Genomic DNA, 144,179 nt, shown 5'->3' with positions numbered 1-144,179 from the left:
ACGAGTGACTATTATCGCACAAACCGATCTACAGTCGACATCATTGCGCCAATTTGAAAAGGCGGCACGACATGAAAACTCTCTTGTCGTGGCCGCCGGGAATTACATACCCGATCCTGTAGACCGAATGGTAAACAGTCGACGTCTCCCTAAACACGTCATTACGGATCCTCTCGATCCATTAACGGTGCTTTTAGATACCACAAGCACCGGTCACCGTCCTCGTCGAACCCGTCGCTTGCGACGATGGGCTCGACGAGTGAATTAATCCATAGACAGCCCACTGAGTTTCTTGCCGGATCTTCTCAATGAGTCGCGTTTCCGATCCGGTGGTAGATTCTACGAAGCACTGCTCTTGCTAGGGCCAGTGTTAGCAACACACCTGGTTAGAGCCCCGTGAGCTCACTTACACGTCAAGGAGAAGCTGAAATAGCCTCTCAAGGCTATCAGCATAAGTAGGAAAAAAAAATGCACAAATACCTTCCGTCTCGAGCAGCCGAACGAAGCAGAGCTCTGTGTTGTTATCGCTGTACACTTGAAATGTAATAAATGGAATTCATTGGATAAGTGAGTCTTATTTACTGTCACTATGGAAGGGAATGCAGCAACTAAGTCATCGTTTGTAATAAGAACGTGGCGCCAGTCACTGACGTCATCAGTCTCTGACGTCACCGCTCACTCCGTCATATATGTGAGACTGCTGCAGGTAATCATCATACAACACTAGATATTTGACAGATGCTTGAATCTCGCTTACGACTAATCGGTGTTCCACATTCAGTGATCTAGGCCAGGACTATCCTCGTGTTGTGGGTGCTGAACACACATAAGAATGCAATTACATATGCACCTATACACACACATAGATATAAATATATTCGCATACAAGCACCATTAGAAGCCGCGCATTAGAAGTCGTCGTGCACCGGACCGATGCACAGAGAGCTTCTGCCCGGGTAGTGGGGTTTGCCCTGAGGCCCATTCCGTGCCCCCGTAATGAGGTACGATGACCCTTCTTACAGCCCACATATCTATTTATCATACTATGTTCCACTTTACTTGGAGTCACTCATCTCCAAGCTATAATTTTCAGATGTACGTATTATATTTAAAAAAAATATATCGTAAAAACGGTTACATCGATCTCTGTATTACATTCGTATTGAAAATTTGAAATCACGGATACCGGACCTTACGCTTCTAATACTTAGATTTTATTGTGCATGCAACAATAGCAGATAAGACAATGACGTGACAAATCTTGCAGAATTTACGATCACGTTAACAATACAGTAATGGATAACGCGAATTAATAAATACTATTCAGTTGGAAATGACAGCGTTCGTACCGCGTTGAGATTAGTTTTATGTTCTAAGACTGTATTGCGATATTGTTAAATGAAAAGCTTTTAGGGTCCCGCGCGAGAATTTGGCATCGCCATTGTATACGTAAATTTTGGGGAATCGAAATATCACCAAAGCCACTAAAGATAGACCATTTTTATTATTATAGTAATAGCTAAGTGACCTAATAAGGCTAAGACGCCCGATACACGTGATAATCGATGCAACTTTATAATCGCCGTTTAGATCCCGTAGACAATTTCCCGCATATTTCGTTCTAAAATTTTTTTTTAGGAAATGCGTACTTAAATTTATAAATTATGACTTACACTTTATATCTTAATGTGGATGGCGGTACTTAGGCTCTCTTTCACGTCTCTACGGAAAATAAATTGACTATATTCAACATCAATCTACTAAAAAAATTCCTATTTAAATCTAAAAACGTCCTATTTAAATCTATAAACAAAACCGCTTCCACCCTTTTCAACCGCAACGGACATCATTAAGCATCGGACTTATAACTATTTCAACCGACGGATACTTCTTCGAACAAAACAAACAAAACAAAAAAGTACAAATCTATATTTGAAACTATAGAAAAAAGTCTGTGTCAACTCTTAGAGGACGGAAACGCGCGTGCCGCCAGCGTTCTGAAGATCACTTTTTTACAATTAATCGTTTCCGTGGCGATGTACTTCCTATTCGTGTAGACGCCGAGTAAAAAATATACGTGTAGTAGGAAATGTCCAATCATCTGAACATAGGTGTGTTAAGAGAAAAATATACGGTTGTTTCTACGTTAAATTTTAGATTTATAAGGCGTGTACCTGATATAGGCGGTTAACAAATTACGTATACAGAACTAGGGTGATATAGAATTGGCATGAAAACTTAATTAGATAAAAATATGCTAGGATAGGGCTTATTTACCCTGAGGCCAAAATGATCAAGGGAGGCGCCAAACACCTCACGCTCTACCATCACCTTACGCTTGGTTTTATTTTGACATAACGAACCTGTAGATATAAATAAAAATAAAAAAACCTACCTAATTAACAAAACTCGTTTCGTTGTAAGATTGATAGATTTTAGTATTAAAGTATTCACCTACCGTTATTTTCAGCCCACAACAACACACTACAGGGTTTTATTTGTGAATGTTTAAAAATTAACAGTTTTTTCATTAATTTATAGAACGACATTAATTTATGTAAGCCCAGGGCGCTGAATCTTAAAATTGCCAATGGTGTGTTCTACTTCTACCACGGATAATCAATATTTGGTAGAATAGGTACCAAATTGAAATTCAATCGAAATGAAGGCAACGGTAAAAGATTGTATCTTGTTTAGAGTTTAAGATTAATTCGATCGTCTTGTGAAATTATACTTCTGGTACCGGACTAATATGTAATAGCTGGGTATAATTTGTAGGAGATATATTATGTATGAATATATGAATATCTTTTACGCACTAGAAGTATTTATGCATTACTAATGCACCCAAGTCACGATCCGCTGTGATTATCACTCATTGTTTGAAAAATTTAGTTTCTTTAAAAGTAGGACAAAAGCGCGTGCGTCAATTTACCTAAAAATATACATATCATGTACTTCAAGAACATATTCAAAGTTTTAAACTAATCAATTTTACATTACTTATATTACAAGAAAATATGTATGTTTGCTAAGTTTTATACAAACATTGTATAGACGTCCCAAAATATACGAAAAACCGAATTGAATACGCACTTACCATCAGGGTAGGACCTCTTATGAATCCGCACGAGCAGGTACCACCACCCTGCCTATTACTGCCGTGAAGCAGTTATGCGTTTCGGTTTGAAGGTTGGGGCAGCCGTTGTAACTATACTTGAGACCTTAGAACTTATATCTCAAGGTGGGTGGCGCATTTTACGTTGTAGATGTCTATGGGCTTCAGTAACCACTAAACACCAGGTAGGCTGTAAGCTCGTCCACTCATCTATGCAATAAAAAATAAACTACCATGCTAATATAAAAACCTGTGAGAAAAAGGTCTCATCAATTACAAATTTGTCCGAAATTGGAAGATCTCAGGATAACGTTTTACGTTATCTCTCAAAAATTACCAAACAATCGTGACACATCTTCGTTTGGATCTTGAATTGACTTTAATTTTTATCACTAAAATAAATATGCTTCACGCCTCGAAAGAATTCGCGTCATGAATCTCAAAATGGCAATAACAATTTGTGACTATATAAAAGGTGAAAAAACGAAATTACAATGCCGTATAGATTGTTCCACCTATGTCCAGCAGTGGATGACCGTGGACTGAAAAAAAAGTTGTTCTAAGCTTGGATTGACACAATTCTCCTTGCCTATCAAAGCAAAGTAGCTTAACAAAAAGTCAAAAGTCAGCAAAAAAAAAAATAACTAGCCAAGTCAAGTGTTTTCTCTTGCATTACGCCATGACCAGGCATAAAACTATACAACTTTATATCGCCTCAAAAAGCCTCCTCAAACCTCTTTTGAAGACTTAATTTATTGCCATGCCCTTAGCATACATTCTGTTATTCTGACTAGATTTTATTGAGATGAGCTCGTGGTTTTCCTAACCTTTTTTTTAACGCAGTAAAAGCTGAATTGCAGAGAATTGCCAAGGTATGAAGTTGGGTGAGGAAAAGTAGCAGACAAAAACGAATACGCAGACGAACTATACCGCCTATGTATGCATGAGTTGCGCCACTTTGAGAAGGCGGCACGACATGAAAACCCTCTGGTTGTGGCCGCCGGTAATTACCAACCCGATCCTGTGGACCGAATGGTAAACAGCTGAAGTCGCCCTAAACACGTCCTTACGGATCCTCCCGATTCAGTAACGGTGCATTTAGGTACCTCAAGCACCGGTCTCCATCCTCTTTTTTTTTTTATTTTTTTTATTGCTTAGATGGGTGGACGAGCTCACAGCCCACCTGTTGTTAAGTGGTTACTGGAGCCCATAGACATCTACAACGTAAATGCGCCACCCACCTTGAGATATAAGTTGTAAGGTCTCAGTATAGTTACAACGGCTGCCCCACCCTTCAAACCGAAACGCATTACTGCTTCACGGCAGAAATAGGCAGGGCGGTGGTACCTACCCGTGCGGACTCACAAGAGGTCCTACCACCAGTAATTACGCAAATTATAATTTTGCGGGTTTGATTTTTATCACACGATGTTATTCCTTCACCGTGGAAGTCAATCGTGAACATTTGTTGAGTACGTATTTCATTAGAAAAATTGGTACCCGCCTGCGGGATTCGAACACCGGTGCATCGCTACATACGAATGCACCGGACGTCTTATGCTTTAGGCCACGACGACTCCTGTTAAATAGAAGATAGATTACCGCTGTTAAAGAGAAGATACGTGCCCTTCGGTCAGAACGTGAACGGTAGTACTGAACGTGAGCGTAAAATAAATCCATTATTATCCATGAACATATCTCAACTTTACCTTCATATGCGGCGTACGTTAAACTAATAATCAATCACGGTCAGAAAAGGCTTTCGACCTTGATTAACGCACTCGGTCGCTGCATTATTTAATAAAAACAATTGTGATTGTTTGGTTTGCATCTAATCTTGATTTGTGTATATGCTAATTGTTAACCAGAATTCATAGTATGAATATTATAAAAATACAAGCTGTACCCGTCCGCTTCGCTGGGCATTTAAAATTAACATTATTATTTCTCACCCCCACAAAGATTCTCATCATTAACACCCCCGCAACTGGTGTAGGGAGTCCAACACTCATAAAAATCCATCCTATCCATTAAGTACATGTATTTTCTACATGGAAACCAAGTTTCAAGTCAATCGGATGCATGGTTCAGTAGTTATAACGGATGTAGATTTATATATTAGTATAGATTTGATAGGAGCGCTTCGTTTGGTCTTATCTATTTATATAAAATATATATAAATCGAAGTGTGTACGTTCCTTATAAACTCTGAAAGGTTGGAATGATTTCAATTCGAAATTTCAAGAATATCTTCCAATTGGCCTGGCGGGTCATTGTGCAGTAGTAGCCAGATAAAGTCCTATTAGGCTAGTTCAGAATGAACTGTTTTACGTAAAAAATGCATTTAGACCGCGGCTTGTCTCTTACATTCCCACTCAACTTAAGGTATGATAGAAAGAGACAAAATTTTGTCTAAGATAGGATTACCTCCAGGTTCATGTTGTGTTGCTGTGCTTCCAGCTACCTTGTAGCTTCAGGTGGGTTATGTCTTAAAAAGTAAGTGCCCCAATAATCAATTATCATTCTTCTGTTAGCAAGTCCTATGAAGAATAAGTCTGTTTGCTTTATGTCTGGCTAAGTCTCTGGTACCCATTGTACAGGGAATCCTAATTTGAGGCCAGATGTCCCTGTGCGATTTGACTCCCATTTTTTATTCATATCCCATTTAAATTGCTACACCCAAATCGTCTTTCATCTAACCAACTAAAACCCTCATTTTGTTATTTAAACATTAACTAGCCTAATAAATTTAAATCAAAACAACCGTATAATTTGGTGACTGACAAAAATTTACATCAAAGATGGTAAATTAGGATCACCTCCCAAAAAGCATAAAATGTTTTTGACGATAAGCTGTCACGTATTTCCTTTGCATTCCTCGGTTCACGATGATACACTCTAGCCATCACTGTCAATAGAGCATATTATGTCACTGCCTGCTGTAATATAAACACGTCAACAATTAAATAAGCAAGCGGAACTTTGGCCGCTATCAAATCTTAAACATAAACATAGATGGGGCACGAGTTTGGCTGTTATATTTATTTTATTTTTATTTAATATATTTTGTACAAACAGCTGTTAGAAGAAACACAACAATAAGGATACAGAGTACAAGGGCACTACTTATTTCATGTTTAAATCTCTTCCAGTAGACCCGCAGAAGGAAGGAAGAATTAGGAACACAAACCTAGTGCATACAGTAAGCATTACATATAATAATATAAAAGAAAAGAAAAGATACAAAACAATATATATACATACAAACACACACACATATATATATATATATACTTATTTTATATTATAATACATTATACCTATAATATGTAAAAACGATGATTACAAAATTCAGCCTTTGAAACAATTCATAAAAAATAAGCTTTGCTGTAAAACTTTTATGTGAAGTAAAGTTTTTCAGAACTAATTTATTTTATAGTTATTATACTGTATCTTCATTGTTTACAGTAATTAAATGTTTATTATTACTAGTTTACTAGAGATTACTCTGAATCTCGAAAAAATTTACATTACAGTTATCTGATTTTGATAACTTACGACACATTATAATAGTAGAATGTTTGATTATAAGTTTGCTGCTTACTTTATCTTTTATTTACAGGACTTTTATAAACGTGATTGATCACAATTTAATAACCTTTAGTATCTTACTATCTATTGCTTAGATGGGTGGACGAGCTCACAGCCCACCTGGTTTTAATTGGTTACTGGAGCCCATAGACAACTACAACGTAAATGCGCCACCCACCTTGAGATATAATTTCTAAGGTCTCAAGTATAGTTACAACAGCTGCCCCACCCTTCAAACCGAAACGCATTACTGATTCACGGCAGAAATAGGCGGGTGGTGGTAACTACCCGCGCAGACTCACAAGAGGATTCGTTCAAATGAAAAGGCGGCTGAAGCGCGTCGAAAAGCTTGTCAGGAAATGTTTTAATTGGTTTCGTCGATTTCAAGATAGTGTTTTTTTTTTCCTACCTATGCTGATAGCCTTGAGAGGCTATTTTAACTTCACCCTAACGTGTGTAGGTGAGCTCACGGGGCTCAAACCGGAGTGTTGCTAACACTGACCCTAACAAGAGTAGTGCTTCGCAGAATCTACCACCGGATCGGAAACGCGACCCACTCAGAAGATCCGGCGAGAAACTCTGTGGGAAAGACAGTGATTTGACGTTTGTTAACTATTGTAGTTGTTTCTTAACTTGAAAATCCGACAGCATAACTTACAGAAGTTTTTATTTGAAAAGTACTGCTTAAGGTTTTCAGAAAAAATAATTTAGAGCGAAACAAGCTTACTAACTGACAGAATTGAGTTGATCTATCGAGATTAACCTTCATCATCTTATATCAAGAGAAATACGTACGACAGACATTTAACTAAAATCGTATAGTTATATTATAATAACATCAATAGCATAATGAAGAATGTCACGAAATTTAAAATTTACATTAAAGGATTTTCAATAAAATAGATAAATTAAATTAAAAGAATGAAGCCGTCTAAGGCTCTATGATAATGGAAGGAGATCTTATCTCTATTGGTGGCCAATCAAAACACGGTTCATTATCATTTAAACCCGACTCGTTATTTTATCTATCAAGTGACTTATACGTTTTTTTTTATTGCTTAGATGGGTGGACGAGCTTCAGCCCACCTGATGCTAAGTGTTTACCGGAGCCCATAGATATCTACAACGTGAATGACGCCACACACCTTGAGACATGAAGTTATAAGGTCTAATTTTTAACAGTACCTACCACAGCTGCCCCTCCCTTCAAACCGAAACGCATTACTGCTTCACGGCAGAAATAGGCAGGGTGGTGGTACCTACCCGTGCGGACTCACTAGACGTCCCACCACCAGTGCCCTTGCCATGAACATTAACGAAATGTTTCTCAATCTAAACAATGCAAAGCAGTATCACCGTCACATGCTAACCGCCGGTATTTATACAGTCATCTTGACCTATTTTAATACAAACTTAGCAGGTAATATTAAACATTGTTGATCTTAATTATTCTGCTGATTATTTACGTACAATTATTATTTAATAATATCGAATTATGTAACATAAATAACATTAAGGTTTATCACGCCGGAAGATGTCAAGCGGAAGGCGCCAATAAAATATTATAAGTATAAAGAAATATGAATTAGTCAACTATTTACTTGATTATTAACTTACTAATTATATTATAAGACAATAATAAGTTCTATACATTTCCTAATAATTAGGGTGTACCTTAATTAGTTCGTAAATAATTTATTATGTGAGTCCGGAAGTGTTACTCGATAACAGTTGTCACCTCTGTTCACGACATAATCTTTTACCAGACATTTATTTTTGTGGGCCATAAGGAAGGACGTCAGCGTCAAACCGGGTCACGTGGCAGAAGTTACTTACAGACGTGAAAACTCCTCGCGGCGTTCTTAACGAGCTCTCGGCGTTTTATTGGTCATTGTGCTAAGTGTTTTAGTAGATTCCGTGGTTGGATCTCTGTGGACGATTCTGTTTCAAAAGTTGATCTCAGTAATTCTTATAATTTAATGCTCGTTTTGCTTTTGCGTTTATAAATAACTAGCGACCCGCCCTCGCTTCGCTTCGGAAACATTAAAACACACATGAAACCGAAAAAAAAAAAAAAAAAAAAGTAGCCTATGTTCATCAGGGACAATGTCGGCTTCTAATGGAAAAAGAATTTTTCAAATCGGTCCAGTAGTTTCGGAGCCTATTCGAAACAAACAAACAAACAAATCTTTCCTCTTTATAATATTAGTATAGATTATAAGCTGGAACCCCTTTTATTAAAGTAATTCGACAGGCGACCTTATTGACCACTCGGTGCTAAATGGCTTAAAATGGACAAGTTGCGTGTGCTGAAAGCTTTATTAGTATTGATTGGCTACTTAGCCTTTGAGAAATAAATAGGATAATAGTATACCCCTAGGCTTGCCTACAGTAAATCCTATCTCTAGTACGCTCAAGGGAGACGAGACTGCAACGATGGGTGAGTTAAGGAGTAGATGAAGGTAACCAGGGTCACGTTCTGGTAAATAATATACACACCGACCATTGAAATTCTTTTTTTTTATGATTGAAGGATTACTGGTGGCCCTGAGGACTTATTTGGGCTTCTAAAGTTTAGGTTTTTCTTGTCCACAAACTCCAAACGAAACAAAAGCTAGCCAAAGCCAAAAATAATTTAATTATCTTGACGATCTAATGCAAATCTGTCATCAGCATCAGTCTACAGAGGTCCACTACTACATAGTGGATACTACATATAGGACAAAGACCTATGCTTAGGCTCGCCACAATAACCAGTTATACTCTGCCCGCATCCAGTGGTTTTCCCCGAGCTTCAATAGGTAACAGGTCCTTAGCCCATCTTTTGGAATGCTGAACAGTACTGCACCTTCCTCAAAAAAAATTTGACACAAGGCAGTTCCACAAGTAATGCGCTCTGCCCAGTGGCAAATCATGCACCGCATAGGTTACCGTAGTTCATCTGCGAGTTTTATTTCTGTATTTAAATACTTGCACTATTGTCATATAGTTACGTATGCATGTTTTATATAAAGTTTTCTCTTCAAATAAAATAAAAAATACAGTCATTAGTCGAGTGTAGTAAGTGCTCTGAAGAATTATTTGAAGTGATCCCTGCATCTCCTTCTTACCAACACACCTCCCATACTATCTGGAGCCGCTGCGTTCATCTACGGAGATCTTTTTACCACATACCGTGTGGCTCTGGAACATTTCTCTGGTTAATTCCCCTCCACCATATTCCCCGACCGCTATGACATGTCCTTCTTCCAACGAGTTTTACGAAGAATACCTAGTAACGCTGATCAGCATCGACTTAGGTATAATCCTGACATTGCTAACGTCCATGAGCGACAATATGCCGACAAAGGCAATAAAGAAGGTATTTTTTTAAGCACAGTTTTTTTCCCTACCTATGCTGATAACCTTGAGAGGCTATATCAGCGTTACCTTAGCGTGTAGGTGAGCTCTCGGGGCTCAAACCAGGAGGTGTTGCTAACACTGGCCCTAGCAAAAGCAATGCTTCGCAGAATCTACCACCGGATCGGAAGCGGACCCTCTGAGAAAATCCGGCCGAAACTCAGTGGGCTGTGTCTATAGGTTAGTTTACCCACCAAACCCGTCGTCGCAAGCGGCAGGTTCGACGAGTATTAACACAGTAAGTACGCCGTTACAAAACAAAAAAAATCGAAACAAATTCATTGGATGCCGTTTTTTGTCGGTAATATTTCGTAAATCCATTGTGTATTTATTGTACTGTACGCGGATGGCGACTTCCGATGTACAATAATTATCGTGAAAGTTGCAATGAAAACAAACAAAAAAAAGCCATGACGTTTCTCTGGTGCATTCCCACGTCCCAAGATTAAACGTTTTATATTATATTCGCGTTCGTATGTAATTGCACCGTGTTTATGTTGTCAAGATAAGCAAAATCATTTTAATTGTTTTTACTTTTCTTTTAATTGAACTAGCCATCCTGACATCGCAACGCATCGCTCAAGTAAAGATTAAGTTTTTTTTTATTGCTTTGATGTGTGGACGAGCTCACAGCCCACCTGGTGTTAAGTGGTTACTGGAGCCCATAGACATCTACAACGTAAATGCGCCACCCACCTTGAGATATAAGTTCTAAGGGTCTCAGTATAGTTACAACGGCTGCCCCACCCTTCAAACCGAAACGCATTACTGCTTCACGGCAGAAACGAGCAGGGCGGTGGTACCTATCCGCACGGACTCACAAGAGGTCTTACCACCAGTAAAAGACATCATCAAAACAAATGTAACTACATATTAAGTACAGTCATCAGAACAAATGTAAGTGAACACTAGAATTACTTATGCAGTGTCGTTCGAGGTAGAATTTACCGTCTGAATAATCCTAAAATAAATATTAAAACTCATTGCAGATAACACGATAAAAATTATAAAAACCCTTCGTAGGTAGAATAAAATTAACAAAAAAATATCTTGATCGATAACGTTTGAATACTGCCACGAGTGATTTCAATTTAATGCTCTGAGAAAACTAACTGATCACAATTGCATTAATTCAGATGATTAGATGCCAATTGATCGGTAAGTCCAATGCTGCATACGCATGTGCGCTAACACACATTCAATAAATTTATTTATTCCGTTATCTTAGTCTAGGATTAGAGAGTTTTCCTCAGTGTACATAGAATGTTAAATTGGTTGATTTTTGACTGTTTGGTTGACTGTTAGAAAATTCATTAGGTATCAAGTCCGTCAATGTAAAAATGACATGAATTGTAATAAATAAATAAATAAATTGAGGCAATAATCAAAAATTATAGGTAGCAAGAAAACATTTTTTAAGTATTAAACTTTAATAAATTCAGTTGGTACACAATCCATACCACAATACTCAGACAATTTTAATTTTAAGTATTATTTTAAATTTTATTTCAAATAGTAAGTTTAATTATTATTTATTTTAAGTAACTCCATATCTGTATTTTAACATACTAGAAGTTGATTCTTTCATGTTTCCGGAATTTCTAATCTTTAAAACTGTTTGTAATTTATACATTATACAACACAAAGAACTAAGATAAGGCATATTAAACTTAAGACAAATACTTATAATTACTTTAATCGTAACTTAAACTCATACAATTTTTTTAAGTAAGTTTGAATATAGGAACATTCCGAATACATTCAACGTCGTATCGTGCTTTATAAAAAAAAATATATTTAAGTAAATTTCCACGAAGCTCGTATAAAATCAATATTTCCTTCAACACGCAGATTTTCGAGAAACAATAAACTAAAACAATGAACTATAAAGGTTTTTTCACACATAAAATGAATTCGTTCTCATCCAAAAATTTTTCGTCCGTCATTGTTCGCGATATTTGTATGCAATCGATACATCGTTACAGTAGAGATGTGCAACGAGATAATATTTTAATGTATCCGTTTCGCATCGCATACAGAATTTCGGCGGATATGCAAATCTTATTCCTTTTCTCATTCGGCGTAGAACAAAAAAAAAACTGATTTATCGTGACATTCATATTACGAGTAGAATCACATTGAATTCGTCTTAGTCGATTAGACTTAGGGATGGGTATTAAAAAAAATTGTCATTCGAATAAAAAAAAAATGTAAAGTAAATAAATAATTCAGATAGATTTTAGGCTTTACCACTGTCATTGTCAAGTTCAATATACTTTTTTTTTTATTGCTTAGATGGTTGAACGAGCTCACAGCCCCCCCTGGAGTAAAGTGTTTACTGGAGCCCATAGATATCTACAACGTAAATGCGCCACCCATCTTGAGATATAAGTTCTAAGATCTCAGTATAGTTACAACGGCTGCCCCACCCTTCAAACCGAAACGCATTATTGCTTCACGGCAGAAATAGGCATGGTGGTGGTACCTGCCCGCGCGGACACACAAGAGGTCCTACCACCAGTAGAACACTTCAATGTACATACATTCGTCCAACCCTAATCGTAACTACATTCAGGTCAACTATTATTTAAAGGTCTCCGTATTCTGTCAAATACATTAAATTTATAAAAACCATATAGGAAGCGAACTAGAATCACTACACTTCCTCTCACATTAATTAAGGTATCCAAAAATAATCACCGTCGAAATTTTATGATAAATTTTGTTACAACACGAGCAAACACGTTCACGGAGTGTCTCCTCAATCAGTTTAATGTTGGCTACTCGGACAGCTTACAATATGAATAGTTTCCCATTAATATAAACGAACCGTGCAGGTAATAAATACTTCGAAATGCTCATAGAGTTTGGCTCGAAACGATCGAATCTCGAAAATAGATACAGATACAGAAAAATGAGACATACATATAATATAATGATATAATATTGTGTACATTGTATATATCGACGCTTGAAAGGCAAACGTGACTAAGCGACAATAACTGCTTTGTACATAAATGATAGGCAATAACCATATTCGATGCGCAAAAAATATATTTTTCTAGGTCTATTAAAATCATTTCAATCCTACAGCTAAATTCGTTAAAATAGAATTTTTTTCAGGTATTTCTCAAGTATGTTTTAAATTAATTTCAACTTTAAATTAGTCTACTGTAAAGTTCACGCATTGTCGCTTAGTTACTTTTGCCTTTCAAGCGTCGATATATATGTATACCGTATATGTGTTTGTACATGTATGTAATAATTATCAATTTGGTTATTCTCGAAATAAGTAATGCACCTACCACAGGTCTCCCTACACCTCCCTTGCTTGACTGGTAGATAATGCCTTAGTCATTAAGTCCGCCATTGTACCATTGTGCATGAAATTGATTAAATAAATATATAAGTAAATATACAAGTATACACCTCGTTCAGTTTGATTCGCAACTTTATTAACACAGTTTTGTAGACTCGCCACGGTAAGCACCATTATCTAACACATTTCTGCCACGAAGCAGTCATGCATATGACATTGCAGAGGCCATGCAGAGGCCATTGCACTGTGTAATTGAGGCTTAATCCTCACGAGTACGATGTGACATTGGCAAAATAAAGTTTTTGACTATCAATCAATCAATGAGTCCTTTATCGTGAACTTTCCTCCCGATCTACTAACAGTGCTTTTAGGTACCTCAAGCACCGGTCACCGTTCTCGTTGAACCCGCGACGAAAGGGTTCGGCGAGTAAATTAACCCATACACAGCCCACTGAGTTTCTCGCCGGATCTTCTCAGTGGGTCGCGTTTACGATCCAGCGCTAGATTCTGCGAAGCACTCTTGCTAGGACCAGTGCTAGCAAAACCTTCTGGTTTGAGCCCCAAGAGCTCACCAACGCGCTAGGGTAACGCTGATATTGTCTCTCAAGGCTATCAGCATAGGTAGGAAAAAAGGGAACTTTTAGGCCTGTTGATTTCATTTTTGTATATTTTACAGAATGTCTCTCAGATCAATGTGCCCATTGGCATAAGCCTCCTCTAATATCTTCCATTGTTGTCTGTCTTTAGCAAGCCTCCTCCAGCTAGGAGGGACTGTCAACTTTATCCCATCCTCCCATCTCATCCTTGCCTTCCTGTGTTTCTATTACCGTCTTTAGGCTATACTGACTATTTTTGAGTATTTCATTATGAAGTATCCGCAACCTATTGTCATAGCGTTCCAACTATACCAATGTACTATTTCTGAAGCAAGTACTGTTGTAGAAACAATTGCATACCTAAAAAGTTATTACGAATGACTTGTAAAACAACGAAATAAAATCGTGTCCCAAAATCAAATCCGCAATGAATTAGTTACATAATTTTACTGATAATTTTAATTACGAAAATTAAGTAAAATTATATATTTATGTCTAAGAGATTTTATCGCCACATTGTCGCGATAGAAGTAAAAAAATAATAATTTTGAATAGCATTTTCTTACAATACATGTCAACACAAACTGTAACGTATACTTATAATAGTCTAAAATAATATAATGACAGTAAAAAACACGCAAGATTTAATAATCGTAAAATCCGTTTTGTATTGCAAACGGTACACTTTATCGTTTAGGCCACGCCGATTTTGGATCTCCATTAATATCGCTCAGAAGAAATCCAATTATAAATTACTCCTGCAAAAGCACTTTCGAATCAACACACAAAATAGTACAGCATTCGAGAAAGACGGTTTTCCAACACACTGCCCCGTAAACCAATTAAAAGCCAAAGAAAGAATCACATCGCGGTGCAATGTTTGCTCTTTGGTGTTCCAGTCTTTGTTCATCACAAGATTACACTAATCAAAGAACAAAGTTAATGAAGTGTAAACATTGGTTTATTAGCTGATAAATGCCGCGGCTTCGTTCAACTGATTTACCGCGCTTCGCCTATATTTCTAAACGCCATTTCAGTCTATTACCGTCAATCTTCAATACAAAGGGATTTTTGCGGAAATAGGTCTTACGTGAAGCTAAAACTTTGTATCCCTTTTTACGAAAATTGTGCAGACGGAGGAGTATGTAATTTCCCACACTTTTACAGAATATAGAGAAGGAGTGCAGAATGCTAATATTTTTTTAAAAATATGCATTAATAATACATTAAATCAATAAAAAAACATTACACACACTACTATGTATTTGACGCACACACACATTCATACTATCTGTTTATTATCAAACTTTTCTTATTGCTTATAGTCTGTGGTCAAATTGTGAATAAATTAAATATTGTTTGTCTCTATTAAGATTTGTCTAAGTGTAGTCTTGGCGAAATCTGTGATTATATTATATAACTGTAATAGTCTTTGACAATATAATCATAATAGTGTGCAAACTTATAATTTCAATTAAGTATAGTCGAATTTCGACTACCAGGGGACCACCAGTATATTTTTATTACGTAGTTGCATAAGGCGTATTTCGACCTCATTTCTCAGAATAGCTGGCAGATATCGAGTTGTGATGCGTACGGGCTCCGGTAACCATTTAACACCAGGTGAATCGTGAGCTCGTCCACCCAATTAAAGAAAGAAACATTAAAGAAATCTAGTTTTGTGTGTTGAAGTCGTCGTGGCCTAAAGGATAAGACGTCCGGTGCATTCGTGTTGAGCGATGCACCGGTGTTCGAATCTCAGGCGGGTACCAATTTTTCTAATGAAATACGTACTCAACAAATGTTCACGATTGACTTCCACGGTGAAGGAATAACATCGTGTTATAAAAATTAAGTCCGAAAAATTATAATTTGCGTAATTACTGGTGGTAGGACCTCTTGTGAGTTCGCGCGGGTGGGTACCACCACCCTGCCTATTTCTGCCGTGAAGCAGTAATGCGTTTCGGTTTGAAGGGTAGGGCAGCCGTTGTAACTATACTTGAGACCTTAGAACTTATATCTCAAGGTGGGTGGCGCATTTACGTTGTAGATGTCTATGGGCTCCAGTAACACCAGGTGGGCTGTGAGCTCGTCCACCCATCTAAGCAATAAAAAAAATAAAAAAAAGGCAAATGTTAACATTACATGAAATATTATTTAATTATCGAATTTCAATCATTCGATACTTATTCATTTACGAAAATATTTCACACCATATACAGTATTACGGCCAACGAAATTACTTCTGCATTAAACATTCACACATATCGACTAATTTCATAGTTAACCAAAAATGAAAGCAATTATCGAAGTATACAATACCCTAAAAACATACTCTCTTGTTTTATAATTAGCAGCTGTTAGATGATTAATCAAACTGGCGCAGTCTGAGGCGTGTAGGAAGGTGTGAACATTAACTAAAAATATTTTTGACTAGCTGACCCGGCAGACTTCGTAGTGCCTTAATCGATAAATAAAAAACCTAAACTTTTGTATAAAATAAACTCAAAACAAACAAAAGGAATCTGTCCGACGGGGGACACAATATGAAAGGTAAAACAAAAGTGTTATTTTTATGTAATTCCGAACATGTTCATATTTATCTACCTTTAAACCTTCTCTGGACTTCTACAAATAATTCAAGACTAAAATTAGCCAAATCGGTCCAGCCGTTCTCGAGTTTTAGCGAGACTAACGAACAGCAATTCATTTTTATGTATAAAGATAAGAGTATAACTTGAATGAGAAATACGAGTAAATAATTCTGAGAAAAGAAATCTCAATTTTTTTTTTTTTTTTATTGCTTAGATGGGTGGACGAGCTCGGCCGTGAAGCAGTAATGCGTTTCGGTTTGAAGGGTGGGGCAGCCGTTGTAACTATGCTAAGACCTTAGAACTTATATCTCAAGGTGGGTGGCGCATTTACGTTGTGGATGTCTATGGGCTCCAGTAACCACTTAACACCAGGTGGGCTGTGAGCTCGTCCACCAATTCATGCAAGACAAAAAAAAATCTCTTACTACCAGAAACATATTAACAGTGATAATAAAATGTGAGCTTACAGTACTCGACTAACTTGTTTGGCAACCCTTTAAAACATTAGTCAACTTGTACCAAATACAACAAATAAACACAACAGTGTGAATTACTTGGTCAAATTAAATAGATAAAGTGCCGTCAACGTCGTACAATCCGAGCCGGACAATTGAATAACAATCGTAATACGCACACCGCGGACAGGGGTTTGATATAGGGATGTACTTAAGTGCTCTATCGATATCCAACTTTTCAATAAATTAAATAAACTATTCCCCCTATAATTAGGTCCGTAGTAGTCAAAATTCGACTATGATTAATTGAAATTATAAGTTTGAACATTATTATGGTTCTATTGTCAAATACTAATATACTTCTATAATTACAGATTTCGCCAAGAGTACACTATAGACAAATAATATTAAAAATAAACAATATTAGCCTATATTCAATTTGACCACAGACTATAAGCAATAACAAAAGTTTGACAATAAACATAAAGTCTGTGTGTGTATCAAATACATGGTAGTGTTCGTAATGTTTTATTTAGGTATTGATTTAATGTATTATTAATGCATAACTAAAATATTAGCATTCTGCACTCCTTCACTATAATCTCTATGAGTGTGGGAATTTCATACTGGTCCGTCCCTGTAACTTTCATAAAAAGGGGTACAAAGTTTTTGTTTAACATATTAATATATAGTTAGATGTAGTTTTTTTTCGGGCCACGGACGACTTCTTCTGAATATAGGCAGTATATAGTGGTATACATGTAGTTAAATACTTCAAATCTTGTAATTCGAATGAAACAAAGATAATGTGAACCGGTTACACAAATCAAAAGTTTTTTTAAAGTTTATTTACAACAGTGATACTCTTACAATTATAATAGGGCAGAAGAGTTTTCAAGCAGTTGCGTACCGAAAAGCGTAGCGTGGGTAGGCCTCCTACGAGTTGGACCGATGTCCTGCTAAAAGTCGCAAAGATCCACTGGAAGCAGGCTGCGCAAGGTCGGTTATTGTGGCGAACTGTGAGGAGCCCTATGTGTGGACGTGCATGGGCTGATAAAAAAAAACTATCCAATTCATGGTATTTCGGTACCTGGCCTAGCTCTGCTATTTCCTATGCATGACATACATCTATTACCTGAATTTGTTCACAAGTCCCTTGTCAGACGCTGATATTGTTACGCGCTGGGGATCGGAAGAAATAAAATTCCACTAAAAACTGTATTCAACACTTGGAACACGTAGAACACTCAACAAAGACTTTAAAATTCTCAATTTGCTTCTTCCGCTTCGCTTCAGGTGGTCCGTTCGCTGTTTCGCTTCGAGTAGTTCCGATTACTAACTGACTGCGTGCCATCTCTGCAACGCTTTTACAGCCGAGACGAAACCCCTAGAATCGTCGAGAATATTCCACAAGTCACACATACACACACACACACATCGAAACTACAATGTGTGTTTCCGCTATCTGACAAAAGATGTCGTTGTACTTCTCGAGTGTTCTAAATGTTACTAGATCCTTCGATATTCGCTTGACTATTCGGTGATAGATGGCGTTACTGTTACCGGCGTAACAATATTATTTTGATTCTATCAAAAACCTTCCCTGGAATACCAACAACAATTATACCAAGTTTCATCACGGTCGGATGAATAGCTCAGGAATGTATAGGGAAGACACACAAACAACCTTCATTACCACTTCTTTATTAACTTTATCTATATTTTTTAATTTATGTTAGTTCCTTTTAACGTAATTTTCAGCAACTTTAAGAGGTCAGGATGTTATGAGTCCGCACGGGTAGGTACCACTGCCCCGCCTGTTTCTGCCGTGAAGCAGTAATGCGTTTCGGTTTGAAGGGTGGGGCAGCCGTTGTAATTATACTGAGACCTTAGAACTTATATCTCAAGGTGGGTGGCGCATTTACGTCGTAGATGTCTATGGGCTCCAGTAACCACTTAATATCAGGAGAGCTGTGAGCTCGTCCACCCAACTAAGCAATAAAAAAAAAGGTCTCTTTAATATGAAAATTTGAACATGAATCAAGGACGAATGACAATTAAATGTTTTTAGTATTTTGGCTTAGTAGTCCAAGAAAAGGCTAGAATAAATTAAATTTTTAGTTCGGTTTGTTATTTATGTTTTTATTGGAACTATTTATATTTGCTGATTTATTATTTATATCAACAGCTTGGCAACTACATTAAGCTTTATGATTTTAATTTATTTTGTTAGAAATATCGATATAAATAATAATAGCTTTCCCAACTCTATATCTCAGAGGGTACTTATCGTAAATGCACAATTCGTTACGATACCAGGTCGAGTGGATACGGGGTCTGATTGTTTGCTATCATCAAATATATCCTTGTGTCTTCGCAGAACTAGGGCCCCCGCTGTATCTACCTGAATCTTATATGAAAGTTAACTGTGTACGTACGTAGTCAATAAAGATCACAAAATAGACCCTTATAGTCTCAAGGGGCTCGACGCTATGAGATATACAGGTTTCGGTAATCCCTTATTATCCGATGAACTCAATAACCCGTCAATTAAAAAAAAAAACATAACCAGAACAAAAGTTACGGAACAGTATTTTTTTTTTATTTGCACAACAACTTTCATTGCACGAGTAACGATAAAAGAAATATTTCGAGTTTCTTTTTTCAACGATACACCGTATCTTAAGATAAATGTTTGATCGCATCTATATATATATTAGTATATATATATATATGTATTATATGTAAACGGTATATATCTGTTTATATGTATGTATATAATAATATTTTCTATAATAATGTATTGTCTGTGGTACACCGCAACCTACCTGCTATATTTTTATGTTTTGCAGAATTTCTGTAAATTAAACGGTTGTCTGGAAGAGATCGTTTTTAGCGATAAGACCGCCTATTGTACAAATGTATCTGCTTTTTGACTGTTTTTTAAATGTAAATTGTGTTTTCAAAAAAATGTTATTGATATGTCAATACAGATTGATTTGAATATAATCGTCTCCTTCAAAGAATACGGTTCAAAACCTGCATTAAATAAAGTATTAACTTAACCTGTTATTTATCTAAGATGTCGTTCAGAAGTGTTTTGTGACTGCCAATGGAATACAAAGTCAATAATTCGTTTTTCTGATTTACCAATAATTGTCCAAAAGTCACATTGCCGGCTTTGATAATAGTCGACTCAAATATCACTAAAACACATTTCAACCGGATTAGGATCGTCTTACTAGCCAATATCTTAATTAAACACAGATTAATACGATAAACAAACAAGCTTGGATATATTTAGACTGGCTGGCTAGAACAATGTTTTAATTGTTATAAATCGACCAGTAAGTGTCCCGTGTAATGTTATCTAAGGCGGTCGTATTTGAATATTGCGTACAGTTCATTATTGTTATCGTACTGTGAAAGCGTGATTTGATCCACTTGACTCTTTGTATTTGTCTCGTTAGATTTATTAATGCGTTCGGGCAAATTTTAAAATTGTATTATCTTTATTTTTAAACTAGCTTTTACCCGCGACTTCGTCCGCGTGGAAGTTACTTTGGGATAACGCTAAATTTTACCCGCGACTTTATTTACGTAGAAGGTGAAAAAATTTTTGAATAATAGAATACTAACGAGCTGCTTAAGGTACCAAAATCACGATTTTTAACAGACTTCAAAAGAGGAGGCTATCAATTCGACTACCATTTTTTATGTATGTATGTTCATCGATTTCTCGAGAATGCTAAAGAATTTTTCGAATCGGGCCAGTAGTTCCTGAGATAAGCGCGTTCAAACAAACAAACAAAAAAACAAACTCTTCGGCTTTATAATATTAGTATAGATATTATTTTTTATTGACCTTATAGGCAGACGAGCATAAAGCCAACTGATGATGAGTAGTTACCGTCGCTCATGGACTTCAGCGATGCCAGGGGCAGAGCCAAGCCGCTGCCTACCGTTAAGTACTCTCCACAAGCCTCGTTTGAAGAAGGACATGTCATAGCGCTCGGGAAACACCGTGGAGGGAAGCTTATTCCAAATGACCTTAAACCACATTATTAATTACTTCAATAAACAAAAAGAAACGCAAGCGGGTACTGATATGACGTTTAAAACAGTTCTGTCTGTACGAAGAAATTCATAATAATATATTTTTTTTTTTTATTTTTTTTTTTATTGCTTAGATGTGTGGACGAGCTCACAGCCCACCTGGTGTTAAGTGGTTACTGGAGCCCATAGACATCTACAACGTAAATGCGCCACACACCTTGAGATATAGTTCTAAGGTCTCAGTATAGTCACAACGGCTGCCCCACCCTTCAAACCGAAACGCATGACTGCTTCACGGCAGAAATAGGCGGGGCGGTGGTACCTTACCCGTGCGGACTCACAAGAGGTCCTACCACCAGTAGAATTATTAACTTAAATTATTAAATATCTTAACTTATATGTTATAATGTGTTATAATATGTGTTTAACATATAAGTTAAATATATTAACACATAAAAGTCATTATTATAATTTATATGATTACGTTGTTGTATAGTATTCTGTCCATTCATGTACTCATGTGATTCATGTGCTCATGCAGACAAATTGAAGAGGCGGTACAGGATAGTAATCATTTAACCCATGATGGGCAGTAAGATAGTTCACGTAGCTAACGCAATATTTAGTGAACATAGCTTTTCAAGCATTGATCGATTTGCAGTCTTAAAGTTCTTACTTATTTGTTTATTTTTATTATATACTAGCGACCCGCCCTCGCTTCGCTTCGGAAACATTAAATTTTATTATTGATAGTTGAGTCGCGCGATGTTACCCGCGGCTATTGTCGTAGCTCGGGTGAAGCCGTGGGGCGAAGCTAGTCTAAAAAAAGTAGCCTAAGTTACTCCTTATATCATTAGCTACCTATCAGTGAAAGTCCCGTCAAAATCGGTCCAGCCGTTCCAGAGATTAGCCGGAACAAACAGACAAACAAACAGACAGACAAAAATGTTATTTTGGTGTATGTACCGTATATATATTCATATGCATGTAGTAAAAAGAGGCTATTTCAATATTACAAACAGACACTCCAATTTTATTCATATGTATGATTGTAGGCAGACAGACAGACATATTGCAACAAAAAAGGTGAATTTAAATGATATGCATCCAAAAATCGAGCTTAAGTTAAATAAACAAGTATTATTTTAAAAAACCAAAATCCAAGAATCATGAGTGCATATAATATGGAGGAGTCGGATAACAAAACACTACGACGTGAAATAGCACACGTTTTTTTTTTTTAATAGAAGAACAGATGTTCTGTTTTGTTACAACTGCATGCTATGCAACTTGTACTATCTATCCAACGAAAATACTACCAGAATGTAACTGTATTGTAACTATTTTACTGGTGGTAGGACCTCTTGAGAGTCCGCGCGGATAGGTACCACCACCCTGCCTATTTCTGCCGTGAAGCAGTAATGCGTTTCGGTTTGAAGGGTGGGGCAGCCGCTGTAACTATACTTGAAACCTTAGAGCTTATATCTCAAGGTGGGTGGCGTATTTACGTTTTAGATGTCTATGGGCTCCAGTAACCATTTAACACCAGGTGGCCTGTGAGCTCGTCCACCCACCTAAGCAATAAAAAAAATTAAAAAAATACTTGAGACCTTAGAACTTATATGTCAAGGTGGGTGGCGCATTTACGTCGTAGATGTCTATGGGCTCCAGTAACCAACACCAGGTGGGCTGTGAGTTCATCCACCCATCTAAGCAATAAAAAAAAAGAAAACTTAAATTAATATAAAAATATAAAACATTCCAAAATAACTTCGAAGCTTCGAAAACCGAACTCAAAAGGGCACAATGCTCAAAACGAACCCGTTCTTCGCAGTTAATTACTACGAAAACACGTAATTAGGTGGATGACTAGACTCGTGCTGTCTCGGCACGAAAGCGTGACATTCAGCGCCTGTGCATTCTATTTGTTGTTTCTTTTATTATGTAACCGTCCTATTATAAGCTAAAAATACATTATAGGTTACTTTAAGTGCGCTAAATAAACGCTTTAACGTTTTTGCGCTATATTCATTGTTACAATAACGCGATTTTGCTTTTTGCTTTACCACGCTTCATCGCGGTCATAAACTGAACTTACTTTTCGTTCGTTCTATGACCGAAATATAAAAAAAATTAACACTACTGTTATAATCAAAATCAGTGCCATCAATTTTTACGCGCAGCGGCCTAAATACATAATAATTATGTATAGTGTTAATTATATAATATTTACGAATAAGCATCTAACGGCAACACTTAGAACTGTCAAACGTATTGAATGTACACAAAAAAAAGCATGCAACAATAACCCAGCAGTATATCACCCGGTCACCGTCCTCGTCAAACCCGTCGCTTGCGACGAAGGGCTCGACGAGCGAATTAACCCATAGGCACAGCCCACTGAGTTTCTCGCCGGATCTTTTCAGTGGGTCGCGTTTCCGATCCGGTGGTAGATTCTGCGAAGCACTGCTCTTACTAGGGTCAGTGTTAGCATCACTCCGGTTTGAGCCCCGTGAGCTCCCTACTAGTTAAGGTTACGCTCAAGGCTATCAGCTTAGGCAGGAAAAAAAAAGTAGGTATATCACCGGCGCGATGCATGTAATATACTATGCGTAAACCCTGTCCCGCCGTCTCAATAGCTCCGACTGGGTTCCCGCCCGGTCCGGGGTAGGGCGCCGGCTGTGAGCTGCAGGAGTTTTTAGTGAGGTTCAACTCCCACATACTCACTGAAGCAGCACCTTTTGATCTATAAAATGTTTTTCGAATCAGTCTCGTAGAGTCGTAGACCCATGTCTTATACATACAAACAGACGTTGAAGCTATGTGAATTGAAATACTAAAAAAATTATTTGTCGTAAAAATATTAATACTCTTTTCCTGGGACACTTTCGCGAACTTCGTACAAGACAAAAAGGACAAAGTCGCAGACCGATGCTATCTATTTGGTTAAAACGGTAAGGTACGAAGTAGAAAGCAGCTATGGCGCGATTAACGTATCTTCTTAATTGCCATACACGATTGTACTGCAAAATGGAATCCGAATAAATTATGTTAATTTCATGTATTCGTTAGTTCAATTAAGTTAATAGTTATAATGTTAATGTATTTTGTGTCGTTGTCGATGCTGTTATATAACAAAGAACCAACTCCCTAATAAAACGAAATTTGCCAAAATATGAAACGTTTTTGCTAATATTAGTTGTATAATCAGGAAAATAAACGGTATTTGAGTGTCCAAATTGTCTAGAATACGCAAAAATCTATAGAGAATTTGGTTATTTACAATGAATTTAAAGTATGTAGATTATACGTTTGACAACTTTTCCTTGTTATTTAATTAAAATATAATTGATATTACACGTTTGAAAAAAATCAACGTTTGGATTTTGATTTTTGCTCAGTCTCTGTATGCATTACATTCATGTGCAGCTATAATTTGAAAATTCTTTGCTGGCTCACAACGGTCCAATCAAATAAACAATAGTAAAGGGAATTGGAAATTATTAGTGAAAAATTATGCATTTTTCGTAAACGGATTTGAAGCCTATGTGCTGTTTCCTAGTTTCATACGTATTTATGCTAAGAACATAATTTAAATACAAAAACGATAAAATTTTATTAAAGCCCGAAGAATGTAGAACATGCAAGTTTATTCCAGTGTATATAGAAACTGTAATTCTAGGAGTTGGGAAAAATGGGAGTGGGAAAAATCTCGGAAATCAAACAAAGCTTATTGTAGAAATACACAAAACTAACTCACAATTTTTAATAAATATAAAAAGTAGACTTTTTATTCGATTATACGAGCTCCTAGGCTGTGAGGTGCACTGACCAGGCCAAGGTTGCAACGCCTAGCCCTCTAGATGTAAACACCAGACGCGCAGCCGGAAAGGAGAGTGGGATAAAAGGGAGAGGAGAGGATAAAGTGGTTGTCGTGGCGTGCAACCTCTTTGACAGGACATAAGACCTACAACGACTAGACACAGATAAAGACAGACACTTGACAAGAATTCAAAAATAAAGAGAGAAATGGAACGAGGGTGGACGTGACTAGCGGCAGGCAGTACTTTTTTTACTTCCGAAAATACAGACACGAACCAGACGACAAGGAACGAATTGACCGTTCTCATATGCTTTTTTTTGGTCATGAGAAAATCGCCGGACTTCCGCCCCCACTGGGGATAGAGGGCGGAGCATGTCGGAGTCGAACCGACTAAAGCCTCCTGTCGCTCAACAACCAACGTCCAAACCTCGCATGAGACAAAACTCATGAAAAGGCAAAGGGGGGAAAGTGAAGCGTTTAGTGCGGAGCACATCTCTCCCATCACCCTCTCGGCGCCACGACCACCAGCCCTCTCGGTCAGCCCAGCCCTCTCGGTCGGCAACCGTTCTCATATGTGCATAAAATAGACGACAAAAGAACTAACCGACCGTTCAGTGGGAGAGGGAGATAAAACTCGTCACTAAAGAACTACGAAGAAGAATACTAGGTCCCACAAGGTATACAGACGACCTGGTGAAGGTCACGCGAACCCAGTGAATGCTGGAAGCGCAGAACCGTTCGTTAAGGCGAATCTTCGGAAGGCTTATGTCCAGCAGTAGTTCTCTATATAGAGATATTAGGCATTGCTGAAGTCCATGGGCGACGGTAACCACTTACCAGCAAGTGGGCCGTATGCTCGTCTGCCTTCAAGAGCAATAAAAAAATAAAAATAAAAAAAGATACTTTTTTCCTACCTAATAGTTGGTAGCCTAAGGGACTAATCCAACTTTCAACCTTGCCGTCGTCCATACAATGACATGTTGAATACACCGGTTCTCGTCCGATCACCGAAATCAAGCAACATCGGGCGTGGTCAGTACTTGGATGGGCGATCATCGTATAGTTTAAAAATCAACAACTATTTCCTAATAAGCCTTGCACCTTTGTCACATAATAGCATCCATTTATTCATATATATTATTCACTATTTAACACTATTAGATTAAATGCAAAAGCTTTGTGGTCTAGATTATTTTACAAATGAAAATTACTGCAATGCTTTTAGTGAGTTTACGATTATTCAGTCGACGTAATAGCCTATCCAGTCCATATCAATATAGTATAAAATATATATACCTAGTCAGGTCATAAATTCTGTCACATGTTTAATGTAAAATAATTGAAACAAGTTTATTCATTATGTAACCATTCATATACCAAAATGAACTTAACAAAACATAGATTCTTATGACACTAAAGTTTATTCAGAATGACCTCCGTGATTTTGAATACAGGCCTTCAATCTGCGCGGCCAGTCGTCTATCGCAGCACGAACGAGGTCCATGTCAATATCGGCGGCTGCCTTAATCAAGGATGTCTTGAGTGACTCCAAATTGGGATGAGGCTTTGAGCACGCCTTTTCCTCCAAGTGTTGCCATATCTTGTAATCTAACGGATTCAAATCTGGACTGGAGGAGGGCCAGTCTTCGTCCCGGATGAAGTCGATTTCACGCGCCGCCAGCCAATCTTGTGTGCTCTTCGCTCTATGAGCTGGCGCCGAATCTTGTTGGAATACCCAGTGCCTGTTATTGAACATGGTATGAGAAACAGGTTCCACAAGGCTTGTCAGGACTGTATTTTGATACACAACTGCATTCGTTTTTACACCTTTCTCACAAAAATGTACCTCTGTTAAGCCCCAATAAGAAACTCCCAACCATACCATGAGCGAGGATGGAAAATGACCTCGTTGGACACGCGGAATACGGTTGTTCGCTTCTTCACTACTGTGTGCGTACACCTTATCATTTTGTTTGTTGTAGCTCTCTTCTACGGTAAAATTTTTTTCATCCGAAAAAAGAATTTCCCGATATTTTTTTCCCGCGTACCGCTTCAACAAAGCGCGTCATCTCTTCAGTCTCAGGTCCATTAGACGAGCATTCAAACGATGTCCTGTTTTTCTTCGATATGCCCGAAGCCCTAAGTCTTCATTTAACACCCTTTTCACCGTGGTTCTGCTTAACCCCATCTGAAAGGCCAACAGTTTCTGCTTACGTTTGGGATTTCTTTGAATTCGCGCCTTCACAGCTTTTATCACTGCTGGAGTCCTAACAGACCGAGGGCGACCACTCCTTGACCTGTCGTCTACACTAGAGTCTTCATTGTATCGTTTGATGGTACGATAAACGAATCTTTTGGTATATTCAAATTTTTCAGTATGTTAAAAGCTTGAATTGGCGCGTAACCGCAACGATGCAACGCAATAACTGCAACACGGTCTTCTTTAAGCGTCCACTCCATATTTAAAAATGAGTAAAATTCTAAAAGTATACATTTTTATTTTCATGAACAATTCGAAATTCGAATTCAATAAACTTTTTTGTGGCCAGCATTCTAAAAGAAAAATTTTTTACTGTGTGACAATACTTATGACCTGACTAGTTACATATATATATATATAGTATAGTATATAATATAGTAGACATACGTTGGTATTTAAATAAACTGTTTTGCTGTTATACACAATGCATCGCGTGCTCGTATACTTCTATAATATAGCAAAAAATAAATGTCAAAATGAATGAAATAAACGGACTGAAGGGACTTTTTGGCGGCAATGCGAGAAGCGAAATTCTATACATTTTTTTGTTTGTTAATTTAGTATTTTTTTCAATTTTTCAAATTTAAACGTGTAATAATGGTGGGTAAATGCACAAATGTGGGAAAATCAAACAAAGCCGCAAGACATCGCTTCCGGAGTTCGTCAAAAATCAACTGGAGTCTCTGTAAATAACTACCGCTAAGCGTTTATTTGATCCCATGTTTCATTTAATTACACCCCAAATAATTACAGTTTTCAAATAAACCAACCTCATCTCATTTCGTCCGGTCATCGTTCTCGTCGAACCCTTCGCCTGCGACAAAGGGCTCGACGAGTAAATTAAGCCACAGACACAGCCCACTGAGTTTCTTGCCGGATCTTCTCAGTGGGTCGCGTTTCCGGTGGTAGATTCAGCGAAGCACAGCTCTTGGATTGGTTCGTGTTAGCAACGTCGTCAGGTTTGAGCCCCGTGAGCTCACCTACTAGTTAAGGTTACGCTGAAATAGCCTCTAAAGGCAATCAGCTTAGGTAGAAAAAAAATCATTTCGCTCTATATGATCTTTCATAAAACAGTAGATAGTTGTATGTAGGTATTTAATAATTAAATATTTTTATAAACTGAACACTGATAACAATGCAATTGCAAGAACTCAATTGCCATACTTAAAAAAAGAAGAAAAAGATGAAACGTGTTGAATTTAATTTCAATACATCAATTCCTAAATTAACTCGAACAACTTATAAGCGAAGGTCCGACCTTTAAACGAACCAAGTTTTTATTTTGTCCAAGAACTGTAGGCTATTGACATTCGAATTAATTATCTACCATCAGGTGGGTCCATGCTTCAATATTTCTAACAAGACATAAATACAAGTAACGGAACTTCAACCATTTTTAAATAATTTGTATGCTAGCGTTTATTGTTTTGTTCCATTGCTACTGCGGCCAGGAAATTGTAACTGGCCGTGTTGATTACAATGAGTTTATTGTTCGATGAAAGCTTGTTTGAAGCATGGGACTTCACTGTCAATTTGGTTTTTATTCGATTGTTTTAATTCTCTCGATGTCCAAACGATAGATCGCCAGCCTTTCAATGGTTCCCGGAGCCTATAGATATGGAAAGGCCAATACCGCCTCATTGATATGTGAGGTTCAATTATTTTTTATTGCGTAAAAGCCGCTGCCTACCGCACACCGCTGCCTACCGTACGTACCTGGATGGACGAACTCACAAATCATGAGTTCTAAATCTCAGTCTTTACAATACAAGGGCTGCCCCACCCTTCAGACCAAAATGCATTACTGCTTTACGGCAGAATTGGCAAGCTGATGGTGCCTACCTACACAGGCTCTTAAGAAACCCTACCGCCAGTAAAATAGGCTTGTATTCCAATGACATGTCATAGTGCTCGGAAAACACCAGCGTTTCAGCTTCGCACCGCCGATTATGTGAGCTCAACGTGAGAGAATCTGCTAACACCAGCCTCAGCAAGAGCAGTTCTTCGCAAAATCTATCACCGGACCCGAATCACGACTTTCAGTGGGCTGTGTGTAACTCTTCTTCGTAATCAACGAGTCCGACGAGGACGATAGAGCTTAGAATAAATAATAATAAATAAATAAATAAATATTTACTAACAATCACGCCGCGTTAACTGGTCCCGTGGTAAGTTCGTAAAGAACTTGCGTTACACGTACCAGATAACGGAAATAAATGTAAGATTTTTATTATACATACATATATTTAAGGTACATCCATAACCCTGGAAAAGACATTTATATTTATCATACAAATATCCTCCCTTGGCGGGATTCGAACCCGCGACCCCCTTGTGTAGTGACCATGTCACTTACCACTCCACCAGACGGCCGTTACAAGAATACAGAACACAAAGAGAATCAAAGTCCCCCCTCCCAACAATCCACCACGAAATTATAAGCCGTAAGATTAGCGCAACAAGAATCACCGTATTCGTTTACAGCGGAAATCATAAAAGCCCAAATAGAATAACAAAATGTAATCCAACGACATAGCGTTCACGAACGGTTGCCGTTCATTTGTTAATGATTAAACGAACGGATGTACAGACAATTGTGTCGATCGAAAATAAACGTATTTGACTACTTAACTAATTTACCATAATCAAAACGAAGACTCAGTACCGTTTATTCTGCTACCTATGTTTCGACCTTATCTATACTAATATTATAAAGAGGAAAGATTTGTTTGTTTGTTTGTTTCGAATAGGCTCCGAAACTACTGGACCGATTTGTAAAATTCTTTTTCCATTAGAAGCCGACATTGTCCCTGATGAACATAGGCTACTTTTTTTTAAAAATTTTTTTTTTTTTTTGTTTCATTTGTGTTTTAATGTTTCCGAAGCGAAGCGAGGGCGGGTCGCTAGTTCTGAATATTAAGGGTAGGATCACGGAATAGATAAATAAGGTTGGAAAGGCCTTTGCTCTAATTTTGTATTAGAACCAGTGTCGCCGCTTCATCCCCACTATTTTAATTTCTACACATACACATACTGTGATTACAAGTATTTCGCACACAACAAAAACACCCACACATAAATCTCAGGACAGATATTCGTTCGCAAACTAGCACAAAACACCCGTAGGCATACACACTCACACACGCAAAAAGGCAATAAAAATGTTCATACACGCTAGTGCTTGATAAAATCGATATTCTTTATCGATAAATTATCTGATGAATGAATGGAGAAAATGAAACATGAAATAAATATTGAAAAAGAAAACTATTTTACTTTTATTAATTACAAATAGTCACTGTCCCTGGAATAAAACGTATTTGTTAAGCAGTTGGCGCTTGCTATTAATTGCGAATGAATTTTTTAAAACTAAGTGTATTCTGATTTTTTTATGATAAAATCATTTTCAGTAAAATGTTTAGAGCAACGAGTACTCGTCTTTGTCTCCAGTTTCCTCTACCTGTCACGTCAATCCATTGTTCCCTGGCGTTAGGTTCTTTAGGAAACCTAAAATTTTTAATTTACTGCATAAGTCAAATAGCATTTTACTTAGATTTTAATACGTCTTAGACAATATAGTAAATACCCGTAAATGAGAGGTCTACATATCCCTTTATATTATACCTTCACATTAATTCAATGATAATAATTCAGTAATAATAATACATATTTATTTTACTCAAAATACGTCTCACTAAGAATATTCTAGGTATCATTAATTAAATATAAAATAATGCAAAAATTATCCATGTCAAATGTAAATATAGTCGAGAATTCTGTCGATGATTTTATTTCACCACATGGTCACATCACTATCGACAAACTGCACCACGGCCAATCAGGGCAAAGGCCGAAATTTCAAAGATTGAAGTGTAGAGAACGCAATGCATGTAGTACATTGGAAGCTGACTTGGTCATTGCGTTCATTGGGCGAGTACACATCGCGCAATGTATGCTATTTATAACTTGCTGCAATAATATTGTTAATGTTTGGAATTTCATAATGCTCAGTATATTTTTATGTTTTAGACAAATAATATTGTAATTAAATGGTAATTTCGACTTACCGATCGAAAGATATACCTCCTCGCTCTATACTTGAGGTCTGATTTTTTGTTTTACAAGTTATAATTGCACAACACGGCACTATAAAACGGAGATCTGTTCGCCCAAGTAGTCCGAAGCGCACTAAACGCGGTGAATGAAAGAATCGGTCGAGTTATGTTTGTACAATCATAACTGTGGCACGCTTGCCCCGCCTACATTACCATTCCAACCTTATTTATCTATTCCGTGGGTAGGATAATAGTAATTCTATTGACCACATTCTAGGCAACTTTGAGCTTCTTCTGAATATCAAGGGTAAGATAATAGTAATTCTACTAACCAAATTCTAGGCAACTTTGAGCTAATTCTAAATATTGAGTATAGGATAACAGTAATTTTACTGAATTCTAGGCAACAGTATCTATTTAATATTAAGAAACATCCAAGTACATAAAAACGTTACCAAATATGGACGGTAAGATAGTTCAAACATCTAACGCAGTACAAAATTGAGGCAGGCCTCATGTGTTATTTCATTCATTAAGTCTCAACGGTCATAGTTTTGTCATTGACATAATTTTTTAATTGATTCATCTTGAACATAATTTTGACTTCAAACGGGAGTCAATCCTGTGTCAATGCTACATTAATCTAGATCAATGAGCACTAGACCAATGAACAGATTCAGCTTCCGACATCAAGCTACTGAGATCAGTAAAATAACCACGAACCGTACAATCTCAAATTTTATAGAACACGTTTAATTCGAGAGGAAATGAAATCTAAATTCGATGAATATTTATTGTAACGAGTATCAGTTGTAGTCTAAACATATCACGTAATGCAACATTGACCTTCGTATACGCGGAGTAACACAATTCTGACGTTAATACTGAACACCTGCACTAGGGGACGCACTAAGGCGATCATAGGGGTGAGAATAAGGTGGAATTTTGCAAAAAAAATGACCTAACCCGACTTTATATGGTCGCCAAACATTTGCAGTAAGAATGTTTTATAAATTTCGCTATTCAGCTTGTAGGGAATGATACCCCGCCCCGCTTAGCTTACTATGCATTTATAGTAATGAGCAACATACGTTAGTCAGTCAGTTAACATGTAATTATACGTAGTGTTTTATTGACCGCTCCGATGAGGTTTATTGAGGACAACGCGCAACAATCAACCAACGCACACGCCTTCTCCTGGGTCTCCCAATAAACCTCACAAGCTTTTCATTCGCTATCAACCACACGAGACTGAGGCACGCACTTCGCTGTAACACTGACCGACATAAATGGCTACAAAAAAGGTCTCAGGCGGGCGCATGCATTGCTCAGCAATGAGCAATCGATTGAAGGAGGAGGAGGATTCGCTATCAACCAAACTTCGAAATTTAGTTGTAGTCCCTTAAAAGTCCAAAGTGATTCTTGTGCGCGTCAGAATAAAACGTCGTCTCGTTTTTTTCCCCCTAACTATTCGTTGGCAACCTTTTGCTATTCCAACTACGTGTGCACGGCTAGGTGAGGGACTCAAGCTGAGAGAATTTGCTGACACTAGCCCGAGCAAGAGTAGTGCTTCGCTGAATCTACTACCGGGTGGGAATAGTGACCTATTGAGAAGATCCGGCGAGAAACTGGGGGAGCTATTCATTACATTGCCGTTACGAGCAGATGCTACTAATTTATTCATAGGGCAGAACAGTTCACTGCTGCCGCCACCCACTGCATAGCACTCAGGTCGTGTAACATCTTATTTTTTACTGGTGGTACCTCTTGTGAATCCGCGCGAGTAGGTACCACCACCCTGCCTATTTCTGCCGTGAAGCAGTAATGCGTTTCGGTTTGAAGGGCGAGGCAGCCGTTGTAACTATACTGAAACCTTAGAACTGATATCTCAAGGTGGGTGGCGTATTTACGTCGTAGATGTCTATGGGCTCCAGTAATCACTTAACACCAGGTGGGCTGTGAGTTCGTCCTACTACCTCTTCATTTCAATAATAAAAGTTATTTTATTTCAAATATTTAATCTATTACCTACCTACCTCATTACGTCTCATACTTTCCTTTCCAAGAATAGAGCATTTTAATAGTAACGCTACTTCCCACAAAAACACATATTATTCTCAATACAAGAATTGAAATCAGGAACATGAAAACAAATAAATTTATTAACAACTGCCTTCAGATATTTGTCGTCTTAATAAACAAAGTCAGAAATCAATTTGAGCTTTGCTTTTCGAAGTTTTTAATCGTGTTACGTTTACTCAACAAACTATACTAAAATCAAATCTGGTATTTGACGCTATTAAAAAATAGGTATTTATCATTTTGGCGCTTATTGAAGTTGTAGTGCTCAAGCTCAGTTGGTAGGGCTCGACCTGTTTGAAACATATTGTTAGGGCAATTAAAAATACTGACACGATTTCCATTTCGAATTTTTTACTGTCATTATATTTCTGCCGACTTTTTGTAAACATGAACAATCTCGAATACCTACTTTACAATAATTCACAGTAGACTCGCGAGAGCCGCAGAAAATTTTCAATTTTTTTCTTGCTAATTGTTGGTAACCTAAAGGGCTATTTCAACTACACGCGATCCGATAGGTGAGCTCAACTTGAGAGTATTTGCTAACTCTAGCCCTGACCAGAGCAGTGCTTCGCGGAATCTACCACCGGATCAGTATCGCGACCCACTGAAAAGATCCGGTGGGAAGCTCAGTAGTTTGTGGCGATGGGTTCTTCGTCGTAATGGATGATTTCGACGAGGACGGTGACCAGTGTTCAAAGAGCCTAAAAGAACCGAGAGCAAATTTGGAAGACCCGACAAGACATGTTTTGTGCGACGGCGGTTTTGCATTACCCCGTCGCCTGGGCCGTACATGAAAAATCGGTGCCTTATTAAAAAATATTTTAGATCTTAGACGTTGTTTAACTTTGAGGTAAGTAAATTATTCACGTCATGCACAACCTACTCCCTCTCAAATCAGCTATCACCGAGTTCTTGGAGATGGAATAAAAATGTTTGTTTGTAAAAGTTGGCATTCACAGGCGCTAGCAAATCATCATGGCTTTACTTTACCCACTCAGAATGATTTTACACCACCAAAATGGATCGGCAAGAAACTCAACCATTTTCCAAATTTATATATTATATTAATTTTTTTTTTCAGTTCGAGGTAACTTATGGGACACCCTGTACATCGCAGTACAGGAAATTATCGAATATAAAAAAACAGGACTTTTTTCCAATAAGTTTCATTTTTACGTAAGATAATATTATTAGATTTTTACTGATAAATCGTCTTTTCCCATTAAAAGTGTACAATTTCCAAAAATATTCGAAATTGAGTTAATATGCGGAATCATTTGGTATCACCAGTATTTTTCTCATAAATACAAAGAGCGTAGTTTAGTTTTAGATTTTTTTTTGTTTATTATACCTATGTTTTGACTACTATTACAAAATGAACACATAATTTTATCTTACTTTAAAAGACAGATAACGTAACTGGTAAAATAAAAAATAAATGTTGTAAAGATGATTAATATTAAAAATATCACATGTACCTTTAAAACACACTCCTGTAAAATCAGTAAGTTTTGAGATTATACAGTTTTAATGCGAGAAGACGAAATAACATAGATAGGTATCTTCAAAATAATTTTACTCTAACCTATGGCTTGCCTAAATTCATATACTATAGATTACTATTGTATGATGATATATTTTTTGTATCAACAACAAATCATACATGCATACATACATACATGATACAACAGTGGTACAACAAATCAGCAAAGAGGTGCATATTTCTCGAGGACAAACGCATCAGTTCAGCAACACGTAATATAATTTAAGCTTGTTGGAAATCGCTGGCGCTATTCCAGATTTGCTTCTTATAAAGAAATAATACAACCGTCCGTTTCAAAAAAAATTTTTACAAGCGATTTAACGTTTGCCCGAATTTCGATAGATCGACTTTAATATAACGAATGGTTTTAAACGGTAGGCAGCGGCTTGGCTCTGCCCCTGGCATTGCTGAAGTCCATGGGCGACGGTAACCGCTCACCATCAGGTGGGCCGTATACTCGTCTGCCTACAAGGGCAATAAAAAAAAAACAATTTGTTGTTCTATAACTGACTTGTTGTTGTTTGACATTGTATTAACATTTCTTCTTTTCTTTTTTTTGATATGACATTACATTTTTAGACATTTTTATTAATATTTCAACAGATAGTACTGTTTTTTTTTATTATTATTATTATTGTATTCCATTTTCGAGCCGATGAATTGCCAATGCTATTATGTACGCCATTGTTGTTACATGCATCAGGCCATAAATTAAACAGTTTAAGTTTCTTTTCAATGTTAGATGTTTGTGATGTGGCAGTTCTTTTTTAAATTAATAAATAAACTATTACGCAGTCAGAGTGCAAAGTCTAAATCTAAAATAGAATTCGATACGGCGATTCCTAATTCAGTATACGTCGAGTATTCGCTGTGTGAGCTGGAAACATCCTGCGAACGAGGAAACTGAGCGCGCGTGCTCACAACGCTTCCTGTGGCGTGTTCGTTTTAGAAGCCCACTGTGCTTTTTGGACACGCCATTCTCCGTGGGGCACATATTATGCCTATACTCATGGCGAATACTCGAATATGCACTACTAACACATATTTCCGTATCTATATATATAAATGAATTGCTGTTCGTTAGTCTCGCTAAAACTCGAGAACGGCTGGACCGATTTGGCTAATATTGGTCTTGAATTATTTGTGGAGGTCCAGAGAAGGTTTCAAAGGTAGATCAATATGAAAATGCTCGGAATTAAATAAAAATAACAGTTTTTTGTTTTAAGTTTATTTTATACAAAAGTTTATGTCTTTTATTTATTTATCGAATGAGGCACTACGAAGTCTGCTGGGACAGCTAGTTAAAAATATATATTCGCTTTATTCAAAAACATTTCCTCTAGAAACCTATTTTATGAAAAATACATTTTTAAGTCTTGAAAAACAGTGTGCTTTTTGGACACGCCATTCTCCATGGAGCACATATGCATATACTCATAGGGAATACTCGAATACGCACTACTGACATATATTTCCATATTAAAAATATATATTCGCTTTATTCCGAAATATGAAGTCGTTAAAAACAGACTACTCTAATATCACAAAATGTGACATTCTCGAAGAAGTAGCTTAACAATATGTATTAAAATTTAGTTGTAATGATCTAATCACCAATGAATTATCATTGGCTTTAGTCTTAAATAAGTAAGTGCTTAAAAATATTACCTTGAAATTACTTTTCGTGCATGCGTAAAACTTTTTGCAACGTCACTTAATTTCTGTACCGTTTATTTTCTTTGCAACAGTATTGATCAAAATTATAGCATATTATTATGTCATATCCAATCTAAATTGGCATTGATACATCGATGTATCTCATTCATTGTTAGATCACAACCATAACCACAGCCTAGATGTCAATGCAAAATAATTATGTCATGTCAATCTTCTAAATCCCAATCCCACAGCTCGAATTTAAAAAGTCAATATTGATCTAAGAAACATACTCAAAAAATTAAACAAAATCTAACTGATTTACAAATAAATATTTTCACTAGTTACCTGTTCTTTACATTATTACAATTGCCATAACAGTCGATATATTTCTGATAAATGAAATATTAATATAACAGTAACGGCATACAATAATCTAAATAGATTTTCGGTAAAATCCCTTCTAAGGATTTAATAACTCAACATACTTTTTGCGTCCCTATAGCCCACTGAGTTTCTCGCCGGATCTTCTCAGTGGGTCGCGTTTCCGATCCGGCGGTAGATTCTGCGAAGCACGGCTCTTGATAGGGTTCGTGTTAGCAACATCGTCAAGTTTGAACCCCGTGAGCTCACCTACTAGTTAAGTTTACGCTGATATGGTCTCTCTAGACCAGGGGTGGGCAAATATTTTGATAATCGGGCCACATTGCAGATGAAAATTTGACCTCGGCCAAAACAGCTTTTTTCTAATTTTATATTGTACAACTATTATATATACTGTAATTTTTCAATTATCACAATTATATTTTCGAATAGGATGCGCTGATAAGAGCGGTTGTCCGGGAGAAAATTTTGGCTCCCACCGGCCTTGATAATGTGTATCAGTATTGCTTAATATTTTATCTAAAAAAATTTAAGCACCAATTTATGTTATATAAAAACTAATATTTGTGTTTTTAATAATAATATATACAATGCTTCACGGGCCCAACAAAATTCTACCACCATTTGCCCAGGCCTGCTCTAGACCATCAGCTTAAGTAAAAAAGCGTCCCTAAAATAAAACCATAGATTTCTTAACTCCTCTGGCACTAATGAGTCCAGTCAAAATAAAGCGTCTCAAAATAACCGTGATCCGATCTGACGTGGAGTGCTTTTGTGTATATTTTTCCAATATATACCCCACTAAACGTACTCGTAACTCAGTTGCGGGCAGTAGATTCGACTCATGGGGTAAACAAACATTCTTCAACTCCTCACCGCCTTTGATTTTAGTGATGCGATGCTTTAAATGGTTTTCGTCAAAACTGTTTTAGTCTAGTGCCGTTGTGACTTGTTATTTAAATAAAGTAACATAAAGAAAATGAAAATTTAGCGGTTAGCCTGGTATGGACATGTGGTGCGTTTTTTTTTTCTGTTTATTGCTTAGATTAAACACTGGTAGAGAGTACCGCCTTTGCAATCTAATCCGAATTTGACCTGGCATTAAATTGTTTTTTTTTATTGCTTAGATGGGTGGACGAGCACACAGCCCACCTTTTCTTAAGTGGTTACTGGAGCCCATAGACATCTACAACGTAAATGCGCCACGCACCTTGAGATATAAGTTCTAAGGTCTCAGTATAGTTACAACGGCTGCCCCATCCTTCGAACCGAAATGCGTTACTGCTTCACGGCAGAAATAGGTAAGGCGATGATACCTACCCGTGCGGACTTACAAGAGGTCCTACCAGCAGTAATTACGCAAATTATAATTTTGCAGGTTTGATTTTTATTACACGATGTTATTCCTTCACCGTGGTAGTACCCTTACCAGTAACCTTAGTACGACACCTATACCTACCTCTCTTCAAGCCGAAACGCATAACAGCTTCGCTAAGCATGTGGGCTCACAAGACGACACATTAATTACGCAAATTCTATTTTTTTTCTAATTTAATTTTTATTAAACGATGTTGTTCCTTTATCGTGACAGTCATTCGTAAACTGACGTTAAGCACAAATTACATTACAAAAAAAAGTACCTACTCATGGAATTCGAACACCGCCACAGTTGCATCGCTCGATACGAATGTACCGGGCGTCTTATCCTTTAAGCCACGACGACTTCAAAAAAGATCACCTTAAACCATACCGACCGAGCATACGAACTGAGATTGAGAAATCAAATTTAATTTTCCAAAAACTTTAGCCTCTATTGCTTACCCGTTTGCATTACCAACGCTTTAGAACAAATATATTGTCTATATATACAAGTAATCTATAACGTTTTATTGTTTTGTTTATTGAATTCCATTTCGATATACATCGACTGTATTTTGAGTAATGGAAGAAGATAATAAAACATAAAAAATATTATATAAAAAGATAATTTCATCTTCTGTTAGAATATATTGATTCTCGCTAATACATCACTATTAGACTCACGGTAAGTTATTTCGTATTATCCGTTATGAAATGAAAAACTGAATGATTTATGGGATTACATCATTTTTTTCTAATCCAATAATATATCGGATAGCATTTGGCAGAAACTTCAATGGTATTTCGTACAGAGCATTAGATTGTTTTTCTACAATCAAAGATAATATACAATTTTCCACAAGTATTTACGTAAATTATTTTATAAATCATTTTTAAATCAACTTTATAAAGGTATTTAAATCGCAACTTTTGCGTCATTTTCCACAAAAACTCTCAATAATTTAAGAATTAAGGACAGACTGTAATTAAGATAAAAATGCCGTTGCAGTGGTCTGATGCTTAAGGACCCTAGTGTACTGGTATCAATCGATGAATATCTGATGTCTGATGTATGAATTTACCTACATATTATGTCCTGAAGTCGTCTAAAGGATAAGACATCCGGTGCATTCGTGTTAGATTAAATAAATAACACTAAGTTTTACACAGTTATACTTTGTATTTATTAATATTTAATATAGATGAAAATGAGTATATCAGAGGAAGTGTGAAAGTGGCCCCGGTAATCAACAAATTAAGGAGCGGACGGTTAGCGTGGTATGGACATGTGATGCGTAGAGAGAGATGCATGTGACTAGGAGATGTATGGAAATGGTAGTGCAAGGTAGAGGGGGAAGAGGTCAACCAAAGAAGACATGGATGGAGTGTGTGAATGACGATATGAGAGAGAGAGGAGTGAGTGTTGAGATGACGGCTGATAGAAGAGAATGGAAGAGAAAAATTAGCTGTGCTGACCCCACCTAGTGGGATAAGGTGCAGAAAAAGAAGAAGAAGATAGATGAAAATACAATGCGGTGGATGTCACGGCGTAGAGAGAGAAGTATTGTCATAGATTATATATCATCTCATATTCATATTGAGATATACAAAATTATTTCAACAATTCGTATCTAGCGATGCATCGGTGTTCGAATCTCGCAGGCGGGTACCAATTTTTCAAATTAAATACATACTTAACAAATTTTGACGATTGACTTCCATTAAGAACGAATAACATCATGCAATAAAAATTAAACCTGTAAAATTATAATTTACGTACGTATATTACTGGTGTTATAACGTCTTGTAAGTCTGCACGGGTAAGTACCACCACCCTGTGCCTATTTCTGCCGTGAATCAGTAACGCGTTCGGCTTGAAGGGCGAGGCCGGCGTTGTACTGTATTTTGACCTTCCGTGGCTGGTGACTTCAATGTAGGTACTATGACGTCATCGTTTTAAAGTAAAAACGGAAGAAAGTGAAGTCTAATTACAAACAACGTAACGTTTAAGGGCGCTTTAATAATATCATCACCTCATTCTTGGTACACGCGTGGAAATAAATTGAGCGCGCATTAGTCATTGTTAAGAAAAGACTAGTGGCTTACTTATAATCAAGAAGTTGAAGAATAAAATATGAGACGGTTCGCTTTTTGCACTTTATATAATATAGTATAATATATTCAGGATCCTGTGCTATGCTGGTTTAATTTGCACTTTAAACTTACTTAATTTTTGTTGCTGTTAGGGCGACTTTGAACCTTCTTTTTTTTCCTACCTATGCTGATAGCCTTGAGAGTCTATTTCAGCTTCGCCCTAACGTGTGTAGGTGCGCTCACGGGGCTCAAACCGGAGTGTTGCTAACACTGACCCTAGCAAGAGCAGTGCTTCGCAGAATCTACCACCGGATCGGAAACGCGGCCCACTGAGAAGATCCGGCGAGAAACTCAGTGGGCTGTGTCTGTGGGTTAATTCGCTCGTCGAGTCCTTCGTCGCAAGCGACGGGTTCGACGAGGACGGTGACCGGTACTTGTGGTGCCTAAAAACGCCGTTAATGGATCGGGAGGATCCGTAATGACGTCCTTTGGGCGACGTCGACTGTTTACCATTCGGCATCCTTCTGATAAACTCATTGTGAGCGAAAACATTTAATTACCATAAAACACCACCGGTCAAATGATTACAGGAATCGGTGCAGACCTAATGATAAGCACGATCTCTGCTTCCGTAGCGAACGTCTAAGAGCCAATCTAGCGGGATGGAAATGACAAACATCCTTCCATGAAAACAACATTCTTGTAATTTCTATAAAATTGACGCCACCGTCGATCACTTAAAATTTCCTGCATTTTTTTTATTTTAATAACAATGCATTCGAAGTGATACTCCGTAGCGAGGAGACGACAGGTTTATGCGTCCGCGTTATACGAACATGTAAATGCTGTGAGAAAAATCGCTTTGTGATCAACGTGAGAAAAATTAAATAGGTAAAAAAAATTCATGTCAATGTCATATCACATAAATAGAAATAATACAATATTTTAAAAATTAAATAGAAAAGATTCATTACTAACTTCACTCGAGATTTGTTTAGTTCTCGTTTTGATATAGGTACGCGCAGAGCTATTTTTTTAGATTCAGACAAACTTACGACCCAACTAATGTCAAATGGTCAGCAGCGGTTAACGATTGTAAAGTATATAAGCAATGTCAGCACACGCCCTACATAATAATACATAACAATACATATATACATTGTCTAAGCTATATTATGAAATGAAGGAAATGATTTTTTTTTCTCCTACCTTAGCTGATAGCCTTGAGAGGCTATATCAGCGCAACCTTAATTAGTAGGTGAGCTCACGGGGCTCAAACCTGATGACGTTGCTAACACGAACCCTAGCAAGGGCCGTGCTTCGCAGAATCTACCACCGGATCGGAAACGCGACCCACTGAGAAGATCCGGCGAGAAACTCAGTGGGCTGTGTCTGAGGGTGAAGAAATGAAATCGATTTCTTTGCTATTGTAATCAATCAGGATAACATTAAATAGAATTTAACTACGTGATAAGATGAAATAATATCCCAGTAATAAAGCTCTATCAGGGCATTTGTTAAGACATCAGTGAACTCCTAGTGCCTTTTAGTAATTTTCGCACACTTATGAATTTTCTTAGCTGCTAAACGCAGGTAATTAGCCACGATTATTACAAGCTTGAATCGAAAAATCACTAATGAAGCAAAATAAAACAATTCCAAATCCTGGCTCCTCGCGTTCCCGCCAAAAAGTCTAATTTTGTCTTTCCTTTTGTATATAGTAGCTGCATGCTCGATTCGTTCTTTTGTCGTCTATTTCATTTACTTAGGTGAACGGTCGTTCGTTGTTTGTCGTCTGGTTTGTGTATGCCTTTTAAAGGCTTATTACACTTGGCTGAATTTAGTCGACTAAATTCAGTCGCTACTGAATTCAGTGAAGTGTAATAGCATTAAGTAAGTTAGTCTACTGAATTCAGTAGCAAGGATGGTTTCTGACTGACTAAATTATTTAGAAGCCCAATAAGAAACGCATTTAGGAAGGTGTAATCGCATTTAGTTACTTAATGGTTTCGGTCGTCGCATAGCTATCCATGCGTGAGGACGTTTTAGTTTGTTTTTTGCTTCCGAATAAAAAGTATTAATTTCGGTCGCCTTTATTTAATGTGCCAGACATTTATTAATAGGCCGATATGTTTCAGGGATAGTTTTTGTTATCAGGGGTTGGGATATTGAAAAAATAAATTTTTACGATTAATACGATTAATACGAATTTCCTGTTGCAAGAAATCTTAATGTTACAACCAATCTTTCTTTTCAAACGAGATCGAATCCATTTTTAGATCATTTCTGAAGTCTGCTGGTTCTAAATCACTCATAATGTTCATATTTGCTAACATTCCGCACAGCAATAAATATTTCTTGTTTTTTTTTTGAGAAATTAAAACAAAGAACAAAAACAAAAAAAACAAAAATTTTGTTGTTGTCTAGACAATACTGGGGCCATCCTCTTACGCACACGACACGTCTTACTTCATCGCGTTTAAACTGACAATTGATTCAGTAACTGAATTTAGAACAGTGTAATCAGCTTCTAAATTTGCTTCTGAATTCAGTCGACTAAATTCAGCCAAATGTAATAAGCCTTATAGGAAGGAGATTTTACGACCTGGTAACTGAGACCTTTAAGTCATGTCTTATTTTAATTTATATTATTCATATTTTTATGAAAAGTGATATTATGGAGTGAAATGAAATGAAGATGATTAATTTGAAACACTAATCAACTGGGATGAAATTAAATGAAATGAAATGTGATGAAGTATAATCTCATTAAAATGGTGGTCATTTACTAAGATTTTTTCAGTGAACTTTTTTGGAGGATCCCGAGAAGTTACGTCCAGCGGCTTTGTTTCATTTTCCCACATTTGTGTACTTTCACAGATATTAAACAGTTAATAAACCACCATTATTACACATTTAAACCCGAAGAAACACTAAATAGACAAAATAAAACAAATCACACAACTTCACTCCTCGCGTTCCCGCCAAAAAGTCCCCTGTGAAAGAGGTTGCACGCCACGACAGTACCGTAACTACTACTTCAGTGGTAACTACAGTACAGTGAGTACAGTAACAGTCTAGTCTATGAAACACATAGGTACAAACTTGTCTATGCCCTTCGTATTGCTGACATCCTTTAACGACGATGATCACTCACCAGGCAATAAAGTATTACTTATTAGAAAACGCAGAAATAATCCTAAGCATCTACCTAGTGTATTAAATAAAAAAATGTCGTGTCTGTATTGAAATTCTCAATCATTGCCAAAGCTGCTAAGTCGACAGCTTCCATCAATTGTCACGCTGTCAGATTGACATTGACAATTCATCGGCTGTTCCTGTTAAGATGATTGGATTGAGTTGAAAGCACTGAAAGACAAAGAAAGACAAAATTTTGTTAAAAACCTGTATCTAGTAAACAGTGTTGGACCACATTAATTCTGAGGTAAATAACTAACAAAACCTGTTTTAAAATTACATAACTAAGCCAGTTATCATCCGTGTTGTAACGAGACAACTATTTCAACATTCGTTGTAATTATAAATACCTATTAATTTTGTGATTCACTTTTTTCGATGTAACTGCGCACCGAAAGTAAACAATAAAAATTAAATATATACCTATATATTATAATTCAAAAAACAAACTGAAAATGAATTACTCTTACTAAAATACTACAAAATTATAATAAATATTCAGAGTACATTAACGTAAATTAATAATTCTATTAATAATTACAAAATTTTAACTGCATTTGAAGGAAAAGGTATGGAATCTATCTCCTATTGCTTTAAATATGATTAAGTTACATATATGTGTTACATATACATACACGTTGTTACATATACGTTGATATTAAATGTAAAATTAATTTGTGTTGTCTATTAAATAGCACAATGTCAGAACGAGAACCAATTAATGGTTCAGGGCGAGACTATGGAGCCACAGCCTCGGTGCCGGCTGTGGGCTTTGCAGATTTCAGTCCAACGGAACTCTACAATTTGAGTGAGGGCATCGCAGAGAATGTCAATACGATTAACAGTGGACTACTGTCGCTTGAAAAGATGATGAAGCAAATCGGTGGCCCAAATGATAGCGTCCAACTTAGAGATAAAATGTAAGTAATAGGATTAAAATAAAATAAGCAGGAAAACACACATAAATGTATTTTTGTTAATTTTGTCAAATAATTTGCCTTTCACATATTTAAAATAAGTTGTAAAACTCTAGTCACTGTCGTCACGTCTTCTTATATTACTTTTTCTACTAATTGTCATGGTGTATCTGTATTAATTTGGTTTAGGTTCAGTATTGTAATTAATGTAGAAAAATTTATATCAACTCTGTTTATATTGAGAAAACATATATCATGCATTGAGTAATCATCATCTTAACTGGCGGTAGGACTTCTTATGAGTCTGCACGGGTAGGTACCACCACCCTGCCTATTTCTGCCGTGAAGCAGTAATGCATTTCAGTTTGAAGGCCGGGGCAGCTGTTATAACTATACTGAGACCTTCAAGGTGGCTGGCGCATTTACATTGTAGATGTCTATGGGCTCCAGTAACCACTTAACACCAGGTGGACTGTGAGCAAGTCCAACCTACTAAGTAATAAAAAAATATATTTGGAATTAGACTAAGAGCTATGTTTGTAAGTAAAGTAAGGATATTATGCCTACAGACAGCTAATGAGATAACCTGAGTTACCTGCTAAAAAATTCATACATTATTAGCATCTCTGATTACCTGATTATAACATTGCACAGTTTTATATGTTTGCGAACAAATGAAAAAGATCTTAGTATATACCACTAAAAAACCCTTGGCTTTAAATTTAACATCACTGAGTGAATGTAGTACACTTGCAGAATTTGTCCGTTCGGATTGACAATAATCCCATTCTCATGGATCGTTTCTAACCTCTGGGCCTGCAGAGGGACTTCGCTCTGTATTTTCTACTGTATGTTCACACAGGGAGTGCTCTTAGGAATTGTTTGAGATGATTCCATCATCTCGTTTTTACTACCGCCCGCCACCAGAGTAGAGCTCATCCGTACTACCTGGAGCCACTGTGTTCATCCATGTTGTGTTTCCAGAGAACTTTTTTGCCAATTACCATCTGACTTTGAAGTGAGCTCTTGGTGAGATTGGGAGATTGGTGGTAAAGTTATATTGTGAACCTATACAATTTGAGTGCATGTGTTTTTCAATAAAACTGTAACTGTTACAAATCAAATAAAGCTTTACCAGATGTTTGTAGTGGCTGTTTGTAGTTGTGATTATATCTATAAGCTACACCCGACAATGTGATTTTAGGTTGACTATTAAATATTAAAAAAAAAAAACAGTATGATCATGTTTCAGTTATACTGTGACCATATCTAGAAGCTACACCCAACAATGCAATTTTATGTTGATTATCAGTTGTAACTATTTCCGAAAAAGGCTTTTTATTTTTATTTTTTTATTGCTAAGATGAGTGGACGAGCTCACAGCCCACCTGGTGTTAAGTGGTTATTGGAGCCCATAGACATCTACAACGTAAATACGCCACCCACCTTGAGATATAAGTTCTAAGGTTTCAAGTATAGTTACAACGGCTGCCCCACTCTTCAAACCGAAACGCAGAAATAGGCAGGGCAATGGTACCTACACGCGCGGACTCCCACGCTTGTTTAATCATGTCTCAATTAAGCTGTCTCTTGACTTATTGCATCCAACTTATGCCCCCTAGTAACATGAAATATATAAATAGATATGAGGAAATAATAACAAATATAAATTCGCAGTCACGATACTCAACAGACGGTAAACAGTTCAGTATCGGCCACGGCGCGAGACATACAGCGACTGGGCGTTGTCGTTCGTCGTGGTGACAAACCGCAGAAGTTACAGGTCGAAAGATTGACGCAGGCCTTCACGGATTGTCTCGCTAAATATTCGTCGGTTCAAAAGGTAATATAATTTTTTTTTTTTTTTTTTGATTGCTTATGTGGGTGGACTGTGGTTACTGGAACCCATAGACATCCACAACGTAAATACGCCACCCAGCTTGAGATATAAGTTCTAAGGTCTCAGTATAGTTACAACGGCTGCCCCACCCTTCAAACCGAAACGCATTACTGCTTCACGGCAGAAATATAATATTGTTTGAGGGCGATTTTTTTTTTTTTTTATTGCCCCTGTAGACAGACCAGCATACGGCCCACAGGATGGTGAGTGGTTACCGTCGCCCATGGACTTCAGCAATGCCAGGGGCAGAGCCAAGCCGCTGCCAACCTAATTTCTTGTCATAGATTATCTCTATCACATAACAGAAAAAAAAAAAGAATTTGGTGAAAATTCCAGAAAGTATCAGAGAAGATGGCGGCTCACATGCCCAAACCGGCACGCGTGAGAAACGATCCACAACTGTTGGAGCAGCAAGCGATGGCTGACGACGAGGAATCGGCTGCTTTAGCTCAGCAACAAGCTCAGGTATACTTTTTGAACTTCCTATTCGAAAACCTTCACGTCTATATACAGTCGTGGTCAACTAATTAGGGACAATCTCTAGTTAAGCCAAATTGTGAATATTTTTTTTATTTTCCAACGAGTCTTAGCAATATTCCATATCTTTTACATGTAAGTGTAATTAGTCATTTATGTGCGCGATTATACAAACAATAACAACTTCTTAAACATTAAACCTCTTTACAGTATAGCTGATACAATATCATAGTGCTATTGGTTCAAAGAATGCTGGCTGGCCATTTAATTAGGGACACTGAGGTATTGCGTTCTAATTTCAAAATTGGAATTTTAATACATTTTTGTTTCTTTTCTTATTGTTTAGTGGTCGTTTTGGCGGCAATCCAGATTTTTATTTTAAGTTTTGAGAATTATTTTGAAGAAAAATGGGTAAAAATAAAAGTTGCGATCCAACACTACGAAAAATTGTCATGAAGTTTCTCGAGCGTTGTTGGTCATACCGAAGGATAGCACAACATTTAAATTGTTCAAAAACTATGGTATGCAATGCAGTGCAACATTTCAAGCGCTATAACACAGCTTTAAATGTGTCCAGAACAAAAAGATCGAGAAAAACGACTCCGCAAGAAGATAGAATGATAACCAGGTTAGCTAAGAAAGATCCGTTTCTAGGCTCTATTTTAATTAAACACGAAGTGTTTGGGGCAAACGAAAGAGCCGGTGTATCTGCGAGGACCGTTCGACGACGTTTGGTAGAAGCAGAGTTGTTCGGAAGAGTGGCTCGCAAAGTACCGTTGTTGAAGAAAGAACATAGAAATGCTCGTTTGGCATTTGCACGTAAATATGGACATTGGACCTACGCCCAATGGCAACATGTACTCTTCTCTGACGAGACCAAGGTTAATTTGATTTCTTCAGATGGAAGGCAATATGTACGGCGTCCTATAAAAGCGGAAATGAATCCAAGATTCACAAAAAAACAGGTGAAACATGACGGTGGAAACATTAAAATATGGGGTTCATTTTCTGGACGTGGAGTGGGACCTGTGAGGAAAGTTCAGGGTAATTTAGACCAACATCAATACAAGGCAATATTGGAAAAAACTATGCTTCCCTGTGCTGAGGAGCATCTCCCTATTATATGGACGTTTCAGCAGGATAACGACCCGAAACATACCGCCCATTCAGTCAAGTCGTTTCTTACCAGTCAGTTTGTATCGGTGCTAGATTGGCCAGCAAATAGCCCGGACCTCAACCCAATTGAGCACCTTTGGCACGAAATCAGGAAAAAAGTTGCCACTTATCGTAATACAAATTTAGATGAACTTCATGAAGCTTTTTGTGAGGCATGGGCAAACATTCCTGTCGAAACATGTCAGAAACTGATAATGTCTATGCCACATCGGTGTCAAGCGGTAATTACTAACAAAGGTTTTGCTACTGGGTACTGATTTTACACGTAATAAAATGGAGCTGTTAGAGATATTATAACACTGAAGATTATAAGTTTTGTGTAATTGTATTTTTCATTATACTTTACTGTCCTTAATTAAATGTCCACTACAGAATTGTACCTTAATATTTAATACATGTTTAATCTTTTATATTAAATACTTTTTCTATTTATTAAATCTTTTATTTACAGCCATTTATAGCATAATAATCGAACTACATTATGCAAATAATAGGTGCTGAAAAATCAATAGGGTTTTATATTTAAATGTACATAACCGGTTATAGCCCTTCACTATCTTGAATGTCCCTAATTAGTTGAACACGACTGTATATATTAAGAAAACGCACATACATCTTCTGTACTAATATTATAAAGAGGAAAGATTTGTTTGTGTTACGGGTACCAGATTACGGAAATAAATGTAAGATTTTTTATTATACACATGTTTATATTTAATATACATCCATAAGCCTATAAAATACATTTTATTTTTATCATACAAATATCTTCCCTTGGCGGGATTCGAACCTGCGACCCCCTTGTGTAGTAGTGACCATGTCACATACCAGACGGCCGTTATACATGCTCCCTTATTATTGGTGTTGCGAATGAAATAGACAAAATTAAACTTAGGAGACATCTTTATTGCTTCAAGACAGCTATAACCATCGGTAACTTCCAATGTTGGCTCATCATTCTTTCAGCTCGACTTCATCCAAAGGATATTCTGTTTATGCTCTAGCTTTAAAAACAGAAATTCAGATCAACACCGATTCTTTCAAGTGGTAATTTATTGGTGGTAAGACCTCTGGTGAGTCCGCACGGGTAGGTACCAACCTGCCTATTTCTGCCGTGAAGCAGTAATGCGTTTCGGTTTGAAGAGTGGAGCAGCCGTTGTAACTGAGACCTTAGAACTCATATCTCGAGGTGGATGACGCATTTGCATTGTACATGTCTATGGGATCCAGTAACCACTTAAAACCAGGTGGGCTGTGAGCTCGTTCACCCATTTAAGCAGTAAAAAAGAATGGATTTTTCAAACTCAATTAACTTCTTACAGGCCCGTCTCGTTGAGTTTGAAACGAGCATGCTTCTTGAGCGAGAAGCCTACATGAACAAAATAGAAGCTGACGTTTTGGACGTCAATCAAATAATGTCTGATCTGGCGAAGATGGTGAATCAGCAAGCCCAGACCGTCGGTAAGTGAGACCGTAGGGTGCTGCGTGCGCTTCGAATGACACGTTATTGAGTGAATCATTGACATTTGACCTTGAAATTTCAATTTTAGCCATTTAAATAATAAATAGCTAGTAACAAATACCTACGGTCGTCCGACCCCAAATTAGGATTCCCTGAGGGTTCCTAAGGTTCTGATTGCTTGAGCACCAGAGGGTACCAGGGTATCAGGGTACCAGAGAACGGACATAGAAACGTACATACGTTTAAATATATACATATATAGATAAGAAATACTTAGACGAAGAGAAAACAAACCTGCCCATCACCCAAGTGTTAGCCCTATGTGGGAATCGAACCCACGACCCTCGGCCCAAGAGTTAGGGCCGCTAACTACCGCATCATCCAGTCCGTTATTTTAAAGTCTGTTTTTAATAAACAAAAGAAAATTAGTACAAATAAAAAACTTTATATTGTATTCCAAATATAAAACCTGAAATTAAAAAAATGTTTTTGTCGGAAGACATTTGTCGCTCCTAAATACTACAATCCATAGTTAAAAATGGTATACTCTATATTAGAAATAATTAGATTGATTGAATTGCGGCCAACTTCTGAGAACTCCAAATCTCACTTATACTCATCAGTATATTTTACTGGTAGGTATTTTAATTGGATTATCATCACAATCTTACTAGCCATCGTTTTATTGTATGTAATATGAAAGCTCATTAAAATTGTATGCATGTTGAGATGGATGCGTGCACTGACAAGAATGGACAAGATAAATAATGAGTATATCAGAGGAAGTGTGAAAGTAGCCCCGGTAATTAGCAAAATTAAAGAGCGGATGGTTAGCGTGGTATAGACATGTGATGCGTAGAGAGAAGATGCATGTGACTAGGAGATGTATGGAAATGGTAGTGCAAGGTAGAGGGGGAAGAGGTCGACCGAAGAAGAAGACATGGATGGAGTGTGTGAATGACGATATGAGAGAGAAAGAGGAGTGCGTGTTGAGATAACGGCTGATAGAAGAGAACGGAAGAGAAAAATTAGCTAAAAATACGTACTCAACAAATGTTCACGATTGACTTCCACGGTGAAGGAATAATATCGTGTAATAAAAATCAAACTCGCAAAATTATAATTTGCGTAATTACTGGTGGTAGGTGGGACCTCTTGTGAGTCCGCGCGGGTAGATACCACCACCCTGCCTATTTCTGTCGTGAAGGGTGGGGCAGCCGTTGTAACTATACTTGAAACTTTAGAAATTGTATCTCAAGGTGGGTGGCGCATTTACGTTGTAGATGTCTATGGGCTTCAGTAACCACTTAACACCAGGTGGGCTGTGAGCTCGTCCACCCATCTAAGCAATAAAAAAAAAATAAAAAAAATGGAAGAGAAAAATTAGCTGTGCCGACCCCTCCTAAGGGGATAAGGTGGAGAAAAAGAAGATGGAAGTTCATTGAAATTACGTTTTAGACACGGTGGAGTCCCACATAGAGGCGGTGGGAGCGAACGTCGAGGCCGGGGTCGATGAACTCGCTAAAGCAGCCGAACACCAACGCAGGTACCGGAGGAAAATGTTCATATTAATTATCATAGGCGCGATTCTTGCTATTGTCTTCATTGTGTGGGTAGTCAAAGCCTTCAAGTAGATCTTATATAATATATTCGTATTGAACTGTAATGACATGTTGAAATTATCAGCTGTTTTCTATATCCTAGCTATCTATGTTTTTAATTTTGTTAAGAGTATTGTACAGTGGCTAATGTCGGATCTCCCGGCATTGTCAGTGTCATTAGATTATTTTCCTTGTACAGCTACACTCTCATACACTTATTGAGGCAAGAATTGATAGGGTATCTAAACAAATTTTGTAACACTATAGAATGTATGGGATATATAAAATGGCTTCGAATCTGTCTTAGTTAAAACAATATTAGCTATTATATGTCATGATTGTTGTAATAAAAAAATTATGACAGCCGCTACGAGTTTTAACTAATATAGGTTTCAATGTAATTAACGATCTTTAGATACCATCGTGATAAATATTTATAATTATTATTATAACTGACAAGCTGCTTTAAACTTGAAATATGAAAAAATCAAACGCTTTTGTCTACCCAAAAACGATAGCGTTAAGATTTCATTTTTGTTACGACATTATGTATTTTGAAACTGGTAACACTTGTACAATATTGCCACTCTTAAATTTAATGGTTAAATCAATATTAGCATAGTTAACTTATGATAAATTATAAAGTATATTTTATCTTTCATTTATATCTTATCTGATCTATATATATTATCTGAATATTAAATTTTTATTAATCTGTTTTTATATTTGACGAAAACAAGTCGTTTTCAATTCAACCTCTAAATGATTCTGTCAATTTTAACATCTGACTAAAACTTTACTGACAAGAGTATTTTTAAGGTTTCAAAGTTGATTTTGCATGGTTTATAATGAAAATAAAGCTTTTAAAATAAAATTAAATATTAAAATAATATGGTTTGAAATGATTTCATAATTGTGATAGCTAGATATGTGCTCATAAAATACTACATAAATTGTAGATTTACAAGTTCATTTAAACATGTACTAAAACAACATTATTTATACAAATCGATGAAAATGTACCATTTTTATTGAATAAGACACATTCCAGGTTGAATAAATTAAACAATATATTTATAGAAAGAAATGTTAAATTCGGTCCGTAAGTTTTTCAATAATATAATACAAATCTGCTAATTAAAAATATCATTACATAGTAGCTATATGTTTAATTGTAGTATACAGTGCGATAAGGATCTTAATAATAAAGCTTCTAAATTGCCTATCGCAAAAAAATACCTGTGTGCCTTTCATATGAAATAAAATTGATTAAACATAGTAAATAGTATAGTTAATAGTAAATATAGTACAGCTTCTTCGGTAAATATTAGTTTTTATGTACTTGTAACACTGATGACTTAATAATACCGTTCAATAAATGTCACGCTGACATAGATCCTTGTCGCACGAAACGTCAAGTTAATAAGAGACATGTCACACTTCAACGATAGTACCTAAGTTAATTATCTACATAATAATAATTAACCGAGTATGTATAGTGATTATTTTTTGTTGAATTTGTATTTTAAAAAAATATATTAAAGACATGTTCGCATGTTATAAACATTTGTTGTTTTATTACAATGGTCACATGAGTCCGTGGCCAAGCATATCCGATCCTGCAGACGAAACTGTTAATAGCCGCAATCGCCCAAAACACGTCACTTCGATCCACTCGATCCACTCTCGATGCTTTTAGACTCTTCAAACGACGGCCACAGTCCTCGTCGAACTCATAATGGATGAGCGAATTAACCCATAGATACAACCCACTGAGTTTCTCGCCGGATCTTCTCAGTGAGTCGCGATTCCGATCCAGATTCTGCGAAGCACTGCTCTTGCTAGGGCCAGTATTAGCAGCACTTCCGGTTTGAGCCCCGAGGGCTCACCTACATGTTAAGATAAAACCGAAAAAGCCTCTCAAGACTATCAGAATAGCTAGGACAAAAAAACCCAGGGTATCCTAGTTTGGGGTCATATGAATGTGTTATTTGACTCCGATTTTTATTTAGTCACAATAGGATTCACTGTACCATATATTAATCCTTTACGCTCAAACGGCGCCGATATAGTGTAGTGCCCGACTGATTATAAATTTTAAATCGAGTTGTTTTTGTCATAAAAATAAATAAACTGAATTTTACATAATTTTTTGTTAAAATACATACCTGTAAATGTTAACCTAATTTGGCCGAAATCGTCTCGATCGATCGTTCGCGCTAACGAAATATGCGTCAAGTGCAAAGGGTTTAAAGTTCTTGCTTCGAAATTAGTATAGCAAAGTAATTCGTAACCATTAGGGAACTTTTTTTTTTATTGCTTATATGGGTGGACGAGCTCACAGCCCAACTGGTGTTAAGTGGTTACCGGAGCCCATAGACATCTACACCGTAAATGCGCCACCCACCTTGAGATATAAGTTCTAAGATCTCAGTATAGTTACAACGGCTGCCCCACCCTTCAAACCGAAACGCATTACTGCTTCACGGCAGAAATAGGCAGGGCGGTTGTACCTACCCGCGCCGACTCACAAGAGGTCCTACAACCATTAAAAATAGCCCAGTAATTCGAAACACGTAACTATTAGGGAAAATGCGAATAAAACAAATGTGTCAAATTAAAAAGAATTCCGATGCAGTTTTAATGCAATCAAAAAGCACTGATATGCAATAATTGTAAAATACATTAATAAATATAACACAAATTTACGTTCAGATGTGGATTTGGTTCATTCAAATGCAATGTTATTAGAATGACTCGAAACCAGCGAGATGTGAATTCGATATTTCATTTTTGTTTAATATTAAAAAGAAACAATTTAAATTAGGGCAACCCATACGTTTATTGGCGACCAACGTCTTTATAATCGTCATGGTAACAATGAGGACAAATAACATAATCAATATCACATGAAGACATAACAAAATGTCACAAAAATTAGACTGAGCTGAGGTTTATTGAGATTAATATATTTTTGTTTGCAGTCGGTTAAGACTAAAACAACAGGGAACTAATATCTAGTACAACCTATGATTACATTCTATTACTTTAACAAATATTGTACAGTTTACCCTATTTGTTAAATTGACCTTTTAATGGTTCTGAAATTTTTCGATATTTTCTTAGATTGAATTTTCTTGTAACATTGCAATACAAATATCGACATAAAAAAATTTAGTTTTTTTACACAACCAACTGATTTCGAGTCATTTAGTTTGGTTTTAAATAAAACAATAATAATAAACGTTACAATTATTAAACTAACATGATATTCGTGTATTCACAGAACATTTTATTACAGAATTATTTTTTATTTATATTTATTATATAAAAACATTTTAAAGGTACATTTGTTTATAAGTAATTTGATGTGACGACAATTTCATAAAATCTCTGTATTTGTACAACTCACAATCTGTTTTCAAGGCGAACTTTAGAGCACACACTTTCTTGTACATAATTATTTTCATACATTAAATTCTTCGAGGTAACCTTCCTACATCATTTAATTCGATTTATGCTTAGGAATATTAAACTTAGATACACGTTTACTTAGGAACATAATATGGTGAAATCGGTGATGCGTAACGACACATAAAATATATTTATATTGTTTAGGACTAAAGGAGACCACAGTAAGGCAGTACCGTAATTTAAGAAACGCAATTTTATTACTAAAATCAGTTCTTACGTCACATCAAAATACTCTAATTTTACAACAAAGTAACGCCGCCATTTTGTTTCTTCCTACTTAACAAAATGGCTGACGTGTACAGTCGGGAAAAATGATAACTTTTATTTTAGAATGAGTTCGTTTTCACATCAGTCAACACTATCTTCAAGTGTTATTTTCGTTAACAATTACTTAGTAAATATATGTGAGCATTTAAAACAAAATTGCTAAATAAGGCTTGATCGAAAATTGTATTCGTAATGTGAACGCAAAATTCTCAACCATCAACATATTAATCGGTGTGCTAATTCGATAACAATTTAAAGGAACCATCAAGATTACAAGAAGTAGTCAGTGAAACCACATTTTCATCTAGGATATATATATAACAATAATTGTTTACGGTAACAATGAACACTCTTAAAATAAATTATAGTGGTAGCAACACTTGCTTCTTGCAAAAATGACGAACCATCAGAATAACGATTAGTATAAAGTTATTTATTCCACACAATTATATTATAAAAAATTTATATGAGGGAATCCGTACCTGACTAAATTATTCGACATTTTGTAAAAGTAATGTTTAGAAAACATATTGTATGTACTATGTGCATAAACATAAGTTAAATTAATTAAAGTACATACTACCGTTTAAATAGACTCCTATAGTAGCCGCATGCTTAGGGACGACTGTTGATAACAAAACAAAAAACACTCATGTACCTTTTCAATGGGCATTTTCTTTTTCCATTAAAAGTTTTCTTGCATGTAATGCCATAAGTATAATTAAAACTTCACGAATTTCAATTGTTTTATCGTCGAACTTGGCAGATGTATTCCCAATAATACAATAATGCTGTAATAATACAAATTTAATAGTCTTATGAAGAACATGAAAAGTATAAAAATCGGAAACCTTTCGTTATACTCATCCTAGCATGCCTGAACTTAAATGAAAAAAATTAAGTTAATTTTTTTCTTGGCTCTTTACCGTATAAAACGTCCCTATCAATCTATTACCAATAAGTTCCGTCATCAAGCCGAACTGCGCTGCGAGCCACTACAGAGTCTCAGAGAGGCGGCAGACCCGTAACGAAATTTATCAATTTTCTTCCCGACTGTACCGAAACGTTACAGCTAGTACTACCGTATCTTCGCTTGCCTCTGTTGCCAGAGCACGTACTTAGCGCAGGCCGTGTCTATTATTTGGTTCAAATGTTTCGTTAGAGTCGTCGCCAGCGGCGTCAGGTCACGGAGCATCTTCTCCTGAAACATACAAACGAAACTGACTTGAATCATTGTACAGTTAAAGAGAAAAGTTTTTTGGATTGTTAGCGTGTTATATAGTTGTCATATTTAGCAGTTAAGGCTAAGAAACTGCACGGAATTACGGTCAATATTAATTTCAACATCAGTTTAAAATCACTCATTTATTTCTGCCGTGAAGCAGTAGTGCGTTTCGGTTTGAAGGGCGGGGCAGCCGTTATAACTATACTGAGACCTTAGAATTCATATCTCAAGTTGGGTGGCGCATTTACGTTGTAGATGTCTATGGGCTCCAGTAATCACTTAACGCCAGGTGAACTGTGAGCTCGTCCATCTAAGCAATAAAAATAAAAAAAACGTATTGCTACTTCGCGGCAGATTTGGTAATGTATGATAAAGCGTTAATCGCTTATCGCCACGAGTGTACGTGTTGGAACCGCGCTCACCTCGAATGGCCTAAGTTTTAAATTCCTAAACCGCAACAGCGCGTCGTAGAACATGGTCGCCCGCGGCGCCGCGTCCTGCTCGTTGGCTGGCGGCGCGCCCGGCTGCGGGAAGCTGCGCCAAAGCTCCCTCGCCAGCTCGCCGCACGACGCGTACAGCCTCTGAAGCTCCGCCTTCACGTCCGCCGGTATAAGTTCTGGAGAGAAATTATATTATTGCTAGCGACCCGCCCTCACTTCGCTTCGGCAACTGTAATTTATTATTGATTTCTCCACTACTTAATGGATGTTATTATACATATAAACCTTCCTCTTCAATCGCTCTATCTATTAAAAAAACCGCATCAAAATCCGTTGCGTAGTTTTAAAGATTTAAGCATACATAGGGATATAGGGACAGTGAAAGCGACTTTGTTTTATACTATGTAGTGATAGTGACTAGCGGCAGACGTTGTCCTGTGAATGCACACACAAAAATCAATTCAAGTCGATCCCAGCCGTTTAGTTGCAGTATAAATAAGTAGCCTTGTGAATCTAAACCACCCAGGGCGCCAGCCAAATGCATACAAGAAAATTCATTAAAATCAATCCAGCCGTTTAAGAGTTTCCCCTTCGCTGAACTCCTAAACGACTGGATCGATTTGAATGAATTTCTTTGTATGCATAATACCGCCACCTACTTTGAGATATGAGTTGTAAGGTCTCAGTATAGTTATAAAGGTTCTAGACAGCAGAGCGTGGACTCACGTGCCATGGAGGCGGCGTGGTGGTGCCGCATGAGCGCGCCGCCCGGACTGAGCTCCCCCAGCGCGCCCACAGCCGCGCCCGCGCCCACCCGCGCCGGCCGCTGGCACTGTTGGCCGCTCGACCACGCCTGACCACAAACATGGTATCATGAGCTGACACTCCACCGAGGCCGATTGACATATTGTAACGCGCTTGTTCGGGATAAATAAAATTCTACCGAATTACAAGTTAATACTGTATTCAACACTTAAATCACTCAACAAACACTTTAAAACTCTCAATTAGTTTCTGCCGCTTCGCTTCAGGTGATCCTTTCGCTGTTTCGCTTCGAGTAGTTCCGATTACTGACTGACTGCGTGCCATCCCTGCATCGCTTTTATAGCCAATACCACATCCCTAGAATTATCGAGAATATTCCACACATCTCTAGTATTGTGTTTCCGCTATCTGACAATAGATGGCGTTGTACTTCTGGAGCATTCTAGGCGCTACTAGTTCGCGCTAGATACTAGGCGCTGCTAGATGGCGTTACCATTGCCGGCGTAACAATATCATTCGACCCACAAAACCAGAACAGTTTATTATTGTATCACCGTGTCAATATGGACAACCAAGGTACCCACCCTTTCTTTTTTTTTCATACCTAAGCTTGCTTTGAGAGGATATGTCAGCGTAATCGGGCGAGTAGGTGAGGTCTCCGGTCTCAAACCGGGAGTGTTGCTAACACTGGCTCCAACAAGAGTCGTGCTTCGCTGAATCTAGTATTCCACACAACCTAGTAATTTTACCAGTAATTTTCGGGTAATATATAGATTGTATCTTCATTCTAGAAATCTTTCATTAACATGTTAAATCCATAGCTAGATAGATATCTTAGGATCTGTTCTTTGATTGAACAAAGCACCATTGATTCAGAATTGATTGTCTAAGTATTTACTAACTTGACTTAGTTGGTTCTTATGTGTTATTATTGGTGGTACATCTTTTTATATTAACAATAATTTTAAAATGTATTCAAAACTTTGTTATTTGATTTAAGTAGTAGTCATGGACTGTTTTAAAATATAACTTAACCACACTGAGAACAATCAAGAAGCAAAGATCAAAGAATAATAAAGAAACTCAGAGTAACAAATTATCATGCAGATTAGAAAATTTAAAAATATTCAAAATTTTATGTTTAATGCAGTATATTAAGACTAATTGAACTAGAAAAAAACAGCTGGTTTTACAGAGCACTAATTTTAATTCGAACCAATACAATTGAGCAGCAAATGGACAACAATCAAGGGTTTTTTATTACATATTTTTTATTTATTTAATAATTAAAATTAATTCACAGTTTGAATAATATTTAAGGTTTACCTGACATACGGACGCCAAGGCCGACAGCGGCGGCGGGTGGCTCGTCTGAACACTCGTCTGACTTATCTGATACGACGGTCCTAATAAATATCGTTCTACCTGCAAACGAAATTATATAAGTTTTTTTATCTTTCAAATAAACTTCATTCCTTTTTTTCACAAGTTCCACTTTTTGTACAAAATATTTATTAATTCTCACAATAAAATGCCTCACAATAATCTCCTTGATTACAAGAACAAGAAGTTATAATCAGCAAACAACAATGTAGAGATCACTTCGAGCATTCACTTACTCAAAGAATACCAGAGGTAACAAACGATCGATAGGTATATGTATGGCATTACACTATCTATTCTTCTTTTTCTCCACCTCATCCCACTAGGTGGGGTTGGCACAGCTAATTTTTCTCTTCAATTCTCTTCTATCAGCCGTCATCTCAACACTCACTCCTCTCTCTCTCATATCGTCATTCACACACTCCATCCATGTCTTCTTCGGTCGACCTCTTCCCCCTCTACCTTGCACTACCATTTCCATACATCTCCTATTCACATGCATCTTCTCTCTACGCATCACATGTCCATACCACGTTAACCATCCGCTCCTTAATTTGTTGCTTACCGGGGCCACTTTCACACTTCCTCTGATATACTCATTCTTTATCTTGTCCATTCTTGTCACTCCACACATCCATCTCAACATTCGCATCTCTGCCGCATGCACTCCTCTTTCATGCTTTACTTTTACAACTTACATTACACTATCTATATTACACTATCTATTGATGCCATGAATTTCTATGCAGATATGGGATGGTTGATGGCACCAGTTTCTCTCAAGGCATGGTCCATGAAAAGCAAAACTTGTGTCTAAAGTAAATTGCTTTTAATCAAATCCATCCCATCAAAGACTGCAGTTAGCGCGGTTCATTACCAAAGAATTATTAGTCATAATGCTACAAGTAAATGCAGTAGTTCTTATTATTGCTTCTATTGTTGAACGAGGTGACTGTCCATTTAATGATAAGGGTTTACCGGAGCCTATAGACATCAATAGCAAATGTAGCAATTCACCTTGAGACACGAATTCTAAGTCTCAGTACAACTACAGCACGACAGAAATAGGCAGGGTGGTGGTACTCTTTTTATTGCTTAGATGGGTGGACGAGCTCACAGCCCACCTGGTGTTAAGTGGTTACTGGAGCCCATAGACATCCACAACGTAAATGCGCCACCCACCTTGAGAATAAGTTCTAAGGTCTCAAGTATAGTTACAATGGCTGCCCCACCCTTCAAACCGAAACGCATTACTGCTCCACGGCAGAAATAGGCAGGGTGGTGGTACCCACCCGCGCTGACTCACAAGAGGTCCTACCACTAGTACCTATCGAACCTATCAGTTCAGAACCTATACCTATCAGCATTTTCGAAGATTTAACCAAATTAACTGATTCTTATCAATAACACTTTATCTCAGACCCTATTCTTGTGCTTTCTTAGCAAAGCTTACCTTAGACAATTTTAATTCCTGTACATCATCATTTCCCTGGTCTGCAACTAGATCCTCGTAGTGTATCTGCTCTAATATTCGTTTTTTCTTTTCTATCGGTTCTGTACTGCGTTCGGCCGGTCTCTTTGAGACACCATTTGTATCTTTGACACCGTTTTCGATAACTTTATTGTTGTTATTCGATGTTTTACTACTACTGCTATTACTATTATTACTAGAATTTGATTTTTGACTAGCTTTGAGCACCTGTAACATTGAAATGAATATTTTAACTCATTTGTGAATGAAGTGATTGATATTATCGTATGCACATAACAAATATACGTAAACTTATATCAAATGCTATTCAAAATACTCTCAAGTAAATCTTACCATAATAGAGTGTTGGTTGAAACGTTTAATCATATTTCTGTGTATAGAATTATTATCAGATCGATCCTTCTCATTGCTAGCTTCTTCTTCAGTCGGTAACAGTGGAACGGGCTCTATGAACTTATTCAAATCAACCTGTAATACACTTTGAATATTTCAATTCAATCAAGGTTTAGCGTCTTAACGTCTTGACATAAAAAAATCTATGAAGTTCATATTTTCTTTTAACACTTTGCAAATACAAGTACAGACAGTTAAATCAAAATCGAGCTAAAAAGAGACATAAACGCAACCAATTACAATTCAGTCTTGGAAACTCACTCTCCACAGATCTCGCACATTTAGTAGTTTTGAAAATGATGTAATAAATTTTTCGACTTATCTGTATTCAAAAGTTTAAGACACGACACATAATACAGATTTATACATTCTTTACTATACCACATGGAAGTACAATATCCTGGGACATGATGAATGGATCGCTTTCTTCTTACAACTGTTGATTATTTTGGTTCCTTAAACACGTAGCGAAACTAAGGGGCGAAGTTACCCCCAGTTAGTAATAGTGGGAATCACTTGTTGAATTTGTTTGATTTCAGTTCAATCAAAATCCCAACCTGGTTTTCATGTATATTTGAAGATAAAAACATTAAACAGAAATTATTAGAATTATATAATTTTTTATACTAACCGTAAGATCTAGTGTTGTGTGTTTCATTGCTGAAGCAATAGCGTGGTCATCTAATTTAGCACATTCTCCAAATAAATCCTTGCTCGATGACGAAGCTATTCGATCTCTGAAACGCAACACTGAACTTTTGTAGAATCTTGTACTGAAATCTGTTGACTGAATTTAGATTCTAATTTACCCACTTTTGGATATATGCAGAATTTTTATTGTGCCTTCTAGCAATTTTACACTGGGTTTTCTTAATTAATATTGGTTTTATTACTCAAATAAATAAATAGATGCTCAACATGTAACAGCCATAAGAAAAATATTTTCTTGCGTATTATGGATGCATGAAACACCATGCTGACTTCAATTAGGACCCAGCTCAGTAATTAGTTTGTCATGGTTACTAAGCACTCAACCAAGACGGTACAAAAAAATAGTAGTAATGAGTTATCAACTCACCTGTGAAAATAATGGGATTGAAAGAATTTGGTCCAGAATTCAGCTTCCGTCATTTTATTGGGTACATAATCAATATGTTTCTTTCTGACTGCTGGATATGTTTTGAATATAGCATCTATGATATCTTGAGTTAGATTGTATTTCAAGCCATTGCAACCGTCTGTCTGTGGTTGAATATCAGCAAGGAATGCACCTGACACACCTTATGACAAACATAAAAAAGTTTTAGAATATAATTGGAAATTTAGTTTTATTAAGTCTGATTTTGTTAACATTTTCTAAAACACACTAGTAGTTTATTAATGCATTTGTTTCAGGGCTAAAAAAATTTTTTTTTTAAGTCTGTAAGACCTTAACGATAATGCCACAATAAATATTTAAAACTATATTATTTCTCAACATAATACTTTTCTTAGGATATCAATTTGGATGCAGGTGACAACAGACCAGCCGCACTGGACATCAATTGGAGAGGCCTATGTTCTGCATTAGACAGTGGTCATGCTGAGATGAAATAACAAAGCATAAACATTTTACATCTATTTCAAGTATGAAAATTTATCACAAAATAGAATAGTACTTTAATTAAACTTACCAGCTTCCTGTTTAATGTTACTAGATTCTGTATACTGTTTCAAAGTAGGAGTATTCCAGTATTCCTCGCTATTAATAACTTTAGATATAACTAAATCCTCGTACAAATGTTTTAATGTTGGATGCAATGACAACAATCTGTTAATAAAAAATATAATAATATTATTAAGTAAGGATATTTTAAGTTATACTTATTATGATTTAATATATCTAATAATGAAATAGTGCTTATAGTCCCACAGTTAAAATATAATTATATTCAATCTCGCTCTCAGTTAAACATTCTCTTTGTTAAAAATTCACAGTAAAACATTACTTTTATTTTATTTCATTATTTTGACTTTAAATAAGTACTGATACTTGTTTTTACAAGCAAGTTATTTGTGTAGCAGGTTTTTAAATTGTTAATACCATGCTGGTACATATTAAGACCCTCACAAGTTGTCTTAATTAGGTACTAGTTAAGTTAAATCTTATATTTATTTAATAAGCATTTTACTGATTAGGTAACAAATATAATTTACTTTTTACTATGACGATTTCTTTAATTAGTAAATTAATAATAAATTTGACTCACTTAGATTTCATTTCTAGTTCACCATCAATCTGTCTTTTGAACTTTGGTAAAAGGTTTTGTAGTAATACCATCACTTGATCTCTGTCTTTGGCCTGAGCCTCTGGGCCACCCGGGTTAACAAAGTGAAATGTAGAACATGTGCCATCATGTAAAACCACTTGAAGCTGTATTTTAGCCTTGCCAGCTGGTGAAATTTTTTGTGCTAAAATTGTAAAAAAATTATGTTATTTTAATTGATTACAAGTTAATTATTATGTTTACCCTAACTTTATTTCTACTAACTGTGAACTAAAAATGTATTGTACTAATTTTAATTCAAAATCATTTAGTTCTAGTTGGGTAGCATTACACATACTTATTTAAAACAAGGTTTATTATGGTACCCTACTTTTACGACTAAGTAACAAAAGTTAAGGCAGTAATGGTTACTTTCTGGTATTAAGATACTTTGACCTAATGATGGTTATGACGATATCTCAATGTACTTAATTTTAAAAGGTTTGTGTCTGCAACAAAGTATTTACCAACATAAGCAATAAGCATAAGATGCATTAACGGGTGCTTCATTTTGAAATTGTAATAATTGAACATTTTGCCTTAAAAATACTTACTTTTGATATCAGCATATTTATGAGATACTGCGACTGTGTCTCTGTGTTCCAACATCCATGCTAATCTTTGATTCATTACATACAGTGTCCCGTCTCCCTTCTTATAGCGTACGCAATTCACGCTGAGCAAAACATCTTCGGATGATGTTGTCATGTTTAATTCTTCACAAATTTAAATTTAATTTATATTTGAACCACCAAATTTTCAGAGTTCAAAAACCCTGACTTCCGAACTTGTCCTAACAGGATGAAATTACCTTGACACTTGTCGGTTTTGTTGAATTCAAGGTCTCCTACATTTCTCCTCTAAAGCATGTACTGTCTATCGTAGTATATTGTTTTAATTAAGGTGCGTATCAAGACGAAGAAACATTGAAAATAATTCAACCAAGCATTCTAATACAAATTTTACGACCATTAAGATCAGTCTAGATTTGACAAACTGCTGTTCTCTTTTTTTATTTCGATTCAAAGAAAATTTACAGCACTGGTTCAACATCGTTTGGCCGCTACAACAGAGACCTCTGTACAGACGTTAGGCAGTCAATAGACGTTCATTTAGATCGTGTTGACCACAATTTTTGCAATCATTAAACGCATGATCGTTTTTAAAACGTTTGAGTCGTCGTGGCCTAAAGGATAAGACGTCCGGTGCATTCGTGTTGAGCGATGTACCGATGTTCAAATCCCACAGGCGTGTACCAGTTTTTCTAATGAAATACGTACTTAAGAAATTTTCACGATTGACTTCCACGGTGAAGGAATTTATTTATTTATCGTATGGCATTCGTTTACACTGCGTGGTTATAATTGAAATTTACAGTTTGTGATTAGGGTTTTATAATTGACGCAGTGTAGTTGGAACCGGGAGATCCTCAGGAGGACAGTTCGGTTGCCAGGTTGTTGCACTATTAGCACCACCCAGGGGTCACGTGTAGGGTAGCGGTGGGTAATCTCCTACGGACGTTATGCAACTTCGACCCCCAAATCGGAATAATATCGTGTAATAAAAATCAAATCCCGCAAAACTATAATTTGCGCAATTACTGATGGTAGGACCCCTTGTGAGTCTACATGGGTAGGTACCACCACCCTGCCTATTTCTGCCGTGAAGCAGTAATGCGTTTTGGTTCGGCGTTCGAAGAGTGCGGCAACCGTTGTAACTATACTTTACTATACTGAGATCTTAGAACTCATATCTCAAGGTGGGTGGTGGCATTTACGTTGTAGATGTTGTCTGAAGGTCACCTATCCCCATCAATGTTTCCATAATTAACTATACATTAAACATGCTCTGAATCAAAATTATCTTTCAATATCGGTTCCCGACATAGAATTGGATCGACCCATATCTATCCGTGGGTGTCATAAAAGACAAATTTCGGACTTCTTCTGACTATGTTGGGAATACTATGCTGTCGTTGACATAACAATAGCGTTTCCAGCATCGTAAAACTCATGCCAAATCCCTATACAGCATAATAAAAGGACACACTGCGCTGACCTCATATAATGTGGAATAACGGCAAGAAAAAGAAGAGACATTAGTTATCTGGAATATCTGTGTTCTTAACCGATTATGAGGATTACGGTAGCTTAATTTTTTTTAAATTATTTATTTGATTTAAACAAAAATAAACTAATTGAAAGGAAATGAATTAAAAAGAAACTATAAATAAAACATCTTTGAATAAAGTCGCAAAGCAAATGCTCCCTGTAATCAATTTTAGTCTATCACTAGTATCATTGAACGCTGCCATAAGAAGACCGCCATTTGTTTATTTTCAAATAGCAACACTCGACATTGACAACCCAAAATGCAATCATGGCGCACGGGGTACTGTGTTTTTAGAATGCTGAGAAGTTTTTACGTAAACACTTCGTTAATTTATATTGCCATCGATTTGTGTGTTTTTATAAATTACCCTTGACTTTATATAATCATAGTTAAGCATACATGTATGTACAAAACTTGAGAATTTCAGCAGTTCAGAACCACGTCTCTGTACTACTGGACACTTGCAGGTATAAAAATCACGAGTTTCCTTGTTTTACCACTTTGACGGCTTGTAATATGATTCTCTGTGATCGAAAATGCTTGTACAGCATTTCTTCGCTTCGACGCCATTTGAATTATGCTGATTTATGTTTATAATACCGATATAAACATTTGTTCCAGATAACGTTGTTGGTGTCATAATGTCAGAGGCGTACGCCCGCGAGATACTACGGAGGAATGTTGCGCAAATATGCCAAACTATAGGATGGAACGGCATAAACTCTACGCCACTTGACATTTTGGTACATGTACTGGAGAAATATATCAAAACTCTTGGCATCCAAGCCAGTAGGCATGCTGAACAATTTAATAGGACTGAACCAAATTTACATGACTTAGGATTAGTATTCCGTGACCTTAATGTGAATTTGCCGGAGCTTGCTGAATATGTGCGTTGTGTGCCTCCTGTTCCACCTCCAGTAAACTCTGTTAAATTCCCAAAACCGAAAGAATCTAACTTAAACTTCTTAAAACCTGGAAGTCATGAAGTTGTCACAAGGCCCATGCACGTGCATGAGCATCTGCCTCCTATGTATCCAGAGAAAGAGAGAGACACACCGGCTGTTGCAGGCACTATTGAAATACATCAAAATGGTATTGATAATGTCACTAGCAATAATACCATATGTACAAGTCCAGAAATATCTGTCACAGACAGTCCTGAGAAACCAAAGGAAATTTTTAAGAGACCAATTGATCCTGTTTCTTTACCTAATAGTAAAAGGCCACGGTTACGCTTAGAGGAAGAGGAGAGGACGAGAGAAATAAGTAGTGTGATGATGACCATGTCTGGTTTTCTGTCACCAGCCCGTGAAGGTAAACTTCCCGAAGCCCGTCCTCCTACAATTATAGCAGAAAAGCACTTTGAAAAGCACAAAGTTAATTCTCATACAAATGTAACTAAACCTCCAATTTTAGAAAAAGTTGATAAGAAATCTAAGAAAAATAAATTACCTAATGGTAAAATTATGAAGAGTAAAAGAAAAGATAAACATAAGAGTGAAAGTGGTAAAAATAAGGACAGTAATAAATTAAATAAATTTCCTCCTGGTTATCCTGTAAAAAGTAAGGATGTGCAGCCCAGACACCATAATCATATAACTATGCCAGCGCCTGAAGCTGCCCCTCCACCTCCTTCAAGAGCAAAGATGGCACCTCCTCCTGTACTGGTGCCCATTCCAGAGCCAGTAAAACCTGTCATAAAACAGGAACCATTGGATCCTCCGTCACCAATATCCAGAAGGCTTTCTGTTGAAGATGCAATACCGGTCCCTAGAAAATTCCAATCTCATTATCTCCTCTAGTATCTAATTCCATCACCACACCTAAACAGCAGTCTATGAGTAATTCTCTCATTCCTCACACTGAAATAAAGAGAGAAGTTTTAGATGAAGATGAGAAATTGGCCTCTCAACCTGATAAATCAAAGATTAATATATTTAAGAGAATAACGAACAAATCAAAAGAAGATAAGACTACTCCAGAGGTTGTAAATGATAAAGTAAATCTTGATGCTACTATTTCAAGGTTGCAAAATGCATCACATCAAAATTCAGTTCATAAGTCAAATGAAAATGCAAGAATGAAATCTGAAGTGATAGACCAAATTGTGAACAATAATGACGATAGTGCTGTAGATTTGTCTAAAGTGATGGATTTAAGAAGTAATGAAGTGATTAATGTTGATGAGGATTCTTTGGACAGAAACCCTACACCACAGCAAAGACAACTACTGGAATCTAAACCTAATATATCAATCAACAAGTCCTTACAAACCCCTTTTCCCAAAGATCTACCGAGTGTTAGTCCTAAAGTTAAAAAAGAGAAAAAACACAAAGACAAGAAAGATAAAGCAGCAAAATTAGAAGCTAAATTGTTGAAGAAGCAACAACAACAGCTAGCCTATGAAATGGCACAAGCTGAAAAGCAAAGTATGAAATTGGCTGGAATGAAACAACATAAAATCAGTAGACAGAAAAATGAATCAAAATTGCCACAAATGCCAGCTGGTTTTCCATTTTTTCATACAATGCCACCTGGAAGAGGTCTTATGCCCGGCCCTGGTCTCATCCCGAACCCTGGATTGATACCAGGAAGTGAATTCTTCACTGGTCTAGCAAACAATCCAGCACTAAGAGGTATGCCACCCTGTAATTTATTAAACAATCCATTTGCTTTGGGAACCAGTGGTCCTGGTCTCATACCTGGTCCTAGTTTCTTACCTGGAGGCTTGAATTCTCCTCTGATGCCTATGGGAAATTTTGCCCAATCATCGAGATCTTCTTCCGTTAAAATACCACCAATGCTCCGTCGACCGAGTTTGGAGGTAATAGCAGTAGAAAATGATGAGGACAGAGGTATTCATAAGTCTTCAATGAATCGTGAAAAGGACCGCCACGATAAGCACAAATCTCAGACCATTCCAAATATATTACAGAAACACAAGTCTAAGTCGCATAAGGATCACAAGGCTAATTTGTTCAAAATGCCTCTTGTACAACCAGACATAACAATTGAACTGAATCCTCCGAAATCAGAAGGTATTAGACATCATGAGCCACCCCGGGATGCACTCAATCAAGCTCGTGTGTCTGCTCCAGCCAGGCCTGTAGGACCTACGCCACCAATACCTCCACGTGTGCCTATCTCCAAACCTGATCCTGAATCTGAACCGGTAAGAGAAATGCCTCCCGTCAGGATGGCTACACCGGATTCTATTCTAGAAAAAGACACCGAAAACACAGATAAAAAGAAGGATAAATCCCATAAAAAAGAAAAGAAAGACAAAGATGGTGTAAAAATTAAAAAGAAGAAAGATAAAAAGGACAAAAACAAAGATAAGTCTGAGAAAAAGCGCGATAAAGAAGAAAAACAAGAATTAAAAGATAAAATAAAAAAAGAAAAGAAAGAGAAGAAAAAAGATAAAATTGGCGATGGTCTTGTTCCGAAATTGACGTTGAAAATAAGTTCTTCAAATTCTAATTCACCTATGCCACCAAGCTCGCCCGATACTTTCAAATTAAATATAAAACCTGTAGTGAAGAAAGAAGAAGAGGACAGTCCAGTAAAAGACGAACCTTTGTCCAGGGAGCACAGTCGTTCGCCTGAGTTAGCTCAGATTTCGGCTCTCGTTACTAGACCACCCAAACAAAAACATTCTAAACACAATCACCTCGCAGACGGAGAGCCTCAGCCCTCGCCGCCCCCCTCGGGCAGCTCACCGCCCGAGAAGGGCACGCCCTCGAGTCATTCGAAATACAAAAGGATATTGTTCAAGCCGTTGGCGAAGAAGGGCCACGAGCACTTTGAAGACGAAATCGCAACGTTGTCTGAGGAACCGGCCGTGGCGCCGGCACCCGCCCCCGCCCCGCCCCCCGACACTAAGCTCGAACCCCTCCCTACCCCTTATTATGTTGATGAACAGGGCAACAAAATATGGGTTTGTCCGGCGTGCGGCAGACCGGACAACGGTTCGCCGATGATCGGCTGTGACGGATGCGATGGCTGGTACCACTGGGTGTGCGTGGGCATCACGGAGGAGCCGGGCGCCACGGAGGACTGGTTCTGCAAGTCTTGTATCGCGAAGCGCGCCGCGATGGCGCTCGCCGGCGTCACTTCCGGCAAGAAAAGAGGCCGGAAACCCAAAGGGGAAAAAATCAGAGACTGTCATTAATACGGACCTTATGTTGTTACTGAGATTAGTTTTAATATCCTTTCGATAGGCAAGAGTGAATGGATGAGAGTTGTTAATGGATTAATTGTTGAATAATATCACGAAGAAAAATGTTTTCATCATTTATAATGTTATATCATAGGCTCGATTAAGTATAGATAATAATTGAATATTGACATAAAATGTTGAACATAAAATATAGTGTAGTTACTTGTAATAATTTTACCAATAATTCTAAATATTTTGTTACGATTTCTCGTTTATTTTCTTTCGCTCGGTTAGATCAAGATTAACTTACGCGAGCGCGTTATACACATCTCGCGTGTAGGTATGTATACATAGATGATAATATAAGATTCTTTTTATATTGTACAAAAACTGAATTTACTTAAGAAATTGGTGATGTATAAAGTAATGTAGTGAATATTTAATAAACAGAAGAAGGCTGGATGCATTTTCAGCTGATATTTGAATATTTTCATATTATGATTTTAATATAACCCTGTTTATTTCTGTTGTTTTACTTTCGTTTTGTACAAGGCAAGGACGATCGTGTGATTTTGGCGCCAAAACAAATTCGTTATCCAGTGCGGATACTTCACACGGCTTGCTTACTTGCGACATCTGGCTGAAGGGAGGGGGGCCAATGTATTTGTTTTATTTCAGCCATGGCCAATTAAATGTATTGGTTCTCGAAATGTAGTACATTATTTAAACCCATAATCACGGTTTTGTGTACGGTAAGACGTTCGGGGTATGCGAACGCTAAAGTTGCAAATGGAAATTCCGAACTTCTGTGTGATTATTACAACGAGGCCTGATGTGATCTTCGCTGTGTGGTCTTGTAATTTAATTTATTAAACAATCTAAACCCTTTTATTTTTTCGTCCGCAATTCACCTACCATATTGTCAAAGATATGTATGAAATATAAAATTTGAGTCAACTTTTTTGAAGTTTACTTTTTCTAAATTATTTATGTATTTTAACGTGTTTGATGAAGCTGAGTCAAAATATTTATCGACTGGGCAATTTGTAACCTTAAATTTACTTGTAGGCTCAATTAATGTGTGAAGAAGAGATTCATATTTTATAGTGGAATTTGTATTTGTCTTTTACGTGTAGAAATGTTGAAATTATAGGATAACTTTCAGTGTGCTTAGTGCGAGTTTTGTAACGTTCTCACTAGCGAGCCAGTTTGCTCAAATTTGTATGCGATTGGAACAGCGCCCCTAGCGGCAAACGTACTCGGTGTTATTTTGTGAGTGCGACTTCATATTAACGTTGTGATCTCGTAACCGAGTAATTTTACCGAAATTAGTACTACGAATGACATTTGTGCGAGTGCGTGTTACAAATTAGTGGATTTTAACGTTTCGATCGAGTATTTCTTTAGTAGTTTTATTTTTCCAACTAGAGAGGCAAAAATATCATGCCATAGAGCCTAATCTTTTTTTATGAAAAATGATAATATGGAGTGAAATGGATTTGATTAATTTGAAGCATTAATCAATTGGCATGGAATGAAATGAAATGAGATCAGATAATACGGGATAAAATATAATCTCTGCAAAATGCTGATTATATACTGAGATTTTTTTCAGTGGACCTTTTCGAAGACTTCGAAAAGCTAGGTCCAGCGGTTATGTTTAATTTTTTTAAATTTTCGCACTTTCACAGATACTAAACAGTTAATAAACCCACGTTACTTTGTTATTGCACAGATGGGTGGACGAGCTCCCGGCCCACCTAATCTTAAGTGGTTACCGGAGCCCATAGACATCTACAACGCAAATGCCGCCTCCCACCTTGAGATATTAGTTCTAAGGTCTCAGTATAGTTACAACGGTTGTCCCACCCTTCAAACCGAAACGCATTACTGCTTCACGGCAAAAATAGGCAGGGTGGTGATACCTACCCGTGCGGACTCACAAGACGTTCTACCACCAGTAATTACAAAAATTAATTTTGCGGGTTTGATTTTTATTACATGATGCTATTCCTTTACAGTGAAAGTCAATCGTAAACATTTGATAAGTACGTATTTCATTAGAAAAATTGATACCCGCCGGCGGGATTAGAACACCGGTGCATTGCAAGATACGAATACACCGGACGCCTTAACCTTTAGGCCAGGACGGTCTCAAAATTACACTTATACACGAAGAAATATTAAATACGCATTAACTAAGAAACATTAAATAGACAAAATAAAACAATTCACACAATTTAGCTCCTCGCGGTCCCTCCAAAATGTCTTTTCATCTTTTTTTCCTAGTTGTTCAATTGTAAATGAATAAATCAAAATCAAATCGAGTTTACGTTCTATACGGTGAAAAATGAAGAATTGTGAGTGTGAGTTGAGATATGTCCATTCCGACAGGAGCCCTCTTCTTCGATATAGCGAAGGCGTTCGACAAAGTCTGGCACAACGGTTTGATATACAAACTGTATAACATGGGAGTGCCAGACAGACTCGTGCTCATCATACGAGACTACTTGTCGAACCGTTCGTTCCGATATCGAGTCGAGGGAACGCGTTCCCGGCCCCGTCACGTCACAGCAGGAGTCCCGCAAGGCTCCGCCCTCTCCCCGTTACTATTCAGTTTGTATATCAACGATATACCCCGGTCTCCGGAGACCCATCTGGCGCTCTTCGCCGATGACACCGCCATCTACTACTCGTGTAGGAAGAAGGCGTTGCTTCATCGACGACTTCAGACCGCAGCTACCACCATGGGACAGTGGTTCCGGAAGTGGCGCATCGACATCAACCCCACGAAAAGCACAGCGGTGCTCTTCAAAAGGGGTCGCCCTCCGAACACCACGCTGAGCATCCCTCTCCCGACTAGGCGCGTCAACACCCCCGCCCCCGCCGTTCGCCCAATCACGATGTTCGACCAGCCCATACCGTGGGCCCCGAAGGTCAAGTACTTAGGCGTCACCCTCGACAGTAGGATGACATTCCGCCCCCACATTAAGACGGTACGCGACCGTGCCGCCTTCATTCTAGGACGTCTCTACCCGATGATATGTAGGCGAAGTAAAATGTCCCTTAGAAATAAGGTGACACTCTACAAAACTTGCATACGCCCCGTCATGACCTATGCAAGTGTAGTGTTCGCTCACGCGGCCCGCATACACTTAAAATCCTTTCAAATCATTCAATCCCGTTTTTGCAGGATAGCCGTCGGAGCCCCGTGGTTCGTCAGGAATGTCGACCTCCATGACGACCTGGACTTAGAGTCCATCAGTAAGTATCTGCAGTCGGCGTCCATGCGCCACTTCGATAAAGCGGCACGACACGAGAACCCTCTCATCGTGGCCGCCGGTAACTACATTCCCGATCCTGCGGACAGAATGGAAAGCAGTCGACGTCGCCCCAAACACGTCATCTCGGATCCACCCGATCCACTAACGGTGCTTTTAGGTAATTCAAGCACCGGTCACCGTTCTCGTCGAACCCGTCGCTTGCGACGAAGGGCTCGACGAGTAAATTAACTCTCAGACACAGCCCACTGAGTTTCTCGCCGGATCTTCTCAGTGGGTCGCGTTTCCGATCCGGTGGTAGATTCTGCGAAGCACGACTCTTGCTAGGGTTCGTGTTAGCAACATCGTCAGGTTTGAGCCCCGTGAGCTCACCTACTAAAGTTAGGGTTACGCTGATATAGCCTCTCAAGGCTCTCAGCTTAGGTAGGAAAAAAAAAAAAAAAAAAACAAAAAAAAAAAAAAAAAAAGAGATATGCTACTCGCTTCGCAGGGCGTTTATTCACCGAGAGCAGCAATAATATTATTTCTCGTATATTGGTAGCACGTGATGTTTTGGCATTAGACCGTCTAAATGAAATACAACGCATTTTAACAGCATTTTAATGGGAACCGACTACTTTCAAAATTATTCGGGTAATGTCACGTGTTCAATACTATTTTGTACCTTTAGAATTAAAGTGGCTCAACCCAAAATTCTTAGTTTCTGGTAAACTTCAATATTGTAATACAATAATTGTATTTTTTTAGTTTTTCGGTTTAAACACTTTAAGGCATGCCATTTTATTTGAAAAAGACAGAAAGAGTACTTTGTCCTTTTCTAGACTAAAAGAGACTGTTTAATTTTATAAGCTGATAGAATAATATAGAAAAGAATAATAGGATACCCTCTAATCGTCACATTGGAAAAAGGTATGGCTTTATCATTTTATCATTTAAATTATTTTTTATTGCACTTATAAAACTAATTTAATTTACAATATGTAACTACATATATCTATAACTAATCCGTACTTGTCAAATTCCTCATAAATTGTCAATATTCTTAATAAAATTCCTATTAATAATATACAAGTGCAAATGTTGAGCTGCTTGCCAGAAATGATATAATAGTGTTTTGTTTTTTTGTTGTTTCCTTGTAGGCTGCCTGTAATAATCTAAATCTGTGTGAAAGGCAATAAATGATTTTATTATTATCTACTAATGGTAGTCCAGTGGTCGAAATTTGACCATAATTTATTTAAATTTTAAGTTTGAACATTATTATAGTTCTATTGTCACCTTTCTATTATCATCATTTCTATAATAATCATTGCTCTATGTCGCCAAGGCTACATTATAGAAAAATAATATTAAAGACAAAAAATATTAATCTATTCTCAATTTGACCACAGATTGATAAATCAATAAACAAAAAAGTATAAATGCATGTGTGTGTGCGTGTGTGTGTGTCAAATACATGGTAATGTGTGTAAGGTTTTTTTATTCATTTAGTTTATTTTTATATTGTTTATGCACAATTAAAAAAAAAAATAGCAATCTGCACTACTTCTCTATATTCTCTATGAGTGTGGGAAATTTCATACTTCTCCGTCCGCGCAATTTTCGTGAAAAGGAGTCCAACATTTTTGCTGCACGTATTACCTACTTAAAATGTAGGTTCTTAATAATAATACATAAGTGTTTTGAAATATAAAACTAATCTTAAATTTTTTAGTTATACCACTTCCATTCTAAGGGTGCAATTTCGTAAACAAACTTTGCCGTAATGGCGTAACCTTTAAAATACACGAAAACTGCCCAGCATAAACATATTTTTTTAGTAACTTTAATAGAAGTATTAGAATTAGAAGTTTATTATAGAATTTATTTAATTGTAATTACATATTTAGACATACTTAACATAATTAATCTTGGAATAGGTAATTATTTCAGCTTTTTTTTATTAAAGAAATTATGTTTTACATAGGTTTAATCTTTTACCCGTTGAACGTTTATAAAATGATTGTATTTACGGTAATAGTGTTGATGATCTTCATTAGGTGGCCCAAATATACTAAAATTATTACGAGCATCCATCCTTATTTATAAATGTGTAAAGAAGCAAAATTATTATTACATTGTTCAAATTTCTATATAATTTATAAATATAAATCTGTACGTATGTACCTGTAAATATGTATATTGCGCGCGTGTGTGTGCGTGTGTGTATATATTTCTATAATAGATAGATACACAGTGTGCAATTCATTTCGAAATTATTCTTGCCCATCAAATGGTTGTCTGGAAGAGATCACTCTTAGCGATAAGACCAAGAAAAAATGTTTCACAATATTTATTCATTTTGTGTACAATAAAGAATACTCTTTCACTGGTGGTAGGACCTCTTGGGAGTCCACACGGGTAGGTACCACCACCCCGCCTATTTCAGCCGTGAAGCAATAATGCGTTTCGGTTCGAAGGGTGGGGTAGCCGTTGTAATTATACTGAGACCTTAGAACTTATATCTCGAGGTGGGTGGCGCATTTACGTTGTAGATGTCTATGGGCTCCAGTAACCACTTAACATCAGGTGGGCTGTGAGCTCGTCCATCCATCTAAGCAATAAAAAAAAACAACTATCTCGCTCTCTCTCTCTCATCAAACAACTCTTTAAAAAAAAGCAATGATTTAATAAGAATTAAATGAAAAAGCAAAGAATTAATATGTATTTACAACTAGCTAGACGTCTATAAAATTTTCTAACCGAAAAAATATATGTGTATAAACCATTAGAATAGATAAAACCTTAAAAAACAACATTATTATTAAAAACGAAAGAAAAAATCTTGATATTGTATTGGTTTCACGGCAAAATTTTTAGTGACTACTTAACTTGCTTGAAAGTGAAGAAATACTCTCAAAATCCATTAATTTGTAACTCGCACTCGCACATACAATAATCGAGAAGCTCACTTCGGTAAAGCTATTCGATACATGAGACAGCAACATAAACAAACCTTCTCTCTCCCACAAAATGAGATTCATAAGCTTACCACTAGGTGGCACTGATACAAACTCACACAAATTAAACATAACATTAACATCGACTGAGTAATTAAAAAAACTCGCACTAAGCACAGGTACATTACCCATTACCCGACTAATTATAAATATCGTTAGAAAGCTTGGCATTTCAATTAAACGCCTTAAAAAAAAACTTGCATGCTACCAACATAAAAGAAAAAATTATTGCTTCTAAAGATGAATAAACGTCCTGCAAATCGAGTAACTCGCACTCAGAGCTCCGCACGTTTCACCGTGAAGAGCGTACACTCGATGCGAGTCATTCGATTCGATTTTTGAAACTCGCACTAAGCCTACAGTTCTTGCAAGGTTTCTAACTTAATATCATCAACGAACAGTGACGCTCAAGTTGCTTCAACACATTTGGTCATTTTATATATTTGCGGCAATCGCTTAGAGGCTTGACCAGTGTGCTTGGTGCGAATTTTTTTTAACTTCTCGATCGGGTAAAAGTTAACTCAAATTTGCACGAAGTTAGAACAGCGCCCCTAGCGGCAAACGTAGGGACAAAAGAAGTGAAGAAACTCGTACTAAGTATACCAACCGTGACAAAAAAATATCTAAAACATTCGATACATATTGAAATTATATTATGCTCTTGATTCTTTGTATGTAAACTTTTAACAGTTATGAAAAAGTACAAAAACACGCTATTTATTTATTTAATTGTAACATGTTCTATTAATGTTTTGTGAGTCAATCCGCGGAATCATCTATTTCGTTATCGACCCTACCTTCCACATTTCTACCTCTATACGCAATGGCCTGCCTGTGATCAGCACAATGTGCTTAGTGCGAGTTTTTTAACGTTCTCGATAGCGTAAAAGTTAGCTCATATTTGTATGGAACGGGAACGTTTGCGTGCGTTACACGTCATTACGGATCCTCCTGATCAATTAACGGTGCTTTTAGGCACCACAAGCTCCGGTCACCGTCCTCGTCGAACCCGTCGCTTGGGACGAAGGCCTCGACGAGCGAATTAATCCATAGACACAGCCCACTGAGTTTCTCGCCGGATCTTCTCAGTGGGTCGCGTTTCCGATCCGGTGGTAGATTCTGCGAAGCACTGCTTTGCTAGGGTCAGTGTTAGCACCTCTCCGGTTTGAGCCCTGTGAGCTCACCTACAAACGTTAGGGTGACGCTAAAATAGCCTCTCAAGGCTATCAGCATAGGTAGGGGAAAAAAATTGCGTACGTTTGCCGATAGGGGGCGCTGTTCCAACTGAAAGCAAAATTGACTTGACTTTTACGCTATCGAGAACTTTAACGTGTCTTAAACAGCAGCAGCACACTGATAACGTCTTCAGGTCCCTGCTACTTTGACAAAGCAGTCCGACACGATAACACGGCAACGCAAAGACGCCCTCACTCGAAACATGTCTTGTTAGATCATCTGAATCCACTCACGATGCTTTTAGGCCCCTCAAGCACCGTCCTCGTCGGAATCTACTATTACGACGAAGAGTTCGACGAGCGAATTAGCCCAGATACAACCCACTGAGTTTCTCGCCGGACCTTCTCATTTGGTCGCGATTCCGATCCGATCTTGATAGAGGTAGCGCTAGCAAATTCTCTCAGGTTAAGTCCACGAGCTCTTAGCTTTTGTCTACCTATCTGCCATTGGCTTATTCTGGCTTCCCTGTAACTCGTGGGCGAGTTCACAGGGCTCACCCTGAAATACTGCAAGACAACGTGACTTAATCTGTTCCGCAAGTCGATCCCATAGGTTTGTGAACAATTTTTACGATCGTTAACATTAGTACATTGCAACATTGTCTAAGACTTCCGGGACACGGTAGTTTCTCGTATTATCAACATGTACATTTCTGATACCACCGTCCTGTGCTTTTCGTTTTATTTTATTTTTACAGCTCTATAGATGCGAATGCTCACGGCTCTTTTAGTGTTGAGGATAGCGTAGTGCATACACATCACATAAGTACCACCCACTCGAAAATGATCTCCGCTCACTCACTTAGAACAGCACGTCTAATACCAAAACAGTTTTTTTTTTTAAATACTATATTCAAATAGTTAAATTACAAATATTATGTATTAATTTTCACGACACGCATTGTTTCTCTAGAAATCTTCGGGACTAGCAACTAGATGGCGCTGCAGTCGAATTTGGCTCATAAAACAATGTTGGTAGTGAATTGCAACATTATGATGTGAAATTAAATCAAATTTCCAACTTAACTAATCGCTTTAATACAATGTTTTACTGGTAGGGCGTATTGTAAGCCCATTAAGACAGTTACCACTTTAATGCCTACATTTGCCACGAAGCAACCAAGCGCTCCGTTTTGAAAGATGAGACAGATAAAATACAGCTTTTTTTTCTTAACTATGCTGATAGAATCGAATCGAATTCGCAGAATCTACCACCAGATCGGAAACGCGACCCACTGAGCAGATCCGGCGAGAAACTCTGTGGACTGTGTCTATGGACTAATTTACTCGTCGAGCCCTTCGTCGCAAGCGACGGTTTCGGCGAGGACGGTGACTGGTGCTTGAGGTACCTAAAAGCACCGTTAATGGATCGGGAAGATCCGTAATAACGTGATTAGGGTGACGTCGACTGTTTACCATTCGGTCCATTGGATCGGGTAGGTATGTAATTTCCGGCGGCCACATGAAGGTTTCCGTGTCGCGCCGCCTTCTCAAAGTGGCGGACTGGTGCCGACTGAAGATACCTATTGTTGGAGTCAAGCTCCAGATCATCATGGGGATTCACGTTCCTCACGAACCACGGTGCTCCGACGGCTATCCTGCAAAAACGGGATTGAATGACTTGAAGGGGTTTCAAATTAGTGCGGGCCGCTTGAGCGAACCCTACACTTGCATAGGTCATGACAGGGCGTCCGCAAGTTTTGTAAAGTGTCACCTTATTACGAAGGGACAATTTACTTCGTTTGCAAATCATCGGATAGACATTTCACAAGCAATACTCCGTCATTTAAGTAGTAATTAAATTAAGTAGGTAGATACATTGCGTTTCACTTATAAAATACGTATCAGTCATTAATTGTATTTTAATTAACAATCAGCTGGAACGTATTATGGTACGACGTTACAAATCGGTATTTAGTATTTTAGTAAATGTTTAATAAAGTTTCATATTCTGATGCTGTCGATACGTAAATCGTATGAGCTTTTTTAGTGCATTGATGCGTAGTTGAGAATACGGCCCATCTGATGTTAAGTGATTATTGAAGCCCGATTGCAACACATTGTGAATGCCGCCAGCCATTTTGAGATATGAGCTCATATTGCCATAGAAATAGGCAAGTCAAAGCATGTTTTTCATTGCTTAGATGGGTGGACGACTTCACAGCAGACCTGGTGTTAAGTGGTCATTGGACTCCATAGACATCTACAACGTAAACACCGCCACCCACCTTGAGATATGAAGTCGTCGTGGCCTAAGGGATAAGACGTACTCAACAATTGTTCACGATTGACTTCCACGGTGAAGGAATAATATCGTATGAGTCCGCACGGGTAGGTACCACCACCCCGCCAATTTCTGCCCTGAAGCAGTAATGCGTTTCAGTTTGAAGGGTGGGGCAGCCGTTATAACTATGACCTATATAACTTATATCTTAAGATGGGAGGCGCATTTACGTTGTAGATATCTATGGGCTCCAGTAACCACTTGACACCAGGCGAGCTGTGAGCTCGTCCACCCACATAAGCAATAAAAACAAACTGTATTTATAAAAATTGGACCAATTTTATTGGGTAGTCGACTATGAAATGCCATTGATCGGCTTTCGCATGCAACGTGTTTGGTTTTCATAGATGGGATGATGCTCAGAAACCTGTACCTACGCTAAGAAGGTGAACATCTACAATAAAACTAGTATATATTTATACCGGAATATTTATTTTACAAAAAAGACGTCCAGGTAACAGGCATCTATTAACACACAGCTGTACACAGAAATGCAAGGCTCAATATTGTGTAACTCCCACATTCAAAGTTCCAGTATTTTGATCTTTCGACTACAACTAAAATATGTTACGAAAACAGTAACACGCAAACAAAAAAGCCTTTAAATCTTAAAGGTAATTTTAAATATAATTCACAATAACTATTACTACCGGGTACTTATTTTTTACTGGCTGTGGGGCTTGATGGGCTGGTTTCCGGCGGTGGTGTTGTGGGCTGTTTCTCCTTATTCCAATCCTTGAGGCCTTCTGGTAGCGTCGTGTCTTCATCTAACGATCCTGTGCCTTCAACGAACTCTTCATAAGTACTCTTCTCGGGGAACGGTCTAGGCCCTAACAGTTCAATCATATCATCGCGACTCAAAATCTCCTGTTTCAGTAATCTCTCTGCAACCTTTTCTATGTTAGGTTTGTGTTTTGTTAATAAATCCGTTGTGTGTTTGTGCGCATTGTTAATCAGGTCTCTGACTTCTGAATCGATGAGTTCTGCGGTCTTTTCAGAGTATGGTTTGTCAATCACCATTTCACCGGGCTGTGGCATCTCGAAAGACACATTTCCGACTTTAGCATTCATACCATAGTGTACAATCTGCGCATAAGCGCTTTGTGTTATCTTTTTTAAGTCATCTTGAGCCCCTGTGGTTATTCTTCCGAAGAATATCTCTTCACTTACTCTACCCCCTAGTGTCATGCACATTCTATCAAATAGTTGTTCCTTGCTGTATAAATACTGTTCTTTGGGTAAATATTGTGCATAGCCAAGACCTTTTCCTCTAGGTATAATAGACACTTTTAAAAGGGGATCTGCATGTTGTAGGAACCAACCCGCAACTGCATGGCCTGCCTCATGATACGCTACGATCTTCCTCTCGTCTGGTTGGAGAACATTAGATTTTTTTTCCATACCAGCGACGACTCTTTCGATGGCTTGTTCGAAATTTTTCATTGTAATATCGTTGGCTAATTCACGAGCGGCAATTAGTGCCGCCTCGTTGCACACGTTAGCAATATCCGCGCCAGTGAAACCTGAAATAGTTTTGTCAATTTTGTGATAAATTTACATTTTCTGCAATTAGAAATAAAGAGCTTTCAGTCACGATTTTCTTCGATAGTAAAATTTTATTGTTATTTTATAATACTGGAGCCGAAGACCAGGAAAAATGTAAATGTTTAAGTAGGAAAGCGGAATCTGGCACTAGACCGAGAAAACGCTCTGGAGTCATTAGCAACAAGTACTTTTTAATTCATTACTACATTAGTATGAATAAGAAATGAATTCTTTTTTTATTGGACTTTATTATATTTTGTTGCTTTAGTGTTAGTATGAATAAGAAATGAATTCTATTTTTATTGGACTTTATTATATTTTGTTGCTTTAGTGTTACCAGCTTGGGTATCTAGGTATTAGCTTGGATTTATCTAATATTTAAATTATTTTTTATTCCTAGTTGTACACTCTTAACAGTGGTTGTTTTCATGTATCAGTCGAAGCCTGATATAACGATGCTCTCGCGACGCGACATCATGTGGCACGATGTTTCACAGAGTGAGAGCATTAATTTATGTTGGAGTGAGTGATTTAAAATATAACACAACATAATAATATTTTATTCAAACAAGTTGTCCTTTAAAATTACTACTTTTTACAGCTTTAGAAAACATTGCTTAGAGAGGTAAACAGTTCATGCACCACCTCATCGTAAGAGGTTACCATAGATATAGATATGTTGATATGGTTTCCAGCACCTGTCTTCTGTGCCACCTTGTGATATAAAGTCTAAGTGTCAATTGCACAGAATAGTCGCCGTCCCATCCTTCAAACGGGAATGCATTATAGTATCACAGCACAAATGAGAAAAGAAATTTGAACAATTTCTTTATTTAACTTTTCCCTTTACTTTTTTATTCATAGCTTTACATAACTTAACTGATTGGTATGAACAGCCTGTCTACTTTGTGAAAATCACATTCATGTTCTGCTTTGAGAATTGGATAGCTGTTATGCAATACCATTGAAGCTTAGTATTTTTTGGAGTGTCCAGATGGCATGGAGAATATAAAGCTTCTGAACTGAAATATGTTGTGTTCAACTTCAAACTCAACTGTCCCAATCTTAAGCAGAAACCTATATGATGGTAATTACCCATCCATGCACATCCATGATAAAATGACAACAATAAACTCATAATAAATTGACAGGTTTCATATTATTATGCAATATTTCTAATATATTTATATTGATTAAAAATATTGTTTTTAAACATGTAAGTTACATGGTTACTTAGAAATACTGGTACTTTTAGCATGTTGTCTATGGATTAGGAAATACTAATGGGTATAACTCAGTGTTTGACCTCTTGTCTAAACATATGTATTGGTAATCACTATCTATAGGGTTTGTTTATATGCTAATAATAATTACCTGGAGTTAGCGCAGCCATTTTTCTTGCTAAATTCTCCTTATTCAATGTTGTCTTGAGAGGAGTCAAATGCACCTTGAAAATTGAGGCCCTGCCTTTAATGTCTGGTGCTGGGACAAATATCTGTCTATCAAATCTACCAGGTCTCAACAATGCCTTATCTAATATATCTACTCGATTTGTAGCTGCAAGTACCACAACATTTGTTGTTGTATTAAATCCGTCCATTTCAACCAACAGTTGATTCAAAGTGTTTTCTTGTTCTGAATGACCACCAAAACTACGACCTCCTCTTTTTCTACCCACAGCATCAATTTCATCGATAAACAGTATGCATGGAGCATGTTTACGTGCCATAGAAAACATATCTCTTACTCTGGAAGGACCAACACCTACAAACATCTCTAAGAATTCTGAACCAGAGACAGTGATAAATGGTACATTAGCTTCTCCTGCAGTTGCTTTTGCGAGTAAAGTTTTACCAGTACCGGGAGGACCTGTTAATAATGCACCTTTGGGAATTTTAGCCCCCAAATCTATATACTGCTGAGGGTTTTTAAGAAAGTTGACAAATTCCATAATTTCTATCTTTGCTTCTTCACAACCAGCAACATCTTGGAATTTTACTCCAATGTCTGTTGGATTTATTAATTTAGCTGTTGACTCCATCACTCCTCCAAACAAGCCTCCTCCACGACGGCCACCGCGTCCCATCATGTCTGCAGATCTTCTCATCATGTATATTAAAAATCCAATTATTAGTAGAGTAGGAAGCATTCCCGTCAGACTGGCAGCCTCCACTTCAGTTTTGTAAATTACCGGTACAAAATTAGGAGGATCAATGCTCATTTCAATTTGTGCATTTTCTAGATTACGTTCGAATGAATCGACACTACCTATTGCAAACCAAATAACCTTTCCTTCTAATGCATTCCCTTGAAGTTTTACTCGGACCCATTTTTTGTTGATAACTTCTAGTTTCTCGACCACACCTTTGTTTAAATACAAATTGACAAAATCTCTCCAACTTATCTCTCTGTATCTTAATTCAAAATACGCAACTGAAGCAAGCAATGTCACAATACCAATTGCTCCAAACATCATCCACTTCTCTTTATCTTGGCCTTCATAGCCGCCGCGGCCTCCACTTCCACCTCCGCTGCTGCTGGAAGGCGAGAACATGTTCATGTTCCATTTATCTGATGATGAAGAGGTCGGTTTCGATGGAGGCGCGGAACTTTTAGATGGAGGACTTGCATTTTTTTCCTGAGTTTTAGCGTCTTTCTGACCGCTACCCGGTTGGAAGTATTTTTCAAAACCCTTAGGCGGCTTTTTACAGAATTCATACCACTGTCTTAAAACGGAATCTAGAGCAGGTACGCCGACAGGCTGCAACTTATGTCCATTAAAATGTATCTTTGATAGTTGTGAGTGTGTCAATCTGAGGCCTTTCCACATGTCGATGATAAATTTATTTTAAAAATTTTAATTTATCTTCAATGTAGTTACACAATTCTTAGTAAAATTTTATCATAAAATAATGTCTAGGAGTATCATGACAACATGTTACATGGTTAGAAAATTCTGTCAAAATTGATTTGAATGAATTTGACATTTCAAAATGTTTAAGAGTTGTCAAATTTATTAAAACGACGGACTGCCGATATTTTAGGGCAATCGTCCCACAACAGAAGATTTTGTTAATCTTAAAATTTAAGAACTACCGTCTACTATCAATGCCTTGAACGAATGTTTTATATGACCATAATAAAACATTTTAAAGGGATAAATAGGTATTTTTAAATTCGAAAATTGCAAAATGCTGGACTTGTTGAGCACCTGCGTGAGAAAATACTTCAGTCACAGGGTGAGACATTCTCAGTTACAAATTTCCAGCTCGCAAACTAAGATCTAGGTAGTTGTTGAGCTAACTATTCAATAGAATCAAAATTCTAAAATTCATATTGAATCCTATAATTATTATCCTGCATAGACTAAATTACCTACATCGGGAACGCAGTTGCTAGGTTTCAGAGCATAAATCTTGTATCAAATACAATAAAAGCATAAAACACCATTTACTTGTTGTAAGTTGATAATACAAGTTCTTCAGATAGTACCTGCCACTCACATTCGCAAGAATACGCAAACCCGCAAGTGTATGACGACTTTTGCAAATGATTATGCAAAGTTTTCGCTGCATTCGTGGTTTTCCAAGCTGTATCGGTTTTTCAACGGATATCAAAGCACGCGAACCGAGATTATTCGTGTAGTCTCCCACACATTCGTGTGATCAGTTGTGCCCACGATTGCGAAGGTAACGGACGTTTCGCCAGTTTCTTAATTCGTGACGTCTACTGTGTAGCGTACCTTAATCATGGATTGGAACTACACTAAGGTGATGGAGTTCATTGAACTCCTGCAAAATGAATCGACCATATGGGACGCTCAAAAGAAATCCCATAAAAACAGAACGGCTAACGGCCAAGGGACGCCTGGGAAAGAATTTAAAACTCCCTTTCTCTTCAATGTTCTATTGGTGAATTAAAAAAGAAGATAAATTCGTGAGACATTCGTAAACAAGTATGGAAGGAAGCGCAAACGGGTTCGCAAATTGAGTACCGAACCCATTTGCACAGCCGCTAAGTTTGCGAATGAATGTATGACGGCCCTTCACATGCGCGCAAACAGTCACCGGACCATTGGATGTTATACGGCTGGGAAATGACTGACGCGTACCGAAAATATTTCAACGTGTACAATAAACATTTTTTTTGGAATATAGGTTGCTTGTTACCTTTCTAGCTTGGGGAGAAGCTTTTTTGCTAATCTCTACATAAGCATCTCCATGAGCAGCTGCTTCACGAATGTACTTACCACTAGAAAGATATCACCATCAGCCATAAAAGGCTGCTGAGAATCTAATAGGTTTAAATTAGCACAGCTATTATACACTACAATGGATACTACCACCTCGTGTCTCAAAGTAAAGTAAAAAGTAAATAAGATGCGTGTTTATCAAATTTAATATAATTAAATCTTATGAAACAAATCTTTAAAGGCTTTTATGCTAAGTTTCATTTACATTTAAAAACGATTTCAAAACTCATACAAAATGTTTTTTGAATCTATAGCGGGTAATACAGAGAAAATCTTGGCGTTAATGTTATGTTTTACAAAATATAATGTACCTACGAGTTTTTTAACAAAATCTAGAAACGTTATTAATAGTTCATTAGATAAAAAATTAGGTACCGGTAAAATGGGGCGATTAGGGATTGAGAGGCGAATCGGGAAAAAACTGGGAAAATCTACCGACCCTCAATCTATGTTTTATATTCGTTGCAAAATCTTCCATTTTTTGTAGTTTAATAGTAGAATGTTGAAATTTCACAAAACAACTCTGAATATGCATGATAATAGCTGCTAACTTATAAAAAATCGCGTTTCAAATTTACTTCCTGTGGTGGTAATTATTTTAGTGCTAGAAACTTTGCTCTCTTTTATTTATTTGATAATAATAGAAGACGACTATGATTTATAAACGTTATTTAGTGTTTGAACCAGCATATATATTAAAGGTAAGTCTCAGTTGTTATTGGTTTTAATGTATTTGATTAAATAAAAATACATGTAAAAATCTGTTGTTTTTGGGGATATTGGGGACGTCTTAGGTACAAATAACAACGAAAAAGGGGTCAATTGGGATGAGAATACGTGAAATGGAAACGACCTAAGTATAAATAGGTACAGGTTTGTAGGGTTGTCTATGTAGTTATAACAATATTTTTTAAATTTGTTGGTAAAAATCTGGTTTATTCGAAGCGAAATTGGGAATTAGTCTTTAGTTGAAATAGATAAGCAATTTAATATAAGTAAGTCGATTTTGCAGAGACATGTAACAAGATCAATGAAATCTCAAGGTGGACAAAAATGTCTAAGTAATACATAATAAAATATTTAATATTTGTTCAGAGTGGGGGTATTCATCTGATTAATCCATGGAATAACCGACACACCTAATCTCTTAACCCAGATAGAAATATCAGCCCCTAAGTACTTACCAAGAACGGAGAAATATAAACCGTTTCTAAGAAAGCCCACTATATATGTATAAATATATATACAGTCAAAACCGTTTACTGCGACATCGTTTATTACAACATGCCGGTTATAATAACCAAGAACAAAGGTCCCGGCTGAATGCCATATGACCCCTTATTAAAAATATTGCTTTCTACGACATTGGTAATAACGACATACCTCATAAAACGACCACATTTAACTAATATTTCGGAGAATTAGATCTGTTAGAACGACCGGCTAAGCTGTATTGTAAACAATTTGAATAGGTATCCACATTTGTCTTCAATGGCTTTTAAAATCAGGAAAGAAAACAATAGGATTTAGTTTAGTGTAGGGTCTTTTCTAATTCTTAGAAACAAAACACGTGCATGCGGTAGTCAAGGCCCGCTTCTTCATATCTCTTTAGTTAGTTTGTTACTTATCTATATACAAGACGCACCAAAACTTTGTGGAGTTATTCGTGAAACTTTGAAAATGTCGCAAAGAAAAAGAAAACAAATTAAAAATTGAAGAAAAATCGCGTATTATGTAAATATATTTTCCAATAATTCCCTATCGATTTGTTTGTACTTGCACTATACATATTAAACATCACCGGTTGTTACGACTATCGGTTTTTACGACTGAATATGAGCAGTCCCTTCGATGTCGTTATAACAGATTTTGACTGTATATATATATATATTTGTTGTTAATGCACTGTCGATTGCACCTATAATTGAGGTGATGTCTGCCATGTACTTTTGTCAGTTTTTCAATTTTTTTTATTGATCACTTTGTTGGTGCAACTAAATAAATAAATAAATTAAAACTATATATAAAAATAAAAGTAGTGCCAACCCTAGCAAATTTCTCATTACGTCCCAATTAACCGCAATTTTCGGGTAAATAGGGATTACACCTATTTTTGCATTTTTTGCTTAAACTGGAATGCTAGTTGCATAATTTTAAATTAGACAACAAAGATGCCCCCAAGACTCGATCATTTTGATCCTGATATAGCATTATATACATCAACAACTACCTTAAAATTGCTCATAAAGTTGGAATTTGTCCCTAATCGCCCCATTTTACGGTATGTCTTATATTTTAATACCGAAAATAATCTAAAATCAACAGCTATTCACATTTATACACACAGATATAAATTTAAAGCGTGACAAGTAATATTGGTATTCTGCGAATATTTTATTGTAATCATGATAAAAATGTATAAATAGACATATTGGTGTCGCAGCTGATCGACATCAAAATTTCCGAACGAAATATCAGACATCTTCGTTTGTCAAGTAAATAAACGGGAATCGACGAGAAATCAGAAATTCACGTTTACGTTTTATATGTGTACTCGTGTATTACGTAAATATTAATAATATTGACTAATTCGTTGCACTGTGTGTAATTTTGTGGAGCTTTATATTCTATAAGCGTCAGAAAGAGCTCTTATTTGTTTGTGAAGTTTCATCGTGATGGACCAAGAAAGGCCTGAAACCAGTAGAAATGGAAAGAGGACACGACCTTTGCTTTCAGAGCCGAGTGAGAAGATATCTAGGATGTGTTCGTACTTAGACTACGCTTCCCGTGTATCAAAACCTAGTGGTGTATTAAAGAATTCAAAAAAGGTGGCACCTTGTTCTGCAAAACGGCCTAAGTTACCTTATAATGAAAGTGATGTTCCTCCTGCGGGTACACTTGTTCCTGACAAGCACGTTAGGAAAGCCGGCCCATATTTATTGGGACCTAAATTAGGTCCTAGTCCTGTCAAAAGTATTGTTCAATGCCTAGCTAGGAAGGCAAAGACTGATGAGTTTTACCAGGTAATTGGATTTTTTCTGAATTGATATATTTATATATCTATAACACAGTGAAGCAAGGACAATATCTTTATTATTCATCGTCAGCTGTTTTGTGTCTTCATTACTCACGTATGTTGTGTAATGAATGATAAGATAAATAAGATGTTTAAAAATACAGAGAAATCAACATTAATAAGATAAAACAGATTCACTATTACTCTAATCTAATAATTGAATTTAAACTACAAATTTTTGTACAAAATAGCTTATGACATTACTATTGCTATAAAATATAACTTAATATGTTTTCTTAAGTGTTTTTTTTGGTTGTAAATTAAATTGTTTAAAAATCACGATTAATGCATTTGATACTTTGACCTCATGTCTGGATATGAGCAATGATAATGACAATGTTATGATGGGCTCCATTTGTGGTTTAATACTTAGGCTGCTTTATCTGCACATCATAAATAATATATTGAATAATAAATTATAGCAAGAACCTGAAAAAGATATTCCAGTAAAAAAATTAACAACTTATTTATATGAAAATAAAATCATTTGCTCATGATTAAAAGCACTGGAATGATAAATTGCTTCCACTTAAAAAAATCTTAATGCATTTATCATTTAGGTAAAAATATTGACATTAAGAAATGACGATCAACCAGAGACACAAGATGATAGACAGGGAAAAATGCTCCTGCATACAGAGTATTCATTATTGTCACTATTGAAAGACCAGGAAGGTGTTATACATCATCATGGCTTATTTAAGGTAATAAATAACATTGCAACATTATTTTTATTACAAACTAGCTGACCCGGCAGACTTCGTAGTGCCTGAACCGATAAATAAAAGACCTAAAGTTTTGTATAAAATAAACTTAAAGCAAACAAAAGGAATCCGTCCGACGAGGGGCACATCAAAGGAAAAACAAAATTGTTATTTTTATTTAATTCCGAGCATTTTCATATTTATCTACCTTTTAAACCTTCTCTGGACTTCCACAAATAATTCAAGACCAAAATTAGTCAAATCGGTCCAGCCGTTTTCGAGATTTAGCGAGACTTACGAACAGCAATTCATTTTTATATATATAGATATAATTTTTAAACAACAATCTAAAAATAAAAAGTTGTAGAAAGGTGCATATTTCAAAATGCATCTTTCAGCATAGACAAAACATTCGCATATAATTTTTTTCATTCTAAACAATATTATATTGTTTATACATCTATCATTCAGTCTCCCAGACCTCCACTGTTGGACATAGGCCTCTCCCAAGCTACACCACAATAATTGGTCCTGTGCTATCTGTATCCAGAATTTACATGTACATAACAGATTGATATCATATCAGTAAGCATGTGGCCTACTGTCTTGGTAGAAGATCTGGCAATCTCATACTGATGGAAAGTGGAAACTGAATTAATCACATCAGAACATGCATGCACCTGTGACATGAGGCTAAAGTTTCTTTATTACCCTAAATGGGCATTTAAGCTCACTTCCTCCTGGTCTATACGGGTTACTAGAATCTGTAGACATAAATAAATGGATACCATTAAAATATATATCTTGAAAATTGATGTTGAAGTCTCAGATTGTATTGTAAAATGAATGTTCCACCATTCGAACCCGTCCCTGAATTTGGTACCTGCTTTGTGAGAGAAATATGCACAATTTCTTTAAATACAATTGATTTAAAATTAGTAGACCTGGTATACCGTGTGTGTGGCTGTGTACTGATTTTTATTTTATTTCATTACTTAAAATGATGACAATTTCAGGACCACATTCAAAAAATCTATAACCTGCAGAAATTGATGTATTTTACTTAATCTAATTACAGGAATATGCACTAGAAGAAGTTCCAAATCCGAATGGTCCAGGTTTCATATACACCGGAAAAGTCAGACAGAGGCTATTCTTAGTTTTGGACTGCGTAACACCTCACCAATTCAGTGAGAAAGGTAGCGAACTGATAAACTTACAGCAATATGTTACTAAAGTTAGAAAAGTCCCCGAAAAAGAAGCAGTTCTGATATTCTACGATATTGTTAGAGTTGTTGCCAACCTTCATAAGGTGAGTAAATATTTTTTACTTGGTTTAAAGTGACAGCCAATATTTTAAGTTTTATTTAAATTGTCTAACTGAACTGATCATGGTGATGACGAAGGCCATCCCTGCATAAACCAATACATAGGTCAACACCAACATAAGTGAAGCTGGAGTGCAGGGAAGTCATTTAGTGGGTGGGCCCTAAATTCCTTGGGCCCGCGGTCTGCTCTCAACACCTGCAGATCATCGAGTCTCACATACCCCGCGCGCCCCCTAGGCGCGGTGACCTCGTAGGAGGTTCGGCTCTCGGCCTGAAAAAAAAAAAAGAAAAAAAAAAGGTTCCATTAAAGTGAAAGACTTTACAAAGAGTTCGTCATATAGATCGCTAACACACATAAATAATTAAGGTGTAAAGTATATAAGCTATATAATTAAGGTAATTAAGGTTTCAGTTCTAGCTATAGAAAAATCCCGCAAAGTAAAACTTACCATAACCATTGCAGCTTATAAATTCAACTTTGATTCCTGCAATGAAAACAAAAAATAAATAAACGGCAACAGTTCTAATTTGAAATGGCATTAAAGTAATCATTATTAGACAAATAATATAAATTATAATACATATGTTTTTTTTTTTTTCAGAGGAACATTGTCCACCGAGATTTAAAACTCGGCAACATCGTGTTAAATCAAAGGACTGGACGGATAATAATAACAAACTTCTGTTTAGGAACTCATCTCGGTAGTGACAGAGATCTGTTGAAAGATCAGAGAGGTATGTTCCTTGAAATAATTGACAATTGTTGTTAGTATTTACTTAGCTGAATTATTGTAATAAATACTAGAAATTTAAATACTATACTATACTATTTAAATTTAAATTCAATACTGTATTAACTACTCAATGTTTAAATATCTGTAAAGAAAAACCTTTAGTATTTAAAACCTCTAAAACTTTTTAGTTTCACAATAAGATTTTTCTTAGACATATTCACTGATCTGGCTGTCTGTCATTCAGAAAAAAAGGAATTCAGTTTTACAAAATTCAATTAAACTTTTTATAATAATAATTTAAAAAGGAGATTACAAGGCTTTAAATGTTGTTTTACAATGATATGGAATATTCTATATTGATTGAACAATAAAAGACTTAATTGCGTTTTCTATATACTAAGAAAATACTACCTTTACCTTACCTTTTGAGGTCAGACATTTTGTTGAGCTTTGAATTTCACAATAAGAGGATCTTTGATGATGATCTTATCGAAATAAGCGTCAATCGCATATTTTGCTTTTGTTATCGAGTATTTAGTTTTTCTCGACTGTTGACACAATTGTCCAGTGAATGTTGGCAAACTGAACTTCTGCTTTTTTCCACCTTATCCCACTAGGTGGGGTTGCCACAGCGAATTTTTCTATTCCATTCTCTTTTATACCAGCCGTCATTTCAACACTCACTCCTCTCTCCCTCATATCGTCATTCACACACTCCATCCATGTCCTCTTCGGTCGACTTCATCCCCTTCTACCTTGCAGTACCATTTCCATAGATCTCCTAGTCACATGCATCTTCTAGTTATACGTCCTTACGTTCCATAAAATCCAATAACCTTTGCATTAGACGCCTTTAGCTTTAACACTAAGAGCAGACTTAGGGACTCCGGTAACCGTACTCGTCGAACTCGACAAAGAGTTCGACGTGCAATCTAACCCATGCATCAGCCTGCTGAGTTTCTCGCCGGATATTTTCAGCGGGTCGCGATTCCGATCCGGTAGCAGATTCATTCGCGAAGCAGCTGCTCTTGAGCAGCTTACAAGGCACTCGGGCAGTTGTTAGCAAATCTCACCCCTCTTAACTGAGCCTTTGCTCGCCCACCTGTCCTGGTGAAACTGGAAAGGTCTCCAGGCCACCAGTAATCATAAAAAAAGCATCTACTAGTCACATGCGATCACAAACGATGGTTAAACTGAGCGATGGGCCAAAAACTTCCAGGTTCGCCAGCCTATATATCACCTGACGTTCTAATGTGCAAGCCGTATCTGGGCAAACCGTCGGACATGTGGGCACTGGGCGTCGTGCTCTACACTATGTTGTACGGACAGTTTCCTTTCTGCGACACGAGCCTAGCTCAATTATTCAGTAGGATACAGGCTGCCAACTATAATATACCGCCGTGAGTAAATCGTATTGTTATTATTGCTATAATCGAGAGCTGTCTGAAAGCTTGTCTACCCTTTGAATTTCAGGATTTGCTGTTATATTAGACTAATACTAGTGGTCCCGCAGTAGTCGAAATTCGACTATATACCTAATTGAAATTATAAGTTTAAACATTATTATGGTTCTATTGTCAAACACTATTATACTTTTTTAATTTAATCACAGATTTCGCCAAAACTACACTATAGATAATTAAGGTTAAAGACAAACAATATTAATCTATTCTCAATTTGATCACAGACTTTAAACAATAGCAAAAGTTTGACAATTGACAATAAACAAAGAGTATATTTATATGTATGTGTTGTGTAGTGTGTTAGTGTGTGTTATATTTTTTTTATTGATTTAATGTATTTTTATGCATAATAAAAAAAATAGCATTCTGCACTCCTTCTCTATATTTTCTATAAGTGTAGGAAATTTCATACTCCTCCGCGCAATTTTCGTAAAAAGGGGTACAAAGTTTTTGCTTCACGTATTAATATATAGATTATTGTTGGAAGAATCAGTATTGCTAAGTAACCCCAAAAATGATAACATTAAAAGTCGTGATAAAGGAAAATAAATATCGTTTTTCTTTTATCTTCAGGCAATGTAACACAAAAAGAAAACATGACGTGCGAGGTCAACTTTGCTTTCGATTGCGCGTCTGTGATATATATAATAGATATGAGCTACTTTTGTCATATTATTATATTCATTGACTAATTATGTTGTTAAAGTGATTTATTAGAGATAGATAGACAATTAGTATATTAAAGCCATATCAGCTTCTAGGATATTAAGCAACACCCTGTATAGTAGGTTGAGGTTGTCCGGCCATCGTCTTGTGTATATTTTAGAAACAGTCGTAGGAAATCTGCGTGGGTTTCACTTGTGTAGAGTCTGTACCGTCTTACCTATTTCCGCCATTGACCTATTGTGCGATACAATCAAAAGGCAGGAAAGCCGATCGAATCGCAAAACACCTACATACCATAAGAACATTGTCATTATGATTTCAGAAATGGCAATTCGGTACAAGTATCACACAATACTGTATTTTTAATACAGAGGCTCCTCGTGAAAGATCCCAAACACAGAATGGTTGCAGATGAAGTAAGTACTATCATTTTTTTTTATTTGTAATAGTGGCCTATAGCACAAGAGGCCACCGCAGCGCGTAGAGGTTGCAATGTGAGTGACTCTATCCAGCAATTGCATCAAACCAAAACCCAAGACTGATTCGTGACCGAAATAGGGACGGGTTTTTTTTTATTGCTTAGATGGGTGGATGAGCTCACAGCCCACCTGTTGTTAAGTGGTCACTGGAGCCCATAGACATCTACAATGTAAATGCGCCACCCACCTTGAGATATAAGTTCTAAGGTCTCAGTATAGTTACAACGGCTGCCCCACCCTTCAAGCCGAAACGCATTGCTGCTTCACGGTAGAAATAGGCGGGGTGGTGGTATCTACCCGTGCGGACTCACAAGAGGTCCTACCGCCAGAATTCTCCTACTAATATCACCTTTCTTTTAAAATTTGGACAGATGCGGTCTCGTCAAAATGAAATGGTCGTTTATTTCAGGTCCTCGATCAGCTTTCGAGCATAATAGCGAGTTACGTTACGATCTCCAACCCGCCCGAGGATCTGCAAGTGGTGCCGGATATTCCACTAGACGAGGAGACTAAAGATAAAAGTAGTCAGTCGATCGAACTAGAGAAGAAACCATTCCTGACTGTACCGGAAAAAGGAGGCGAACGGACGCCCACTTCTGGTGTAAGTCATTGGGGACCAGGTTTCGGATCCGAATATCTTATGTTTTTTCATAGCTCTATATCAGCCTTTCTCAAAGTGGGCGATAACGCTCCCTTGTGGGCTTAAAGGGGGCGGTAAGAGACACAGAAAAAAAAGCTTTATCAACTTATGCAATTATAATTAGACAAAAATACTTTAATATTAAAACAATAATACAATAAGACTACGCTATATTTATAAATATTAACAAAAGCAAAACATTAACTGTGCCACATGCCATCCGGCTATGGAATGAGCTCCCCTCCACGGTGTTTCTCAAGCGCTATGACATGTCCTTCTTCAAACGAGGCTTGTGGAGAGTATTAAGCGGTAGGCAGCGGCTTGGCTCTGCCCCTGGCATTGCTGAAGTCCATGGGCGACGGTAACCACTCATCATCAGGTGTGCTGTATGCTTGTCTGCCTACAAAGGCAATAAAAAAAAAATTAATAACAATACCTGAAGTCAAATCTTCTTTTCGATAGTTCTATATAAATTTCAAAGATGGCTGATGTCCATGGGCCACTGTGGCATTGTCGCGGCTCGTTTACATTAACAGTGTATTGCAGGACGAGCTCGGCGTGTATTGCGTCCCACTGCCGGACTTCCTCGCCTTGAATTTCCCGTCGCCGACGCGCGTTCAGCAAAACAGTATCCTCATACATCCCACAGTCGAGGCGCCGCAACAGAGGCAGATAACGGTCCAGAGGATAGGCAGGGACGCCAGGCCGCTCCTGCCCTGCGAGATAGCCCGGTACCAGCACATGTTCGCTCCGAACCAGAGGAGGGAGACCCCCGCCCCGGAGTCAAGGCCGGACAACCCGAGGCCTCCGACGGCGGAAAATTCCAGACTGAGGCATTTAGCTCAGCGGATCCCCCGGCTCAACGCGGCCTCGCACTCCGCCGACCTCCGGGTCGTGCCGTGGTCCGACGTTTCGAGAAACAGGAGCTGGGATCCGGATTACTTCCCGCGCTCGCACGTTCCAGAACATTCTAGAGTCCAAGCGAACGAAACCGGTAGCGTCTCTAGACAAGAAGATGAATATTAATTTGAGCGTTGCGTATTTCCGTGTCGTTTTGCTGCCAGATTAGTTTTTTTTTTAAATGATGACCTCTTTTTGGCGGGAACGCGAGGAGTGAAGTTGTGTGATTTGTTTTATTTTGTCTATTTAGTGTTTCTTCAGGTTTAAATATGTAATAACGGTGGTTTATTAACTGTTTAATATCTGTGAAAGTGCACAAATGTGGGAAAATGAAACAAAGCGGCTGGACGTAACTTCTCTAGATCCTCGAAAAAGTCCACTGAAAAAGTCTCAGTGAATGACCGCTATTTTACTGAGATTATATATTTAATGATGATGATTTTTGTTATTTCAAGTGTTCGATGCGAGTCTTGTGTATTGTGAACTTAACACAGGGCTATAAATTTTTTTTTAGGCAGACGAGCATACGGCCCACCTAATGGTGAGTAGTTACCGTCGCCCATGGACTTCAGCAATGCCAGGGGCAGAGCCAAGCCGCTGCCTACCGAAATGATATGTAAATTATAATGGTTACGTTTTTCATTATTTTTAAATCATACGTGCTGTAAGGGAACCATGTCGACTGGTGGCAGGGCTTGTTGTGAGTCGGCACGGGTAGGTACCACCACCCTGCCCATATCAGGCAGGAAGCATGAGTTTCGCCTTGAAGAGTGGTACAGCTGATGTACTGATTGTTGATGTCTACGGGTAAACATTTAACATCAGGTGGGCGGAGTGGTCGTCTATCCATCTATGCAATAATAATAATAAAAGTCCAAACTGTCGTAAATTATTTTACCCTTCAAACGGGATTAATATATATAAAAAAAAAACCCAGAAAGTTCTACCATTTATCAACCCTAAGATTTTCTGCTGCATTTTTGGTATCGCTTAGATAGAAGAGTATGCGTAGTCCCCTTACTGCGAATTGGGTTGTGAGATCATTAACCCGACTAAGCAATCGAATATTATGGATACTAATATTATAAACTTGAATATTTGTATTAAATCACGCAAAATTTGCTGAAAGGACCAGAATGAGCTTTTGTATAATAATAAAATAGTATAAATATATCGACAGGAAAAACCGGTAATGTCGTGTAACTTGCGTAATGGCTAAATCACTTTTTACCATGTTACCAATTTTCAACTTTCTATCACTATAAAATTAAATATTATATAATATGAGTTATGAATTTTTGTAATAGTTTTGTGACTTTGGTTTAAAGTTGAGTTTTTCAAGTTACGACAATTTCTCTTTTTTCCGTCGATATAATGTCCAGGGATGGTAGACTTAATTAAAATTACTGTTACGTTTTAATCTCGAAATTTTTGTTTTTTTTTGTTATATAATTATATCCGAAAAATATTAATACAGTTATCGTGGTCCATTAATGTTAAATGAATTACAGAAGCAAATAATTTAATGACAGTAAAAAAGGCGGGATTTCATTTTGATTTTTAATTTAGTGTTGAATCGAACTCTGGCATAGGTTCCCTTGCAGCCGATAGATATTTAACGTAAACTTCGTTCTTGAGTACTTACTGTTAGCAAACCTACCAGTGTAATAACCAGTGGTCGGAGTAGGTAGATTGATTTTATATACTTGCGTCAAGATATTATAATATGGACATGCCCTTTTATCCATAATATTATTTTATAATTGAAAAAAAAAAAAAAAATTATCCTCATCGGATACAATTTCTATATTTATGAGATAAAGTAACAAAAATCCCTGTCTAAGTTTTGTCTCATACTGACAAGCGTCATTTCTAATTCAACAGAAAGGGACAAAATACTGTCTAACTATTCCAAGGTGTTTTTGTATAAAATAAAATACTGATTTCTTTCACCATTAGATAGCACTGGTAACGTAGTAGATTAATATTATTACTACGTTTTTCATCTTAAACACAGATTCATGCTAATTTCAAAATTCCGGAACAAATATCACAATAAATATGAAGTTCCGGTATTTTGGTGGCATATCTATATTATCCTCTACGTTTGACGCCAACGACCTTAAATCAATCTACCTACTCCGACCTTTAGTAATAACACAGTTGAGTATTCTTGGCGGTCGACTTAGTTCTTTTCAGCCGGCTTAGATAAATAAATATTTTGTTATATAGAACAGTGATCACTTAGAGATAAGTGTAAATATAATCAAATTGGTTTTTGTTTCGTAAATTTCGGGGCTAATGAAATATTTGTTAAATACTGAACTGCCATTAATGAATTGAATGTATATTTACCTAGTCAGGTCATAAATTCTGTCACATGTTTAATGTAAAATAATTGAAACAAGTTTATTCATTATGTAACCATTCATATACCAAAATGAACTTAACAAAACATAGATTCTTATGACACTAAAGTTTATTCAAAATGACCTCCGTGATTTTGAATACAGGCCTTCAATCTGCGCGGTCAGTCGTCTATCGCAGCACGAACGAGGTCCATGTCAATATAGGCGGCTGCCTTAATCAAGGATGTCTTGAGTGACTCCAAATTGGGATGAGGCTTTGAGCACGCCTTTTCCTCCAAGTGTTGCCATATCTTGTAATCTAACGGATTCAAATCTGGACTGGAGGAGGGCCAGTCTTCGTGCCGGATGAAGTCGATTTCACGCGCCGCCAGCCAGTCTTGTGTGCTCTTCGCTCTATGAGCTGGCGCCGAATCTTCTTGGAATACCCAGTGCCTGTTATTGAACATGGTATGAGAAACAGGTTCCACAAGGTTCGTCAGGACTGTATTTTGATACACAACTGCATTCGTTTTTACACCTTTCTCACAAAAATGTACCTCTGTTAAGCCCCAATAAGAAACTCCCAACCATACCATGAGCGAGGATGGAAAATGACCTCGTTGGACACGCGGAATACGGTTGCTCGCTTCTTCACTACTGTGTGCGTACACCTTATCATTTTGTTTGCTGTAGGTCTCTTCTACGGTAAAAATTGTTTCATCCGAAAAAAGAATTTCCCGATATTTTTTTCCCGCGTACCGCTTCAACAAAGCGCGGCATCTCTTCAGTCTCAGGTCCATTAGACCAGCATTCAAACGATGTCCTGTTTTTCTTCGATATGCCCGAAGCCCTAAGTCTTCATTTAACACCCTTTTCACTGTGGTTCTGCTTAACCCCATCTGAAGGGCCAACAGTTTCTGCTTACGTTTGGGATTTATTTGAATTCGCGCCTTCACAGCTTTTATCACTGCTGGAGTCCTAACAGACCGAGGGCGACCACTTCTTGACCTGTCATCTACACTAGAGTCTTCATTGTATCGTTTGATGGTACGATAAACGAATCTTTTAGTTATATTCAAATTTTTCAGTATGTTAAAAATTTGAATTGGCGCCTAACCGCAACGATGCAACGCAATAACTGCAACACGGTCTTCTTTAAGCGTCCACTCCATATTTAAAAATGAGTAAAATTCTAAAAGTATACATTTTTATTTTCATGAACAATTCGAAATTCGAATTCAATAAACTTTTTTGTGGCCAGCATTCTAAAAGAAAAGTTTTTACTGTGTGACAATACTTATGACCTGACTAGTTATATTTTTTAATAATAAACTGGCTGGTTTTGTATCTGTGTAATACTAGATAGTGCTAATATTTTTGTACTATATATTTTTGTTCCATATATACTTATGTAGTCACTATCGAACTTAAGGCCAATTGTAATTATTATTTGAATAATTTTAGATAAAATAATAAATGTTAATTCGTGAACAATTAGTGTTATACGTTATGTTTAAATATATAAAGCCTATGAAGAAATGTGATGGTGTCATCGTCTCCCGTAATGCGGAGAAAGTTCTAGATAATTTTATCAAGGTTAACAAATACGCTCACAGTTTAGCTGATGTGACATGAGGTATAATCTTGAATAAATAGAAATAATCCTCCAAATCGGCTCTCATAACTGGTTCGCGGCGTACATGCAGATCCGATGTCGAGTAGCGATGTATACTGGAGTATAACTTAGAAGCAAAGCAAAAAAAAATCAGTGTGCTTAGTGCGAGTTTTCTAACGTGCTCGATAGCGTAAAAGTTAGCTCATATTTGTATGGAATGGGATCGTTTGCCTACGTTTGACGTTAAGGGCGCTGTTCCAACTACATACAAAATTGGGTTAACTTTTACGTTATCGAGAACGTTCAAAAACGCGCACTAAGCACACTGTACTGGGTTAATTAAATGAGAAAACCAAGGAGGTTTTACCCTCTTTTTGCAAAGTACAATGATACACTATCTTAAGAAAACAACCAATTTTATTATACCACTCTAAACAATCTTCGGTAGGCAGCGGCTTGGCTCTGCCCCTGGCATTGCTGAAGTCCATGGGCGGCGGTAACCACTCACCATCAGGTGGGCCGTATGTTCGTCTGCCTACAAGGGCAATAAAAAAAAATGAGTGCACAAAGTGTAGATGCGATATTTAATATTATAATATTTGGTACAGAAATATATTATATTTGGGCAAAGATTAAACATTTGAGATTTATATGCCTACGCCACCGACTATACAAGTAAGTATACATTGCGTGGACAATAAAATCGTGTGTAATCAATATAGATAGAAACAAAGCTATCTAACGTGAAATCTAGCAAGATTTTAAATAATCATTTATATTATTAGAGGGATTTGAAATTGGAGATTGAGATACGCTGCCAAATTTGACAATAATTTTCCGAATAAAGCTTTTTTTAAATAACAAATTACGTAACAGACATTTCAGAATCAATTGAAATGGATTGGCACATGTACTTGAGACATCTTTGCTTAGATTGAAGCTATTGACATTTGGTTGAGGTTATCATAATGACAGTTTGATATACAAAAATTGACATGTGTCAGTTGCTAATTGAGGTTTACTGGCCATGGAGGGTAGAGGTCAGAAACACAGTCCCTGTGTATGTCAATGACATTGTCAAGGTGACCAATTAGGGCAGCATCATTGTAGCAAGTGATGTGAATTCAAAGATGGCGCCAAAAACTATCATATTAAAATTTTCAACTGGCCACACTTCATTTACAACTGCTACAATCATATCTTCCACTTGCTACGCTAGTTCTATTTTTGTGGGTTTTGACTTATAATACTGGTCTTTTTGGCGCGAACACGAGGAGTGAAGTTATGTGATTTGTTTTATTTTGTCTATTTAGTGTTTCTTCAGGTTTAAATGTGTAATAACGGTGGTTTATTAACTGTTTAATATCTGTGAAAGTGCACAAATGTGGGAAAATGAAACAAAGCCCCTGGACGTAACTTCTCGGGATACTCTAAAAAGTCCACTGAAAAAATCTCAGTAAATGACCACCATTTTACTGTTATTATTTGTTATCCAATATCATCTCTTTTCATTTAGTTTCATCCCAGTTGATTAAGGTCTTAAATTAATCATCTTCATTTCATTTCATTTCACTCCATATTATCATTGTTCATAAAAAGAAGAACAAAATTTAAATAAGACATGACTTAAAGGTCTTAGTTACAAGGTCATAAAATCCCTTAAAAAAAACTTATAATACTTGTCCCCCATGCAAAACAATTCTCCTTACCTCTACCCTCCATAATATAAGCTTGGATGTGAAATGTCATTGGTTGCTATCAATGTTTGAGATAGTGGAATAATAACTAGATAGATATAGTAGAAATATAGTTAGTAGAAAATATACTTTTCGTTTAAACATTAAAGTGAAATTTCGTTTATTTGAGGATTCTTAGTGTATAAGTTATTTTTTACGAACGTTTGTTTGATAATCCAGTCAAGGGCGGATCCAGCTTTGTCGCCAGGAGGGAGTCACATAGTCAAATTTAGATGCGTTCGTTCCCAAACGTTTGCCATTATACAAAGTTATAATATTATATTAAATTAATTAAGTATTGAAGGTATGTAGTTTACATAAAATCTGTATGGTGACAAAATATATAAACAAAATCATTATATTCAATTAATGGTCCACCTAAGTCCTGGGCTCAGCTCAGGGGGGTGGTCATGACCCCCACGACCCTCCCCCTGGATCCTCCATTGAATCCAGTAAGACTATCTGTTCGTATTTGAGACATTTAAATAGCGATGTAATGCAATATTTGCCAAATAAATACTTTTTTCACAGCAAGGAAATAAATAGGCTTGATGTACTTGTAAATACATACAAAGTAAAAATGTGATTTTTAAATAGTATGATTATGAAATAATAAAACAATAGTATGTATTTAGTTTATGTATTATTTAGTTTTTTATAAAACAAGTTTTAGGTTATTAATTTTATGAATTTATTTTCCTACTAGCGGTTCGCCCTCGCTTCGCTTCGGAAACATTAAAACACACATGAAATAAAAAAAAATAAAAAATAATGAAAAAAAAGTAGCCTATGTTCATCAGGGACAATGTCGGCTTCTAATGGAAAAAGAATTTTTCAAATCGGTCCAGTAGTTTCGGAGCCTATTCGAAACAAACAAACAAACAAATCTTTCCTCTTTATAATATTATAAGTATAAGTATAAATAATCAATTGCGAAATGTTTCAATAATTATAGTATGTATGCTACAGGAGTTATTGGTTTGGAATGCAGGTTGCACTTACGTCTTAAATAGGTAAAAAGTGTATTATCTATGCGCTTATGTCGTGCGTCTGTGGGGTCTGTACTGGCCTCTGGGCAGTGTCCACACAGCAGGTTTTTTTTTAAAGATTTTGTGGCCTGGTAACAAAACCTCTAAGCCAAATCTTGTATTTTCTTCTTAAACTCTCGTTACAACATGAAATATGTTATGAAGCAAAATGAGATAAAGTTGATTAATTAACTAATTTTAGGCTTAAATCAATTGGATTAAAATTAAATGAAACGGGATGACATGGGATAAAATTAAGTCTGGTTATTTACTGAGACTTTCTTAGTGATCCTTTCGCAAGAACCCGACAAGCTACGTCCAGGGGCTTTGTTTCGTTTTCCCACACTCGCGTACTTTCACCTAAGCTAAGTAGTTAAAAAAACACCCTCACATATTTGAATCTGAAGAAATATCAACCTAACAAAACAAACTAATCACACACGATCGCTCTTCCCGTTCCCACCAAAAAATCCCTCGGCTTCAGAGAGACCGGAAGCTTTTCTGTTCATCAACAGCAAAACTGTCATGTATTTAAAAAATTGAGACCTTAGAACTCATGTCTCTAGGTGGGTGGCGGCATTTACGTTGTAGATGTCTATAGGCTCCGGCAACCACTCAACACCAGGTGGGCTGTGAACTCGTCCATCTACATAAGCAATAAATAAAAAAAAACTACTACAGGTTTTTGCTTTGCAACACCTAACGATATTTCAATGCATCAGCTGATGCTTAATTGTATGAGATTGCGTGTAGCTTTAGAAAAACTCGAATCACCATCAGATCGTCTACCAGTGTTCGTTTTCAGGAACTGAAACTGCTTTTACCCATTCTGAAGAAAAACATACTTACATTCCTAGTTAAGCCGTTTTGAGTATTAAATGTAACTTTTTTTTGTTGATGTACCGTCCTTTTATGATTACTAGGGACAGGGCGTGTAGCGAGCCCCGTAAGGATACGTTAGGCTCATTCCTCATAGTACCCGATAGTCCTGAAATCTCGCCTATTTATGTCGCTAAATCCGGTGTGAATTCTGGGATGTGTGTTATGTAATAAGATTAGCACTCAGAATGAATGGGTGGCGATACTCACAATGTTCGATGACCCAACAAAAATAAGGATTTCATTAATAATTTTACCACGTCCTGTTCTCGGCTTATTAGAATATACAGTTTATTAGTGTCTTATGTAGTCTTAAATAACTAAATAACTTTAATATGAACGGAATTTTGTTTCAATAACAGTGGATATTAGATTTTCATTAAAACTATTATAATTAAAAGACTACCACGGGTATCGATACACGACGACCGTTTTCAATGCAATTAGTTTTGAATGATTTTTAACTTAATTCATACATACGTAAATGCTGATTTGTTGATAGGACACATAATGTTGAAGATATCCTATGCTTGTGTATAGTTTCGTGAAATTCCGTCACGTATATTTTATATATTTTATTATTGAGACATGAAACACCTTAAACATTAATACACAGTGAAAATCGGAACAATTCTATATTGGCAGTGTGGTGTCGGTTTAAAATAGCACCATGTCTTCTATTGGTGTCGTAAGGGGCTACTATGGGATTCTTCGGAGTATGATCTGCAGCAATCTGTGAGAATTATACCAGCGAACTGCAATCGCTAGGCGGCACGAGTAGAATTCATGAAGTGGCTTATTTCGGCTGCGAAATGGTAATTGAGCTAGGTCACTCATCTACGAAATATATAAACAGAAGATGCATAAGTGCCTAACCTGCGAAGAAGAAGATAGTATCTGATTTCGAACTTATGTAGCATATGAAAGCTGCGTTAGTTTTCCATGCTACAACAAAGTAGCTTTTCACAACATTTAAAATATAAATTAAATATGGGGACGTTTTTTTTTTTTTAAATTCTCTGCAATATGACATGTGTGTTCGGTACCAAGTTATTAAGTAATTAATATATTTAGTTATGATCATATTGTGTTATCTATCGGATCGTGAAGGTATTGAAAATATTTTGTTAATATTACGTTTTGAATCAACAAATAATTTTTTTATAAATAAAAACACTTGGGAATAAAATACTTGACAGTTACTTTAGCGGTGTGTATTTTTAAATATGAAAATGTAATATTAGGTAGTAACATAATAAATTTAATAATGTAGATTAATTATGTATTTAATAGTAAGTAGACAATTTTTGTTATTTGTTAGCTGCTTTATGCAGTATGTATGTACACGATTAAATATGAATTAAAAAAGAATATCGCTTGTCTTTTATTATTGTAGCGAGCAAAATATTATTATTTGCTTTGGTATGTATGTATTAGTATCTATACTTTTTCAAAGCAGTAATGTTAAAGAAAATATAATCTACGTAGGTAAGTAGGCACTACGGCAACTAAACCATTTGTTAAAAAAAATGCGTTGATCGATTTGTATTTTATTGTTAAAAAAATCAATAGTGCACTGCAAAAAAGTTATATAAATTCAAAACAGAATTACAATATGACAATAGGCTTGAACTATGTCCACGATAATTAAAATCTCGGAATATCTCTGAGAAGCGCTTTTAAACAAGAAAAGGGTGAGATAATCAAACAAAGAATACAAATATGAACTAATAAAATTATGATCTACGGAAAAGAAATGTAAATAAGGAAGATGCATTTACAATTAATGAGAAATACTGCGTAATGAGGTCACGACAAGATAACTACATCGAAATTAGAAATGAATGTTAAGGGTGACACAAATACATGATAAAAGGTGACAAGCATTTAAGGAAGACATTTTTTTTTTTTTTTATAACATCTAAGAGGCAAACGAGCAAGACGGGTCACCTGATGGTAAGTGATTCACCGCCGCCCACGGTCACCAGCGACGCCAGTGCGTTGCCTACCCTTCAGGTAAGAATATGCTCTTTTCTTGAATAAACCAATGTCGCAGTTGTTGGGGAAGACCGCTGATGGCAACGAATTCCAGAGATTATTTAATAGGAATATTATTATTGTAACTTACTTAATTAAATTGAGATAGATGACACCATCTAACAGGTGTCAATCACGGCTTACAATATTAAGTGTATTATCTATGCGACTGACATAATGTTAGCCCAATTTGGCAGGAACGCGAGGAATGAAGTAGCATCAATTGCTTTATTTTGTTAATTCAGTATGTAATAATTGTGGCTTATGAACCGTTCAGAATCTGTGAAAGTGTTAAAATGAAACAAAGCCGCTGGTATAGATACGAGCTTGCATGTAGCGCTGCAATTGGTTTTTAGGTTTTGTTTTTCACTTCAGCCTACCATAGATAATAAATACACTTTAATCGTCTGCCGGGTCCACTAATATTTTTAAAAATATGAGTGTATATTCATATTTTAGAAAACTACATTCTAATTGTATTTAGTTTTAATAAATCTCAGTTAATTTGTTTACAGCATAGATAGATACACAATTAACCACATTCAATATTGAAAGGTATAAACGTCGAGGCAGTAAAACCATCGTAAAAATCCGATTAAAGCATTTGTGTCGTTAAATTTAAAATTCACAAACGACAGTTCAAATAAGGGTGCTTTTATACGACCTAGCTCACGTTCCGATTCACGTGTTTATTTTTATAGCTTATTTATAACGATTAGTTTAAAAAAAGGAACGATAAACCAGTTTACAGGCTTCTGCTTCATCTGCAATTCGTATTTATACCTATTGGCTAGGGCAGGTGCGATACTGGAGGCGTGGTCTCGCTGTTTGGCGAACCCATCGACTGGTCTTCGGACCCTCGAGGTAGTGCGCTCCATCCTCGTGAAAAGGGTGAACCGCGACTGAGGGCGTCTTATCTTCCGACGCAAGTGCTCACAGGGCATAGGTGTTTCGGCCGATACCTGCACCGCGGTGTCTGGAAAAGAAAGGCTTTCGCCCGTCTCTGGCCCCTGATGGAGGCAACCTCCTCCTAGGTGCAGGTTACGGGGCGACTTAAGGGGGCGAGGTCGGGCAGTGTGCGACTAGCACTAGCGCGCTGCATGACAGTGAAAGTGCAAACTGGTCGACGGTGTACTGCGTTCCGACCCGGCACGTTGGTTCTGACCCAGCGGAGTATCCTGGAACACTAGCAACACTACAAGGTGGCCGGACGAGCTTCCGTAGTATTCAGACCGGTTGGTTGTCGACGATCGCCTCGACGACTTGTCAATCTGACGTTTTAAAGGTGACGCCCCGAGTTTGATTGCAGAATCCCCTTATTGACCTTGGGCGGAGGTCGGACGTCGGATGAGACAACACAATGAGAATCGCTTAGTGGGTACGGCCCTAAAAATACTGGGCTCGCTATTTACTCCCAACATTTGCATGTCGTGAAGTCGCGCGCACCCTAGACGCGTACCCCGCGTGTGATGATTGGCGTCCTGCCTGAAAAAAAGGTCAGGCATGATAGTGCACGTAAAATCTTACTAGTGTCTGTGGTTGATAGTCAGGAGCTATGATTGTGATGACTCAAGTCGTCCTCGATCTAATATTACTAGATTTTTAGAAATCCATCATCTCTGCATATCGAACATAGATAGGAAACTTAGATTATAAATATTATAATCCTTATCCTCTCTCGTCGTTCGATTTAGGTCCTTTGCCTCTTCTCTTATCTTATTTCATAAAATACTGAGAATGGCTATCTCTACTGATAGTTTTTCATTATCGATGCGACTATACCAACAACTGCAGACTTCGTTGAATATCTGGCCCATTCTGTAAATGTCCTTATTATAGCGTTTGAATTCTGAATGTAGGTACTACCCATAGGCATGAAATTGTCTCATAATCCAACCAATAAATCAACAAACGTGAATCAAAATTGAACTTAACAATATTGAAGAAATTTAATACTTACAAAATCAGATTTTCCCTGTACAATACAGACAGATGGAAGCGTATCTAGCCCGCGGCTTTTCAGAGGTGGGCCATAACGATACGAATCGGGCGGGATTATTTTTTTATTTGCCATCGCATAATACGCGTGCATTGTTATTCGGATTCCGTTTGAGGGTGAATTCCTGGTAATAATAGAGATGGAGATAGTACGTTATTTGTTATGTTATTCATTAAATAAATAATTATAAATGAAAGGTTTAGACGTCTTCGTTGCGTTTATAACCTTTTTTTGAAATGAACGTTTTAGGACTACCTTAAGTATGATGACTTGGTAATTACCTACGTCTTACTAGTAATTACTGATGTAAGCCCACGCGGGCAGGTGCCACCATCTTGCCTATTTCTGTCGCAAAACATAAGTTCTGGTGTTAATATACAATCGATGACCTCCTTCACGTCGTGATATCTATTGGCTTAAGAAACATATTTTGCTACAATGTTCCTTAATTTCTAAGGACATGTTGCAAGCTTACACAGGCTAATACTAACACTCTGTGTATTTCTGCCATGTCCCGAGGTGGGTGGCGGTATTTATGTTGTAGATATCTATAGGGCTCCGGTAACCACTTTACACCAGGTGGGCCGTGAGCTTCGTCTACCCATCAAAGCAATAAAATTAATAATATAATTATTAAAAACTTCTTAAAAACTTTCACCCGGTTAAAAAGTGGTTTTTAAATTCTCCTTTATGTTTGTCTATTAGTCAACTAGGAAAATCAATAAAACAATCCTTCAGACCTATTTTGAGTAATTTAAAAGAAATAACTGAAGAACAAATAAAAAATGATATTTAAAATGTATCCTAAATCACGTCTAGAAACGTGCTACGTCTACAGTAGGTATTATTTGTGCATGTATTAGCATATTAGGCGACGCTGGAGGCGACAGATCCGCTTCATACGCCCGCCGCTTTTTGTCAGCAAAATCGCTACCTAATATTACTGTACATCGTGTTTGAAATGTCGAAGTAAGTGTTCTTAGTTTTGTTATATTTAATTTTTTTTAAACACATTGTACATAACTTTTTAAAGTAATTACGCCAAAATATGACGTATCCGCGATGTACAATTTTCGAGAGTTCTATATCTCAAAATAATGTTACTTTTTTTAAATATGTGCTCAAATTGAATCAAAGATTAAACCTTAAAAATGATCTATGTAAATTACATTTAGATTATCATTACCCGCGCTGATGTAATAATGTTTATTTTATCAAACACTTCAGGCATTAATATAAAATTTTCAATAAGTATTAAAAAAAACATAATTTAGCACACTGTATTTAGAACTCGTTTCACATATTATTATGAAAGATTGTTCAGTAAAGAAGGCACGGGGCGAGCCAAATATATATCATTCCCGGCTGTCATCAATTCATAAATTATGTATGTCTACGTATTACTAACTCATTTCCAATTTTTAAAACAAAATCTGGGTGACCGTATTGAGGATGTACAAATTTATAAAAGTTTTCTTTTTGATTGCTTCTTGAGAACTGAGTTTGTATGAGTTCGTTAATATTATACTACTACTGAAACATACTATGTACTTGTAAATTTGCAAATAAACGATCTAAATAGTTTCGAAGGTGAAAATTTATCTTTTTAATGATTCAACACTATCTTAAATGTTGCCATGATAAATGAATTTTGGGCGAAAATTGCGGTATGAAAAACCCCTTTTGAAATTAGTTAACTCATCATGTATGTATGTACTGTAATTTTAATTTTTTAGTTTGTTTTAGTATATATTTGTACTGTAATTTTAATTTTTCAATTTGTTTCAGTATGTCTTTATTTTCTTAGGAAGATTGGTAGGTATCTGCCGCAGTATACGAACTAAGATTCATTATTATTAGTCAACCTGAGTAAATGGGGAAGCCACGGACTGTTTCTAAAACGGCATATTTATATATAAATGATTTTTTGATATGCTCATTTAAAAATATGGAGATTTTTACCCTTACATTACGTATATGCCGTGGGCAAGTTTTTTTGTTTTTTTTTTTGCGAAGAGAGAAAATTATCGAAACATCACTCACCAGGCTTTGAGATGGGTTGTCAATACTAAACAAAAACCTCTGCTACTCGATGCTCAAGTATCCGATCCCCATCAAGACAATTTAGAAACACGGCATAATGATGTATAATTTTAATCGAAACCCATTCCGGTAAATTCTCGACCCTTATTCCAAAGGTAACTCAATAAGTCACCGTAATGTTCTGTTTTATTGCTTATGAAATGATAGCACTATGATACGAACATCGACTTCTATGGCCTTATGTGATTTATGTATCGGACTTCTATCACATTATTTCATCTCACCATTGTAAATAAATCTAATAGATGTAGAGCTTTTGGATTCTTCGTTACGATTTTGTAAGTACTTCAAATAAATCAATAAATAATAATATAAATAGTCTATCCTTTCATTGGTAATAAGTCACGTCCTTACGGATCCCTCAGCTCCAATAACCTTTGCCTTAGACGCCTTCAGCTCTAACACTAGAAGCAGGCTTAGGGACCCCGGTAACCGTACACGTCGAACTCGACAAATAGGTCGACGTGCAACTTAACACATGCATCAGCTCGCTGAGTTTCTCGCTGGATCTTCTCAGCGGGTCGCGATTCTGATCGATAGGTGTGCGGTAGTAGATTCATTCGCGTAGCAGCTGCTCTTGAGTTGTTAGGTCTCCTTCGGAGGCGCTTGGGCAGCTGTTAGCAAACCCCTCTTGGCTGAGCCTTTGCTCGCCCACCTGTCCTGGTGAAACTGGAAAGGCCTCCGGGCCACCAGTAATCCTTCAATCCTACAAAAAATAACGGTGATAAGTTTTTGTCGTCAAAAGAATAAGACGTCTGGTGTACTTGAATTGAGCGATGCGAATATGCCGCTCTTAAAATCCCGCAGGCAGTTCCAGTGTTTTTGAGAAATTACGTACTTAACACCTTTACTGCGGGACATACCTATATCGGCCCGCCGCGGTATTTTCAGCTACTGCGGACAAAGAAGACTGTGTCCCTCTTGCTGTGTGGACTGATTATTACAAGTGTTTGTAAGAGTTCGACATCGACAACTATATACCTTTTTTTAATTTTTTTATCGCTTACCTGATGTTAAGTGGTTACTGTAGCCAATAGACATTTACAACATAAATGCGCCACCCACCTTGATATATAAGTTCTAAGGTCTCACTATAGTTACAACGGCTGCCCTGCCCTTCAAACCGAAAAGCATTACTGCTTCACGGCAGAAATAGACAGGCCAGTGGTACTTACCCGTGCGGACTCACAAGAGGTCCTACCACCAGTAAGTATTAAGAACTGCACAATTTCCATTTCAACTTAAGTTATTTTATAAAGTTGCCTCCTTGAGAGGCTGCACGACTAATTGAGATAGATATCTGTACTTATGATACCGCTCAGAATATAAAATAAATAAATTCCACGTTATAACGTATGATCCATGGCGGGTTATTTGTTACGAATAAGAATGTACACGGATTTTAGAAACGGGCTACGTTTTGGATACGGCAAATTTTAATATTTAGTCTGATAACGCGATATACCTACACTGTTTAGTTAAAGAAGAGGTTATAATCATGGTTCAATAATCCGACGGCTTACACCTTTTTAAATTTCGCTGGCTGGTGAAACATTTTAAAATAAATGACCCATTAATGATCTCTATAATCGTGCTCAACATATTTCTTGTTTGTTTGTAGTTTATTTAGATGAACGTACTCATATACTCAATGGTGTTAAGCGATTACCGGCGCCCATAGACATCAACAGCGTAAATGTCTACACCCTTCTTGAGACATGAGTTCTAAGATTTAATTTTACAGTATATCAACTACCCGACAGTACCCGCAGTAGACAGTCCATACGTTGTTATATCTATAGACTATAGTAGGCATTGTTATTCTCCTTCTTCTTTTTTCCACCTTATCCCACTAGGTGGGGTCGGCACAGCTAATATGTCATTTTCCACTCTCTTCTATCAGCCGTCATCTCAACACTCACTCCTCTCTCTCTCATATCGTCATTCACACACTCCATCCCCATGTCTTCTTCGGTCGACCTTTTCCCCCTCTACCTTGGACTACGATTTCCATACATCTCCTAATCACATGCATCTTCTCTTTACGCATCACATGTCCATACCACGCTAACCGTCCGCTCTTTAATCCGTCCATCCATCCATAAGACATAGTGCTGAATTTGTCATAGCGCGGCGTTAGTTTAGCGGTCTGACGCGCGCTAAGTACGCGTTCTATTTGATGAAGGTTTAAGACTTTACAACTCATGTCTCAAGGTGGGTGGTAATCACATTGTTGATGTTTCTGTGCTCAGATACTTAATATTACGTGGGCTGTTGTGAGCCCGACCATCCATTTAAACAATAAAATAATGTTGATTTTAAAATAAAACATTTCTGAAAATTTAGCAATAGCCTCCATGTTGAACGATAATAACATTGAATATGTAAATACTAGATGAGGTATATTAGGCTCTCACATCCAATTCGGGGCGCACAGACAGATCGACTGTCATTTGTTTCATATGAGTGCACAGACAAATAGCCGCCTTCATTTTTATTGGATTTCATTTCACGAGACACACACATATTGTCTTAAAATGGCAATACACATAAGAATCGAATTGAAGAGAAATAGAATTTTATAAATTCGCATTGTAATAATATTTTTATTTACAATTTCTATGTACTTGTACGTGCAATGAATTGAAGTCGAAAAGGGAGTGTCTTCGATTCTTAATATTAGCATAAACGACTTCGTGCTTTGTGTATTTTTAATTAAAGTTTTAATTGTATTCTCTTTAGGTTTTGCGAGTTGTAAACATAATTAAAATTACTTAAACTAATTTAAAGTGTTTTAATCTTTATGGAAAGTCACACATTAGTTAGCATAACATTTAAGTATCGACGAATAACAATTCTTGTCTTCCGTGATTATAAAAACTGTAAAGTACTTTTCAAAAGATTGGAAATAATAAAATGAAAATATAATAATAAACTCGAGATTATTGGTGATGTAAATTGAGAAAGGATTATGTCCAGCAGTGGACAACTGTGGGGTAATAATAAAGATGATGGTGTAACCCAAGATGAAACCCAAAAAGTGTGTTTAGTTTTTTTATTAATTACTAGCTGACCCGGCACACTTTGTAGTGCCTCAATCGATAAATAAAAGACCTAAACTTTTGTATAAAATAAACTTAAAACAAACAAAAGGAATCCGTCCGACACATCAAAGGAAAAACAAAATTGTTATTTTTATTTAATTCTGAGCATTCTCATATTTATCTACCTTTTAAACCTTTTCTGGACTTCCCCAAATAATTCAAAACCAAAATTAGCCAAATCGGTGCAGTCGTTCTCGAGTTTTAGCAAGACTAACGAACAGCAATTCATTTTTATATATAAAGATAGATTTTTCAGTATTTATAATATTTTTTTCATTTTACATCTGTATAATATGGTAATACTACTATCATTTCATATGTATGTTTTAGTTGGATATTGATACCGGTAACAAACTAAGCAAGTAGTTCATAACGTATAGCTTTGATATCCAAACTTTAAACCCGTTGCCTTAGGGTCCAAATAATATCAAATTACCTCGCAAGAGCGACCTCAATAACTGGAAAAGCCTTTATATTTGATCTCGTTTCCTGGCAATTAATCAAAACATTGTGACCTGTCGCCTCGGGCGGCTGTTAACGAGATCTGATCAAATTACTTAATGGATGGTAGGTTAAGTTATTTATGTAATTTGCATAGGTTCTCGGTTAAGTTGAAGTGAATGTGGTTAAATGTAGCATTCCTCCCTGTCCGTGCGTAGCTGGAATAGTCCCTTAGGCTACCAGCCTATAGGTAGGAAAAAAGTCCTTAGAACTAAGTTAGTACTTATTTTATTTTGTATTTACTTCCTTTTTTTTAGTATTTATTTGTATATATTTTTATGTAAGTTTATTAAGATATAGCACCGCCCGTGCTAGTTTGTTAATTCCTCTCCCTGCAAGGTTGCCTGGAAGAGATCGCTTGCAGCGATAAGGCCGTCAATTTCTGTCACCGTCTATTATTTGTTTTATATGCTTACTCTGTACATGTGGTGTTAATGAAGAGTTATTATTATTATTATTAGTTTCGAGATTTCATAAAAGTAAATGAAATGTTGATCATTGTTTTTTTTTGCTTCTGGATTTAAATGGTTACCGGGACACCCACCTTGACAGATGATCTCTAGGTCTCGGTTTAGGTATAGTACAACGGACGCATCGCTCGTCAAACCGATTTTTAATAGACGATGTTATTCCTTGAACGTGGAAGTGATTTCTGAATATTTGTAACGCGTATGTCATTGTGAAAATTGCTACCAGCCTGGAGGATTTGAAAACCGGTCCAATCGCATCGTTCGATATAAATCCACCGCGCTCTCTATTCTTAAGGCCACGACGACTTCGAACACAAACGACAACAGACTGTACACAAGAAACGATATTTTATTTTTAAATTACGTTATTTACATTTTTATTTATTTATTTATTAGGCTCACAATACACATTACAAGCTAAAAATATACATAAAAAACACAAGTAAAAAGAAACAAAATCTGGCCTGCAACATAAGTTATGTGGGCACGACAAAACAAGACATAGTGCTGAATTTGTACAACAACGCTCCTTAAAATTATACGAAAAAACAACACGACAACGAAAACTAATCTAACTTATAATATTAAGGACATAATTTTATTCAAAATATAAAATTGAACAATTAAACAATTACACTACTAACCTATTACTAACGTGGGGGATGCCCTTGATCATTTTTATAAACGTAACTAACCTACCAATTTGGCCCTATATTATGTTTTCAAAATCCTACTGCGATAATAAATAAAAAATAAACGAAATATTAAAGGAATTCAATAATTAAACAATAATCTAGCTGAGTTTTTTTTTTCTAATTACGTCCATTAACTAATTACGTAAATAATTCGAGGGTTCAGAAGGAAAGCATTTTAATATTCCAGCTTTTAATCCGACCAGTGTAATCCGTCAGGCGAAGCGTGCGTCATAGAAAACAAAATGAAAAAAAAAAAACAAAATGGCGGACACAGGTGCAGGAAAATGAGAGTTTTCGTTATGAATTTGTGATGCATTTATATTTTATAAGAAAAATGTTTATAAACATGAAGAAATCACGCAGCGTGCTGAGAGATTTTGTTGTAGGTACTTACGAGCTTTTCTTCTTGCCTTATCATCGTTTCTTTGGAAGTTTATGGAATCACATGAGCTTGTTGTAAAGTTATAATTGTTCGGAGCCAATCCTTTAACTGTGTTTAGTCCTACGTTAGGTTTAAAATACTGCAAAATTACGTGTTAATCTGCCGTCATGAAGTGAATATTGAGTGATTTTTTTTTATTGCTTAGGTGTGTGGACGAGCTCACAGCCCACCTGATGTTAAGTGGTTACTGGAGCCCATAGACATCTACAACGTAAACGCGCCACACACCTTGAGATACAAGTTCTAAGGTCTCAGTATAGTCATAACGGCTGCCCCACTCTTCAAACCGAAACGCATACTGCTTCACGGCAGAAATAGGCGGGGCGGTGGTACCTACCCGTGCGGACTCACAAGAGGTCCTACCACCAGTAATGTGAGGTATTTGGATCACCAAGATTCATCGAACCGATATTTCTCCCGGGAACCAGTCATGCGTTCCGGTCTGATGTCTGGGCAACAAAATGAAGAATTTAACTTCTTATTGCAAGACGCTATTAGTACCGTTGGTTGGTTGGTAGATAAACTGACCAAGTCCACATCACCCTCGATTCTACCGTCTGCGGGGCTCTTAAAGAAGGCCTATTCTTTGTATTGGGGGTTTTTTAGTCATCTGTGAATCCAAAACTCTTCTGCGTACCTAATAATTAGCTTGAGATATATGCACATGCGACCCAAAAAGTTATCAAATCAGACATTTAATTCGAACTTTTCAGTTTGAACTTGAAACGTAACAAGCTTTAAGTTTAAACAAACAAAAACAACGATTTTGATTTTCTCGAATATTCGTCGAGTATACGTATAAAGATTAGTCTCCTTAGCCGGCTCATCCGTTCTTTACACAGCAATAAAGACTTACAGATCTCTCTATATGGAGTTAACAAGCAGAACCCATAAAATCCCATCGACTAGCGCAATCGTAAAGTGAGAATTTTCAACGCGAATGCACATCTATTCATCGCGTTTTACTGCATTCACCCGTCCGTATAACGTTCGATTCCTATTGTTTATTGCTATTAAATATTTATATGGCATAGCAAATTATACGACCTAAGATGCCTCTGTTAGCTCCTATATTAAAATAAAATTACATTTTGCGTTATCGTGTTTAGTTTTAAATTTCGAATCAAATGATTTAGGGCCCTTCTTGTTTAATACGCATAAGAAAAATATGCGAATTAAAGAAACTACAGATATAAATATGTACATACATAAACTGCAAGGCACCCAATGTGAAACGAATTAAAAATCAGTCTATTAGCAGTGGAATGGTTTCAGGAGAATTTTTGAGCACCGGTCCACTAGTTGTTTTTGTATTTTAATACGATTTCAGTGAACTTCAGCCTGAATAGTATAGTATATAATAATCATGTAGAAAATTATTTCAAAAATATAATTCTTGAAGATTTATTAGGTATTTAATAAGCTATACTTATATACTGAGACCTTAGAACTTATATCTCAAGGTAGGTGGCGCATTTACGTTGTAGATGTCTAAGGGCTCCAGTAACCGCTTAACACCAGGTGGGCTGTGAGCTCGACCACCCATCTAAAAAAAAAAAAACTCCTCCTCGCATCGTTTTCCTCATTACTGAAGGTCGTGATTCCCTTCTGCATCATTCTCTCATGTACGATATCTCCATCTGTTGCAACCCTCAATTTAATGAACGGCATTGTGGAACTTTATGTTCAGGGAAGATCGAAGTTGTTCTCTACCTTGCAAAAAACTAATTAATGAAAAGAAATAGCATTCAGCTGCACTGCTATCATATCAAAGAATCGCATAATAGACAAAGTGACGAATTGCGATTCAGAAAACAGCTCTCCTCAAAGGTGAATTAAAATAGGAAACTATCTCTTATTTCTACGCCATTTTTAATCTAGTATCGCATTAAACTTTGTTTTAAATTACATTTTCTGACGGCTCCTGTAAAAACTAATACATAATGCATGTTTAGCCTGCAGCTGGCTTTAGCTTTGAAATTGACTATCAGTGGAACTCGAATTTTATGGAACTCGATAGAAGCTCTAAGTGTTTTTCTGTAAATTTTTGTTGCACTTCTAGTGATTGTTGCATTTATGGGTTGGTTTTGTTTTAGAGAGGAGTTTTTTTCTCTCGCAAACAATTCGGAAGCTGTTCTTAACGATAAGATTGTTTCACACAAACATTCATTGTTACGTACGTTTTTGTGGTCTTCGTCCTAAATAAAGGTTTTCTTTAAATATGTACTATATTTTTTTTTAATAAATACAGTCAAAATCTGTTATAACGACATCGAAGGGACTGCTCATATTCTGTCGTAAAAACCGATAGTCGTAACAACCGGTAATGTTTAATGTGTATCGTGCAAGTACAAACAAATCGATAGGGAATTATTGGAAAAATATATTTACATAATACGCGATTTTTCTTCAATATTAATTTGTTTTCTTTTTCTTTGCGAGATTTTGAAAGATTCACGAATAACTCCACAAGGTTTTGGTGCGTCTTGTGTATAGATAAGTAACAAACTAACTGAAGAGATATGAAGAAGCGGGCTTTGACTACCGCATGCACGTGTCTTGTTTCTAAGAATTAGAAAAGACCCTACACTAAACTAAATCCTATTGTTTTCTTTCCTGATTTTAAAAGCCATTGAAGACAAATGTGGATACCTATTCAAATTGTTTACAATACAGCTTAGGCGGTCGTTCTAACAGATCTAATTCTCCGAAATATTAGTTAAATGTGGTCGTTTTATGAGGTATGTCGTTATTACCAATGTCGTAGAAAGCAATATTTTTAATAAGGCGGTCATATGGCATTCAGCCGGGACCTTTGTTCTTGGTTATTATAACCGGCATGTTGTATTAAACGATGTCGCAGTAAACGGTTTTGACTGTATCATTAATTTCTCTTTTGGGCATACGATAGCCATTACAGCGAAAGGAATGAACAAACAAAGAATAGTTACGCGGTTCATAGACATTACATGCGGTGGAAGTCTTAATTGTATAACGCCTGTTCCACCCTTCGTCTTAGCCAAATGAGAGTCAGTAAAAATATATCTGATTTTAATACGCTTTTATTAGCTTCAGACGTATGTATGTTAGTATGTTATAACATATCAATAATTATAACAATATCGATCAGTGTGCTTAATGAGAGTTTTTAATACACTTTTATTAGCTTCAGACGTATGTATGTTTGTAATGGCATCTTTGAACATGATTTTAACCCCCTTCAAAACGTTGGATTAACTTGAAAGGAGACGGAAAATCGTGGGCCAAAAATGTAATAACTTGGAATGTAGTCTAAAAAATTTGTCATATTTTTTTATATAAGAATATAAAAAATCACCTCAATCCTCTTTCTGGGACCAGAGAAAAATGAGAAAGTTAGTTTTTGTCGGTATAACGGTGTGATCGATTTAATTAATCGATTACAGGATTATAAAAAGAAAAACATTGCACTAGGTAATTAATGCAAAAGTATTTAAATGAGCGATTTATACTTGTTGTATATAAATGCGGTATGCGCCGGATTTAATTGCGATTATATACATAAATGAAGAAAAAGTCTATTATTACTTAGCAAAGTAATATGATTATCGATTTCAAATCGATTAAAATCGATTGTATTTTTGATGACAGCTTTGACAGTAAGCTGACATGACGTTTGTTCATAGATTATACAATTATTTTTTGGCGCTTGTTGGTTTTTTCTGCTCTACTCGTTTTGTATGTTCGACGCATTTTGAGTGTGTATCTATCGGGCTGTTTTTATATTTTCAACGATCACTGCTTTATTATTACGGATTCCAACTCTGCCAGCCTTGTACGACAATTGCTTCTACACTGGACACCAAAGATCGCTCACACGTTTGACTTGAAATTGTTGCATTGGATACTGTTGAAATTATGGATCGCTGTATGAATTGTGGGATAGCAATTCCATATTCCATACCTGATATATATCATTGATATTCATTCATAATATGACATTTAAAAGATTATCCAATGGATATAATAAACATTTACTTATGCTTAAATAAGTTATTATTCAGCTCTTTTAAAGAGATTGTAACATAACCTAAATTTTACTAAATCTTGATTAACTCGGCTCTCAGATTGAGAAAACTTTTATAATTTTCAGCAAGGTACTGATAAATCTGAATCTATTAATTCATATTAGTTTCATCACGTTACATTCGGGCCCAAAAATGTATGTAATCGTTTCAGTCTCCTTTGGTATACTTATTAAGGACCGATGACATCTCAATATTTAAAAAAATATTGAAAAAATTGAAATTCAACTAAGAAATGAAATATAAATAATATTTTTATTATAGTTATAATAGAGTTATTTTGATAATATCCTGAAAAGCACCCCACGCTTTTTTTTACAATAAAATCATTTTTTCTTACACTATTTTGAATACAAATTTATTAAAGTTTATTTTCTATTTGGATTTTCTGTAAAAGCGTATTTTGTAACTGTTCTAAAACTATTTTTTATTTTTTAGTTGAATTTAATTTTTTTCAATTTTTATTAGTATTACAATTATTGATATAAAATTGTAAATAATTTCGAGTTTGCAATGACATCGTAACACTAGCGGTAGTCCCCACAGACTTAGTATAAAACAAAGATAGCCCGTACAGTGTCTTGAAACGGAAATGTAGCTGAATTATCTCAACTGCTTCTCGAATTCTTGGTGCCTTGAGGTGTTTAGATAGCTTTAAAATGAAGAAATTATCATTTGTTCAAATCTTCACTGTATTGCAGAGCTAGTAGAATATAAAATGCCATGATTCTTTCACGTCAAGACGTGGAAGTAGGCCGCGCTACGACATTTGTTGTGGCTTATTCTTTATTCTTTTCTCTTTTGATTTTACCGAAATTGGACAAACGAGGTCATTCCCAACTGATATTAGGAGGTAACCGAAGTCTGGATACATAACGTGGATGTCGGGCTGTTGTTTTGACCGCGGTGACCTACTATCTACCAAAAGAAGAAGAGACCGTCCAAGGAGCGGATGTATCGACGAAATAATAGCACCAGTATTTTTTTTTAAATAAAAGCTAATAGATACTTTTATTAAATTTCGACGTTATTGACTACTTCGAAATTTAACAAGATGCATAGGTATTTAAATATTTGAATATAATGAGAGGTAAAATAATATATAATAAGGAGGTTTTGAGTAGAACAGTATATAAATATAATAAGAAAAATAATGGAAAAGCAAAGCAAAGGTTAAAGAAAAATGGAGTAAGCCGGGAAAGGCCTATACCCGGAGTAGGGTTTCAATAACAGAACAAATTTTATATTTGTAATTGTTAAACCTGTTTTGTAAGGTTGTTTGGAAATAAAAATATTTTATTATTGTTATTTTAACCTCCTACCTTGTCTGGGTTCTATCTTGGGCAGTGATCGGGCGTCGGACAAGAGTGCAGGGGAGCCCTTTAGTGGACGGGCTTCCCAAAAGTGGAATCCCAACAATTTTTATTTATTAAAACGATGATGTTTGATTGATAGTAATGACGATGATAAAGTATTACCTAACACGTCATAATGCGAATGGCGTAGTTGCAACCATTAGCTATATGGCCTCTAATAAGGACCTACAATATAATAGAGTCGTTTACATAATTTGTGACGGCAGGACGATCGAATAGTTCGAAAGAATAAAGAGTTCTCAGCGGGTTGCGATTCCGATCCGGTAGTAGATTCATTCGCGAAGCAGCTGCTCTTGAGCTGTTAGGTCTCCTTCGAAGGCACTCGGGCAAGTGTTAGCAAACCTCACCCCTTTTGGCTGAGCCTTTGCTGGCCCACCTGTCCTGGTGAAACTGGAAAGGCCTCCGGGCCACCAGTATCATTCAATCATTAAAAAAAAAAGTTCGAAAGAAGCTTTTGTTAAACGCAGTCATAAAAACCGTCGGCGCTTTAAGCTTATCAAAAGTCGCAAATACAATAAATTCTAACAAGTGAAAGGGCCTTATACAGTAAAGATTAGGTTAAAATTAAATAAATAGAATAGATATGGATAAATATTTTTCCATGACTGAATGACATTCATTGTAATTATTAAAAATGTGTGTAATACTTTTTGCAGCTATATTAATCTATACTCTGAACAATCACTTAAGTAGCTCTTTAATTACTTAGCACTAAACAAATGCCACAAATCGCATATTTATTTAGGTTTCATTTTTAATAATTGATCTCGTTCTCTCATAATGTGCACTGTTTGTTTTAGGTAAAATATCTGTGGTTTCATATTTGAGAAGGGCTTTTAATCTTAATGTGTAAATAGCCGCCATTTTACATTTTAATACTTCAAATATGGAAACGTGTAGACCTTTAAATTTAAAAAAAATGACTACAGTGACAAAAAAGGTGCTTACGTAAGCCATAATTTAAAAAAACCAAACACATGTATTTCAAATTTCGAATTACTTAAGGTTAATTTAAAATATGTATAATGATATTGGGTACTCCAGAATAAATAAACAATAAAAGACTTATTTGCGTTTTCTGTTATGTGTATAATGAGAAAACAACATTTAAAGCCCTTAATTTAATAAAATTATTATTTTTAACAAACTGAACTTTCTTTTTACTGAATGTCAAACTTCACTGAATGACATAAGAAAAATCCTTTTTATAAAACTAAAGAGTTTTAGACTACGAAGGTTTTTCTTTACATATGTATCTAAATAATTTTGATTTACAATTACAGAACTATTAATAATGTTGTAATTAGTTTAGCTTGGATGTTATTATCAGAGTCAATAGCAGACCGAGTTTGCATAGAGTCGGGGCTGTGGCTCGGGATTGTAATTATGTACGTCCTAAGGCTATTAGATCATTAGAGATGGACAGTGCGTCTGGTTGTGGATGTAACTTGGCATTCAGTTTATTGTTTATGTTATTATCTGTAGGGCAACATTATGCATTTTAATCATAAGCTAAATTGTACAAATAAACGAGGTTAGTAACACCAAAGAGATTCAATATAATAATTGTACACAAGTTTTTGCCTTTTAGTTTGTGCTACAGTTTGGTCTAAAATTATCAACGCTTATATCATCTTTTGTTTTCTACCTACTCTAGTAACTTCGAGGGGTTATTCTAGATTCGTTGAACTAGTAGGTGAGCTCACGGGGCTCAAACCCGACGACGTTGCTAACACGAACCCTAGCAATAGCCGTGCTTCGCAGAATCTACCACCGGATCAGAAACGCGACCCACTGAGAAGATCCGGCGAGAAACTCAGTGGTCTGTATCTGTGGGTTAATTTATTCGCCGAGCCCTTCGTCGCAAGCAAACGATGATCGGCTCATATCAAGGATTGCAATGGTTAAGTTAAAAAAAAATTACAAACATTGGCAGTGTCAGAAGCAATGCGGATCTACCTGTCAAACCTACCTATTGTCAAAATAAATTCTAGTAAAGAGGTTAGTAATATTAATGAGTTTCAAAAACAATCTGCTAACGCCAAAAGTGGTGGAGATCGGAAACAAACACTAAAAGGTGCATAAATAAGGATTGAAATGGCTTTTGTATTGAGAAAAACATTTGGCGCAAATAAAAATATTGCTGACTCAGTAAAAGCTAAGCGACCCCATTGAATGGCTACCTTTATGGCGCCCATGCATCACAACCCTTCGATACACAAAAGTAACCTGTAAAGCGGTTTATAAAACTATAAAACATGATATATTCGTGTATTTTCATGACAACAACAAAAAATAGTGGTTATTTTTTTATGATAATATTTTATCGACCATTTTGGCTCTTAAATATTAAGTGTAGGTATTTATTATCTATGATTTTGACTAGCTATATTGGCTGAATTATATTTTAAAAATGGAACACTAAGCGGGTCACGTGTCCGAAATTTTTCGAAAATCATGTTTAACTTTGGTTTTAAACGATGAAAAAAAAGTAGGGACTTTGTTCCCAATACTTTAAAAACTACATAATATACAAGTCTTATATCTTATATATACAAACATATTTGTACAGTCGTTACACAAGCATTTGCTTTTTTTAAGTGTTTATTTTATCATCATTGCAGGTAAACGAGCTTACGGCCTGCTTGACTGATGATGAGTGAGTGGTGGTTACTGTCGCAATCCCAGTAGGGAAGTGCTTACTAAAGCTGGATGGTACGTGGCAGAAAATACTTCTGGAAATGAATAGTCGATGAACGCAGTGTTTCTAGGTAGTATGAATGAACTCTGTTTCAGTGGCGGGCGGTGCGATGGTAAAAACGCGATGACAGAATTCACTGAAACAGTTCTTCAGAGCAATTCTCATGGAACATACTTTACGAAAAACAGAGAGGTTTAAAACCAGATTTCAAACGAACACTGAAAACCGAATTATCTTCTTTTTTTATTGCTTAGATGGGTGAACGAGCTTACAGCCCATCTGGTGTTAAGTGGTTACTGGAGCCCACATCTACAACACACATCTACAACGTAAATGCGCCACCCACCTTGAGATATAAGGTCTAAAGTCTCAGTAAAGTTACAAAGGCTGCCCCATTATCTGCCCCAAACCGAAACGCATTACTTCTTCACGGCAGAAATAGTCGGGGTGGTGGTACCCACCCGCTCGAACTCACAAGAGGTCCTACCACAAGTAATAAGTCGTCGTACCTCCAGTACGGCACTTTTTGTATGTAGATAAAATCTTAATAGAAGTACGTGGTAAAGTTAATTCAAATAATTTTAAAATTTAATAACTTACCATTATTGATTAAATGATTCATAATAAATTTATTTCAAAATCCCATTGTTAGCGATGAACTTCAACCAAGATAAGATGTGCTACGTGCTATAATTAGTGTGAACTAGAAAACATAAATGACTCATACATTTACCGACTTAACGAAAAATTTCAATAATTAAATAAAACATAAATACGCTTATAATTGGAAAACAAGTAGGTAATAAGAGAATGGTTGCAAAAATGACTACCATTTTTAGTTTTATTTCATATTAAAGTGCACTGGTTTTAAATTTCCATATTTTATCGAACAAAGATTTTGTAATTGTCTGCGGGCATATTATGACGCCATCTTGTTGTGTCTTTAAAGCGGTTAGTTGCCCTCAATTCAGAAAAATAGTATTATTATTCGCCAATAGATGTCGGGAAGAGTTGATTATTGAAAACACGAATAAAACAACATTTTCTGAAAATAAATCGCAGCTAGATCGATTTATCGCCCCCGAAATCCTCTGTATAATAAATTTTATGAAAATCGTTGGAGCCGTTTCCGAGATTATATATTTTATATCCATATATATTAATTAATATACAAGAACTGCTCGTTTAAATGTATAAGATTGGATGTTTACCGCTAATTAGTAAATTTAAAAAGCGGTTAGGTTGTGTTGTTGTGTTGTGTTGTGGTTGTGTATCATCTATGCACCAGACGCACGTGCTTTCCCCCGAAAACGAAGAGTCAACCTGCCGCGTTTCTCACGGGATCTTCTTAGTAGATCGCCATTTCGATTCAGCGGTATATTCACCGAAGCACTGCTCTTGCTATGGCCAGTATTAGCAAATTTGGGTTGAGCCCGTGAGCTCACCTATTAGACCGAGAGTTGCTGGAATAGCCCCTTAGACTACCGACGATTATAGTAGGGGAAAAACCGCGCGTGCTTATTACACTTCGTTGCCGAGACACGTCATCTCGGATCCACCCGATCCACTAACGGTGCTTCTAGGTACTTCAAGCACCGGTCACCTTTCTCGTCGAACCCGTCGCTTGCGACGAAGGGCTCGACGAGTAAATTAACTCTCAGACACAGCCCACTAGTTTCTCGCCGGATCTTCTCAGTGGGTCGCGATGCCGATCCGGTGGTAGATTCTGCGAAGCACGACTCTTGCTAGGGTTCGTGTTAGCATCGTCGTCAGGTTTGAGCCCCGTGAGCTCACCTACTAGTCACGGTTACGCTGGAATAGCCACTCTAGGCTACCAGCTTAGGCAGGAAAAAAAAAAAAAGTTGCCGAGCGGAGATGCTGTCAGTTTGACAGTTTACTATTTGTAAGACCGCCCTCTATTTTCTATTTGATTTGTTCCTTACAAGAAATAGCAATGATATATTATATAATATATAGTTCATTTAAAACTACCCCGAAAATATATCAAATATCAATACTTTGTGGTCCCTATACTATCCCTTCGACAATTTCGCGGTCAGTTGAATCCTTTGTTGTTCAATAAAAGCTTACGAGATTTTTTCGACATTGTCCCGAGGCAATTAGTGGTAAGGACAAGAGTCAATAAAGCGGCTAATTACCTGTCATGTAAGATAGAAACTGCTTTACTTATTTATCATTGAATGCAAGTCACTGATTGCCTATCTTATCCAAAAGTTTCCTGTAATTCGTTTAATTATACTTCAAGAACTCCAATAAGTATTGGAAAAAAGAAAAAACCGACAACCCTATTTTATTTAGGTCTCAGTTTCACGTAAACAATAATAACATCAAATATAATTTATTCAGTAAGTTTGCCGGTTCGTATCAGTGCTGCACAGAACGCTCGTAAATTATAAATTCTAGTGCCCAACTACAGTTACTGTTGAGGTGAGGTCAGTTTATGTTAGCTAGTTCTTGATTGCGGTTTCGTCCATGTTGTTTTTTTCTAGGATTCTGGTTAAATAGATGTGCTACCAGAGAAATGTTTGACAGTCTATCCATAGTTTGGTAGTGTGAACTATTTGTACTTAAGATTGCCAAATATTAGGTAAAGTTTCCAAATATTCAGTTTCCCTTGAAATTTAAGAAACGACTTTATGGTAGCTTATGGGAATTACATATGACGGAGTGGCTGATTCTATTGTATTTTTTAATCGACGTAACCATTACTGATGACGTCAACTACTGATGATTTTGCCACTGGCACCATATTGTTATTACAAATGGTACAAATTCTCGTGGTTGTTGTCATTGCTTTCTATAGTGACAATAAATAATACTCACTTTTCCAATGAATTCCATTTATTACATTTCAATGTACAACGATAATCACAGAGAGCTCCGCTCCGCTCGACTGCTCGAGCCGGAATGTGATGTGCGTTTTTTTTTCTTTTCTCCTAACTAAGCTGATAGCATTGAGAGGCTATATCAACGTAACCCTAGCGTGTAGGTGAGCTCTCGGGGCTCAAACCAGGAGGTGTTGCTAACACTGGCCCTAGCAGGATCAGTGCTTCGCAGAATATACCTCCGGCTCGGAATCGCGACCCATTGAGAAGAACTGGCGAGAAACTGTTGCTTGGGCAGATTCAAGCAAAAGTGAATAAGCATAATGCTTGTTTAAATTGGTGAAAGTTATTTGTGCACGATAAATTACTTCTTGTCATATAAAATTCATTAAAATATTCATTTACAATATGAAGGTACATTTCATGAACTGTTTTGCACGACTTTCATTTGTCTGTATGTTGTATTTTCAATAATCAACAAAAAGCATCTATATATTAATACGTGAAGCAAAAACTTTGTACCCCTTTTTACTAAAATTGCGCGGGCGGAGGAGTATGAAATTTCTCACACTTATAGAGAAAGAGTGCAGAATGCTAATATTTTTTTAAAATAATGCATAAAAGAACGATACTTTAAATCAATAAAGAAAACATTACACACACTACCATGTATTTGACACAACACATACATAAAAATATACTCTTTGTTTACTGTCAATTGGGAAACTTTTGTTATTGCTTAAAGTCTGTGGTAGAATTGAAAATAGATTAATATTGTTTGTCTTTAATTTTATTGATCTATACTGCAGTTTTGGCGAATACTGTGATTATATTACCGAAAAATAATAGTGTTTGACAATAGAACCATAATAATGTTTAAACTTATAATTTCAATAATTATAGTCGAATCTCGACTACTGCGGGGCCACTAGTATTATAAAATGTGTGATTGTGTAAAAGTGTGCTTCTAGTAATCACGCTATTTAAGCGTTAGTTAGTTTAAGCATTAGTTTTAGTTGTGACGAATCTTATACGTAAAATCCTGGCCGTATCGCCGATATACAAATACCTCTTCCTTCGACGTGGCCTGTAACTGATTTCGCATTCCAACTAAGATACCCCATCACTAAAGATTATTAACTCTGAAACGTGCCTTTAATTACCTGTGCACTTCGGGGCTCGCACGTTACGGTACCGTTCCGAGACTAACTTTATTTGGCTCTGGTCGACCCTTCAAATCCCTGTTTAATGACCGGCCTTTAGAGCTGTACTCGCATTGACGAATTTGCATTCGATGCTTCGGAATATTCGAATGGAGCGAAGAATGAAGACATTCCGAAGCTTGTGAAGTGAATGTGTTAGGCTGTGAAGCTATGTAGGTGATTAGATGTTGCAACTCAAAACAGATCTGTGATGTGGTAAAGGATCAATTATCTTATTCGTCCTGATTCGGTGTAACTTAACTTATCTTCAACGTTAACTTTCGAGGTGGTAGGACGTCTTGTGAGTCCGCACGGGTAGGTACCACCACCCTGCCATTTCTGCCGTGAAGCAGTCATGTGTTTCGGTTTGAAGGGTGGGGCAGCCGTTGTACTGTTAAAATTGAGACTTTAGAACTCATGTTTCAAAGTGGGTGGCGGAATTTATATTGCACATGTCTATGGGCTCCGGTAAGCATTTAACCCAGGTGGGCCGTGAGCTCGTCCAACCATTAAAAAAGGTAGCTAGTGATCTTCATGTGTAGCAGTGTCTTCTCTGTACCTCGTTATGTTTAGTTCAATAAAAACTTACAAACTTATAATAATATTTGAGATTCCCAAATAACATCTAACGTAATTACCTTAGCCAGACTCTCGTTTCCGTACTATCGTATAATTTTCACATACGTCTGTCTGTCCGTTTAATATCTAGTATATTTACCCGCGTCCCTTTGTTTGATGCGTAATTACAGAGCCAAATCCATTCCGGAGCTGATGTATCGTTGGATTTGTCAACTATATTTAGTTACATTGTAGCACGTTCGATAATGTGCCTGAATATTTTATTTCGATAGTGAAATGGCGATTTCATTCAAAATATAGAGCGGAAATGCAGGCTTTTTAAAATTGTTTTTAAATTTATTAGTATCGTATTATGCAATTAAGACTAATTCGACGGCTTAATTTCTCGTGTTTTATGACGATGTCATTATTTATATTCGCTAAAACCGTTATCTGACGATTTCATGTAAACTGAAAGAAGTCTCTATGAGTATGGTTGTGAAAAAATGCGGTTTTTCTTCTATAAAACTCCACGCTAGTTAGTAACACACTTAATACGTTACGAACAGTGTCGAACACGAAAATAAAAGCTTTCCGTGTGCTTAGAGCGAATTTTTTCACGTTTCCGATAGCGTAAAAGTTATCTTCAATTTGTATGCAGTTGGAACAGTGTCCCTAGCGGCAAACGTTCCAACTCCATACAAATTTGAGTTAACTTTTACGCTATCGAGAACATTAATGAAAAATAAATATTAGTTCATAAAAACTAACAAAATACGCTTTTATAGAAAATCCAACTAAAAAATTGAAAATAAATTTTAATAAATTTGAATTAAAAATAGTGCAAGAAAAAATGATTTTATTGTAAATAAAGCGTGCGGTGCATGGTATAAGTAGTTATAATTTTTTATGAACAGATATGAGTAGAAGGGTTATTTTGATAATATCCTGAAAAGCACCCCACGCTATTTTACAATAAAATCATTTTTCTTACACTATTTTGAATTCGAATTTATTAAAATTTATTTTCTATTTTTCAGTTGGATTTTCTATAAAAGCGTATTTAGTTAGTTTTTTACACTATTATTTATTGTTCTTTTTTTGTTTTAGTTGAATTTCAATTAAAAAAAATATTTGTTTTCATTTGTTTTAAATATTGAATTGTCATCGGTCCTAAATAAGTATACCAAATTTCGAGTTAATCAGACGTTTTGAAGGGGGTCAAAATCATGTTCAAAGATGCCGTTACAAACATATTTACATCTGAAGCTAATAAAAGCGTATTCAAAACTCGCATTAAGCACACTGATCGATATTGTTATAATTATTGATATATTTTCATGAGACGTCACTTGTTGTAGTTTTAAGAAACACTTACATGGTATATGATACGCATGCTTAAAGCTTCTATACTCACGGAAGACACTGAAATACTAAGAAAAAAACTATAAAACGTTTAAAATCCATTGTTACGTTAACAAAGAGACGCTCTATAGTTCATTAATTGTAAAATCTTAAACAATACACGAACTTAGCCGAAAGGGTTACGAGCGAGAGCCCCCGCGATACAGGAGTGCATTAATCATTTGAACGACTAACGAAAATAGATAAAACTTGGAATTTCCTTTGAATTTTCCCGCCTTTCATAAAGATTGATGCTAATGTTCATTTCTTGTAGGATATAAATGGTGAAGCTAGACTGTTCATTTCACAATAATGTGTTTAGTCAATGCTTTAGTTCGGTTATATAAGACTTTAAACCGAATGTTTATTTTATGATTGTTTAAATATCTAGTTCTATTTTCTGTCGCGAAGCTATCATCAGGTCCTTGAAACTGCGATACTTTAAGACAAATATTTTTTTGTATGGAAACTAGCGACATCTTGTAGCAGATGCCCCTAAGCTTGTATGCTGTTAAAGTTAAGGCATTTAATTATTGTATAACTAAACACACAAAAAAATAATGAAATCATACAAGTGTTTATTTGTTGTAGAAAATTTACGAAATAAAATATAGGATAGATAATATTACTGTTACCTATCTATGTATGTTACCTATCTACAGGAGCAATGAGAAACTAATCGAAGCGAAGCCATCTCGTGGCCGACGCCCGTAAACTTTTTTGTTGAGTGCTTGAATTGCTTATCTATAACTAATTTATGTGCATTATCTATGGCTGTCATGCCTTACGCTTTAAGGGCAGGTCAGCTGGCGTACTATAAAGTTCAGACTTTCACTTATAATCTTAGGGCGGAATCACGTAGGCAATTCGGAATATAAAAGCTTATTTGTCGTATCACTGTCACGAGTGGTCGTGATGATCAGGCGTTGATGGCAAGCTTCACAACACGCTACCACTTCTTTGACGGCCGCCCTACTTGTGCATTCGTGTAGTAATGAGCCATTACCTTTTTTTTTTTTTAACGCTGGGGAATCCATTTACGGATACCCGGTCGAGAGGGGTTACCTGCCGCTTTTATCTGGTCATTCCACCTCATAGGCTTTCTCGTAACCTGGTACCCTCAACTTTTCCCTGGTCCGCAAGTCCCTCAATAGCCGCCTCTCGCCGGCATACGTGACCAAATAAGTTGAGGATACGAGACTGTACCGAAGATGGAGTACCATAATTTATAGAGCAAATAAAAAAACCTAATGCTATAACCTTTTTTTAGTGTTCATCTTCAAATAACATTCCGAGAGTCAAGTTCAGAAACACACCAGACCGGTATAGACGTGATATTGCATACGCTTTTAAAACATAAATACTTTTTTTTTTTTTTTCGAGCCGGGGGCCGAACCTCCTACGAGGTCCCCGCGCCTAAAACATAAATACTTATGTTACAAAGCAGGTTTTTCTTACTTGTTGTTACTTATTGTGTATCTTTTTAGCTTGTAATGTGTATTGTGTGCCTAATTTACAGGTGGTAGGACCTCTTGTGAGTCCGCATGGGTAGGTACCACCACCCTTTCAGTCGTGAAGCCGTAATCCGTTTCGGTTTTAAAGGGTGGGGCAGCCGTTGCAACTATACTTGAGACCTTAGAACTTATATCTCGAGGTGGGTGGCGCATTTACGTTGTAGATGTCTATGAGCTCCAGTAACCACTTAACACCAGGTGGACTGTGAAGCTCGTCCACCCATCTAAGCAATAAAAAATAAAAAAGATGTGTGGTGTCGTGGGACACCGGATAGGACAGGAACGAAGTTCCTTATTATAAAAATATTAATTTTAAGTTCTATTGGAGGTATAAAGAAAATAAAACCGGAGTTTTCGCAACAACCCGCAGTCATTCGGTAACGTGCGAACTTATTGTGGTACACTTCATTCACGGTTGTTTGCATAAGAGTTAGTGTACAGCGCAAACGAACGCTCTGAGATCGTGGTCAATGAATGATAAAAAATATGTTATTTTTGTACGTTATTACAATGTTAAGTCGTACACTGTGTGCATTACTAATAAAAATCTTACGTTACGGACGTTTTTTCCCGGTTAGGGTACCCCTCCGCATCATCCCATAAGGAACTTCGTTCCAATAAAAAATAATAATACATTATTAAATAAAGTAAAATAAATATTTATCTCGTTGTAAAACCCAAACAAAACTGACTAGAGTTGAGTCTTCTGCGTACATAGGGCAACCCCTCTGCGCTGTAACAGACGGTCAGCGCCGCCAACATTTTAATATTAGCGAACGTGCATTAACATGCGGAATCGAGGTGTAGCACAGCTGTTGTCGATGGCCACTCCGTTGATTGGAACTGGTGTTCTGTCATGTTCGGTTGATGGTTGATTAATTTTGACACATGCATGTAATTGTGGCTTATTGTACACAGGACACACGAACCTTTGCTTAATGTATTTATGTTCACGATTGGCTTCCACGGTGAAGGAATAACATCGTGTAATAAAAATCAAACCCGCAAAATTTAATTTGCGTAATTACTGGTGGTAGAACCGACCGGGTATCCGTAAATGGATTCCCCAGCGTTAAAAAAAAGGACCTCTCGTGAGTCCGCGCGGGTAGGTACCACCACCCTGCCTATTTCTGCCGCGAAGCAGTAATGTGTTTCGGCTTGAAGGGTAGGGCAGCCGTTGTAACTATACTTGAGACCTTAGAACTTATATCTCAAGATAGGTGGCGCATTTACGTTGTAGATGTCTATGGGCTCCAGTAACCACTTAACACCAGGTGGGCTGTGAGCTCGTCCACCCATCTAAGCAATAAAAAAAATATGTATAATTTTGAGTTTGCTACTTCTACTGCTGACGTCTAAACGTTCAGAGTTGCAGTAGTTTTATTTTTCCAAGTGGAAAGGCAAAGGTGTATACACAGCCTAATCTTTTATATATGTATTTTTTATATGAAAAGTGATATTATGAAATGAAATGAAGTTGATTAATATGAAACATGGCATGAAATAAAATAAAAGAGATATGTTATGGATTGAAATATATCTCAGTAATGGTGGTCATTTACTGAGACTTTTTCAGTGGACTTTTTGGAGGATCCTGAGAAGTTACGTTCAGGGGGTATGTTTTATTTTCCCACATTCACTGATTTGATTATTTATTATTAAGCCCTTTATTCCATGCAATTACATTTTTTTTTGTATATTTAATATATGTATGGACCCTCTCAGGTAAACGCCTCCTCCAAAGATTTCCACTCTGCTTTGTCTCTGGCGACATAAATCCAGTGTGGTCCAGCAACCTTTCTAATATCATCCTCCCAACGCGTGTACGGTCTACCGACGCGCCGCTTGCCCTGTGGACCGTCCCAGATACTTTCGATGTCCATCTCCCATCCCCGAGTCGTGCTACGTGGCCAGCCCACTTAAACTTCAGTCTTTGAGCATATTTGAGAGCATCCACTGTTTTGGTTATGCTTCTTATCTTTGTATGACGCACTCTGTGTGTCTTTTTTATGTTGAGTATGCTGCGTTCCATTCCCCTCTGGCACGTTATTAATTTATTTTTATGTTACGCGTAAATATCCACGTCTGGCAACCGTATGTACATTGACTGTTACTAAACAGTAAATAAACCACACAATATACCACCACAAATTGTATTCTGCATCAGTCTTTAACTGCGGATTTGCCTATTTATTATGCTTAAAACAAAACACAAACACAACAGTGGTTAGAATGATTTTAAAAAGAACACAAACACGAAAAGCCTTTGAATATTTTCAAATCGCAACTGATCTCTATAGGATCATTGAGACAATACTTGTAGCTCTTAAATTCAGACAACTGCGGTCGGTCACGTAACTACACTAAGGCTCTCGTTGCACATTCCAGTTAATTTATACGGATGTATTCAATTTACTAGTAGGCCATAGTGCTGATCCACCATGTGTTAAGATTATACCACTGACACATACCACTTACATGACTGGTGTGGTACGATGTCTCTGTCATATTGAAGTCAAATTTCAATAAATCGTATTGCCATTCTAATACAGTAGAATGGAACTGTCATCAGGGCTTATTCAAAAATGGTAGTCAGACAACGAAATTCCATGACGAAAACGACTTTTTGCAATTTAGGATCATTAAAAACCCATTTAATTGCAAATTAATTAAATGCCAAATTTATTGGCGTATTACGAAAACAATATTGTCAGAAATATTTACATATTTGATTCGATTGTGAATCAAAATTTATGCTCAGGACAGAAATTTATTTATTTTAGTTTTTTTTTAGTTGTATAACTACTATACTTAGTTCCGATGTGAATCGATTAGCGCTTTTCTAAACACCAAGCCCCATTCCGAGAATAATTTCGTATTTTGGTTGTGGTAGCATCACTACAGATAAACCACCAGTGTAAATGCGATTCGTGCAAAATTAACAAGAGCCTGAGATGCGGCTTGGACCTAATGTATGGTTAGTGCGTACGGGAATTCCGACTTTCGATCCAATATTAAAGTTAAAGAATCTTCGTTTTTATATTAAATTGAAATGGGTATTTGCTGGCTCTGTATGCACCAGATGTTTTCAACAAATACAGTCTTTTTTGAAAACATCTGGTGCATACAGAGAGTTTGCTGCTTTATCGTCCGATCCTCGTGTGTCTGGTGTCGAGGATTTTTTATTTTTTTTATTGCTTAGATGGGTGGACGAGCTCACAGCCCACCTGGTGTTAAGTGGTTACTGGAGCACATAGACATCTACAACGTAAATGCGCCACTTTGCCACCTTGCCTCCTTGCCACCTTGAGATATAAGTTCTAAGTTCTCGAGTATATTTACAACGGCTGCCCCACTCTTCAAGCCGAAACGCATTACTGCTGCACGGCAGAAATAGGCAGAGTGGTGGTACCTACCCGCGCGGACTCACAAGAGGTCCTACCACCAAGAAAAATTGCTGCTTTATCGACCGCGCCTCGTGTGTCTGGTGTTGAGGGAAATTGTTCTAATGTATCACGGCGCTTGTTGAGCATCAGTTAGAGTTATTAAATACCCGTAGGAGAACATCCTGCTTGGGGCTATTTAATGTGGTACGTTTAATTAAACATTGAAGTGAAAATTTCCCGATTTGAAACTCGATGCATACGAAAGAGCAACGCTCTAAAAAGAGACACAGATATAGACTATAGAATTTATAATCCAACCTCAACCAAGTTGGTGTATATAATTTCGGTCCTATGGCAAATAACAATAATGCCACATATCTTTATACTCATTTAATGAAATCATATCTGTTGCCAAAATTTTCGTTAAGCTGAATAAAATATCAGAGCTAGTTGAATAGGAGAGATTTACATATCTGTTTGCGTACCAATTCACTTTACGAGTCCTTTTCAAAAGATTATTCGGGAATAGAAAGCAAACATACCCTTACCTTATCTAAATATTGACACAGTACAAAATACTTGCAGAGATTGAAGTACCCTTACCGCGAGAATTGTAATTTCAAAATTTCTAAAATTAATAAAATAACATGGGCTTGAATTATTTAGGTTTTTTTACAAGTCGCTGAAAAATCAACAGTCATATTAAAAATTAATAATTTAAAAAATATTATTCTTCTCCTTTCTTTCCTATTAGCCTCTGCTAGGGTTTAGGGCTCGAATCAAATCCTTCCATTTATATCGGTCTTGGGCAGTCTGTTCTAGCTTCTCCCACGTTATGCCCAAGACGCCTATCTCCTGCTCCACCGAGAGACGCCAAGTTGATCTGAGACGGCCTCTCTTCCTTTTATTAAAAATTATAATAAACAAATAAAGAAACATGAACTGGTATAAAGAGCATTAATTAGAACCTTAATTTACATCTTTAGATCATATTTTAAGTTATACGATCAATTTGTTCATACTTGATCCTCAATTCTCGGGACCAATGTAATTTTGCGCTTAATTAGACGTTCGTTGCAATCTGTTGCCGAAGGACAGTAGTAGTTCCTTGAATAAAAGTTTGTGACTGAATAACCATGAAAAAACCTGAACCAATGCAGCATGCAACCATCAGCTGTTAAAATAAGCAGAATAGTAATATGTGTTTTAGGGTGGTCTTAATTTAGGGTTTGTCCGTATTTTTTTTCACGATAGTCCTAAATCCGTTGTACAATTTTTAGATATTGTCTAGGTGTATTTAATTCGTGTGTCTCAATAATATGCGTTCATTAGTTTCTTGAAAATTTAATTGTTGTTGGTTTTAAAAACAGAAGAAAAAGTGTCATCTTTTGAAATTGATATAAAATGTTTTTATGTGAGCACGTAGGTTCTACATCCGTTTTAAACCTATTAAAAAAAATTAATGCCAAGCTATAGCTCTTAATTTTAATTTTAATCCGGCCCCCCCGATAACCAAACCTTTAAATGGAAATAACAGGGGAAAAAATCTGTTATTATTTTGGAATTTTTCACCCCATGAACGGATGAACAGATCATATTGGCAAACAATAATTCTTGTACAAAATTTAACGCTCTACATAAAAGGTCTCTTATGATTTTTTGCTAACTCTAACCGTTTCTGAGTTATTTAAGGTCGTAGTTGAAGCTTAAGCCAATTTTACGATTTTTCTATTTCTACCCTCGTTTACAATTTATTACTTGTTTTATTAAATACTTATAGAGAAAATAAATTGAGTGACTCCAATATAATTGAACTGTTTTATTGTGATGTTTGAAAAGGAAGTATTCGTTGCGTGCCACAATTGAAACGCTCCAGTAAATTGGATGGCTTTTACGTATACATTTATATTTTGTATCCTAACCGAAGTAAGAGTACACAAATATGAAGTCGAAAGCGTTTCCATGTTTTTGGAAGAGATCGTATTATTTCTTATTATTTTTCTCAATTATTGAATGTAAATATTGTTCGGTGTTCTGCTCTCCTAGTTATTGCTTATGCATTGCTACGAGCAACGAGCTGGAGGGTCAAAAGAACAGGCCTTCTCGAGCTATGAACCAACAGTTCCAAACTTATTTGATTTCACAGTCTAATTCTCCGTCTAATTTCTTAAGCATTTAGGTCTTATAGAATGTTTTGTGATTCCTCACAGGCAAGTACCGACATCACGCCTATTTCTACCGTAAAACAATCATTAGTTCCAATTTGAAAGGCAGACCATTCCGGGAAGACACAAGTTTCGTATGAACAGCATTGCTATGCTCTCAGATTGAGAACCTTAGCGCCGTGACTCGGATCTGGTTGTTAGGCGATAATGGGCTTAGTCGGTTCAGATACGACATTCCGAAGACCGACGATATCCTGCTGTCATAAAATAGACGCTTTAAAATACAACTAAAACGACAGAAGCTAATAAGCATTACGTCTGTGTTTAAAACATCACTATTAGCCACTGAGTTTCTCGCCGGATCATCTCAGTGGTCGCGATTCCGATCCGGTGGTAGATTCTACGAAGCACTGCTCTTAATAGGGCTAGTGTTAGCAAAATCTGAGGTTGAACCTGTGATCTAACCTAATCGTCCTAGCTGGAATAACCTCTTAGGCTACCAGCGAATAGGTAGAAAAAAATATGTTTCTAGATTCAAAATCATGGATTCAGTATCCGAAATACACTTTATACATATCGCTTCGAACGCACAGTGTATAAGCTGCATACTAAATCAGTGCAACTAATGAAGTGCGCGCCATAAATCATACGAGATCCCATATATTAGCATTGCGCGGTATTGACAGCGGACATTGAGCCATTTATCATACAGACTGTGAGTTACATGTTAATTGGATACAGAAATATGTGATTATACGGTTAATGAAGTAATTCCGTGCGTTATAATTCGATATACATAATTGTCTTTGATGAGAAAGAAATTTCAAGGAGTAATTTGTAATTATAAGGTTCTGATGAATTGGATTTTTTCATTGGGCTCTAACAGAATTTGTTTACCCTGCCGCTACTCAAAAGATTTACTTAAAAAACGCTGCACGCTTTGTTATTACAAATATTATGTGATTTTTTTTACAAACCATAGCATCAACGTATGTTGATTTTCTGCCCTCCTGGCTGAGCCTTTGCTAGCCCACCTGTCCTGGTGAAACTGGAAAGGCCTCCGGGCCACCAGTAATACTTCAGTCATAAAAAATGATGCTGTAATTCGTCGTTGATGACGATTGTAGTATTTGGTTTATAGTATGCAAGTACCATGTCATTTGAAATTTTGAAAAATGTTACAGGTGAAGCAACAAAGTTTATTTTAATTAGATTGGACTCATAGATAAATTAATAAAAGTATTATTAAGAATTCTCATTTATAGCACTTCCCGGTTTCAAAATGTACTAAAATTTATCATTGGAAACACCCTTTAGACAATTCAATTCATTTAGATAATTGAACGAAGTGCATTCTCAGTAAGGTTCGATTGTTTGTAGATATTTCTCTGTCGAATTTAAGCTGTATTAAGATACAATGCTTACTGATACGAATGGAGAATGTTTTTATATGAATTTTGTAATAAATTTGACATTATTTTCATATTTAATGTTACCTTGGCGTCACCACGAAGGCCGGTAAAATCAAAATTAATTGGTATTAGCCTATTTTAAGTTTTCCAAAGTCGTACATTTAATGATAACTCAACAAAATTAACAAGTACATAGCTATTTATATCTATAGTATTTGGGGTTGCTGTCATTCGTGACAGATACAAGATTATATCGTAAATATACTTTCATTTGTATTTAAAGTACAGTGTTATTTGCAGCTTCTCTTTTGAGTTATTTAGTTTGATCATAGTGTGGCTTTGCGTCAACGAAACATATGATCCTTGTTCTCATATGCATTTTTTATACCCATGCTGGTAGCCTCGAGGGGTTACTCCAGCCCAACCGGGCGAGTAGGTGAACTCACGGCACTGTAACCTGGTGAATTTGGTATCACTAGCCCTAGCAAGAGCAGTACTTTGCAGAATCTAGCACCAGGTCAGAAATGCAGTTTCCTAAAAGAAGAACCAGCCAGGAACTCAGTGTGATAATGCGATCATAGAGATCATGCTTTCTATGGGTCCAGAGGATCGACTCCAGAGATTTGACTAACTAATTAAGAGCTCTTTTTCTCTCTATCTGACATTGGATGACAAGCAGTCCTATTTACTGTAAAAAAAAACAATGTCCTGCCGAGCTTTTTAAACGAAACAGCTGTATTTCATTCGAAGCTTCCGCGGCACAAAACAAAGCTACCCTTAGTCTTGTCTGGCGGAATTATTGGTAACGTATCGACGTGGATTTATTGAGGTCCGCCCGATACGGGGATTTAAATTTGACTAATTACACATTAATGTGCGCACGTCTGGTATACCAGTACTAGAAAATACCATTACTGATTTTGCAAGATAATATAATTGTTTATCGAACGTTGCTAGGTTTAATAAAAAAGCATAAGGTAAAATATGTTTTTTTTTAATTATAAAGAATGAAATTAAGTAAGAAAAGAAAGTTAAGTAAGTTATTAGTTAGTTAGTTATTAAGTAAAGTAATGAACAATGAATAATTTGAAGTTAAAATGATTCATTGTATTTTTACTTTTCTAATTTCAAGATGTTGTCAAGATGGAGTGTGTGAATGACGATATGAGAAAGAGAGGAGTGAGTGTTGAGATGACGGCTGATAGAAGAGAATGGAATAGAAAAATTCGCTGTGCCGACCCCACCTAGTGGGATAAGATGGAGATAAAGGAGAAGAAGATGCTGTAGACTAATGCACTGTCGATTGCACCTATGTATAATTGAGGTGACATCAGAATCTATCATATACTTATTGTCAATTTGTCCATATTTTGTATTGATGATCACTTTGTTGGTGTAACTAAATCAATCAATCAATAAATAAATATGTACTCAGTAAAATTCTAGAAACTGTCAACTACTGCTTTAATTACGTAAAGAGAACAGGTTAGAAATAAAATTTATGTAAATATCAGGGCGTCGGCAAGTCGGACTGTCGCATGTTCGTTGTGGGTGAACTCGTCGGTACAGGAATCCAGGTTTCATCCATCCAGGCATTAAACTTTAGGAAACATTGAAATATGTAAGCTGTGTTGTTGCATCTTCACTATTTTAACTATACAGACGAATAAAATTACTAAAACAATCTGGGATAACAAGAATTACTAGGGATCCAATGTAAAGTGAAAAGGGTAGAAATAAACTTTATGTAAATATCAGGGGTCGCCAAGTCAGACTATCGCATGTTCGTTGATTGGTGAACTCGTTGGCACAGGAATCCAGGTTTCATCCATCCAGGCATTAAACTTTAGGAAACATTGAAATGTGTAAGCTGTGTTGTTGCATCTTCACTATTTTAACTATACAGACGAATAAAATTACTAAAACAATCTGGGATAACAAGAATTGTGTCTACGATGGCAAAAAAATTTAAATCGAAGGCATGTCATAAGTTTCACAAAATATGCAAGGGTATATATTACTGAAACATAAAAGCTATTTAGCTTTTGAGTTTCGTCGCTGACCCACGGGACTAGTGACTTTGATAGATGGGTATCTTCATTTCAATGGGAATACACGGTAAATTTGAATTTTGGGGGAATGTTATGATTATGTACTTTTTAAATGTTTGGCTATTTCAAATTTGAGCTACGTGACAAATAAAATAAAAAAACTATTAATGTTTCATGGTTGTTTACAAGTTGCGTACATTAGTGTTTTCTTTCAATATGCTATTTATTGTTTTTCATTTGTTTATGTATTGTAAAATCATTAAACATATTTCCACTAAAATTTTCTTCTTCTTCATTGGAATTATTTTCCTTTGGAAATTTTTTCATTTCATTTTTTTGCATTTCATTCGTCTTCATTTGGAATTATTTTCAAAATTAATATTTTACTGCGTGTGTTTGAGTACTAGGTTTTTTTCCGGCATTTGTACCTTTCGGATTGAACCAATTGAACAGCCGTTGTATTAATGTAATTGAGTTTTCTAATGTAATGGAGAGCTCTGGCAGTCCCTATTTATATGGTTGGTTATGAGTGCCTCTGTCATGAATGAATTTTTCAGTAACAGTGTACTGTTGTGTACCATCCCACTGAGTTTCTCAGCGGATCTTCTCTGTGCGTCGCGATTCCGATCTGACGGTAGATTCTGCGAAGCAATGCTCTTGCTAGGGCTAGTATTAGCAAATTCTTAGGCTAACAGTGATTAGGTAGGGGAAAAAATATAGAAGAAAATTACAGCATACAGTACTACACTACACAATACTACAATACACAACTGTGTATAATTCTCATTAATCATTCAGAGTTTTAGTATTATTATTTTATTGCTCACGCGACTTACTTGGTGTTAGGTGCTTACAAGAGCCCATATACATATATATATCACGACATCAATGCTGCTATACATTTTCGATTGTGTTTTATTACAGCTACCCCTTTCAAACCCGAACGCATGATTGCTACGCGGCAGATACAGGCAAGATGGTAGTATCTACCCGTGCGGGCTTACAAGTGTAGTGTAAGCCAGCTTCAATAACTACCAAAGTCGTTTGTGGTCACTGTTCAAGTACTTATTTCCGTAGAAAAATTTGATGGGAATACACCAGATGTCTTGTCATTTACATATACTACATATATGACAACGACTAGATATATCATTCAGGTTTGAATAAAAAAATGTATAGCCACTTCGAATTATGATGACGCCCTTTGAGAGAGTTTTGATATAAACAGAACTTCATTAGTTCTCTTTCAATCAATTTCTTTAAAAAAGTTAATCCGTTGGCGTGGATGAAGAGTGAAAGGCATGTTAACGTCTATGTTATTAGTTTAGTCCAAAATGAATAACCCTTTTGCTGTATTCCCAAAAAAATAATTACAAAAAGGATTTAAAAATTATACCCTTAGAAATAATAATAATAAAAAAAACAAAAAGTGGGGTGTGTCTGGTAATCCTTTTGGTTCCTTAAGGTTTTACGTTTTCTTTATTGCCGCCCTTAAGACGTTTCAAATTTAATATCCCCCATAAAAACAGGATTATATTCATAACAGATAAAATATTTAATGGTTACACTGAGATCTTTTATTTGTTTATGTAATCCGTATTATTGTTTCTTTAGACTATTTTACTGTTTTACGTAATAAGGGAAGGGGGCAAGCTTTATCACAATTAAGGTTCAGGATTTCATAACTCATTGCAAATTTATTTCCTAAAGCGAGCAGTGATTTTTTTAATAGTATTGTATACACAGAGTATTATGTCCACAATATTTTAAATAATTCACAAGTAAGTCAAGTGATATACCTTGTAAATTTCTGCAACAAATATATCATTCGTTTTGGCTTGAATGGTTACAGTGCAACAATGGATTGAAGTTTCATTTTATTTCTTAAGAGTTAAGGCAAGTTTTGGGGAAATTGACAAATACAAAATTGTATTCATTGAAATTCTTCTTTATAAGGCACTTTTGATTTGAACACTAACCGATATTTTTTTAAATATTATGTTTCGAATGTTTGTATTGTTTGAATAATTCTTATATTAGCATTATAAAAGCATTAAAGTATTTCAATGTTTTAAAGTTGACCACACGTTCTTCTAATGAAATGAAGATTTATCGCTTGTTCAAGAATGAGTTCCACGATGAATAATAATAATAATAAGTAAGAACAAAATATCACGCACGAACATCCGGCCCCAATTTAGGGTTCGCTGTGTTATAGGTACCGGAGACTGATAAACATACTTATATATGTTTGAATATATTCATACATACATATCAAGGTGGGTGGCCCATTTACGTTGTAGATGTCCATGGGCTCCAGTAACCACCTAACACCAGGTGGGCTGTGAGTTCGTCCACCCATCTAAGCCATAAAAAAAAAAAAAAACTTGTGGTAGAATCTCTTGTGAGTCCGCACGGGTAGGTACCACCACATTGCCTACTTCTGCCGTGAAGCAGTAATGCGTTTCGATTTGAAGGGTGAGGCAGCCGTTGTAACTATACTGAGACCTTAGAACTCATATCTCAAGGTGGGTGGTGGCATTTACGTTGCAAATGTCTATGGGCTCCGATAACCACTTAACACCAGGTGGGCCGTGAGCTCGTCCACCCATCTACGCAATAAAGAAAAGAACATAAACCTCAAACAATGATTACCTGATGCGGGAATCGAACAAACGACCCTCGGCGCTATAGTCAGGGACGCTAAATACAGCACCGCCGTGTCAGTCTCAGCCGTGTCAGCCGAAGGAATAACATCTTGTAATAAAAATCAAAACGACAACACTTGACCTCAAACGGCGCAATGAACGGTCTCTAAGTTATATGAGCTAGGATTTACGTCATCCATCACATTCACCAGGAGTTGCGCCTACAGACTTCTTCCAAAGTTCCACTTATTGGTAGGAAAAATATGAATACCCGAGATACAGTACAAAATGCCTTTGAATATTTTGTTGGCGCTCGTATAGCTGACTTCTTCAAGAAGGGCATGGAAAAACTATCATTGCGCTGGTAGACATGCGTCGATAGCATGGGTGAATGCATATTTTGATTGATACAATTTTTTATTTTTTTATTGCTTTGATAGTTGGACGAGCTCACAGTCCACCTGGTGCTAAGTGGTTACTGGAGCCCATAGACATCTACAACGTAAATACGCCGCCCACCTTGAGATATAAGTTCTAAGATCTCAGTATAGTTACAACGGCTGCCCCACCCTTCAAACCGAAACGCGTTACTGCTTCACGGCAGAAATAGGCGGGGTGGCGGTATCTACCCGTGCGGACTCACAAGAGGTCCTACCACCAGTAAATATTTAAAAAAATATGTGTGGTGTCGTGGGACACCGGATAGGTACGAAGTTCCATAAAAAAAAAAAAGAATTACGGGAAAAAAATCGCGCGGTGAAATATCGCTGTGCGGAAAAAAAGGCCTTATTCCACGGACTTTTTCTTACGGTTTTTACTATCACATTTTTTTCAGTTCGGTCGCGCAGCAAAAATCCTATCTCCTCCAAGGCTGCCGTAAGGAACTTCGTTCCAAAAAAAAATTACTTTAACTTTCTGTATACTAAACGGCAATTTCGCAGATAAATACCTATTATCTTATTCTATTCAAAGCTATTTATAATTTAAACTCGTATTTACATTCATTTAACGAACGTCAATGTTGAATTGTCGACGATATGATACTGAATGATAGATGTCTCGAGAAATGGAGCAAATAGCCGGTGGAAATTGATTGCTTGTTTTACAGTAAAGACACCTGATCTGAATTAAAGAATGAAGTGACGTTTTATGATTTTGACATTTATGACATTACGTTTTAGTATGTTTAAAAAAAACAATATACTTTTTGTGTTTTTGTTCTCTGTTATAGTTGTAAACTTTATTACTAAGGAATATCTCAGCAAACCTTAGCTATTAAGTTAGTAGCTAGTAGTAAATCTATACTTCTATACTAATATTATAAAGAGGAAAGATTTGTTTGTTTGTATTGAATAGGCTCAGAAACTATTGAATCGATTTGAAAATTTCTTTCACTGTTTGGAAGCTACACTATTCCCGAGTGACATAGACTATAATCTTTTTTGAAAAAAATAGGGATCCTTACTAAAACTCCAATAATGTAACCCAAGGTGTAAAAAAATTACCTAAAATATTCTTTATATCGCGTGCCCTGCGAAAACTTTTCATGATAGAGTAAAATAATGTACTACGACTTTGTAGAACACATTATTATTTACAAAAAGTCTCGCGACAGCATATGTCTAACTATTATAGTTATGCCGCAATAAGTATTCTTTTATTTAAAAAAATGAAACAACGTCAAATATCGTTGAAATTTTTGTTAAAGACCCGAGCGGAGCCGGAGCGGGCCGCTAGTAGAGCTAGTAAGCTAAGGTTTTTGTCGCAATACTATTTATTTTGAATCGTGGATTCGATAGTTTTCAATAAAACTGATTTTTATTTCGGCACTTTAACCTGCATTTATTTGATATATTTAATGATTATCATTAAATACTTTTTATAAATCTTTTTTTTTTTCTGACATGTCGATACGTTCTAATGGATTTTTTAGCATGCAGTAGTGCTTGTATGAGTCTTAGAATAGTTCCATGATACGTGTGATTTATCTTTTGTCCTGGTCGACATCTTCGCTCTAATGGTTCTCATCAATTTAAGTTTATTGTAAAAGAAGTTATAAAGACGGCAGTTACTATTAATTTCAATTATACACACTTTTGTTTCTTTATCCTTAAGACGATTTATATGTAATATAATGATACGCCAATATGGCGTTTGAAAACTATTCGGGAAAAGATAGCATAAATTTCTTTCGTAAGTTTTGATAGTTTGATAATAGGTGTTCTTAAAGTTTTGAATCAACAAGTAAGATCAAGTTAGTAAACCAATAAAAACTTGGGTACCTAGAATTTATAGCTTCCCCCATTCAGTTCTCTGGGCAGAATCCTATAAAAATTCACGTGTATATACATACATACTTATATTCATATTGATCTTCTGGTGTTATAAAAAAACAAAAAAGTATTTACGCAAAATAATGTTATAGTATAATAGTATACTATTATTTAGATAGTTATTTAGATAAATATATTTAAATTTGTTTGTAAGTCGTAAATATTTTTTTTGTACTTTTTTTTCTCTGTCCTCATTGTGTTTCGACAAGCATACGACGCACCTAATGGTAAGTAGTAACCGTCGCTGATGGATATTAGCATTGCTAAGGACACAGTCTGCCTACTAAAATTGTTTTTTGGTTTTTTTTTTATGATTGAAGGTCCGGAGGCCTTTTCAGTTTCACCAGGACAGGTGGGCGAGCAAAAGCTCAGCCAGGAGGATTTGCTAACAGCTGCTCGAAGGAGACCTAACAACTCAAGAGCAGCTGCTTCGCGAATGAATCTACTACCGGATCAGAATCGCGACCCGCTGAGAAGATCCGGCGAGAAACTCACTGAAATTGTGTTAAAACAATAAATGTATCGTTTGAATATCTTCCAGTTTGCACTGAGATTATTCTTGCCAGATACATTTCGCTTTTGAAATGAGCTCCACTTACCAACGTTATGACAAGTCCTTTATTCCAACTAAGTTTGAATGCGGCAATCAGCGGTAGATAGGAGCTTGGGTGCTTCCCCTGGCTTAGATTATATACTAGAGCGATGGTGACTATTCCCAACATAGAGCGTCGGATATTGATTAGCTTTCCAAAGAAAACTAAATTTCAAAGAATGGTTGTCAGTAGACTAATGCTGTAAAAGCGTCTTTAATTACAAGTCGTAGAGGCTAGATTGTTTTA

At 36.6% G+C, this 144,179-nt stretch overlaps 5 protein-coding genes across 5 annotated transcripts; 3 read left to right on the top strand and 2 right to left on the bottom strand.

Moving 5' to 3' along the window:
* Positions 1 to 43,507: 43,507 nt before the first annotated feature.
* Syx13 (syntaxin 13) lies at positions 43,508 to 52,682 on the top strand. Its single transcript, XM_089728614.1, has 6 exons — positions 43,508 to 43,832; positions 44,281 to 44,505; positions 46,180 to 46,345; positions 46,739 to 46,867; positions 49,378 to 49,516; positions 50,976 to 52,682. The coding sequence occupies exons 2-6, from the start codon at positions 44,285 to 44,287 to the stop codon at positions 51,149 to 51,151; spliced, it is 831 nt and encodes a 276-aa protein (XP_089584740.1). The 5' UTR covers positions 43,508 to 43,832; positions 44,281 to 44,284; the 3' UTR covers positions 51,152 to 52,682.
* A 1,048-nt stretch (positions 52,683 to 53,730) lies between these two features.
* On the bottom strand, positions 53,731 to 63,943 carry Tfb1 (transcription factor B1). The gene is made up of 11 exons (XM_028171998.2): positions 63,418 to 63,943; positions 62,807 to 63,008; positions 62,231 to 62,367; positions 61,636 to 61,837; positions 61,189 to 61,294; positions 60,498 to 60,632; positions 60,126 to 60,371; positions 58,616 to 58,714; positions 57,251 to 57,377; positions 56,507 to 56,700; positions 53,731 to 56,060 (listed from the first exon to the last, which is right to left on the bottom strand). Exons 1-11 carry the CDS (start codon positions 63,569 to 63,571, stop codon positions 55,938 to 55,940), a joined length of 1,725 nt encoding a protein of 574 aa, XP_028027799.2. The 5' UTR covers positions 63,572 to 63,943; the 3' UTR covers positions 53,731 to 55,937.
* Positions 63,944 to 65,302: 1,359 nt separating this feature from the next.
* Positions 65,303 to 70,094, top strand: Taf3 (TBP-associated factor 3). The gene is given in 3 exon segments (XM_028171946.2): positions 65,303 to 65,442; positions 65,597 to 66,754; positions 66,757 to 70,094. Coding segments are annotated over 2 exon segments (3,531 nt in total). The 5' UTR covers positions 65,303 to 65,442; positions 65,597 to 65,616; the 3' UTR covers positions 69,150 to 70,094.
* Positions 70,095 to 79,349: 9,255 nt separating this feature from the next.
* Positions 79,350 to 83,604, bottom strand: Afg3l2 (AFG3 like matrix AAA peptidase subunit 2). The gene is made up of 2 exons (XM_028171986.2): positions 81,856 to 83,604; positions 79,350 to 80,459 (listed from the first exon to the last, which is right to left on the bottom strand). Exons 1-2 carry the CDS (start codon positions 83,309 to 83,311, stop codon positions 79,594 to 79,596), a joined length of 2,322 nt encoding a protein of 773 aa, XP_028027787.2. The 5' UTR covers positions 83,312 to 83,604; the 3' UTR covers positions 79,350 to 79,593.
* Positions 83,605 to 87,128: 3,524 nt separating this feature from the next.
* Positions 87,129 to 103,700, top strand: LOC114241197 (serine/threonine-protein kinase 40). Its single transcript, XM_028171977.2, has 8 exons — positions 87,129 to 87,756; positions 88,370 to 88,513; positions 89,592 to 89,825; positions 90,444 to 90,576; positions 91,795 to 91,975; positions 93,027 to 93,120; positions 93,593 to 93,784; positions 94,370 to 103,700. Exons 1-8 carry the CDS (start codon positions 87,409 to 87,411, stop codon positions 94,847 to 94,849), a joined length of 1,806 nt encoding a protein of 601 aa, XP_028027778.2. The 5' UTR covers positions 87,129 to 87,408; the 3' UTR covers positions 94,850 to 103,700.
* Positions 103,701 to 144,179: the final 40,479 nt, after the last annotated feature.

Source organism: Bombyx mandarina, chromosome 07, assembly GCF_030267445.1.
Source record: "Bombyx mandarina strain Sakado chromosome 07, ASM3026744v2".
NCBI classification, from domain to species: domain Eukaryota; kingdom Metazoa; phylum Arthropoda; class Insecta; order Lepidoptera; family Bombycidae; genus Bombyx; species Bombyx mandarina.
Note: the sequence above shows the minus strand (reverse complement) of the source record. Positions and strands in the feature narration are given on the sequence as shown.

Bases quoted from the DNA above. Each gene is read 5' to 3' on its own strand.
- Syx13 (XM_089728614.1), top strand. From the start codon at position 44,285: ATGTCAGAACGAGAACCAATTAATGGTTCAGGGCGAGACTATGGAGCC. The intron at 46,868-49,377 runs GTATACTTTTTG...AACTTCTTACAG, and splicing joins TAGCTCAGCAACAAGCTCAG to GCCCGTCTCGTTGAGTTTGA. The intron at 49,517-50,975 runs GTAAGTGAGACC...ATTACGTTTTAG, and splicing joins TCAGCAAGCCCAGACCGTCG to ACACGGTGGAGTCCCACATA.
- Tfb1 (XM_028171998.2), bottom strand. From the start codon at position 63,571: ATGACAACATCATCCGAAGATGTTTTGCTCAGCGTGAATTGCGTACGC. The intron at 60,633-61,188 runs GTTAGTATAAAA...AGTGTATTACAG, and splicing joins ACACAACACTAGATCTTACG to GTTGATTTGAATAAGTTCAT. The intron at 57,378-58,615 runs GTAAACCTTAAA...GTTTGTGGTCAG, and splicing joins CCTTGGCGTCCGTATGTCAG to GCGTGGTCGAGCGGCCAACA.
- Afg3l2 (XM_028171986.2), bottom strand. From the start codon at position 83,311: ATGTGGAAAGGCCTCAGATTGACACACTCACAACTATCAAAGATACAT. The intron at 80,460-81,855 runs GTAATTATTATT...AAACTATTTCAG, and splicing joins AATGGCTGCGCTAACTCCAG to GTTTCACTGGCGCGGATATT.
- LOC114241197 (XM_028171977.2), top strand. From the start codon at position 87,409: ATGGACCAAGAAAGGCCTGAAACCAGTAGAAATGGAAAGAGGACACGA. The intron at 91,976-93,026 runs GTGAGTAAATCG...TTATGATTTCAG, and splicing joins GCCAACTATAATATACCGCC to AAATGGCAATTCGGTACAAG. The intron at 93,785-94,369 runs GTAAGTCATTGG...AGTGTATTGCAG, and splicing joins AACGGACGCCCACTTCTGGT to GACGAGCTCGGCGTGTATTG.